Consider the following 144,179-nt stretch of genomic DNA (forward strand, 5'->3'; position numbering starts at 1 on the left):
TATCCAGTTTGTCTGTAACTACTTTTGCATTAGGCACTTCACTCTGAATATCATTTGTGGTTGGGGGACTGCTTGGCATCCCCTTGCAAATGGCATGACCAAAGGAAGTCTGTATAAAGAATACAAGAGCTACTAAATATTTCTACAATGGCAGTCATAGCACAATACATAAATATATCAAATTAATGGGTTGTACAGCTTAAATTTACACATTATTTGTCAAATATATTCAATAAGAAATACAGTTCGCACTGGCTTTTCTTAGAAAGGTTAAATGTTTGTGACTCCTCTCCAGTATATCATTTGTAAAATTTAGAGTTTATGGAATACTTGGAGATCATCTAGTCTAGATAGAGCAAATTCTTATAATTTATAATCTGTCCCTAATTGACTGGATGTGGCTTCTTGGAAAACAGAGAAGAGAAGGGCTCCAAGACTATATCCAGGCTCATGTTTGCCTTGATCATAAGGGAGAGGGGAAACATCTGTGTCTCATTACTGTTATCCCTAATATTTTCAAGTTTTAATTTTATAAATGAGATAACTACAATCTAGATAGATTTCTCTCTTGGCCAATAAAGTCTCCAGGGAGATAAAGCACAGTAAACCTTGCCATAATGCTATAAATGAGGTCCAAAAAATTTCAATTGCATACCATGCAGAAGTTCATTATTACAGGAATAATGAAAAACAATACTTTTCTGTTAGTAGTTGCTATATTGGAAAAAAAAAAGGAAAAAAAACTTTAAAAATCTATCAGCTATGTAGAGATAGATGATTAATAGAATAAATGTGTACTAAACTCCTTTTCTTGCTGTCTCCCCTCCCTACTTCAGAAGGTAAGAACATTAGCCCGGCTCTTTTACGAACAGGGGTTGGGAGTCATTAGCCAAGCACTTGGTAGTCTAGTTAACATCGTCACAGCGCATGTTATGATAGGATTTTACTGTAATTTAGTGCTTTTCAATGAAAACTATTCCAAATGGTAGCAAAGAACAAATGCACACCTTTCAGGGTCTAGGAGTATAAATCACAGTGAATCTCTATAAGTACAAAATTTCCAAGAAGACTGGTGTTTTATCTTAAAATTTACTTGAACTTTAGATTCATTCAAAAACATACCCAAATTTGTTTTAACTTAATTATGTATTAAATATTTATGTATTAGTTTTAAATGAGATTGGGGTTCCAGGAATAATTATAATATAAAAGCTGATATTTATCCTGTGCACTGGTATATGACTGTATGTATTCCCCAGATTGAGAGTGATGGAAACCGGGGATCCCACATTGCAACTAGCGTGTTTTAAAAGACATAAGCTAGTGAAAGTCTGAAAGAGATTGTATCTCACCCCAAATCCATGTCCCTTTTCCAGGTTTATGCTGAACCTTTTCATTTATATATTTATTCCTCAGTTCATCTTTATTTAATTCTCCTCATCCTACAAAATCGTCACCTGACCTTAATGCCTTCCTATTTTTTTCATTTTTATCTTTTTATTTATTTTTATGTGAAAAAAGATGATTGCAATAAGGGGAGAGTGACTATGGCAGGGAGACAGTTCTGATCTTTAGATCTACAAAATGATTTTAAATGACTTTTTGAAAAATTGCCTTTGTTCTGATACGGAAGCAGCCCCAGTGACAACTGATTGATGAATGAATAAAGAAGACATGGTGCACACACACGTGCGCGCACACACACACACACACACACACACAAACAGAGGAATATTATTCAGCCAATAAAAAGAATGAGATCCCTTGGGCTCTCTGCTCAGCAGGGAGCCTGCTTCCTCCTCTCTCTCTGCCTGCCTCTCTGCCTACTTGTGATCTCTGTCTATCAAATAAATAAATAAAATCTTTAAAAAAAAATAAAAATAATGAGATCTTGCCATTTGTGACAAACTGGATGGACCTAGAGGGGATTATATTAAATGAAAAGAGTCAGACAGAGACAGACTAATGCCCTATGATTTTATTTATACATGGAATCTAAAAAATAAAACAAATGAACAAACAAACATTGTTTGGGGAAGAGGGTGGGGAATGCACAAAATGAGTGAAGGGGAGTGAGAGGTACAGGTTTCCAGTTCTAGAATGAATGAGTCATAGGGATGAAAGGTGCCGCATAGGGAATATGGTATTATAATAGCGTTGTATGGCTTCAGATGACAACCACACTTGTGGTGAGCATAGCATAACATACAGACTTGTTGAATTATTATGAAACTAATTATGTGTCATAATTAGTTAATTATGTAATATTATTGTCAACTATACTTCATTTAAAAATGTTTTAAAAAACTGCATTTGTTCTAAAGCACAACTCCATTTTTGGGTAAAATGTAACATGGGATCCCAGTGCATAAAATATAAATGTTGGATGAATGAAGCAAGAAGAAGAGAGCCCTCCCTTAGCTCCCTTAACTTCTTAGAAAACTGTGACTGATAGCAATTTGCAGACAGTTTTCTTTTTTTAAAGATTTTATTTATTTATTTGACAGAGAGAGATCACAAGTAGGCAGAGAGGCAGGCAGAAAGAGGGGGGGGAAGCAGACTCCCTGCCGAGCAGAGAGCCCAACTTGGGGCTCAACCCCAGGACCCATGACCTGAGCTGAAGGCAGAGGCTTTAACCCACTGAGCCACCCAGGCACCCCTGCAGACAGTTTTCTTAAGAAATCTAGTGAGTTATGAAAGCATATGCTTCATTTTATTTATTTATTTATTTTTTTGATATGGAGAGACAAAATTCAACCTTTCCTATCTCTCAGAAATGGGGGAGAATGGATTATGTCTAGGTATTAGGAATTCTTTAAAAGCCACTCCACTTGTATGTCTTTGGTTAAATAATGACTAGAAGTGTTAATTAATAGCATTTTATTATTTTTAGGTGCACTTGTTTTAAAACATAGTGTTGTATTATAGGTTTTTTTTTTAAGTTTTATTTATTTATTTTAGTGAAAGAGAGCTTGAACATTAGTAGGGGAAGGGAGGAGCAGAGGAAGAGGGAGAGAAATCCTCAAGCAGACTCCCAGCTGAGTGTGGTATGTAGGTGTGTGATGTGGGGCTAGATCACAGGAGCCTAAGATCATGACCTGAGCTGAAATCAGGAGTTGGACACTCAACCCACTGAGCTATCCAGGTGCCCCATGTTTTATTATATTTCTAAAAGCACAGCAAGTGGAGAACTGGATCAACACACAGGTAACTGTGTCAGGAGGGGTTTTAGCAATTTGGACAATAAGGCTCTCATTGAGACCTTAAACCTCTAGAAACAGCTTCTCCAAATTATAGTCACAGTTGCTAAGAAACTATAGTGAACTTCTTGAGAACAGGCCTCAGACCCAAACCTGTAATGCAATTGGGTATATTACAACACAAAAGCTGTTTTAGAATGTTTCTAAAATATTTACTCTAATTCATCTTTTTTAAAATAACCCTGCCTTTCCATTTCTGCTATTTTGCTTCTTAATTATATAATTTTCAGCATCTGCCTAACAGGTTAAGCACCTGATAACTACCTACGGTAAGAATATGTTAACTGATTCATAGCTTCTCGGAAAATATTTTAAAATTGTTTATTGTTTTGTTTTTAATTTAGCCTATGAAACAAACTGCTTTTGAGGTGGACAAGTGGACATTTGCAATGTGCTGATATATTTAAATCAAATTACTGTCAAAATATTTAAATGCTTTATAAAAAAATACAGGAGCTGGATTCCTTTAGGATGAGATGTCCTTGCATTGTTGATTTCTTTTAATGTCTATTATAGACAAAAGAATTTTACCTAATAAAGCTGCTTTAAACACCTTCTTTTTACTTTTAAGATTCATATTTAAGTTATAATCTTAGAACTGTTATTACAAACTACATGCCTTTCCCTTGATGGTTTTTTTCACATTTGATATTAAGATTATACATTTTTAAACTTATGATTTAATTTCTACTGGTCTAAGGTAAAATTTTAAAATATTTAGGCCAGAGATTGGGCAGAATTCTTTCTTTGTCAGGACACAACCACTTGGTTCCCCTAACCTCCTTTTTTTTTTTTTTTTAAATGTGATGAGGCTTATAAGATACGAAGTTCAGGCAAAAGTATTTTCCAGTGAGGTCTCTTTTATTTTGTTCTTCCTTTAAGTAACAATCAGATACCCCACTGGTTTCTGAGCCCTCTGCTGGTGAGATTTCTTCCTTTTCTTTCAAACTGTGAGCTATGATAAATCCTTCTTAAAAAGATCAAAAGAGGTTACTCATGGTCTAGATGTTTCTTTTTGTCTTGATCACTGCTAGCCTACAGCTGGGGTTGTCTTTTTTTCTTTTAAAAAATAAAAATGATTGTCTTGGGTGGCTGGGTGGCTCAGTGGGCTAAAGCCTCTGCCTTGGGCTCAGGTCATGATCCTGGAGTTCTGGGGTCGAGTCCCACATTGGGCTCTCTGCTCGGTAGGGAGCCTACTTCCTCCTCTCTCTGCCTTTCTGCGTACTTGTGATCTCTGTCTGTCAAATAAACAAATAAAATCTTTAAAAAAAATAAAGATGATTGTCTCTAACAACCTCTAATTATAATTTTTCTTTCTCCTAAAAGGCAAGGTTTATCGTCTTTTTTTTTTTTTTTAGATTTTATTTATTTATTTGAGAGAAGGAGAGAGAGCACCAGTGGGGTGAGGGGCAGAGGGAGAGGCAGACTCCCCGAAGGCAGACTCTTAACTGGCTGAGACGCCCAGGCACCTCTGAAAGGCAAGCTTTATCTTCTAATAGAACACTACGAAGTAGCAGTAGCGTGAGTCATCAATCAGGACAATGGTGATATTTAAGGTCACGAAATTCTCAAGTTTTTATTCCCTTTCTCTGTTGTAATTTGTAGACATTATGTGATCTTTGTAATGAAGTGGCCAGCCTTGGGGAACTGTGGAATAGGGTGATGTTTGACAATTTTTAAACTCATCCTTCCTAGATACAGACGGTTTTGTTAGGGGGCCAATGATTAAGAGTCTTGGTCCGCAGGATTTTGACGGTTCTCCTGGCAAAGCTGACATGGCAGATACTAAATTGTGAATCTCACCGGACAAATCAGAGGATTGGAGAGAAGAGACGCCAGATGAGAACCTTATGACATTTTGAAGCAGAACAAAGCCAAACAAATTAAGTCCCTGCCTTGAAACCACTTCCAAGGAAACAGGTACTAACTTGAGCTGTCCTCAGGAACCCACAGCCAGGTATGCTGCCCTATTTAGAGATCACAATAGGACTATTAAATGGAAAGAATGATTATTGCTATTTTAAAAGAATTGCTCTTAGAAGGGCAAGAATTTTCTTTTTGTGGAACACAAAGTCTGTGAAAAAGCAATGTGACTAAGTATATATTTAAAAAAAAAACATTGCCATTGTCTATCACGGATCGTGGCCACTGGCCACTGAAATGAACAGTTTAAACATGTGCAACTGATCACTTTCACCACAGGGAGAAAAACCCTTGCCATTTATCGTTCGCTTATAAAGATGCCACAGGTAATAAAATGGTTGCAGGAGGAGGTCCTGGAGAGGACGTGACCTGGGCAATGGGAGGCTCCCCCTCCGGCCCCTGTTCCCACAGTGGGACTGGTTTCTCGCGAGGAAGCCTCGAGAAAGCAAGCTGTTCTTGAGGGCTGCACTGAACATGTGAGTGAGTCCCCTTAGGGCCTCTGTCTCTCAACTCTGGAGGTCCTGGTGGGAGGATGCAGAGAGCTACTCGCCTCGGGGCTCTGGAGACAAGCTTCTAGGTAGGTGCCCCCGCCACAGTCCCGGCTTGGTGCACCTGCCGCCTGGCAGTCTGCGCGCTCCGCCTCTTCTTCCGCATCTGCCTGCCCTCCCCGCCGCCCGCAGGGGTAGGTTGGGAACCGACAGCGCTCCATACCGTCTGAGATGATGTGTTAGATCTATATGTTCTATTTTTATGGTTTCTTCACCTTGGGTTTTGGGGGGAGAGGGTGGAGATGGAGCCTATGCTTGTCAGAAAATGGGAACTCAGCTCGAGATTTTTTCCCCTCGTTCTACGTGAAGAAAAATTTCTGCTGCACTATAGGGAAATGTTTCCAAGATTTTGTGTATGTGTGTTATGTGATTTGTGTGTGTGTGTGTGTGTGTGTGTGTGACCAAGGCCCATAGCTTTCTTCAATTTTGATAGAGGGCCATGGCTCAAAAAATTTTTAATGTCCAGCTTTCTCTGGTGTGGGAGGAGGAGACATAGGTGATGTCATCTTATTTCCTATATGAGGATTACTTGAAAACGGTATGGGAAGATTTGAGTATAATTAGAAACAGACCAAGGCATTTTCTATGCATTAGGAAAGTCCTTAGGAAAAATGAAGTGGCTCACGTTATTAGGAGAAAATCAAATGTTAATCTGCAAATGACTTCTTTTTAGTATTAAAATAAATCCTTTTATCCAGAGAAAGCAGAATCTGTGGGGAAAAAAAAAAGGTAATTGCTATTGAAGCCCTGGGCCCCATGAGCTATCTTGAGTTCGAGTCAATAACAGTTGCTGAGGTCTGTTGCAACCCAAGTTTATTTACTGTCCTCCCTCAGCTCGGGGAAGCAAAATCTGGTAATATGAGGAACAAAACACATTATCAAAAGGGGGATTAAGCTTAAGTTAATGGACACCGCCAAGGGTATTTCCTTAGTAATTTTTTTTTCTATTTAATTTGAAAACCTATTAAACAGGCAAGAATGCTGGACTGATGGGGCTAGTACCGCAGCCTAAACTCCTGCTGCATCCGACTCGTACTGGAGACCAAATTATCTGTTCATAACGCATTGAATGACAGTAACCCTTACAACTTTGGTTATGGATATTTAAGTGTTGTGGGTTTTTGTGGTTGTTACAGCTGTTCTCTACTTTTTGAGGGACTATTTTATTTTTTGTTTTGGAAGAATAATCTTAAAATTGAAGAATTTAAGGACCAAAGCGGGTATTAGGGATGGGACATCCTTGCAGGCGTTGGACAGGGCGGGAAGACTGGAGTTTGGAGTTTCAGAGAGTTAGGTGTGAATGCAGGTCTTGCCACTTATTTTTTTCAGCGTTCCTTTGAGGACTAGCTAAGTACTGGTCCAAGGTCAAAATTTAGCATCGGGTGGAATTTACCTGAGGCGTTGGTTTAATCCCAAATAACCAATCCTGGTGAGACTGGTCCGGATGAGCCAGGAGCTGTTAGGGCCCTCATACTTGTCAACTGCTTAATCATCTCTGAAATTTGGCCGACTTCCCTTATGGTTCTTGTGCTTGGACTTTTCCTAATGGTTCTTATGCAAATTGTCTGACCTCGGCTGAAGCTAAGCTGCTTAACCTCTGCAACTCAGTTTCTTAGCTGTAAAGTGAGGATAATATCCACCTTCAGGGGTTGGTTTAAGACTTGGATATCGTGTGTTTGGAGCCTCACCAAGTGCCTGGCTTCCGTTGTTAACCATTCAGTTCAGCATTTGACATCCAGCCTGAATGAGAATGTTTAGGAACATGAGGGCATTGCTTTGTGAGGACCGCTCTTCCCTGGTAGTTCCGGTCTCATGGACAGATCAATTACTGGTTCTGATTGCCTTCCCAGCAATAATTTTACAGTCCAGTTCATTGAACTACCATTGCAGGAGCTGTCTCAAGACTCTTCATCCTTCTGCACACAATTTAGAATGCCAGCTTCTCTTTTCAGTGTGGCATCTGAAACAGGGGACAGCGTTCTGTAAGTAGTAGGAACATCACAAGCCCAGAACAGATACTCTGTCGTTGGCAAACGGAGTCACCTTAGAAAACTCTGTAATTCAAATCCTAGGGCCTCATTTTTCTCACTTATAAAATGAGTTGTTTGACCCAAACAACACCCAATATTGCTTTTTGCCCTAGGATTATGTAATTTTGTGTTATTCATATGTATCAATATTATTTTTCTTAGATGGTAGAGCTCGTTTCAATAACAATGTTTCTTTATATTTCTTTTCTTTTCTTTCTTTCTTTCTTTTTTTTTTAAAGTTAACTCCAGGCCCAACATGGGGCTTGAACTCATGACCCTGAGATCAAGAGTCCCGTGCTGTACTGACTGAGCCAGCCAGCTACCCTATAACACTGTTTCTTTTTAATTGCATCTGCTTTGTGCAAGACCCAGCTATACCAAAACTATCACAAAAATGTCTCTTCTCAAGGGGCTTGTGCCATCTTAGGGATAATACCTGAAGACAAGAATTTTTTAAAAGAAAGGATGAGAAAAGGATCTTGTCTATAGTCGTTTTGCTTCTATGTGGTGCATAGTTTATATCATTAACTGAAGTTAAAGTTATTGTTAACAGCAATACTCTACTAGCAGATAATAAAACATAGGAAAATGAAACATCTTATGAAAATATGTTATTCATAGAGATGGCAGGAGCTGACCTCTGTACCTGTCTTTGGTCTTGCGTTTCAGGGCATCTGCTGGCAGAATTAAGAGTAAGAACCACAATCATGGAGCACAGTCTCTATTATTTCCTTGAGTTTAGGAACTCTACTTCCATTTCTAAATTGGAAATTGGCTTTGTTCCCACTTAGGTTAAAGTGGTGAACTCTTAGAATCTCTTGTGAAGCTGACTAATGAGATAGTTAATCCACACCAGATCAGAGAAACCATGGTTATCTCTGACTCGAGTGATTTAGCACACAGGTGTGAACCTCTCTCTTCTCTGGTTGGGGAACATGGACCTGCACAATTTCTAGAGAACCTCTTAGCCTGGAACTGAAGGTTCTGCACTGCTCTGCTGGTTTCCTCTCTCCCCATCTGTTTGTGTTTGCCTGATACCGTTCCAGATACTAACTGGTAGAAATGGCTGTTAGGAATTTATATTTCAGCAACAAATGAGACTGATAAAAATTGTTTTAGAACAACAAAGGAAGAAAGCCAATGACCTTAAATGCTTTCCTTTCAAACAATGAAAACCATGCAGTCTTTGACAAACTTATTCCAGAAGTTTCTTTTCCTTAGGCTGCTCCTTTTCTTCATAGACTGAGTGGTCTCCTGGAGGTCAGGATTCAAACAGAATGCAAGGAGAGCAGAGCTACCTTTCCCGGGGACCCGGACTGCTCTTTGCCTGGGGAGACTCTCATGTGGCCTCTCCCCCAGGCTTTGCCTGAGCTCAAGGGGCTGGAGTCTCTCTCTCTCCAAGAGGATCTGGGCAGAATCCCGGCATTTTTGATGACAGCGCATTCTGTGGTGTGCTTGGAATTTTTTTTTTTTCCCCTAGGCTTGTTTCATCTTGAGCTCATTTTGCTCTAATTTATTCTGGGCTGTGTGTTTCTGCGTCTGTCCATTCAGATAAGAGACGAGTGTGTGTGTGTGTGTGTGTGTGTGTGTGTGTGTTTTGTGTTCATCTTTTTGTCATTTGTGTAGCTGATTAAAAGCTACAGATAAGTAAGCTATTCAGCACCAAGCAAGGCTAATCGTAGATAATGTGCGGTGACCTCAGAAGGTTTAATTCTGCCTTTTGTTGGAAAGGCAGGAAACTTGAAAGAGTACGTGTATCTCGGCATGCTGGGAGGGATCCCAGTTCACACTGGGAACAGTTCTTTCTTGGCAGGCAGATTTATGAGCCTGGCAGCGTTTGCCATTTATTGGGATGGACCCCTCAAAGTCCCTCTTCTCTCTTCTGTCATGGTCCATTTGAGGCCATTGTCCTTCAGATGGCATCCTCTTGTTAGCCATGAAACGTCCCCTTCTGTGCCAGCAGACATTTTAGTAGTCTATAATGAAGAAACTCAGTTTTCTACGAGTCCTGTAAGATCTGTTTGTCAACTCTGCAGATAAACATTTATACCCTGGAGGTATCCCAGTGACAGGAACCATATGTCATCACCTCCTGATAAATGTCCGAAGCCACTTGGTTATGAGTTTTCTGCCCGCTTTAATATCGAGCCTTCCCCTTATTATTACTTAGGGTTCATAGTGTGCCCATTATGTGCGAGACACACACAAAATGGAAATTGGCTTGGTTCCCACCTGGGTTAAAATGATGAACTCTTAGAATCTGTTCTGAAGCTGAATAATGAGTGGAAGTAGAGCCAAGTAATTCAACTGAAAATTTTTATTTAAGAGCCGTAGTTTGATATTTATCATGTTTGGTCTAATTGATACAGATTTCATTTTATTTTATTTTATAGATTTGTGGAATATTCATTGGGTCAGTGATCAACGCCTCACAAAGATGGCTAGGCCAAGTCATATCAAAGGGCTTGTGGTATTATAATGGAATACAGAAGGCATGTGATATATATAAACCTATTTATGACGTCTAGGTCAGAAGACCAGTTAGGTGGGAAGCTTCTGGAAGATGTTATGTAGTCGTTTCTTTCTTTCTTTTTTTTTTTTTTAACAATGATTTGATACATTTAATATTGTAGAAGTTCAGCACAATAAGTCTAGTTAACCTCCATCAGCACACATAGCTACAGATTCTTTTTCTTGTGTTAAAAATTTTAAAATTTAACTTAGCAACTTTTGAGTCTACAACATAATATTGTTAACTATAGTCACCACAGTGATTATACCATCTCATACCTGTTAGAAGGGCTGTTATCAAAAAAACAATGAGTAGCAAGTGTTGGCCAGGGTGTGGAGAATAGGGAACACTTGTACCCTGTTGGTGGGAATGTAAATTGGGGCTGCCACTATGGAAAACAACAAGGAGCTCTCTCAAAAAATTGAAGATAGAACTGCCATATGATCTAGCAATCCTACTTCTGGGTATTTATCCAAAGGAAACAAAAACGCTAACTCAAAAAGGTATATGCACTCCTATGTTCACTGAAGCATTTATTTACAATAGCCAAGACATGATCTGTTGCCACTCTCCCCACCTGTGGTGGCTGAATAATGGCCCCCAAGAGGGCCAGCTCCTAACCCCTGAAACCTGTGAACATGACCTTCTATGGTAATAGGGACTGGGCATATGTAATTAGTTAAGGATCTCGAAAGAGGACAATTATCCGGGACTATCTGGGTTAGAGAATGTAATCATAGGGGCCTTTAAGAGGTGGGCAGAGGGAGAATTTTACTGCATCCAGAAGAGAGAAGACAACAGGCCGATCTCAGCAGAGAGAGGTATTTGCAGATGCTACCTTGCAGGTTTGCAGATGGAGAAGGGGCTAAAACTAAGGAATGCTGGGAAGGTATTAGCTCTAGAATCCAGGAAAGGGAAGGAAACAGTTTTCCTCTGGAGCCTCCGGTGGGAGCCTGACCTTGTTGGCACCTTGGTGTCAGCCCAGTGTAACTAATTTCATACTTCTGGTCTCTAGGATAAGTCTGTGTTGTTTAAAGCCATCCACTTGTGATAGTTGGTGAGAGAAGCAGCCATTTCTGCGTCATCCTACACTTGGGCTAGGTAAACGTTCATTGCTAGGTTTAACAGTTCAATTTTGCTTCATATCTCCCAAGTGTTGAGCTCTGTGTTGGTTCTGGGGAGACAGACAGCAAGGAGCAATGGTTCTTATTTTCTTTGTGGCTTAAATTCTGTGGAGGAAAATGCACAAACTAGCAAAAACTTAAAAATCAGTCCGGGGTATTTTACGAGCATGCCCGGGACCCCTTGGGAATGCAGAAGAGTGGAGTTCACCTGGCATTCTGGAATACAAGGTCTGGGGATTGGACTGCATTGCTGGGGATGAGAAATTACTCTGGAGAGAAACTGTGGGAGAAGCATTTGCTATAGATTGAATTGTGTCCCCCCAAATTTGTATGTTGAAGTCCCCACCCCGTCACAGTGTGGCTGCATTTGGAGTAAGGAAATAAGTAAGGTCAAGGAAGTAATAACGATGGGGTCCTGGTCTGATAGGAGTAGTGTCCTTCTAAGAGGAGACACCAGATTGCATGTGTGCTCCCCACGTGTGAAGACATGGCACGGAGTGACCATCTGCACACCAGGAAGAGGGCTCTCACCAGAAACTGAATCGGCTGGCACCTTGACTTTGGCCTTCCAGCATCCAGATATGTGAGAAAATAAATTTCTGTTGTCTAAGCCATCCAGGTTGTGGTATTTTGTTACGGTAGCCTGAGCAAAGACAGCATCCATTCTCCTTTTAGAAAGAAACGGAGGATCAGAAGTATGACTTCACCCTTTAAAAATGGAAATTAGCTTTTAATCAGTAAAGTGCTTACTAGCTAGATTGAAGACTTCTGTCAAGTTTTTGACATGCAGAGAGAAGATAAGAATTCTCCTGGTGCTAATAAACTTTTTAATTTACTTTCTTGTTACACACATTGAGATGCTTTATAAGATTTCCCCTTGTTCCAAATGCTTGTAAAACATTGAATACATTATAAGTCATAAAACAATAGTTATTGTGAAAATTAACAGTGGTTCAAAATTGCATCAGTTGATGTAAACATTAATTTTATTAAGTATTTCTTCAAGGAGCACTATATTCAGAGATTGTAAATACCTTAGTTTTCTATTTTGTTATACGAGTCATTCTACTCTTAATTTCACCACTGCAGGATACATTCAAAAATAAAATAATACTCGACTCTTTGTTTTTGCAAAGAAATTTAACACAATCCCAGGTTTTTGGTTATGCATCTTCTTCCTCAGAGGGAAGGGGTCAGCCTTGGAGAGTTTTGCATGTTACCCAGCAGGGTTTTTAATTGATCCTGTTGGTAGAAGTCTACGAAAGAGATTTTTTTTTAAATTTTAATTTTATTTATTTATTTTAAAGATTTTATTTATTTATCTGATAGAAACACAGGGACAGAGGGAACACAAACAGGGAGAGTGGGAGAGGGAGAAGCAGACTTCTTGCCAAGCAGGGAGTCCGATGTGGGGCTCGATCCCAGGACCCTGAGTTCATGACCTGAGCCAAAGATAGATGCCTAATGACTGAGCCACCCAGGAACACCCCAAATTTTATTTTTTAAAAATTTTAAGTTAACATATAATGTATTTGCTTTAGGGGTACAGGTCTGTGAATTGTCAGTCTTCACAATTCACAGCACTCTCCATAGCACATAGCCTCCCCAATATTCATCACCCAGACATTTTATTCCTCCCGTTCCCCTTCCCTCCAGAAACCCTCAGTTTGGTTCCTGAGATTGAGAGTCTCTTATCATTTCTCTCCCTCTCTGGTTTCATCTTGTTTTATTTTTCCCTCCCTTCCCCTATGATCTTCCATCTTGTTTCTCAAATTCCTCCTATCAGTGAGATCATATGACAATTGTCTTTCTCTGACTGACTTATTTTGCTTAGGGTAATACCCTCTAGTTCCATCCATGTCATTGTAAATGGCAAGATTTTGGGGGGGTTTTGATGGCTGCATAGTATTCCATTATATATATATAGCATCTTCTTTATCCTCTCACTTGTAGATGGACACCTAGGCTCTTTCCATAGTTTGGCTATTGTGGACATTGCTGCTATAAACAGTCGAGTGCACGTGCCCCTTAAGGTCACTACGTTTGTATCTTTAGAGTAAATACCCAGTAGAATGGTTGCTGGGTCCTAGGGTAGCTCTATTTTCAGCTTCTTGAGGAACCTCCATAGTGTTTTCCAGAGTGGCTGCCCCAGCTTGCATCCCCACCAATAGTATAGGAGGGTTCGCCTTCTCCATATCCTCACCAACATCTATTGTTTCCTGACTTGTTAATTTTAGCTATTCTGACTGGTGTGAGGTGGTATCTCACTGTGGTTTTGATTTGTATTTCTCTGATCCCAATGATGAGAAGTGGATTGTGGAGCCCTTTTTCATGTGTGTCTTTTGGCCATCTGGATGTCTTCTTTGCTGAAATGTCTGTTCATGTCTACCCATTGAGGGTAACTATTGAAAGATATGAATTTAGTGCCTTTGTATTGCCTGTAAGGTGACTCTTACTGATATTGTCTCTGTTCCTTTCTGGTCTGTTACTTTTAGGCTCTCTCTTTGCTTAGAGGACCCCTTTCAATATTTCCTGTAGGGCTGGTTTGGTGTTTGCAAATTCTTTTAGTTTCTATTTGTCCTGGAAGCTTTTTATCTCTTCTTCTATTTTCAATGACAGCCTAGTTGGGTCTAGTATTCTTGGCTGCATATTGATCAGGTCCCTACTAGCTGGTACTGCCTCTTCTTCTTCTTCTTCTTCTTTTTTTTTGAAGTGGGTTTCTCTGCCTTGTCATTTTGTCTAGAGAAGAATAGATGAATGAAAGAACAAAATGCTAAAAAAATTTTTAAAAGAACAAAATACTAAAAGGGTAACAATGATCCCAGAAAAATATACACTAACCAAATCAGAAGAGCCCCAAAACCAGGGGGAGAAGAAAGGGAGGAAAAAAAATATGATTAACCTGATGAATAGGACAGAGCCACACACTTGATTTGGGGTATATTTTGATCTGTTAGAAGAAACTGCGTCCCAAAATTTTAAAGAAAAAAGACTTATATAGATACAAAAATAAGGGTAAATACAATGAAGGGATAGAATATGACTGTAAAGTTGAAAATTAAAAAAAGATTTTTAAAAAGGAATTGATAAGATAAGAAGTTGGTTGAAAAAGAAAAAAAAAAGGAGAGAATGTGATCAGGCTGGAGACTAGAACAAAGCCATATGCTAGATTTAGGGCAATTTTGGTCTGTTAGAAGAAACTGTATCCCAAACTTCTAAGGAAAGAAAGAAAAAAAGAAAGAAAAAAATATATGTGTGCATGTGTGTGTGTGTGTGTGTGTGTGTATGAAAGTTTAAATACAATGAAGGGATAGAATATTAAAAAATGTTTTTAAAAAGGTATTGATAAGATAAAATAAAAATAGGAAAGAGGAAGAATTCAAAAAAAAGAAAAAAGAAAAATTAAAAAAATTTAACTTTGAAAGACTGAAGAATAATGGGAAGAAAGTCATGAATTTTATGTGCTGTATTCCCCTATTGCTGGAGGTTTGCAGTTCTCATTGATAATAAACTTGGTCTTGGCTGGATGTTCTTGCTGATCTTCTGGGGGAGGGGCCTGTTGTAGTGACTCTTAAGTGTCTTTGCCTGAGGCGGAATTGCGCTGCCCTTGCCAGGGGCCAGGCTGAGTTATCTGCTCAGGTTCGCTCTTGGAAGCTTTTTTTTTTTTTTTTTTTTTTAATTTTATTTATTTATTTGTCAGAGAGAGAGAGAGCCAGAGCGAGCACAGGCAGAGTGGCAGACAGAGGCAGAGGGAGAAGCAGGCTCCCTGTGGAGCAAGGAGCCCGATGTGGGACTCGATCCCAGGACACCGGGATCATGACCTGAGCCAAAGGCAGCTGCTTAACCAACTGAGCCACCCAGGCGTCCCTCTTGGAAGCTTTTGTTCCCTGAACTCTCTCCGTAGAGTTCCCGAGGTCAGGAATAAAAATGGTGGCCTCCCAATATCTGGCCTGAGAGCTCAGGGCCCCACTTCTCAATGCACCCTCAGAGAAAAGCAGTCAATCCCTCCTGTTTGGAGTCTCCAAACCCAGCCGATGTCTGCAGTGTGCTCCCACACTGCTCTTAGCGGAGGGAGGTGAGTCTCTGGGATCTGCCACTTGTTGGGTCCCTGCTCGGAGAGCGGTGGCCTGACTGTGTCTTGGATCATGGTTTAAGGTAACCCCAAGCTGAGATCAGCCTTCTTGGCTCCGTCTCTATAGCCGGCTTCCCTGCTCTGATACCTGAGAGCTCTGCCACACTCAGGCACCCCTGTTTTTCTGTGACCCTGAGGGACTTGAGACCACACTGTCCCCATGGTGGCTCCACTCCCCTTCTTAGCCTCTAGAGTGGCATCCCTCTGTGGAGCAGACTTCTAAAAGTTCAATTTTGTGCTCCAGGGCTCTACCGCTTGCTAGGAGCCGGGCCCTCTCCCTGCAGTCTTTCTTCTCCTATATTGCCTCTGATTCACTTCTCCGCACTTCCTACCTTCCAGAAAGTGATCACTTTTCTGTTCATAGCATTTCTGCTTTTCTTCTCTTCGATCTTCTGTTGAGTTTGTAGGTGGTCAGAGTGGCTTGATAAGTTGCTGAATTCCTGGGACCCAGTGAACTTTAGATCTCCTAGTACTTTGCCATCTTGTTCCTCTCCGAATCAAAATTTTATTTTTAATTGTGATAAAACATACACAGCATAATATTCGCCATCTAAACAAATTTATTTATGTATGTATTTAATTATTTATTTAGAGAAGAGAGAGGGGTGAGGGGTAAGGGAGAAGGAGAAAGAGAATCTCAAGCAGACTGCACACTCTACATAGAGACCAATGCGGGCTCCATCTCATGACCTTGAGATCATGACCTGGGCTGAAGTCAAAAGCCAGTCAATTAACTGACTGAGCCACCCAGGCACCCCATCTTAATTACTTTACAAGTGTGTAATTCAGTAGTGTTAGGTATGTGGTCATTATGTAGGCAATCCCTAGAACACATCACCTTGTAAATTTTTTTTTAAAGATTTTATTTATTTATTCGACAGGCAAATCACAAATAGGCAGAGAGGCAGGCAGAGAGAGAGAGAAGAAGAAGGCTCCCTGCGGAGCAGAGAGCCCGATGCAGGGCTCGATCCTAGGACCCTGAGATCAAGACCTGAGCCGAAGGCAGAGGCTTTAACCCACTGAGCCACCTAGGGGACCCTTACCTTGCAAATTTGAATCTGTATCTATTAAACAACAATTCCCTATGCTCCCTTCCCCGAGCCTCTGGCAGCCACCATTCAACTGTCTGTCTGTGTGAGCTTGACTACTCTAGGTAGCTCATATAAGTGGCTTCATATAGCATTTGTGCTTTTCAGATTGCCTTATTTCACTTAGCCTAATGTCCTCTAGGTTCATCCCTATTGTAGCATGTGTCAGAATTTTCTCTTTTTTTAAGGATAAACAATGTCTTTTTGGGTGTATATACCAACTTTTGTTTATTTCTTCATCTGTTGATGGCTGCTTAAGTTGCTTCTTTTCAGCTATAGTGAATAATGCTGCTGTGAAAATATGTGAATAATGTATGTGAATATATCTTTGAGACTCTGTGCTCAGTTCTTCTGGTTGTATACCCAAAAGTGGAATTTTATATCATCTGGGCATTATATTCATAGTATTTTGAGAAAATGCCACAAAACTGTTTTCTTCTGTGGATGTACCATTTCACATTCCCAGTACCTGCAGACAAGGGGTCCAGTTTCTCCACATCCTCCTCAACACTTATTGTTTCCTGTTTTATTGATAGTAGCCATCTTAACAGGTGTAAGGTGGCATGTAACTGTAGTTTTGATTTGTATTTCCCTAATGATGAAGGATGTGGAACATCTTTTCATGTGTTTCTTGGCCATTTGTATATCATCCTTGGAGAACCATGGCAGATCTTTTAAACAGTGACACGGCATAGTCAGACTTGGGTTTTGGAAAGACCACAATGGGAAATGACCAACTGCAGGGCAAGTAGATAGGAGGCTCTCACAGTTTCTAAAATGATGCTTTATTACTTTCAAAGTAAAGCTGTTACGTTGGCATTTAATCCCATCCATTATCTGCTCTGTCTTCTTCCCAATTTTCATTCTTGTTACATCTTTTCGTGAATTCTATATTCTCCTTAAGCTTGGTCATATGCCCTATTAGCATTCCTATCTCACAACTTTGTGATTTCTTTTTTGTTTAAGAAATGTACTTAAACTCTCCTTTTCCTACCTAAATGCTGCTGTATAGCTTTCCTTTAAAATATGCCTCAGTTTCTTTCCTCAAACACCCTTCCGATGCTCCAGTATGCTCCAGTATGCTCCAGTTTCTTCTCTCAGTTTCTCTCCCTCTTTTGTGGATGGTTGTGGTGTTCATTTGCACTTATGTGTTATCCTGCCTCACTGTGAGTTACATGTGTATGGAATACAAAGTCCTTGAGAGCACCGGTTTCTTTTTGTTTTGTATCTATATATATCTATAGCAATGTATTCAGACCTAACTTGGTTTCATTGCTTTGTGATGATCAGTAAGTATTTGTTGTTATAATAGAAATGAGTTTCGCAAATACTTTGAATTAGGTCATATTTACACAACTGAAATTATCTGCGTAATTTGGCTTTTTATGCACATAAAATGATGCTTCATCAATTCAGTCTCAAAATGTAACTGCTTTCTCTCAAAAAATTCAGATTTGGCAGGCAGTAGAGTATCAAACAATGTTTTAGGAAAGAAAAGCAACATTACTCTTGACTATCTTCTGTGGATGAGACCCTGCACAAGGCAGTCCATGTATGTTATTTGATCTGACATTAATCTTTTGTGGTAAGGGATTCATTCGCCCATTTAAAGAGGAGGAGCTTGGGGGAAGTTCAGGGACATGGGAGTGCAGACAGACTGAAGTAGATAGTCTCCACAGGTGGGTGTTGTGATGGTTTTAGACAGAACGATCAAAGGCTGCCCAAGAGAGTGCAAATGGAGCATGGCTTCTAGAAGTGCTAGAAGTGCTTAGGAGATAGGATAAGTGGATTTTGTATCGAGTTGGGAGAAATAGGAAGACTGGAATCTCAAGTTTTTGGCTTGAATCACTCAGTGGAACTTGGTGCCATTCACCCACGTAGGGCAGAAAAAGGAGCAGACCGTGTGGGTGACAGCTCTGAGGTTCCTGTAGGGACAGTCAGGTGAAGTCAGGTGACAGGAATACAGGACTAGAATTTAGGAAGGCAGTCTTGCTGAAGGAGCAGTATTAGAATCACGCAGCTGTCAGACTCCCTCATCCACTCATCAAGTGCTCTCTGTCAATTCCATACCAATGCTGGGGTGCTAGGAGCAGCAGACCAAGGTACGGGCAAGAAGAGAATGCATTTTCTGCATAGAATAAAATGAAACAAGAGTTGTTCTTTTCTGTTATCCTTAGGTGCCATGATGCCAGTAATAAATACCGCTTCCAGAAAAAGAAACTTTTGTTACTTTAAGTGCTAAACAATGACCTTGGCAACTATTGACTTTGGACAATGCAGCTGCTGCCTTTAGTTGAGCACATTTTTATTCTTATCCTTTTACAAACTTTGTTTCCTAGGTGGGGAAGTTAATCTGGAGACCTTGGTGCTATATATTCGGCCCCTGGCACATGGGAACTCCACCCCAGGCTTTTGTTTCAATAGTAAGATTATAATCAAGTGGAATTGTTGGAGCTCACGTTGACAGTTCTTATCCCCACCCTCTGTGATACTACATATTTTTGCATTTAGATAGTTGCTAGGAAAGAAGCGATGCCAGCACAGTGAATTGTGATGATGAAGAGACAGTACTTGGGTTATGTGATTTGGCATACCATTTGACATTTGGAGTTTTTGAATTTGTGTTTCTATTTAAAAGAGTGTAAAACTGTTAGGTCTGAATTTTGGTTTCCATATGAAATATTTTACTCAATTTGAACATTTTAAGATGGAAATTTACTTTTTACTATACATTGTTTGAAAATGAAAAGCAAGTCAAGAAAATCATGATTACTACGAAGTATTTTGTGATGATTACTGAGAACAATTTTATGGGACACCTGAGTGGCTCAGTTGGTTGAGCGTCTGACTCTTGGTTTCACCTCAGGTCATGATCTCAGGGTTGTGAGATCCAGCCCTGTGTTGGGCTCCATTCTCAGCAGGGAGGAGTCTGCTTAAGGATTCTGCCTGTCTCCATGCTTGCATGCACATGTTTTCTCTCTCAAATAATAAAAAATCTTAAAAAAAACACACAACAACCCTCAAAACCCTAATTTTGTTATATAGGGTAGGGGGCTGTTAGAAACAGTCTGCTCCTAATGTCAAATATGCTAGGTGAGCCGCTGAACCCCTATTACACAATTCTTGTGTCTCAGGAATGGTTCTTGGCTCTGTAGACTTTGAAGTAAATGAAGTCATGAGAGCATCAAGCCCAGGGGAATATGTAAGAGAAAGGAAGACTGCCCAGTGCCAAGCTCTGGAAAGCACCAGCGTCTATGACACAGACTTTAGAAGAGGAGGCCCCTAAAAGGTGGGCAAGGAGCAGAGAGACCAGTGGGAGGGGAAGTAAGAGAGAGAAGAGTCAGGGGTATTAGGGGAGAAGACGTTTCCAGAAAGATGGGGTGGTCAATGGCTTCCAGGATGACTAGGAGGACAAAAAAATGGCCAGTGAGTAAGTGTCTTTGAGTTTGAACATCAGAAAGTGATTGGCCATGACCTTCCTTCCCAAGACCATGGCTGTGGTGAGCAACTTCTGAGGAGAAGATGGGGGTGAGGTTCTGCAAGAAGTCTTTGCTCACAGTGGGGAAAATAAGACAGAGTTGAGGGAGGGTTCAGTTATTTCCCCTGATTTTAAAAGACACATCTGTGGTGGAAAATATGGTAAAATTGAAAATTGACTATACATTCTTGTTCCTTGGTGTTGTTAGCCTTTGACTCTAAACATACCCATGTCTTGAGCACAAAGCTTGAAGCCTCTCCCTGGGTGGTAACAAAGCCTCAGACCCAGCCCACAGTGCCCGCATCTGTTATTTTGGTGCAGACGTCTGATGCTCTCACCTCTGCTTTACTGTTCCTGCTTCAGGTCTCAGCTGTCCGTGTCTGTTGGCCACATTGTACTCGGAAGGCCTTCGCTGCCACCACTTTGACAACACCGCTCTCTGTGCTGAGGGCACAGTCCAGAAATTGCCAGACTCCAGCCATAGGTGTGCCCTGTTCCAACTATGTGTCTTGGGTATGAGGCCATCTTGACCTCCAGGAAGCCCAGCCTGGCTCAGAGTGTTTTCCAGTCCTAGTGAAGGCCTCTGCCACCCTCTGGCCACTGCATCCCACTCCCCAGAATCCCTTAACCCTGGGTGCAGCCCAACCCGATGAACTGATCAATGCCCTCTTCAGTGGTCTCCTTTCCTAGATTTTCAACCGTTCCCTCCCCAAAGCAATCTCCTCTCCCAAGAATGCTGCTCTCTCCTGACCTTTCCATTCATTCTTTTCAGATTTTTCAAACTTCTCCTCTAGAGCAGGCTTCTCTTTTCTGATGCATAATTTAAAAGACTCACCATAGACTTTCTTTGTCTCCAAAGGACCTCTCTGTCTGCATAGGTGAATTCAAAGGTGAATTCAAATTCAAATTTCCACCTCTTGTTAAGCAGAAAGTACTTGAAACTGAAATTACACTTTTTTCCTGACTTCTATTCTTCCATTATATCTTAGAACAAATTTTTATTCATGACTGAAGCACCAAGTACTGTACTCTATGCTGGCCTGTTCTTCAGCAGTTTCTATGAAATAGAGAAACAATCATGGAAAATATACAAGCTAATCTTTAGTCTTACCCAGAGATCTTAGAGATTCTCTATAAGTCCTAGCACGTATTTGATAGTAAATAAGTATATATTGGCTGAATATAGACATATGTATATGTCTATATTCAACTTCTGTGTATGTGTATATATATACATATATATAATTATATGTATATGTGTGTTATATAATATATAACATTATATATAATATATAACATTAAATATAATGTTATTTATATATAACAATGTTAACAATATTAATATCTAATGTTAACATTATATATACATATAACATATGTATATATAATAACATATATATACATATATATGTATATATACATATATAATATGTATAATAACATATAATATATGTTATATATAATATAACATAACATATGATAACATTATATATATAATACATGTATTATATATATAATTGTATATTATAGTATAATCCCAATTTCTGTGTATATAAATACACACACACATATGTATATATATATGTGTGTATTTATATACACAGAAATTGGGATTATACTAAAATATATATATATATGTGTGTGTGTGTGTGTGTGTGTGTATTTATATACAGAAATTGGGATTATACTATAAATTCAAATTTTAATTATGTCTTTTAGTCCGCAAAACTATACTAGTAGAATTTTCCTAGACCTTAACTGTTATCATTCCATAGTATTTTAAATATAGATGTAACATAAATTATTTAATCACTTCCCTATCATTAGCCATTTGGGCTCTTTTTATACTGTTGTGGATTCCCTGGTCATGAATATTTGTCTGCATGTCACTTAACTCCTGTGGATACATTTCCGAAAGCAGAATTACTAGATTAGAAGATTTAGAACAGTGCTCTGTGCTTAGTGAATATTCATTAAAAATTTTTGAATGATCTGAATAAAGATTTTGATGCTTATTTCTGAACTGTCCTTCAGGAAGATTGTACTTCTGGGTCTTTCCCTCCAGGGCTACCCCTGCTGCCCTCAGGGGCTGAATTTCACTGTATCCCTTTTTGTATTTAGCATTATCTTTTAGTCTTTGTTAATATTATGGGTGAAATTGTGTTTTAAGAAAAAGAAAACTTATTTCTTTGAGTGCTAGTGAGTTTGCCTGTGCTTGTCAATTGTCTGCTTGCGTGTACAGCTTTGCAAGTCTGTTTCCAGGTTGGTGAGATAGGGCCACTCACACACTTGGCCTGAGTTCCTACACTCTTGAGGATGTAGGCTGAATCATGTCCTTTCCCAAAATATGTTCTGAATAGTTGCAGGAGAAAGACAAATAGTGGGAGAGTTCACTGTATGTAATGTTGAAGTTATATAATGACAGACATTTACGCGATGCTCACCAGTCTCATTTCCTCTTCCTGAACACACAGGAAGCCTACATTTCCTGGCCTCGCTTGAATTGAGGGTCCTATGTCTCAGGTCTGGCCAGGGAAGCTTGAGTGCAAGTGATATAAATCCACTTTTGTTCTGACCCTTAAAAATGTCTCCAGCAAAGCTTTGGCTTTCCGCTTCCTCCTTCTGGAAGATATCAGAGGTCATATATTTAGCGCACAAGGCCTCTGAATCCTAGAGTTTCTGCCAAAGGGAACTGTCCAAACTGCATTGGCTGTTGAGCGAGCAAGAAAGGACCTTCTGTTGTATCAAGTCACCTAGCTGCTGGAATTATCCAGCATAGTAGCTAGTGTTAACTACCCCACCCAGCATATATACCGGAGGGCTCACAGATGGATGGAAAATCGAGAGGAACTAATGATTTGAAGGAAAGTGGTGCTCAAAACCTTGAAGGCAGAAGGAGAGGGTCTGAGGGAGTAAGGGGCCTGGAGTATGCATGTGTATGACAGACAGTACTGGAATGCAGTATTTTGGAGTTTAGAGTAACTTCGGGGTCTGGTGATAGGTTTGAATGTTGGAGGAAAAACATGGTGAAGGTCCCTAAAGGGTAAATCACCCAAGAAGAACGACACGGGAACCATTTCTAAATGGATATCTTTTTGCATGTCACCCTTGGGTGGGGGCCACACTAATCTTCTCTGTATTGTCTAATTTTTTTAGCAGTGTGCTCCAGAAGGGAGCACTAAATAGATATCTTTTAAAAAAATATTTATTTATTTAGAGAGATCACAAGTAGGCAGAGAGGCAAGCAGAGAGAGAGGGGGGAAGCAGGCTCCCCGCTGAGCAGAGAACCTGATGCGGGGCTGAATCCAAGGACACTGAGATCACGACCTGAGCTGACGGCAGAGGCGTAACCCACTAAGCTACCCAGGTGCCCCTAAACAGCTCTCTTTTTAAACTGCCTTAAACTTAACATGGGTATGCTTGCTCAGCTTCATGTGTGTGCCCTAGACCCAAAGTTTTCAGTTCAATATCATAGCATTTTTGAATACTTATGAATACTTATTAGAGTAAAAAAAAAACTGTCTAGGCAGTGATGTTTATATGGTAATGAAGTACTAGATCATTGTTAAGGATTTCTTCTTAATAATTAAAATCTTAAAAAATTAATGATATATTTATTTTATAATTATAAAATATTTAAAAATTAACTATGAAATATTTTAAAAATTAATAATAATTATTTATTAACTTCATGTAAACCCAAGTTTTATAGGATGTTGAACCCTTTTTGGAATGTGGCCGCATGCGAGTTTCATCACACCATAGAGCAGTCAATCATGCAACCCAGTTTGCTCAGGCAGATCCAGTTTATGTTTATTGGATGAGCTTAACTACTAGTGGCCCCTATATTCAAATGCAAAAAGTGTCCTGATGGCCAATCTGATCTATATTCAAAGACAACAATTTGATATGGTCTGAAGTTTGTTTTAATTGCTAAGCTAAGTAAGTATTGAGTGCAGTTATGATGTTAATGAGGCTTGAACTTTTAATACTTTGAAATGTGCTGTAAGGTTTCATCATGATATAATTTGCATATGAATTTTTTTTTTTTTTTTTTTAACTGTGAGCCCATTGTACCTCTCTGGCAGTTATAGGACATTTATAGAACAGGCTACCAATCTTTGAATGACTCAATTTCCAGTTAGGGGACAAGTATGGCTTTGGGTATGCCTTAACTTATTTCTAGCTCTCTCTAGCAGTGCAACATACACAGGGACTCATTCTGGACACAGATCAAAAGAATATAGGCCCCAAATACCTTAAGAGGGGCCATTACTTTCTAACTGGGAAAATCTTAATATTAGTGCTATTTTTTATTGTTATTCATTCTAATCTTTCCTTTCAGTTTTCATTGGACAATTCATTCCTGAAACTATACATGAGGAAAAAATATTTCTACTAAATATTGATGGAATGAGACTCCCCTGCTCCCACACAACCAGTTCCCAGATGGACTTCGTAAGTAGGCCATTGCCACATCAGCCCATAATCTAGGTTAGAAAAATTAGGCCTCTGACTAAAATTGTTTGACATTTTATTAATGAATACTTCTCTGATTATAAAATGGGTACATGTTTAATGTAGAAAAGGCTGACAAGACGGAGGAGTATAAAAAGGAAAAATGATTCAAATTTTAACATATTTTATTTGCCAATTATTATTTTTTTGTACATATTACATTTTTCAACAGTTTGTTTTTCTATACAGAAATACACTTTAAAAATATTTTTGGAGGAACACCTAGGTGGTTCAGTTCATTAATCATTGGACTCCTGATTTTGGCTCATGTGATAATCTCAGGGTTGTGAGATCAAGCCCTCAGTGGGGCTCCATGCTGGGCGTGGAGCCTGCTTAGGATTCTTTCTCTCTCTCTCCCTCTGCCCCTCCCCCAAATTTTCTTAAAAAAAAAAAATATATATATATATATATACACACACACATGTATATTTGGAGTCATATTACATTAACGTGTTTGTGTATAGCTTTCTTTTTGCTCACTGCCTTATGGCCCACCAGTTGTACTCAGGAATTTATCCCAGAGAAATAAAGACTTATTTTCACCCAGAAACCTGAACATGGATGTTCACAGAAAATTTGCTCTTTATCTTTGAGATCTTTAAACTACCCAGATTTTTTTTTTTAACTTCTTTTCAGCGTATTCATTGTTTTTACACCACACCCAGTGCTCCATGCAATACGTGCCCTCCCCAATACCCACCACCTGGTTCCCCCAACCTCCCACCCCCTGCCCCTTCAAAACCCTCAGGTTGTTTTTCAGAGTCCATAGTCTCTCATGGTTCACCTCCCCCTCCAATTTCCCTCAACTCCCTTCTCCTCTCCATCTCCGCATGTCCTCCATGTTATTTGCTCTGCTCCACAAATAAGTGAAACCATATGATAATTGGCTCTCTCTGCTTGACTTATTTCACTCAACATAATCTCTTCCAGTCCTGTCCATGTTGCCACAGAAGTTGGGTATTCATCCTTTCTGATGGAGGCATAATACTCCATAGTGTATATGGACCACATCTTCCTTATCCATTCATCCGTTGAAGGGCATCTTGGTTCTTTCCACAGTTTGGTGACCGTGGCCATTGCTGCTATAAGCATTGGGGTACAGATGGCCCTTATTTTCACTACATCTGTATCTTTGGGGTAAATACCCAGTAGTGCAATTGCAGTAAACTACCCAGATTTCTTACGATGATTGAATGGTCAAACCAACTTTGGTTCTTTCAAATCAGGAATACCGGTTAGCAATAATAAGTAATCACTGATATATGCAATAACTTAGATGAACATCCAGGAAGTTATGCTGAGTGAAAAAAAGTTAGTCTCAAAAGAATCAGTAGTGCTGAGATCCTCTTGTAAAACTTTGCTGAATTATCCTAAGTAGAAAATGGATAATGGATCAGTGGTCACCAGAGGTTAGGGATGAGGGGAGGAAGACGTGGACAGGGTTGTACCACAGAAGCAGCCTGTGGTAATGGAATATTTAAATTTCCTGATTTTGATGGTGGCTAAGCAGATCTACACGTGGGCTATATTTGTCTAGAACTGCGCACACAAGTGCATGTATACCACTGGTGAGGTATGAGTAATCTCTGTGCTCAGTACCAATCTCAATTTGCTGGTTTTGACCCTGTACTGTAGTTTTGCAAGAGGTCATCTGTATTGGGGGTGACTATATTATGCATACACAGGCCCTCCCTGTACATTTCTTCATAGTTTCCTAGAAATCTATAATTATTTTAGAATAAAAATCTTTAAAAATATGTTGGGACGCCAGGGTGGTTCAGTTGGTTAGATGGCTGTCTTCGGCTCAGGTCATGATCCCAGTGTCCTGGGATAGAGTCTCACGTCGGGCTCCTTGCTCGGTGGGGAGCCTGCTTCTCCCTCTGCCTCTGCTGCCACTCTGCCTGCCTGTGCTCTCTCTCTCTCTCTCTCCCTCTCTCTCTGATAAATAAATAAAATCTTAAAAAAAATTTTTTTAAAAAGCTTTTAAAAAAATGAATTGCTTATTCACATAAAAATATTAGTGTAATATTGAAAAAAATCTAGGAAGATATATGTAGTTTTTAGTTCTGGGAGGTATGCTGAGTTGGTATGAGGGTGGAGCAAAGGATACATTCTGCCTTGTCTAATTGTGCTACTTTCAAAAATGTGCTATGAGCCTGTGTTATGTTTGCAATTTAAGAAATAAAGAAAAGAATAATTTAAAACTAGGTATCCAAACATATACCCATTTCTTAGTTAACTTTTTTCTATTTTTTTTTTAAAGATTTTGTTTATTTATTTGACAGACAGAGATCACAGGTAGGCAGAGAGTCAGGCAGAGAGAGAAGAGGAAGCAGGCTCCCTGCTGAGCAGAGACCCGTCCCCCCCAATGTGGGGCTCGATCCCAGGACCCTGGAATCATGACCTGAGCTAAAGGCAAAGGCTTTAACCCACTGAGCCACTCAGGTGCCCCTTTTTCTATTGCTTTAATATTTAGTACTCTCCTTTTAGAAATTAGATATTCACCTACACTGTCTTACGATTTTTTATGCTTTAGGTTTTTTTTTTTTTTTAAAAACCTTTACTGCCTAATCCATTTTTAAATTTTCTTAGTGTTTAACATGGGATTTTTACCTAACTCTAAATCATTTAAAAATAGTTAACTGCTGTTCTAGCTCCATTTGGCCTTCTAATTTATTTTGATGTCACATTTATTGTATATTAAGTTCTAATATAGACCAGGGTTTGTTTTTGGCTGATCTGTTCAGTTTTTGTACTACATGGTTCTAATGATTGTAGTTGCATGATTTTCCTGTGTGGTGTGAAAAATGCTTTATTTTCAGGATTTTCTTCTTGGGTGGTATAAGCCACTTATCTTCTAGATTCAGTTACGAGCCCTTTTATGGCACCAAAGGAGCTTTTAATTGGCATTGAATTAAAATTATTAATTAACTTGTGGAGGTTTACTTATTCCTTATCTAGAATATTAGAATATCTATAGAGTTTTCAGAGATAACTTGTATGTCTTTCAATTATGTTTAGTAATTTTCTTTATGGGTTCTGCAGTTCATTTTTAAGGCTGCTCCCTGGTATTTTTATGCTTTGAGCTACAATTATCAATGATGAATGGGATTTATCTTCCATTTTATTTTTTAACTGGTTATTACTAACATATTAAAATTGGTTTTTAACTTTTATCTAACATCCAATTATTTTGAAAGCTGTAAATTTTGTTATTGTTGTTGCTGGATTCGCTTTTGTCACTTCCTTTTGTTTTTTTCTCCAGTTCTTCACTTTCAGTAGATATACTTGATTATTAACTTAAGGGATGATAGCTGGTCATGTCCCTGATTTGAGAGGAAATGTGTGTAGTGGGCCACTTTGGAGACTACTGCTGAATATTAGTTTTAGGTGCTCTTTATCAGGCATTTGTTATGTATGTTTTAAAATCGAGAATTAGTACAGAGTTTTTTGCAAATGCCTTTAGGGTGTGTTGATTTGATCATTCCATTTTCCTTTGTCAACATTTAAAGATACATGTTGATAATTATATTTGTGATATATAGCATTACTTATTTTGCCTATATTAAAATTTCATTTTTAATCAACTTCATTGAACTTAAATACAATAAACTACCTTCATTTAAATAAAATACCAATGTGATAAGTTTTGATAGATGTATATGTCTGCAGAAGCCTAGCCACAGCATAGTATTTCCATTACTCTTAATAGGTTCTTTGTGCCCGTTTGCAGCCCACTTCTTCTTTTGCTCCTGGCCCCAGGCAGCTGCTGACCCACTCTTGTCACTATTGATTAATTTACGTTTTCTAGAATTTTATAGAAAGGGAATCATACACCAGACGCTCTTTCATGCCTGGTTTCCCTCACTTAGCATAATGAAAAAGCACTAGAGCATGTTTGTAATGTATCACCTTGCTGTGGTGTCAGACCAGTGGGCATTTCGGATACATATTTCTAGCATTGCACTTTTTTTTTTTAGAGAGAGAGAGAGAGATAGAGCACACCCGTGAGTAGGGGTAGGGGAGTGGGGTAGTGGCACAGGAAGAGGTAGAGAGGATCCTAAGCAGGCTCCATGTTGAGCGTGGAACCCCACTTGGGGCTCAGTCTCGCAACCCTTAGATCATGATGGGGAGGGAATCAAGAGACACTTAACTGACTGAGCCGCCCAGGCGCCCCATCTTGCATTTGCTTTTGTGTGGATTGAGCCCCAGAGAAATCACCCACAGTCATTCATGTCTGGGGAGAACATGGCATCAGTGTTCCCAAAGAACTTAAAAATAATTTCAGAACAACTTAATTGTCTAGATGCTCTCATTATTAGGTTCTCTTATAAATGATGTTCTAATGTAAGAACTCAGTTTTATTCTGTTTCCATCTTTTTTCTTTATCTTTGAAACTTCTCTATACATCTTAGGTTAAAAATTGTGCGGTCTACTAGTACAATTGTGGTTTTGGTAACTTTTCTGTGTATTTATGACTTTATTTCATATATTTTGATGGATTTTTATAAGCTCTTAAAGTTCAATAAATATGAAGTCTTAAGTAATACCTATTTTATCAATTAAATTCTTTAAAATATGACTTCTAGCACATGTTTGTTGCCATCCTAATATTGCCATTCCTAATTTCATTTGTACTTGAGTATAGTTTTTTTGGTAATCCTTCTAATTCATTGATTCTATGTGTCTTTATTTTATGTTTTACTGAAGGCAGTTGGGATTTATTTTTAAGTCCAATTAAGGAGAGTTTTCCTCCTGATAAATTAACATTTATTTTTGGAACTTATTTTTAACTTATTTATTCGCATCTATAGGATCTTTCTCATATATCTTTCTCATATATCTTGTTTTAAATGTTACCAAAGGATGCTTTTATTACTGTTTTTAAAAATTTATTTATTTGTCAGAGAGAGAGAGCGAGAGCACACAAGCAGGGGGAGTGGCAGAGGGAGAAACAGACTCCCTGCTGAAGAGGGAGCCTGATGTAGGACTTGATTTCAGGACTCTGGGATCATGACCTGAGCCAAAGGCAGATGCTCAAGTGACTGAACCACCCAGGCATCCCTACTTTTTTTTTTTAAACCTGAAATATATTTCTTTTTGCAAAATGTAAAAGAATTAGTCTTAACTTCTCTTGTGCATGGAAGTTAAAGAATTTGTTCTTTTTTACTTCTTTCTGGTTTCCAATAATAGCTAGTTTAAGTGAGATTATAGGTAGATTTCATTCACTATTTTAATATTATGTATCTTCCAACAATCATATTGCATGTATATCCATTATTATGCCATGATTAAAATAGATATTTAAGCCCATATGCTCACTACCAATTCTTTTATACCAATTTCATCCTTTTAAAAGATTTCTCCGAATGCTTATATATTACAGATGCCTTCCTTTTCCTAAGCAAATGAAAACAGCTTACCATGATTCACAGTTATTTTCAACAGAAAACAACTTACTGTATTTTGTCTGATTCGGGGGAGTTGAGTAATTGAGTTCAGGCTGAAGATACTTTATCTTTTTTTTTTAAATTTTTTTATTTTTTATAAACATATATTTTTATCCCCAGGGGTACAGTTTGTGAATTTCCAGGTTTACACACTTCACAGCACTCACCATAGCTCATACCCTCCCCAATGTCCATAACCCTACCCCCCTTCTCCCAACCCCCTTCCCCCCAGCAACCCTCAGTTTGATTTGTGAGATTAAGAGTCACTTATGGTTGGGACGCCTGGGTGGCTCAGTTGGTTGAACGACTGCCTTCGGCTCGGGTCGTGGTCCAGAGTCCTGGGATTGAGTCCCGCATCGGGCTACCAGCTCCATGCGGAGTCTGCTTCTCCCTCTGACCTTCTCCTTGCTCATGCTCTCTCTCACTGTCTCTCTCTCAAATAAATAAATAAAATCTTAAAAAAAAAAAAGAGTCACTTATGGTTAAGTGACTTAAGAGATTAAGAGTCACTTAAGGTCACAAGATGGTCACTATCCCATATTGTTTCATTTATTCTTCTCCTATGCACTTAACCCCCCATGTTACATCTCCACTTCCTCATATCAGGGAGATCATATGATAGTTGTCATTCTCCGATTGACTTATTTCCCTATACATGATACCCTCTAGTTCCATCCACGTCGTCACAAATGGCAAGATTTCATTTCTTTTGATGACTACATAGTATTCCATTGTGTATATATACCACATCTTCTTTATCCATTCATCTGTTGATGGACATCTAGGTTCTTTCCATAGTTTGGTTATTGTAGACATTGACATTGCTGCTGTAAACATTCGGGTGCACGTGCCCCTTCGGATCACTACGTTTGTATCTTTAGGGTAAATACCCAGTGGTGCAATTGCTGGGTCCTAGGGTAGCTCCATTTTCAACATTTTGAGGAACCTCCATGCTGTTTTCCAGAGTGGTTGCACCAGCTTGCATTCCCACCAACAGTGTCAGAGGGTTCCCCTTTCTCTGCATCCTCACTAGCATCTGTCATTTCCTGACTTGTTGATTTTAGCCATTCTAACTGGTGTGAGGTGATATCTCATTGTGGTTTTGATTTGTATTTCCCTGATGCCAAATGATATGGAGCACTTTTTCATGTGTCTGTTGGCCATCTGGATGTCTTCTTTGTAGAAATGTCTGTTCATGTCCTCTGCCCATTTCTTGATTGGATTATTTGTTCTTTGGGTATTGAGTTTTCTAAGTTCTTTATAGATTTTGGACACTAACCACTTATCTGATATGTCTTTTGCAAATATCTTCTCCCATTCTGTCAGTTGTCTTTTGGTTTTGTTAACTGTTTCCTTTGCTATGAAAAAGCTTCTGATTTTGATAAAATCCCAATAGTTTTTTTTTTTTTGCCCTTGCTTTCCTTGCCTTTGGCGATGTTCCTAGGAAGATGTTGCTGTGGCTGAGGTCGAAGAGGTTGCTGCCTGTGTTCTCCTCAAGGATTTTGATGGATTCCTTTCTCACATTGAGGTCCTTCATCCATTTTGAGTCTATTTTCATGTGTGGTGTAAGGAAATGGTCCAATTTCATTTTTCTGCATGTGGCTATCCAATTTTCCCAACACCATTTATTGAAGAGGCTGTCTTTTTTCCATTGGACATTCTTTCCTGCTTTGAAGATTAATTGACCATAGAGTTGAGGGTCTATTTCTGGGCTCTCTATTCTGTTCCATTGATCTATGTGTCTGTTTTTGTGCCAGTACCATGCTGTCTTGATGATGACAGCTTTGTATTAGATCTTGAAGTCTGGAATTGTGATGCTACCAACTTTGGCTTTTTTTTTTTTCAGTATTCTTTTGGCTATTCGAGGTCTTTTCTGGTTCCATATAAATTTTAGGATTATTTGTTCCATTTCTTTGAAAAAAATGGATGGTATTTTGATAGGGATTGCATTAAATGTGTAGATTGCTTTAGGTAGCATAGACATTTTCACAATATTTATTCTTCCAATCCAGGAGCATGGAACATTTTTCCATTTATTTGTGTCTTCCTCAGTTTCTTTCATGAGTACTTTATAGTTTTCTGAGTATAGATTCTTGGCCTCATTGGTTAGGTTTATTCCTAGGTATCTTATAGTTTTGGGTGCAATTGTACATGGGATTAACTCCTTAATTTCTCTTTCTTCTGTCTTGTTGTTGGTGTAGAGAAATGCAACTGATTTCTGTGCATTGATTTAATATCCTGACATTTTACTGAATTCCTGTACAAGTTTTAGCAGTTTTGGAGTGGAGTCTTTTGGGTTTTCCACATATAGTATCATGTCATCTGCGAAGAGTGATAGTTTGACTTCTTCTTTGCCGATTTGGATGCCTTTAATTTCCTTTTGTTGTCTGATTGCTGAGGCTAGGACTTCTAGTACTATGTTGAATAGCAGTGGTGATAATGGACATCCCTGCCGTGTTCCTGACCTTAGTGGAAAAGCTTTCAGTTTTTCTCCATTGAGAATGATATTTGCAGTGGGTTTTCATAGATGGCTTTGATAATATTGAGGTATGTGCCCTCTATCCCTACACTTTGAAGAGTTTTGATCAGGAAGGGATGCTGTACTTTGTCAAATGCTTTTTCAGCATCTATTGAGAGTATCATATGGTTCTTGTTCTTTCTTTTATTAATGTGTTGTATCACATTGATTGATTTGTGGATGTTGAACCAACCTTGTAGCCCTGGAATAAATCCCACTTGGTCGTGGTGAATAATTCTTTTAATGTACTGTTGAATCCTATTGGCTAGTATTTTGGTAAGAATTTTCACATCTGTGTTCATCAAAGATACTGGTCTGTAGTTCTCTTTTTTGATGGGATCTTTGTCTGGTTTTGGGATCAAGGTGATGCTGGCCTCATAAAATGAGTTTGGAAGTTTTCCTTCCATTTCTATTTTTTGGAACAGTTTCAGGAGAATAGGAATTAGTTCTTCTTTAAATGTTTGGTAGAATTTCCCCGGGAAGCAGTCTGGCCCTGGGCTTTTGTTTGTTTGGAGATTTTTGATGACTGTTTCAATATCCTTACTGGTTATAGGTCTGTTCACGTTTTATATTTCTTTCTGGTTCAGTTGTGGTAATTTATGTGTCTCTAGGAATGCATCCATTTCTTCCAGATTGTCAAATTTGTTGGCATAGAGTTGCTCATAGTATGTTCTTATAATTGTCTGTATTTCTTTGGTGTTAGTTGTGATCGCTCCTCTTTCATTCATGATTTCATTTATTTGGGTCCTTTCTCTTTTCTTTTTGGTAAGTCTGGCCAGGGGTTTATCAATCTTATTAATTCTTTCAAAGAACCATCTCCTAGTTTCGTTGATTTGTTCTATTGTTTTTTTGGTTTCTATTTCATTGATTTCGGTTCTGATCTTTATGATTTCTCTTCTCCTGCTGGGTTTAGGGTTTCTTTCTTGTTCTTTTTCCAGCTCCTTTAGGTGTAGGGTTAGGTTGTGTACCTGAGACCTTTCTTGTTTCTTGAGAAAGGCTTGTACTGCTATATATCTTCCTCTCAGGACTGCCTTTGTTGTGTCTCACAGATTTTGAACCGTTGTGTTTTCATTATCATTTGTATCCATGAATTTTTTCAGTTCTTCTTTAATTTCCTGGTTGACCCATTCATTCTTTAGTAGGATGCTATTTAGTTTCCATGTATTTGGGTTCTTTCCAAATTTCCTCTTGTGGTTGAGTTCTAGCTTCAGAGCATTGTGGTCTGAAAATATGCAGGGAATGATCCCAATCTTTTGATACCGGTTGAGACCTGATTTAGGACAGAGGATGTGATCTATTCTGGAGAATGTTCCATGTGCACTAGAGAAGAATGTGTATTCTGTTGCTTTGTGATGAAATGTTCTAAATACATCTGTGATGTCCATCTGGTCCAGTGTATCATTTAAGGCCTTTATTTCCTTATTCATCTTTTGCTTGGATGATCTATCCATTTCAGTGAGGGGAGTGTTAAAGTCCCCTACTATTATTGTATTATTGTTGATGTGTTTCTTTGATTTTGTTATTAATTGGTTTATATAGTTGGCTGCTCTCACGTTAGGGGCATAGATATTTAAAATTGTTAGATCTTCTTGTTGGACAGATCCTTTGAGTATGATATAGTGTCTTTCTTCATCTCTTATTATAGTCTTTGGCTTAAAATATAATTTATCTGATACAAGGATTGCCACTCCTGCTTTCTTCTGATGTCCATTAACATGGTAAATTACTTTCCACCCCCTCACTTCAAATCTGGAGGTGTCTTCGGGTTTAAAATGAGTTTCTTGTAGGCAACATATAGATGGGTTTTGGGTTTTCTTTATCCATTCTGATGCCCTGTGTCTTTTGATTGGGGCATTTAGCCCATTAACTTTCAGGGTAACTATTGAAAGATATGAATTTAGTGCCATTGTATTGCCTGTAAGGTGACTGTTACTGTATATTGTCTTTGTTCCTTTCTGATCTACTAGTTTTAGCCTCTCTCTTTGCTTAGAGGACCCCTTTCAATATTTCCTGTAGAGCTGGTTTGGTGTTTGCAAATTCTTTCAGTTTTTGTTTGTCTTGGAAGCTTTTAATCTCTCCTTCTATTTTCAATGATAGCCTAGCTGGATATAGTATTCTTGGCTACATGTTTTTCTCGTTTAGTGCTCTGAATATATCATGCTAGCTCTTTCTGGCCTGCAGGTCTCTGTGGATAACTCTGCTGCCAATCTAATATTTTTACCATTGTATGTTACAGACTTATTTTCCCTGGCTGCTTTCAGGATTTTCTCTTTGTCACTAAGACTTGTAAATTTTACTGTTAGGTGATGGGGTGTGGACCTATTCTTATTGATTTTGAGGGGGGTTCTCTGCACTTCCTGGATTTTGATGCTTGTTCCCTTCGCCATATTAGGGAAATTCTCTCCAACAATTCTCTCAAATATACCTTCTGCTCCCTTCTCTCTTTCTTCTTCTTCTGGAATCCCAATTATTCTAATGTTGTTTTGTCTAATGGTGTCACTTATCTCTTGAATTCTCCCCTCATGGTCCAGTAGCTCTTTGTCCCTCTTGTGCTCAGCTTCTTTATTCTCTGTCATTTGGTCTTCTATATCACTAATTCTTTCTTCTGCCTCATTTATCCTAGCAGTGAGAGCCTCCATTTTTCATTGCACCTCATTAATAGCTTTTTTGATTTCAACTTGGTTAGATTTTAGTTCTTTTATTTCTCCAGAAAGGGCTTTTATATCTCTGGAGAGGATTTCTCTAATATCTTCCATGCCTTTTTCGAGCCTGGCTAGAACCTTGAGAATCGTCATTCTGAACTCTAGATCTGACATATTACCAATGTCTGTATTGATTAGGTCCCTAGCCTTTGGTACTGCCTCTTGTTCTTTTTTTTTGTGGTGAATTTTTCCGCCTTGTCATTTTGTCCAGATAAGAGTATATGAAGGAGCAAGTAAAATACTAAAAGGGTGGCAAAGACCCCAGGAAAATATGCTTTAACAAAATCAGAAGAGATCCCAAATCATGGGGGGGAGAAAGGGGATAAAAAGAGGTTTAGGAAAAAAAAAAACAATTAAAAAAAGAAAACGAATAACAAAAAATATTAAAAAGGAAAATATATATATTAGATAAACTAGTTAGAAAACGTTAAAAAAGAAAATGGTAAAATTTAAAAAAAATTAGCAGAAGAAGAAAAAAAAATTGAAAAAGAAAAAAATTATATTAACTGTGAGACTAAATAATCATGCGGAGAAAGCCACGAGTTCCGTGCTTTGCTTTGCCCTCCTCTGGAATTCTGCTACTCTCCTTGGTATTGAACCTGCACTCCTTGGAAAGTGAACTTGGTCCTGCCTGGATTTCTTGTTGATCTCCTCGGGGAGGGGCCTGTTGTAGTGATTCTCAAGTTTCTTTGCCCCAGGAGGAATTGCACCGCCCTTACCAGGGGCCGGGCTGAGTAATCCACTCGGGTTTGCTTCCGGGAGCTTTTGTTCCCTGAGCGCTTTCCGTAGAGTTCCGGAGGACAGGAATACAAATGGCGGCCTCCTGGTCTCCGGCCTGGAGGAGCTGAGAACCTGGGGCCCCACTCCTCAGTGCGCCCTTAGAGAACAGCACCCAATAATAGCATCTCCCTGGCCTCCAGATGCGCTCTGAGCTCACCCAGGCTGTGACCGGTTCAAGGTAACCCCGAGATGAGAGCTCACTCCTCGGCTCTGTCTCTGTAGCCGGCTTCCCCATTCTAATACCTGCGAGCTCTGCAGCACTCAGACATCCCCGATCCTTCTGTGACCCTGCGGGACCTGAGGCCACGAGGACCCCGCGTGGGCTTCACCCCGGTTTAGCCTCTGGAGCGATGTTCCTCAGTGGAACAGACTTTTAAAAGTCCCGATTTTGTGCTCCGTTGCTCCGCCGCTTGCCAGGAGCCGTCCCCTCCCCCGCAGTCTATCTTCCCGTCGCTTTGGATTCACTTCTCCGCCAGTCCCACCTTTCAGAAAGTGGTTGATTTTCTGTTTCTAGAATTGCTGTTCTTCTCTTCGATCTCCCGTTGGATTTGTAGGCGTTTGCAATCTTTAGATAAGCTCTCTAGCTGATCTCCTGCTACCTAAAGTAGTCTCAGCCTGCTACTTCTCTGCCATCTTGACTCCACCCTCCTGAAGATACTTTTTCTTTAGAAGATGACTGTATTTTTCTTGCTTGGATCCTGACATATTTTCTTCAATTTTTAAAAAATCCACCAGGTTATACCTAAACGTGTGTTTCCTTGTTTTCACTTGGTACAGGGCTGGCTCTTCTAGTTTGCAGAGTTTACCCATTTTCTTTGATCTAAGGACATTTTCTTCTAATGTAAATTATGATTTTAATTTTTTGGGTTTTGTTTTCCTTCTGAGATTGTGTACATTTCCATATTCATGTAACATAGTTTTATAATAATCTTCATAAATCTTATCATTTGTACCTTAAATATATTGGTTTATATTCTAGAAGTCCTCCTCAAGTTTGTCCTCCATGTTACTGATTTTCTTTTCAGTAGCATTTGTTCTGTCTTTGATATCTTTATAGATTCCAATTCTATGACTGTATTTTAGGCGACCCTGTAGTCTTTCCTCATTTGAGCTATCTACCTCCCCAGCTCACTTATCTTTTGCACAACTTGCTTTTGTCTTACTTTATTATCTGAGTGGATAATTTATACTTGTTTTTTGCAAAATAAGGACTTTGCCTCTACTAAGTATTTTTCCAAATTTGATACCACTTCTATTTTATTAATTTTTAAAGGAGAAGAAATCAACTCAAGCTCGATAGTAAATAGTATTTCTGGAAAACCTTAGTCCCTCTCATTTTCCACACTGGTCCTTGAATGTATTCTTTCTCAAATAATTCCTTGAAATGTACCCCAGTTTTTAGGGCCCAGCAAGGATCTATCTGGAACAAGGCTATAGAATTCTCTCAAGTTCTCTGACTGGGCCACAGTCAGGCAGAGCATGTCACCATTTTCCATGTGTTCTGTAATAAGCCCCTTCCTTCCCTTCCCAGCACATTCTCCTCAAAGGGCTATTCAGTTTCTCATTATTTTTTCTATTCTTGTCTTGTTATGTCATTTCACTTGAGGCTACAGTGCATCAACACTCCTCTTCCATATCAGCGTTTTATATTCTGCAGTATAAAGTCCAAGGGCCTGAAGAGAGAAAAGCTAATATGATTCTTTGTCTCAGAGCACAGATCCAAGAAGTTCAGAGTAGTTATGGCTTAGTGTGCTTTTAAGGCAGTCTTTGAGTCCTAAAAGTTCCTCAGGAACTACTTTTTAACTTAAATTTTAAACTTGTCATTAGCAGACATTACTGTGACATTTCAGATATTGTCTGTGTGATTCATGCTAGATCTTGTCTTTCTTTGCATCTTTATATGTCTTAGTCTCACAGACTGCTACCAAAAAAAAAAAAAAAGTGCCCTAGACCATGTGGCTTATAAACAATAGAAATTTACTTTTCACATTCTGGAAGGAGGAAAGTCTGAGATCAAGGTGCCAGCAGTTTGGAGTCTGGTAAGATCTGGTTTTCCAGTTCATAGATAGCTGTTTTCTCACTGTGTCCTCCCATGACAGAAGGAAAAAGGGAGCTCTCCAGATTCTTCTTTTATAATCTCTTTCATGAAGGCTCTCTCCTCATGACCTGATTACCTCCCAAAGGCCCCACCTCCTAATACCATCATATTGGGGGAATAGATTTTGACACACAAATTTTGGAGGAGGGAGAAACAAATATTCAGTCTGTATCATTAGAAGTATGTGAATTGGAAGTTGGGTGAAGATGAATCTGAGCCTACTATTGTGTTTCCATGATAAGAGTGTTTGGAGTTGGTAGTCATACACAAAGGTGTGCGTAGGCAAGTTATCATTGTGCAATACAGGTTTTAAGTAAAAAGATATGAGAAAGAAAGCAAAAGAATTCAAAAATCACAAAGCAAGGAATTTTCAAGTTTATAATTTAAGATCACTGTCAGAATCAGATTTGCAATTGGAATATGGGCGTACAGAACTTTATTTACTCAGGGGAACACAAAGCTCACTGCTCATGTTACTTTGATCTTGGTAAATGTGAGTATCTATTTTCTTCTTGCTCATGCTTGATTGATGTTTGACACAAACTTCTTAATAGACAGGAAATAGGAAGATGTTCCTTATTGTGATTATGGGGAAACCTTACCTATGTGTTTCTTAGTCAGTCAATTTCCAGGATAATCAATGATTTTTGATCATTTGAGATGTTGTAGAAAAAAAAAGTTACTTGAGTTTGGAGTGAGAGTAAGTCTGATAAAGGATACGAGTAAACTCAGGATGGAAATGGAGAACAAGATGAGGCACAGCAGTAAAGTAGAAGTGGGAAGTTGAAGTTGAATGGTGCCATTGCTTTATGTGTTTTGGGGATTGCAACAGATGGGATACATAAGAATGTTCTTAATATCCTAAACCTACAGTTTATTAATTCAGCTAATATTTATTGAATCTCTTTCACATGCAAACGCTGCTCCAAGTGCTAGGAATATGATAGTGAACAAAGTCGGTGAAATCCTACCGACTATTTGAGAGGAGGGGTGGTAGAAGGCCAAGGATATCTAATAAGTCCTACCATATGCTAGAAAGTAATATGGGCAAGACGAGAACTGAGAGAGTGGGTGTAGCTACATTTCAGATGAACTGCTCTCTGGCAAAGTTGATTGCCTCTCTTCTATGAATGGTCTGTTAAATAGTTGGCCTTCTCAGAGGCATGGGTAACTGGATTTGCACCTCTAACTTTGTTTGATATTAAAATATTTATTTACATGACTATGATATAGCTTAAAACAGTTTTAAAATAGACATGTACACCTGGAATAAGTTGATAATCATTTTACTAATTTTTTTTTTACTGTTTTCAAAATTTACCTAATCCAACCCTTGTTCTGTACCTGTATTTGAGTTTAACAATGTATTCTCAATAGTTTCTTGCTTGTTTGAGGCTTCTTCATGGCTCTGAGTCCCCTAGAAACCTCTTATCCATGCTGAAGTTCCTACTATTTTCCTTTAACTGAGAGTCTCTACAGGCTGTCCAGTGCTGCCACCCTCTATTCAGCTTGCTTAATCTGTATTTATCTGAATCATGGCAAGATTTCTTTATGCTCTATTTAGCTACTCTAAGGCCAGAGAGGAGAGATTACCACCACAGTATGCACACTGGACACTATCCTGAATCCTGACTTCATTGCTCTTTTCCAGTCACAAGGGCAATCTCTCTCTTTCCATCAGGTATTTGTTCTTACTGATTAATTACCTCCATTCATTTAAAACAAATTTCCTTAGAAACTCCTCTAGCTGACTTCTTAATTATGTTTTCCCCAAGCCTGGCCATTGTCAGAGGAGTTATTTGGTATTAAAGAGATTATACTTCTATTCTCATGAATATTTTAATACCTTAAAACTGATCATAATGGTGTTTAAGGCAGAGGTGACTGTTTGGGGCACAGAAAGTGAATTGCAGGGTGGTGGAGGTGTGGCAGCAAAGAGAATTTAAAAGTGAGTGGGGAAATGAACAACAGTGAAGAATTGGGGAACAGATGAAGGTGAAGAATGTAAAAAGATGATCAAAGATAAATAATGTATTAGGTGTAATTCAAGCAAGTTTTACATGTTAGTGTCAAAATTTTTCCTGGGCACTCTATGCACCTACTGAATTTCTCTAGCCAAAAACTCAATTAGTAGTGAACACAGAGTTTTAGTGAGTTAAAATTTATTTAAATTTCTCTCTCTCTCTCTCTGAGAGCCCTTCACATAAACTGCTTTGTGAACAAGGAACCATGCCTCACAATCATAGCGTATGGGTGATTAAGCACCGCAAAGGTCCAGGTTCCTCAGAGAAATGATCCTGTGGCCACTTCCATAATCTGTTTCTATAATAACATAATGATAAAGTTTACTTTTAAATTCTCAAAGGAAGGGTAAATAAAGCAGAAGGAGTTTTACATGAGTGTCCATTTATAATATGGAATTAGGGTGGTTAAATGGGAAGGATGAACAAGTGAGAAGGTGGGTGTCCAACAAACCACCCTCTGTGAATTTCCTTGGTGTCTAGTAAGGAAGAGAGCATTGACCGTCAGTCTCCTTCCAAGACTCTGCTGGCAGTGTGTCAGCATTGACTGGTGGAATTTGGAAGTTCGAAGACAAAGAGGGTCTTAGAAGAATTTATAGTGTGCTGATTACTAAACTAAGGAATATTGTGGGGGATGTCTGGATAGTTTTTTGGGAAGTAAACCTTCATTTTGTGGCTTGATGAGTTGCAGCTACACTTAAAGGTAGAAGATTAACTAGAAGACTGGAGAGACCTCAAAACCAAGTGATTTATCTATGTTAATTTATAGGTCATGCTAATACATGGCATCCCAGTGTGCAAATGGGAATTAGGGCCACACAAATATCTATGTGGTGTATGCAGTAGACCCTTTTCGGCATTCCTTGCTAGCCATTAGCAGAGTTTGGCATCCAGCCAGCGTTCTATTTTGTGCAAGTATGATTGGCAGTTTGGCTTTCTGTGCTCACAGACCTGCTCATCCCAGCACCCATCCTTCTGTTAGAAGAGGAGAAAATGCAGGTGTGGAGAGTCAACGTAATTCTTCTGACCCTTTAATCTTATTCTGTCTTCTAGATTCTTGAAGGAATAGAAACTTTTTTCTTCAAATAAAAATGTGCAAGAAATGCAATTTATTACCATAAGTTTGTTATAGTGTTCTTTTTATTTATCTATCTATTTATTTATTTATTTTGACAGAGAGAGACCAAGTAAGCAGAGAGGCAGGCAGAGAGGGGGGAAGCGGCTCCCCACCGAGCAGAGAGCCCAATGTGGGGCTCGATCCCAGGACCCTGGTATCATGACCTGAGCTAAGGCAGAGGCTTTAACCCACTGAGCCACCCAGGTGCCCTGTCATTGTAGTGTTCTAAGGGTGGTAGTTTTAAAATAGGTTCATGAACTCCTGGATATAGGCCTTGCTTCAAAAAGTGGAGTTTAATTCACCTCCCCTGATTATGGGCCAGACTTAGGGACTCCCTTCCAACAAATAGAATGTGGCAAACATGATGCTATGTGACTTCCAAAGCTAGGTCACACAGAGCTCACAACTCCTTCCTCCCAAGCTCTGGTTCTTGTACTGCTCACTCTGGGGTAAGTCAGGTACCATGCTGCCTGTGGGGGGACCCACATGGAGAAAAACTGAGACTTGCCAAAGGCCAGTGCCAACCTGGTATGAGAGTGAGCCACACCGGAAGCCGGCCCTCCAGCCTCGGTCAAATCTTCAGATGACAAAAGTTCTGGTGCGCCTCTGATGGCAACCTTAGCATAGGTGTTAATTGAGAATCATCCGATTGAGCTGCTCCTAAACTCCTCGGCTGCAGACCTTGTGAAAGGTAGTACATGATCCTTGTTGTTTTAATGCACTAGGTTTTAGGGTGATATTTATGCAGTGGTAGCTAACTAATACAGATTTTGGTCATCAGGTGATTTTGTAAGAAAAAGCTAAGTCTGTGGGATTGGTGTTTGATTTGGATGGGAGGTAGATACTGGAAAGGCTTTAAAGAGTGTGTGAAGGGAGCCAAATTGCCTTCTTGAAGAGACTGTTAACAGAAATGGGAATGCCCTCAAGAAGGCTTTTGGTGAGACCTTTAAGGAAAGTGAGGGAAACTGTTTTGGGGAACTAAAGGAAAGGGAATTGTTGTCCAATAATGGCAGGGAGTTCAGCAACATTATCACCTGTGGTAATATGGAAAATGAACCGTAAAGAATTGGGTTACCTAGGTCAGGAGAGCTCCAGAAGGAGTATGGAAAATGCCTTCTGATTTCCTTCTGTGGCTTACAGGAAAAGGCAAGAGGAGAGAGACAAACCAATTAAAAAAAAAAAAAAAGTCATATGTGAAGGAGGCGGGGCCTGGTGAATTTGAAAATTCTTAGCCTCTTCAGACGGCAGACATCCTAAAAGGAAGAAATAGGCTTTTGGGCAAAGAGAAAGTCCATGGTACTCTGACAAAAATCCAGTGTAAAAAAAAAGCAGAGAGTAGAACTCTGAAGTTCTTCATCATGAAGCCAGAGAACCATTTGGGGAAACAAAAGCCCCTCTAAAGAATGTAAGGACAACCAGCCTCAGGGGTACCCTGAGCCAGAACCACTTAGCCAACTCACTCCCGAATTTTCAACCTATAAGAATCATGAGAGATAATAAATATCTACTGCTGCCTTAAGACATCAAGTTTGGTATAATTTTCTATTCAGCAATACATAACTAATATTCTTAGTCTGTTTCTCCACCAACATTTAATTATTATGAAATCAGTGACATATCTGGACTATTGGAAGATTGCAATGACATGGATAGGCCCCGTTCCTGATTTTCACATATGAAAATGCTTGAAAAAAATACATGAAATTACTTGGTAAAAAACAAAAAACAAAACAACACATTACTGAGAAGAAAGGGGAACCCTTCAGTAACAGCCATGTGCCTGTATGTGTGCACTCTCTTCCCAGACTGTCAGTCTCTCCATGCTGTCTGGAGCAGGAACCAACTTGTTGATGATTTAAAGGGACACTGATTACTGTCCTTTCCTTCTTAAGGGAAAGTTCTTTGAAAACAAAGCAGAGGAAGGGCATGTAAGGAATGCTGGAGTCCTAGCACCTTAGTTTGTCTAGTTAACACGCTCATGGCCAAGCTCATTTTCCTACTGCTTGTCTTCTACCCTTCTATTGACCTATTCACAAATCAGGTGATTTTAACAGCACACTTTAGTATGCAGGGGTGAGATGGCTCTCAAGGCAATATGTATGACTTGTTAATTTAAATCAAAAAATGAAGTCATCTTTTCATGGAAAGTAATTTGATTATAATTTGATTGAAAGTAATGGGTTTGGCTGATTCTTTTGACAATGAGGCAGGACTGGGGACAAGACTGAAGCAAAATAAGGTCCCCAGAGAACAAAATGGAGGAAACACCAAAAACACAAGCAACAAAAGCAAAAAGAAACAAGAGGGACAACGTTAAATTAGAGTTTTTACACAGCAGAGGAAACAACCAACAAAATAAAAAGGCAACCTACGGAATGGCAGAAAATAGTTGCAAACCTTCTATTTGATAAGGAGATTATATCCAAGATATGGCCACAGGATATGAAAAAATGCTCAACATCAATGAACACTCAGGGAAATGCAAATCAAAACCATAGTTAAATATTTTCTCACTTAGGATGTTAGAATGGCTATTATCAAAAAGTCAAAAGATAACAACTGTTGACAAAGATGTAGAGAAATGGAACCCTTATACACTGTTGGCGGGAATGCAAGTTGTTACAGCCATTACTGAAAACAATATGGAGGTGTTTCTGAAAAATAAAAACACAACTACTATACAATCTATCAATCCCACTTTTGGGTACATATTTAATGGAAATAAAATCACTACCTCAAAAAGTACAGTACAGAAATACCTGTACTCCTATGTCATTGCAGGAATATTCACAATAGTCAAAATATGGAAACAACTAAGTAACCATCAACAGACAAAGAGATAAAGAAAATGCGATATGTACATACACACACACAGATACACACACACACACACACACACACACACTGAATGGAATATCATTCAACTTAAAAAAAGAGGAAAGTCTGTCATTGGTGACAAGACAGATGAACTTGGAGGACATTATTCTAAGTGCAGTAAGTCAGACACAGAAAGACAGATACTGCATGATCTCACATAGATGTGGAATCTTAAAAAAAAAAAAAAAGTTGAATTCATAGTAACAGAGAGTGGAGTGATGGTTACCAGAGATGGGAGGTGGGTGACAAGGGGAGATATTGATCAAAGTGTCGAAACTTTCAGTTATAAGTTAAATATGTCTAAAGACCTAATGTACAACATGGTGATTGTAGTTAATAATAATGTATTCTACACTTGAAATGTGTTAAGAGAGTAAATCTTCAGTGTTAACACACACATACACAGAAGTGTATAACTATGTGAGGGATTGAATATTTTAATTAATTTTTGTAACCACTTCATGATGTATACATATATCAAAACATCATATTGTACACCTTAGATACATATAATTTTTATTTGTCTGTCATACTTCAATAAAGCAGGAGAAAAATATTCCCATTAAGATTGCTTTCAAAATGCCATCATGATGTTACTGAACACAGAACTGGAAAGAAATACACATAGTAGGTTCTGGCTGGCCATTGTGAGCCAGCTTACGTACGGACTCAGTCTTTCTCCAGAGTGGTATGTCTGTCCAATTTTCTTAACAAGTCAGATTTGTTTATGTGTGTAGGAAACCTGACAGTGATTTAAGAGCTCTTCCTCTTTGGTTCTTAGTTTTGTTGTTGTTATCTTTGTGATGTTACCTACGTTCAGCTTTATCCCTCTGCCTGGAATGTTCTAGTAATATAAGTTCTGAGACTTTTTATATGGAAACTAGAATAATAATAACTATGTTTCGTACCTTATGATGAACTGAGTTTAAAATGTTTTACAAATAATGAGTAATTGCTGATATCCCATTATTCTCTTTTTTCCCTTTGGTACAACACTTCCAATCCATAGCCTTAGGTCTTTAAACTTAATAAAAGTCATATTCTGAGATAATCTGAAATTAATGAGATTTACCTGATGAATACAATCCAGCTTTGATTAGTTGGTAAACCCTTCTGTCTTGCTCCAAAAATGGCAGGGTTGCATAATTTAACCATGCCCTAAACGTTAGCTCTGTGGTTGAATGTTTTAGCTGCTTTTCTTTCCACATCAGTGGAGCCAACTGGTCCACTGACCTTTATGAAAATGAAAACAGCAACAAAGAGAGCTGTATTTTGTTTTTTTCCTCTTATCTACTGAACAGTTGTCAAAATTGACTCCAATTCCTTTCTCTTGAGGCATCAACAGGAATGTGGGGTATGTGCGTGTGTGTGTGCATGTGCTTAAATTTATGTATTTGGGGGTGACCATGGAGTATTAGAACTATATGCTACAAAAATAAATTTTATGGAGGAAAATATATTATTTCTAGAAACTAATTCTCTTGTGCTATGTACAATGGAAATATTTGGGTCTATATCATTTATACTATTTACTATATATATCATTTTGTAATATTTGCTATTGTTACGTGGGTACTTGAAACACTTTTCTGTGGTTTCCTGGACATTTTCCTCACAATTCTCCTCCAACTTCTTCATTTATCCTTATCAATTACTCTAATAGACACCTTTTTTGGCAAAGAATTAGTAGATCTCCTTTTCTCCTCATACTTAATGAGCAACGGATAATTAGGAAAAGTAAGTGAATAGGGGGACCAGGAAAAACAGGTTGGGGTTCCATGAGCCTATGGATGCTGAAACCATGTGTGTATGGGAATAGAGTGCCAAACAGGGAGGAAAAGAGCAGGTTAAGCATAACATCGAAGAAATTCCAGTATTACTGAGAAAGACTAGTATTGCCAAATTATCATACCAGTCTTTATTAGTATTGAGCTTTAGGTTTATTCAACCATCACCTAACTTTTTCTCTTTTTAATGACTAATGCATGTAAAATAGAATAACTATGTGTTTGATGGGTGTGGAGGGAGAAGAAAGATTTTAGTGAAAGGTAGTGGGAGGGGAAGAAACTTTGAATATTTATTCTGTTATAATCCACTTCTCTTTCTACTTAACTCCTCTCTTTCATTTCTTCTTGCAGAGAGCTGGGTCAGTATTTTCATTTCCTTTCCCCCCTAAATTAAGTGGGAATCCATGAAACTGCAAATCAGTCTTGTATTTCCAGGGAGGATGGAAGCAGTTTAGAAATGGCTCTTCTTCCTAGCTAGCTCATGTTAACATTATTCATAAAGAAATGTGGAAAAAACTGTGTGTGAAGAATATTTTTCTAACATATATCACCAATTGACTGAAAGTTTTGGCTGCTTAGAAGTTATGTAACACCCTACTCCTCTTCCCAAAACTGTAGTTTTGGTGTTTTGTTTTGTTTTGTCTTTTTTTCAACATTCATTTGAATGCTAAGTGTGGTCTGGAATGTATAAAGTCATAGCAGGTAAATTTTCTTGTCTGCATTTTGACCTTGCTTTTTCAGTCTGCAGAGTATCAGAAGAAAATTTCTTCATTTCTTAATTCCTCTCAGTTTCCTGTCTCCCTCTCAGATGCATCCTCAAGATTTAGAGATTTTGTGTGTTTTATTCTCATTTTAAAGTTATCATCTAGTGTTCAATCCCAAATACCACCATCTCACCTTCCCCTAAGGCTGGAGGTAGTTCAGAATCCTCTTAACTCACCCACAGGTTTTCATTCAATAAACATGTTTAACGCCTTTCTTATGCTAGTCACCTTGCTAGGTGCTTAGAATACAAAGATGTATAAGTCATGGTCTCTGTCCTCAAAAGGACCTCATCATCCAGTAGGGAGACAGGCATAAAAACAGGAAATTACATTACAGAATGTTAAGTACTGTCGGAAAGGAAAGCACCAGGGACAGTGATCCAAGGAAGAGAAATTAATTCTGCCTGTGAAGTAGGGAGAGCTTCTCAGGAAGGCAGTGCTTGAATTATTCCCTGAGTGATGAGTGGATTAGCAATCTTTGTTCAAGAATTTTACTCCAATTAATATGGAGACACAGACAAAGGTAACAAAATTCCCCTCCTTCCCCCACAACATGGCAAATAATCCTGAGTTAAAAGCCAATGTATGATCTGATACGGTTCCTCCAGAGAACTAGTCCTAAAGTTGTTTCAACTTGTCATTCCTAATTTAAACTAACTCTTGGGCTACATCTCCACTCCACATATGGGCTTTCTTCTCTCACTTAGTCATTGTTCTCTTAATGCTTTTTTTAAAGGGTTGTTGCGGTAGGTGGAATAATGGCCCTCCCGAATATGTTCACGTTCTAATTCCCAGATCCCATGAATATGTTACTGTGTGTGGAAAAAAGGACTTATAGTAGCAGATGGAATTAAGAATGCTGATGATCTAATATTAAGGTGAGGATGTTGTTGGAAATCACCTGGGGGGGCCAGTGTAATTACAAGGTTTCTGAAACAGAAGAGGGAGGCCGAGATCTGTCAGAGTGACAGGATGGAACAGAGACTCAACTGGCTGTTGCTGGCCTTGAGATGGAGGAAGGGGCCACAAGCCAAAGAATGCCAAGGGTTTCTAGAAGCTGGAAAGGGCAAGGAAATAAATTCTAACCTCTAGAAAGGGTACAAACCTCCCACCCCTTGATTTTAGCCCAGTGAGATCTCTTTTGGTCTTCTGACCTCCAGGAATGAAGGACAACAAATGTGTGGTTTTAGGCCACCATGCATGTTGTGGTAATTTGTTACAGAAGCGATAGCAAGCTGGTTAAAGTCTGTCCTCCATTACTCATTCTTGTTTTACAGTGTTCACACACCATTCCCATGATTTCAGAGAGTTTCCCTACTTCTCCATAGCTTTGGCCATCCAATCAGAGAACTAGGTCTGTTCATCCCACTCTCCAGATTCATTTTTTTTTTTTAAGATTTCATTTATTTATTTACAGAGAGAGATAGATCACAAGTAGACAGAAACGCAGGCAGAGAGGCGGGGGGAAGCAGGTTCCCTGCTGAGCAGAGAGCCTGATGCAGGGCTCCATCCCAGGGCCCTGAGATCATGACCTGAGCCAAAGGCAGAGGCTTAACCCACTGAGCCATCCAGCTCATGGTCCATTTGTTAATTAAGAAATCTTTGCCCACTTTCTATTTAGTGCTGTTTCAACGCAAACTTTATTCAGCATTTCACATTTTTATTTTTTTCACTTTTATTTCCAAGTTTGACATGAGACCCCAATCTTCAGTTATCTACCTTGGCTCTTACATATCTCCCTCCTTGCTCAAATACCCTAACCTTTCTTATTACCCACCCAAATCTCATTCTTCTTAAAAAGGTTGTATGAGCCGAGACATACAGAGGTACATTGGAAGCATTTGTTGACAAAACTGGGTGATTGATTAACTCAGGGTCCAAAGTTACTCATCTACTGCAAAATCAAGAAGTTCCTTATAAGACAGTGGTACAGGTCAGGGGAGTATGGACATGTGCAAGTATTGGTTGAGTATAGACAAGGTTCTGAACAGAATAAAAGGACATGGTCATCTGTTTTGGTGCATGTCCATCATTCCCCCATCCCTACCCATCATGTTGTGGTATACCAAGCCCTAGGGATAGGGGTGTGCTCAAGAGGAGGTGTGGGAGACAAGTGGGTAAAATTTCCAATGACAGGAAGCTGAAGGAGTAAAAAAAAATTCTTTGGGACATTTTTAGACCATAGACCTGGCCATTTTGGGATCTAAAAGCTCTTCAGATGAGTCATTTGTGGATGAAACACAGTAGCTTGTTGCTCTGAAAAGTTCTTAGAAATAATGTGTTCTCTCAAAATTGCATCTTCTCCACTCAAAGGAACAAGTCACTTTAAATTACAACTAAGCAGGAAATAACTTCCCAGCATGTATCGCTGGGAGAAACACAGAGTGGGAGTCAGAGTGGGCCTTGGAGGTAACATTCATCAGTATATTGAACTTATCATCATCCCGTTGCTGTTTGGTTGCCACATCTTAGAGGGAATCTAAAATATAGCCTGTCCTTTCTTTCCTTATCTGGCAGTAACTGGTTCAGTTTCTTTGTTTCAGTATTTGCACCCGAGTTTTAAGTTCTAATTTCCAGTTTGGGAAAACATCTCATGTCCTAAGAAGTGAAATTAAATGTAAGAACTACCTGGAGTCCTCTGTTGAAATATAAATGGATAGTTCTAAGAATTTTCTTAAAGTATGGTCATGATGGCTCTTCAAAAGTCAGTTCAATTTAAAAAACATGAATAAAACATCATAATGGGAAACAATCATTTCCTGGCTATGGTAGAAGTTGGGAGCCTGTGGCTGGGGTAGGTATAGGTAGGTTGTCCCTGAAGAAGGAAGTCATTGAGAATATACTGAGAACTGAGAGGGTGAACTGGAAATCTGACAGTGCAGAGAGTTTCCACCATCGGAGATCCACAGAGGGATGGACATTTTTTATTAACAGGAAGATAACATTAAGAAATAATCTCGATTTTAAGTAAATTTAATTAGGGGAATAAAAATCAACCAAGGCATTCTCTAGAAGGTTGTAAGTTCTAGGCTGGAAGAAGAAGAAAGACAAGAGTAGAATTTCACCCTCTTGAGAACTAAAGAGGGATGACTAGGTGTTGCCTGTCCTATGAATGTGATTCTGGCTAAGTCATTCTCACCTAACCTCAGGCCTTGCAAGGGTATTGGTATGTTTGTATACAGTACTGCTCTACAAGATAAAAATTTTAATCCCCATAGCTATTTTATTATCATCACCCACAATATGGAAACATGGCTCCTTGCTGAAGGTGTCAGTGCTTATAGGTAGTGAATTTGAGATTTGAACCCAGACATTCAAGTGCCAAGATCAATCACGTTCATCACTACCCCATAGTATCTTGAGAAGAGCCTTTGGACAATGGGAATGATATTGGACTGATATATTAAAGAGTGAGCCAGCCTCTGTCATGGCAGCTATAGGATGGGAGTTGAAGCTCAAACCTAGTTTCATCACAGCAAGGTAACAGCAACAACAAAAAATAAAGACAGCAGACAATATTTGCAAAGTAGAACTCCACCACATTTTCCAGTGGCTTTACATTCTCTGTGATGCGAGGTTAGTGGGTAGAGCTTGGGGATGAGAGGTGAGAGAAACTTGGAACAGGCTAAGAAGCTTGGAGCAGGACTCAGAAATTGGAAGGCAGCTATGCTCACCACTATACCACCAATGCTTGCTAGGACTCAGAAACTGATGATGTGATCTGAATGGAGAAGTGAGTTCCCAGAGCAAGAACCAGGAAGGACCCTGTTGTAAGAAGTCATAATTACTACCATTAGTGATTTTGATTGGTTTGAAGCTTATTCATAGTGGAAGCATCCTTGTGTTACATGTGCTGTGAATCTTCCCACCACAGGGAATTCAAGGACAGCTGAGTTGCACAACTCCAGAGAACATCATTCCCGTAGAATATTATTACTCCTTGAGTTGTGCATAAGTGGCCTTGCTCCCTCACCTGTGTCTGTGGGGAAAAGGCTGTAGAGTTGACAGCAACTGCAGTTATACTTCCTTGACTTTGGAAGACAGGTCTGCTCTGTAGTCCTCATGCTCTGTATATCTCAGAACTCTCTTTAGTTGATAAGGACTTTCCAATCAGCCTTTTCCATTATCTTCTGCCTGCTTTAACTTCAGACATATTCACATTCATCAGTCTTGTCTTATCTGAACAACCAGCGGGGACCAGCACCAGGCACAATGGAAGAGGTAATATGCAGAGGCTTTAATTATATTCACACTCGAGGAGCCTCTAGACTTGGTGAGTTATAAACTCTCAGCTTCAGAGCTGCCACACCTGACTCTGACTTATTGATGCGGGGCAGGTTCATTCACAGGATGCTTTTGGGGGTGCCCTTTAAGGGCTCTCTTGTAGCATCCTAGTCCTGGATTTCTGGATGGAGTTGCTCTAGCCTGGTTACTTTGGTGAGGGAGTAAGAAAGAATAAACACTATCAGTTTGATGTAACAATAATCCATGAGCACTTTATCCAGGTTCTGTTGGATGTGTCAGGGATGAGAGAGAGAGATGGTACCTGCTTTCAGGAGCTTGTGGTGAAGAATGGAGTGCAGAACATGGAAACAAACCAGTGAAAATCACAAGAAATGCTATAAAGGAGGTGGTCTAAGAAAGAGAGGGAAGGAGATGTGGTCAACACACCATGGGGAATTCTGGGAAGCCTCCCAGAGGGGCGGCTGCTTGAGTGGGGTTCCTCTAGTCCCAGCCTTCTAAGTCTCTGGAGCCCCCATGAAGCTCCTCTATCAGAGGTTCTCAACCTGGTTTGTGCTTTAGAGTCTCTTGGGATAGCTTTGAAAAAGCCCAGTGCCCAGGCTACAGCCCAGATCAAGTGACTCAAACTCTCCAGGGTTGGCATGGAGGCATCAGTACTCTCTAAAGTTCTTCATGTGATTCTGATACACAGCCAAGTTTGAAAACCACTGTCCTAAAAGGAGAATTTGGTAATTCAAATATAAGGGTTGGGAAGCAGGCTGGTTCACTCTTTATTGTGGTTTGGTTACTGTATTCTGAGAGAGCTGGTGGGAAAAGGGAAAGAAGAGTACTGTTTTGTAGTAGAGATCAGTGGTTATATCTGTCCAGGTTCAAATACAGGGATGTCATAGTATCTAATATAATAAAATCCAGGAATTAACATGAAGAGCAGGGTATGGAGTATTTGGTGAGGGAAATTTAAGGTGGTGATCCTTATACAAGTTTTGTACCTACCTACTCCAAAAAATCTTGGGGAAGCTCCATTCTTAAAGCCTATTTAAGAAGTGAGAAAGTGTATCTAAAAGGCAAAGGAAATATATACATTCAGGCACCAACCTTAAAGTTATGTAAATTGTTTGCACATTGCACCACCTTACAAACTCATTTAGGGTTTTTAGAATTGTTTGTTTATGTTTTAAGCAACAAATTCGTGGAATTAGGCCGTCCAAGACTCACAATGCATGACTGCTTCAATTGGACTGTGCTAATGATAATATTGGTTCTATTATGTTGATAGCATGCCTACATATACCGGTATTTAAGATATATTATTTTATTTAATTTTCACAACAGTTCTATACATAGATAACTATGATTATTTCTGCTACTCAGATGAGGACACGAGACATGGAAAGGTGAAGTAAATGGTCTGGGGTCTCACATACCATCAGAGTTGGGATATAGAACAGTAAGTCTGATTCTTAACTGTTCCCTATCCTACCTCTCTCCATTGTATAAGGGAAAAGCTTGGTGTAGTTTCAAGAAAACTGACTTGGCAACAAGAAGATTAAGATTCTATGTGTGATGAGCTGTTGTGTGATCTTGAGTTAGTCACTCAACCTCTTGGGATCTTATTATTTTCTTCAAAGTGACCAGACATGGGATTCATTCTTTTTTCTCCCCTTCTTTCCTTCCTTCCTTCCCTCCTTCCTTCCTCCCTCCTTCCCTCCTCCTTCTCTCCCTCCCTCCCTTTCTTTCTTTCTATCTATCTATCTATCATCTATGTTTTCTGGAATAAAGACTACAGGAATTTACTTTGCTTTTTTATGAAAATGTTATAGAAAATGTTTCTATTTTATCAGAAAATATACATCTTCCTCATCCTCCTCATAGTTGTGGGAAACTTTTTGGAAGGTAGGCATAGCCAGACATGTTTCACTTTTTTTTTTTATATTAATCTGTACACCACAGAGTATGGCTGTCTGGCTCCTTGATCTTCTGTGATCTAGATGGATCTTTTTGTCTGTTGGTCTGGAGTGGGATGGTTCTGCAACAAGCAGCTTAGTCTCTTTGGCAAATTGATCAGGCAGAGGAGGCAGTTCTGAATCTCTAACAGGGAGGTACATTAAGGGGAGTCCAGAAGCTTGTCTACTCTGACAGGAAATTGCCTGGGGGAAGTCTGAGTTGGAGGAAGAAATACAGACAGGCTGAGGTAAGGTCGGCATTGAAGTTTAGAGTTGCTTAGATTGTTTTATATTGTTAGAATGGAGGAAAAAATTCATTCCCAGAAGATGAACTGCATTTGCTATGGGCTATTGATCATACCGAAGATAAAGTCTTTGGGTACTGGAAGATCCCCAGTTTGGCCCTACCCTCCTATAGAGTCCTTGAATTCCTTTGACTCCAGTATTCTCTCCCAGATGAACCAGACTTGTTGGGCAGGTATGGGAATAAAAATGGAGCCAAAGCATGGTTCTTGAGGCCCTATGAGAAATGATTCTCTCAGGAAGGTAGTAGGAGAAGAGTGACTGAGGGCTTTCCTGGGAGGTTAGAGCAGGGGGCTGGGAGGAAAGGCACTGGTACCTGTTCTCCTTCCCTCCAGAACCTTTGATCTTCACAGTCATTGTCACTATTCCATAGCCTCTCTGTAAGCTGCCCTGACCTAGTCTCACCCCCTCCTCCCATAATGACCAGAGTCATCTTGCCAGCTTCAGGTTGACCATGGGCTCTAGAACAATATCTAAACTAAGCATAGCTTCAAAATCCCTTAGAGTCTGACTAAGGTCTTCTCTACCCACAACAGAACGGCTTGTAGTTCCAGTCTACCAACTAGATTAGCTGTTGATCTGCCTGTAGCGAGCTGGAAAAGATAAGGCAGGGAGCCCAAACGAGAAGTGAGACTAATCAAGCTCTTCTCCCTCTCCATTCTACCTGTCCCTCATCCACTCAGACACCCAAATGGTGGCAGCAGCCCCCACCTTCTTGAATCTTAAAGGAATTTACTTCTTTAAAATTCACAACTCCTATAACACTTTCGCACTCTATAGTCCATATATCTGCCTGTCAAGAAGATTTGATCAAATCTAACCTTCTGTAGTTTATATCTAAAAAAAAATAGAGGGGTGCCTGCTTGGCTTAGTCAGCTAAGTGTAAGCATCTTACTCTTGAACTTAGCTCGGGTCTTGATCTGATGGTTGTGAGCCCAACATTGGGCTCCGTTCTGGTCATGGAGCCTAAGAAAGAAAGAAAAAGAGAAAGAGAGGAAGAGGAAGGAATGAATAGAAGAAGGAAAAACAAAGAAGAAAGAAAGAAAGAAAGAAAGAAAGAAAGAAAGAAAGAAAGAAAAAGAGAAACATTGAATATGTCTTCAAACTATTACATATATATTTTTTCCACTTCCAAAGGACAATCAAAAATAATCCTTACCTCCTTTTTTCTTAAGAGTCACTGTTAGTGGGTAGTATCAAATAAGCTTTAGTGATAATCTATCAAAAATATTTATTAAACTTTTAATAAGGAGCGGGAACCAAGCTCAGATTCTGCACTATCAGCTTCATGCATGGGCTCATGTTTGCCTCCATCTTTAGTCTATTGGCCACCATCCCTGACCCCAACTACAGGGATATTCACAGTGAGGCCAATGGACCTTAAGTCTCAAGGCCTCTCACTTCCCTGGGTCCTTCCAAGTCTCCAACTCCACCAATGGGTTATATGGTCTCCTATGTTGGTAAAAGTAAGGTATTTTAACTGCAGTTAGAGCCATTGTCTCTTTCCATTTTGACTTCCCTTCTTTTATGCTTTTTTGGTGTAGAGCAGTGCTAGAGTGGGCATTTTGGGGACTCAGCTTAGGAGGAGTTGAAAGGTGGATACATTTAATGAGTTTAGTGGGATATATTCACGCACTTCACAGTCACTGTTATGTGCAGTTATGTCACTGTCTGTAGACTCATAATATTCCTAAAGAGGGCCCACTGAATTTCCATAAGCTTCTAGTTCCAATGACCTGACAACCTGATTCCTTAATTGTTTCTCAGTGTGGTCTCTGGAACATCCGTGTCAGTCTGCATCTTTAAATGCAGCTTTCCGTCTACTCCCAAGCTCTACTGTGTCAGAATCTCTTGGGAGAGAACTAGAGAAGGCAAGCTTCATGAGGTCAGGGACTTTGGCTTTATTTCTTTACCATTGATTCCCCAAGACTGCCTTTGTGCAAAGTAGGTGCTTAATACTCATTAAATTGAATTTTTATGCACATAAAGACTTGAGTATCACTGCCTCTTCCTACTTAATATCTTTTCGTATTTCAAGACTATGGATCAAGATTTTCTCATACAGTGCTGATTTTTCTGAGAACAGAGAATGCGGGAAATAGAAAGCCCTTGAGACCATTAGTGAGTGGCTTCCAAATGGAAGGTGAGGAAGGATAACAGCTACATGGAGTGCTTTTTTGAGGTATTAATTTGCTACATTCCATATTCTGCTAAGTTTTCATGGGAAAGTATGAGGGAAGGTTATGTGTGACTCTTCTAGTCAATGAAGTGGATGGTGTGAACTTGGAAATTCTTCATGGTGGTTCTGATCCTTCCTCCTCCAGTCATGAACATAGATTTAATTCAATCTTTCTTTTAGCAAACAGGGTCTCTGAGACAGAGCTGTTGGTGTAAGGTCTCCTATTTAGCTGGGAAACAGAGTCAGGGCAGGAACTTCATTCTTTACAACTCCAGGTACCATGTTCTTTCTATTAGCTTATAGGTAGGAAGTTTAGATGTGGCTTAGTTTTTAAAAATTTTTGAATTCTCTAATATTTGGAGACACATGTAACTTTTACATTTGTTCCACATTTTTAGCATTGCTTCTCATGTTTTCTTATGCAAAAATATATTTTCTTACATTTTTAACTTACAAAGAACAGATAATATATCTTTATTTTTTATATTTCTGAAGGTAGGTAGCTCAATGATGAGCTAATACTAAAAGGGCAAATATAATTAATGATTGATTTGTTGGTATCTCAAAATAATCTGCTTGGTATGGTAAGATGCTTTTACTTTTTATTTTTTTTAATTTTTATTTATTTTTAGAGAGTGAGTGAGAATGAACTTGAGCTGGGAGAGGGGCAGAGGGAGAGAGAGAAAGAATCTCGAGCAGTTTCCAAACTCAGCACGGAACCCAACTCAGGACTGGATCTCATGATCTTGAGATAAAATGGTCTGAGTGGAGATCAAGAGTCAGATAGATATTTAGCTGACTGAGCCACCCAGGTACCCTGGTAAGATGCTTTTAGATACAGCATTTCAAGTACAGATGAAATTCTTATTAGAAATGTTATCTACATTATGAAATTCATGTTAATTGAAGATGAACATGGGCTGTGGGGCATAAGAAGGGTACAGCCCAGAGAGAGTTACTCTTGTGGGCTCAAGATAAAGAGGTGGGGTATTCCAAAAGGGCTTTGGGGAATTCTGGGGCAGCTAGGTGACTCAAAAATTAAGGTGTTTTTTTTTAGTAGATGACTTCAGAGAACTTTGTGGGCTAAAACCAGTGGCAGCCCTCAACAGGGGCCTCCCTGAGCAGGTTCAGAGCAAAGACAGGCCAGTGACCAGAGCTAGGGATTTGAACATGAAACCATATATATTTCATCTAGAACTTGGTTAATTTGTTGTAAACCATACACTCTTAGATTTCTTCTTTCCTCTTACTTTCATGCAATGATGTGTTTATAATTTGCAGCCAGATTTTTAGATTACTGCCAGACAAATGTAGCCAATTTAATTAGTTAGGCAAATTAAAATGAAAATTATTTTTTAGGGGCCATTAAAATTTGAAGGATGTTAACCCGTTCTTCTAATGCACTTTAATTATTATTACAAATGTTGCTTAATTATTAGCTCTGTGATAATTGTTAGTTTGGGGAATGATTTACATGTTTAAAACCAGGGGAGAAATCCTTTTGGCTACAGCTCAGTCTTTTTATTTACTTGCATTTTCTTTCCTCACACATGATTTATTTGTTCCTTTTTTCTCTTTTGCAATCACATAAAATTGGATTTGATGTAATTTAGTAAAACAGGGAGATTTTTCTCCTCCTGCTCAATCTGTGCATCAGTATCTTCATCTCTCAGTACTTGCTCAAAGGACAGAGAAAAGGGGACATTGCTATTACTACTATTATTATTAGGTTACAGTGGTCACCATAAAATACATCATTAGCCATTTTTAAAAGATTTATTTATTTATTTATTTATTTGACAGAGACAGAGAGCTCACAAGTAGGCAGAGAGGCAGGCAGAGAGAGAGGGGGAAGCAGGCTCCCCGCTGAGAAGAGAGCCCCATGCAGGCTTGATCCCAGGACCCTGAGACCATGATCCGAACCATGGGTTAAGGCTGAGACTTAACCCACTGAGCCATCCAGATGCCCCCATCATTTAGTCTTCGATGCAGTGTTCCAGGATTCATTGTTTATGCACCACACCCAGTGCTCCATGCAATCCGTGCCCTCCTTAATACCCACCACCAGGCACACCCAACCCCCAACCCTCCTCCTCGCCAAAACCCTCAGTTTGTTTCTCAGAGTCCACAGTCTCTCATGGTTTGTCTCCCACCCACCCACCCCCCGATTTCCCCCAATTTACTTTCCTTTCCTTCTCCTAATGTCATCTATGTTATTCCTTATGCTCCACAAGTAAGTGAAACCATATAATTGACTTTCTCTGCTTGACTTATTTCACTCAGCATAATCTCCTCCAGTCTTATTTATCATGATACCCCTTGTGTTGCTGTGCTGTTATTTAACACTCGATACATTTGCATGTTATCTGTACTTGTACATTTTCTCAAAAATTGTCAAATACATGAGGGCAGGGAATGTGTCTTTTAAGGTTATGTGTCCTGTAGCTGCATCATGGTCACCGGAAGTGCCTTTTAAAAAAAGCAGAGTTTCTTGTCCCAGATCAGAGATTTTGAGTTAGAAGCTTTAAGGAGAGTCCCCCCAGTCTGATTTTTAAAAAACTCATCCAGATAATTTTTATTGACACTTAGATTTGAAAATTACTGTCCTACAGCACGGAACATTGCCTTGCATTTAGTAAGTGCTCGAAATGTTTTCTGTATTTTGAAGGCCAGCTCAAGAGAGTGACATAATCTGCGTCCAGTCTGCTTTTCATTTTTTCTCTCTCTCTCTTTAGTGATTTACATGCTTCACTGACTACCTGATGAAACCCAATTCAGATGCATTCTTTTTGGTCTTATTGTGCATAATCATGAGCAAATGGCCAAGACTTTTCATGGCCCTTTCAAGAGTACTTGAAAAATCTGATAATGCTTTTAAAAATTTGTATTAGTCCTTTGTGGTAGAAGACGACCCCATGGGCTGTGTCACCAGCTGGGGGGACTGGATATGGCTAGGAAGACTGATGTGTGACAAATGTCTATTCCATATTGTATACATTAAAACACTGTCCTTCAGATCTGGGCTGCTGTTATTTTCAGAGACTGCTGGGGCTTTAAACATAATCTAAATGATGTATTTGTTCCAGAAAGCCATCCCATCTCTGATTACTCTCTCTCCTATTTGGTCTTCTGATCAATTCTCTTTACAATTACCCTTTTCCAGATCATCATAAAGCGGTCATCCTTTCTGGGTACATAGCCAATCCCTTGAAACTGTCACAGAAGGCTTTGTAGTTGTCACTTGAATAAATGACTTGCTTCCACATTGAAGAGTTCAGTCTCACTCCCGTGTTTTTTGTGTACGACCCCGTCTTGCAATTTGAAGTTCAACAAGCTTTGTTTGTGACATTGAGGAAACTTTGCAGAAGCTTAACTTGTTGGGCGCTTGGTGGATGTAGGTGCCTGGAGCTGTGTAGCAGTGGGTTCCCTCGTGTATGTCACAAGTCAGGAGAGCCCCCGGTGGTCAGAGAAGCAAATGGAGGAGAAAGAATACAGCTGATGGAGGAGAAGGGTGCGAGATACCAGAGCCGAGAGAGGGGATGTCTGGGTGGCTCAGTAGGTTAGGTGTCTGCCTTCAGCTCAGGTTATCTCTCTCCTTTTTAAATTAGTTGAATATAGGGGATTTTAATATATGGCCTGTGGATTTATGAGTTTGGTATTGGTCCATGAATCCCCTAGAATTTGTTTGTAAAAGTCCAGGAATTTATCGGATTTTCAAAGGGGGTCACTGATCAGAAAAATGTTTATCTTTTAATTAAAATTTTAGATTCTCTAGTAGTGGACCCAGCCACAAAAACTTACCATTAGTGTAAAATATTTCCTGGATAAGAGGGAACAGAGCTTTATGAGTTAGCCTGATGATGGGAGCTCGTCCCCAGGCTGGCGCTTCTACCCTCACTTACTATTAATGAATTATTTGATTCATCCTCAGTGTCTTCTTCTGTCTGTTGTCTTCCCTTTTCTGCTTTTCTGTTGACAAAAATACCACTGACTTTCTCTTAAACATGGGCAGTTGACATTAGAGATTTTTTTCAGCTCTGAATTTACAGGAGTAAGTTACTTGTGTTTGGGGTTTCCCTCTAGCCAGCTGGCAAATATGTTTGCATATGCATTCTTAGTCTTTTTAAAATGCTGTTGCATTAGTTGATTGGCAAGGTATTTTATAACTACTTGGCTATCACTGTTTTTCTGGGGTCAAGTTTAAGAACATAGCTTTTTAGTGTGTACTCTCCTCTAGATGACCATGGCTTTCATCATGTTTCGATCATGTTTATAGTCTCCTGCATGGAAGAGTTCCACTGCTGACAGGAACCATATTCTGATACAGCTTTCAGGTGGCCTGAGAGCTCCTTGAGCATAACTACATAATCTCTGTCCATGCTAATTTATCAGTCTGTGACAGAAACAGGATTTCCATCCGTCTGGGACAAAAAAAAAACAAAAAAACAAAAACCAAAAAACTTCTGAGCTGGTAGGTCATTGGCTCTGAGTTTATTCACCTGTGGGTGAAGCTGCCCATTACCTCAGAGCCCTGAGTTCCTGGGAGGACCCAGCAGAGCTAATGACTGGAAGGGGGAGGGGATAAGGTCAGAGGTGAGGTGCAATACAATGGAAACTTCTAGCCATCGTGCCTTTTGATGGTGGCATTGGGTGATGGTTCAGAGGAGTGTCAACAGGCTTCCAAAGACCCTGGTCATACTGCCACAGGGAAGTGTTTGTGTATCCTTTAGATTTTACTCTAGAGTCATTGCCCTAAAGGTTTGTCTCTCAGATTTATTTATTTACTCAATTTTTCTTAGTATTATTACTCTTTGGCAAAGCAATATTAACATCTCTGTCCCTGTTGTGGAATATTTTATTATGTGGAGTAAAGTTTTTAAAAAAATGACCCCAGCTCCTATTTAATTCTCATTAATTATCGTCCTCAGACCGCTTACTACCCATTTCCTGCTTTATATCTTAACTCCCTCTGGTTATTAAACAGATTTGCCTAATGGAAGCCATCTTTCCCCCTAATATAGCAGAGAATATCCATTGGATTTGCACTAACATCCATTTCTAGCTCTTAGCAAATATACATTAACCCATAGTAATAAATAATTCTCTCATGACCCCTAAATCCTTTTCTCTATGTGTATCTCTGCATGCGTCAGGACAGCATCAGTGTTGGGCCTGCAGATTATCTGGGCAGGAGGCTTTGACCGATAGCAAGGTCTAGAGAAGTCCAGAAGTCCATGTACTGGGGCAGCACACCAGGTTTAGGACCTCAGCAAGGACATAGAGGAGGACGGGAGAAATCAAAGCCAAAGGAGTTCAGCCTGTTGGGAGTCCAGAGGAGCAGCCCCAGATGCTGCAACCTTGGAAATAGAACAGAGACTAGTCGAGTGGAAAAGGCCAGAATACTGGCTCAGAAGATCCGCTAGAAGAAATCAGCGCCCAGACTCAATGCCGGGACAGCAGGTGGAATTAGAACATACAGAGCAAAAAAAGAAAGAAAGAAAGAAAGGAAGGAAGGAAGGAAGGAAGGAAGAAAGAAAGAAAGAAAGAAAGACAGACTTTGCTAACAGACATTGTGGGCTCGATAAGGACTCTCACATCCTCTCCACAGTGGACCGGGATGAGCCAGCATGTAGGCTGTACTGAGCCCACGGACAGAGAAAATGGAGAACAAGCAGTCTGAGCAGGGAGCCAGGCAGTGCCTGACAACCCATTTTTGGGGGGCGGGGGGAGCATTTCATCTGGATGGTCCAGTTGCTTATGTTTGCATTTTCTGGACATCCTTTACCTTTTTGATTTATTGGTCGGTGGCATCTATGTTGCGCCACAGAGCTCAAGCTTTTAATCCTTCTGCACTTTTTCATTTAGAAAAAAAGGAAAACTCTGTGGGGACATTTTCACTGTCTGCTATTTTTTGATTCATTTCAACTGTATTTAATCTATCCAAGACCAAATAAAATGCAACACTCTTGTCCCATTTTTAGCAGATCCCAAATTGGTGCTTGGCTGCCATTATCCCATGAATAAAAAGAAGGAAACGGAGGCTGCGAGAGGGACTTTCAATGTCATAGATGTCACCTCTGGGTTCTCCTTGCTTTTGGAAACCGCCCCACCTGACCCCCTCCTGTGCAGATGAGCGCATTTAAACAAGCCAAGTGCAAACCTAGGCATTGGTTTTGAGTCTAAAGTTCAGGCTCTTACTGTCCAATGTCAGGTAAGTGCTGGAGGGGTCAAGGTGAGTCATCAGCAGATGTTCACCTCACCGAGTGCTACTCTTCATCTGCTGGTCTGACTCACCTTCTGAGAAGGTTCAAGAGGAGAGCAGTTAACACTGTGGCCTCCTCTCCCACGATGGCTGAAAAGGGATTTCACATGGATCAAGCCAGAAGGAAGAAGGGATGAGAATATTGCAGGAGTGGAAATGGAGCCCCTAAATAGTCTGTTGCAAGAGCCTCAGGGAGTAAAACCTATTTTTGACATCTTGGCCTCATCCATAGTAAGATCTGATTTTTCTATTTTCTATTAAGTTGATACAAAAGCTGGCTACAGACCCAGGCAGGAAGGTGATCCTTAATGAGAGTGACCCTGGATGTCCCTCTGGGTGCAGGAGGCTGGTCGCCAGCCACCATTATAGCAGGAGGAGCTGAAGGCAGTGTGAGTGAGGTGCCTCCCAGGGGAGAGAGACAGCATTTCTCCTCATTTCTACAAATCCCGGCTGGTTCCAAAACACCTCAGTCCCTCACAACATCTCCCTCTTGTTATTGCTCTTTCTCCAAACCCTTTTTTGTAGCATTGGTCTTGTTGCCTCCAGTCAGACTTTTGAATTTAGTTATTTCTGTTGGCTTTTGGTTGGAGGACATGATGACCTCACCAATGGTCCTCACAAATCAGCCACTAGGAAATCTTGTATTCCTCTCCCTATTTTATCCCTTTGTGCCCCTAAGACCCAACTCACTCCATTAGGCTGTTCTGGACATTGTGGGGTTTTCTATCACCCCTCACCCATGTTCCTGACCTCCTACTTTTCTATAAAAGTGGATTTTCATTTTCTATAACACCACTTCCTTGCATTTCTCCCTGTGCCCCACAGCTATCAACCCAGCTGAACGCAGCCAACCCAAACCCTTTGTAATTTCTCTCTTCAGTGGTTCACAATATCTGTCCTCTCTGGTCTGGCAGCAGCTTAATTTTAAGAATTCTGCACTTAAAATTTCATATAGCATCATTGGCTCTGAGTTGAGGAGTAGGTATTATGCCAAAGCAGTTACTGTCCTTGTTTTGTGACTAACAAGGTGGGGATTCTGATATAGGGCCATTTTCTACAGGCTATTGGGAGAGTCTGAATGAAATTTGGAATTAGCCTGAGAAAGAAGAAGGGGAAGGAATTTAAATGAAAGGCAAGAAAACTTCTGGTTCCCACCCAGTTAGATTGAGGCTGACAAATTACCTGATTTGAGTTTGTCCCAATATAATAAACAATAAATAAAAACATCCCAATATTGAAAGCCTTCTTTGTGGCCTTCCATTCGACTAGATGGAGGCTCCCAGGGGCTGTAGCTACCTCATGGGACTAAGAGGGATTATTTTCTCACATCAGGCCATGCAAAGTGCTATGCAGATAATTATCTTATGAAGGAGAAATTAGATATGTGGGTATAGGTTTTGGAGCAGGAGGAGGTGCAAAGGTGCATAGGAGTAAAAGGTTTTTTTGTGATTCTATTTTGTAAAACTTCTGAATGAAAATACCCTCAAAGAAATGAGCAAAGTATCAGTTTGATGGTTCTGAGTAAAACATAGTGCCATATGGATCAAAAGGAAGTTTAAGCTTCTGATCCTTTTTCTCAGGTGGGGAATGGGATTTAGAGGCATGTCAGTCTCTACAAGTTCAGTCCTAAGATTCTGGGAAGAAGCTTTGAAGCCAATAAAAAGCATAATGCAGGGTTTCATTAAAAGCGGTAATTCTGAAACATGGAGCGATTGGGCTGGGGTTGGAGTGTGGGGTTGTGTACGCACCGAGGGGTGCCCCTCCACCTGTCACACTGTGACCTGTGACCTCTGAAATGATTGCCACTGAAAGTCAGTTGCTTATGGTGGGGGAGGGTGCCAAGCAATGGCCTCATGATATCTGGGGGCACTGGCCCAATCTGATGCCTCAGCAAATAGTCCAGGACTGACGGCCACAATCCTCACAGTTATGTTTTAAATCATCAGAGTTGAATAAATTCATTTTATACAGAGCCATTACAAAACCTATGGTGGTAACAGTATAGACAGTCACAAAGCCTAAAAATAGTGATAGAACAGCTACCAAAAGTCTGATCCCATGTTTTTGTTGCCTAGAAAGGACTAAAAACTTGGCATAGTGATCATACCATCTCAGGGTGTCCATAACTCAGCATTTGGATTAGGAAGGGCCCTTTGCTTCACCCTTAACAATTTTGCAATGGTCTTTATGTAAATTACTAACATCTTATCAAAAGTAATAACTCTGGTACCTTTCACATTTTGCAGTTCATAGAACATTTTCTTGTATATCACCTTATGAAAGAAATAACTTCTCTGCCATCCAAAAAAACCAAATGGATAGTGTTCAGTTGTTGTTATGGCTTAAAGTGTGCTCCCTCAAAATTCCTATATTGAAGTCTTAACTTCTAGTACCTTAGAGTGTGACCTTATTTGGAAATAAAGCTGTTGCTGAGGTAATAAGTTAAGTTAAAATGGTATCATTAGGGTAGGATCTAATTCAATATGACTGGTGTCCTGATAAAAAGGGGGTATTTGGATATAAACATGTGGATGCAGGGAGAATGTCAAGGGAGCATGAAAGCAAGGATCAAGGTGATGTGTCTATAAGCCAAGGAAGACTGAAGTTTGCCAGAAAGCACCAGAGTAAGGGGAGAACCATGGAACAGATTTTTCCTCACAGGCCTCAGTAAGAATCAGCCCTGCCAACACCTTGATCTTGGACTTCCAGCCTCCAGAACTGTGACATAATGAGGTTCTGTTGGCGGAGGTACTCAGCTGGCACTATTTTGTCAGCTCCAGCAAATTAGCATGGCCATGTTGTTCATGTTCATGCCACCATCTTGAGAGTTACAGCTTTGCTTTTTCTCACTTTCCTGGAGGCCTTCAGAATTGGAATTTTATTTCCCTATAGAAAGTACGAGTGCTGGGTTGTTGGGAAGGATATTGAAGGCCTGGGCCAGGGGGTTGGGATGAGGAAGGGTCTTCAAGGGGTGGAGTGTTAAGCCAGGAGCAGATAGCAAGTGGTGGGCTGGATAGAAGGGGCAAGATAGTTCAAGAGCTAGTGTTCCTTGAGGGATCTGCACCCAGCCCCTCTCCTTTTCATTCTGCCCCTGCTCTCTGTCGCTCTTTTCTGCTTTTGTGGTGTCAATCCCCACTCATTTGTTGAGAACTCCAAACCTCTGGCTTGAGCCCACTCCTCTCTCCTGAGCCTTCAATCCATTTATTCAACTGGATTATTGACTTTCTTACTGGAAGACGCACAGGCTGCTCAGACTCAGTAAGTGCAAAATTACGACAATAGTCTTTGACCCAAGCCCAACCTCCTATTTGAAATACTGATTAGAAGTAGTGCACTGTACTCTTATCCCAGGTGTGACCATACCCTTCCATTCTCATTCATATTTCTAAAATATGTATCATATCACCCTTTTTTTTTTTTTTTTTTGCTTATGTCTTTAGTGGCTGCCCAGCACGTATAGAATTATGTTAGAATTCCTTGGCATGTCACCTCTTCATTATCTGTCTCCTGCCTGTTTTCCCAATTTTATCACCTATCGCCCTTTTTCTTTTCTCTTTCTGGAAAACCATTCCTTCTTTGGCTTCCATGCTTGTTTGCTGAAGTCCACTTATCTTTTAAGGCATCCAGATACATTTTTTCCCTTTTTCTACATGCTAGGTATGTAACAGTGAGGCAGACAATCACAGTCCAGTAGGGGATAGATACATCAATCAAGTGATCGTAAATTAGTTTATTTTCATGTTGTAAGTCCTGTGAAAGGGAACACCCAACAGATAGACTTTACCTGAAATGATGGAAGTGAGAAAGCTTCTCTGGAGAAGTGCCATCTAAGCAGAGATGTAAAGGATATCCAGGAGTAATCCAGGCAGAGAGTAAGCTGAATGTGCCCCCAGACAGAGGGAACAATATATGTGAAGACCCCAAGAAAGGAAGAAACTCCCCTTTCTTGACTCTCATGACGTCCTGAGCCTATGTTCATAGCTCTAATAAATTTCCTGGCTTGTGAGTCCTTTAAAGGCAGAATTTATACAAACTATGGTCTTGTGTATTTGCTTTCCATCTAAGTGAGTACAAATAAAAGGAATAGAAACTGGGATGTCTTAAGGTTAAGTCAATAGAAATAGATCAGGTTGTTAGGTCTCAAGAGCTTTACCATGTTTTCTCTTGGAATAATATGAACCTATCTAAAGAAAAACTAAGGATTTACACAGTGACATAATATTGATGATCATGATTATAATAATATTATCCATTTATGTAGTTCTTTGGACTTGACAAAACATTTAAAAAGTGATAAGTAATGTGAGGTAGCCCTTCTTCAGAGAGAAAATAATGGAGAGAAAGGTTCCACTTCACCAAGGTTTGAAGGTCATCATTTCTCCCTGTCTTGCTAAAACAGGAAAATAACAGACATGATAGATGGCTGTCAGAACTGTGATTGTCCCTTGCTCTTTCGGAAGCAGACTAGGAAGGCCAAGTTGACATTGATAGATACGTGTTGTGACTTGAGTTGGCGCGGTATAATAGTGATCATTGCTGTGGTCGGGATGTGTTCTTATACAATCTCTCCTGTAACAGGAACATCACCTTCTGCTGGGGGAATCTTTTCTTCCTCTTGATGCCTGTCTTGTTATGTGACTCTGTTTCAGCTGTCTCAAGCTGTCACCTAGCTCCCCTGTAGACCGAGGCAAGAAAGAGGCAGCCGTAGATGGCAGATGGCCCCAGTGATTCTCCTGCGGGGAGGAAGGGAGTCTGGAATAAATGATGATTCTTGGGCCCAAAGTCCAGAATCTCTGCCTAGAATGACCAAAAAGCTCTGTGATGCCCAGGGTCAGTTCTTCTGCATATTTCAGACAACAGCTATGGTGCTGCTGGGTGGTGAGTTTCTTTTATCTAATCGGGGATAGTGGATTTCCTGCTCAGGATCCTCAAAATGGCACCAATCTTTACTCTTCCCACTACCATCCCTTTGAGTCAAACAGCTCACAGCTCACACTGCCACAGAAGTACAGACAGCCTGCTAGCACATGGTTAACGTGGTGTTACTCCCAAGTCAAGGACAAGTACTTACCGGGCTAAGGATACCCTTGTCATCAAAGGAATTCAGAACAGTCCAAAAATAATTTATATTATATGGAATAGGAAATGCAAAGAACTTTGCTGGAAAATGGACCATGTTATATGCTTTCCGGTTATTTTTTTTCCCCCTGCGTGACTGTAGGATAGCATCATGAAAAAAATCATTTGTTTCTTTTTATGGTATTGACCATGTCACGTTCCTTGTTCTTGCTACATATATTTCTAATTTTGACAGTAAACCAGTCCTTAAAAATAGAATTACAGAGTTATTTTAATTACAGCCATTTCAATTGCTCATCAACATAACAATGAAAATGGAAGTGTTGCTGCATTGTTGCCAAGTCCTCATCTTATTTAATTCGCTTTCTGTGAAAGTAGCATGTACTACCAGCTAATTACAAAGACTAAGGGTTGTGGATGGGATGCACAGTGTACCTATTTTCAATGCTTTGTAACACTGAAGGAGGATGTCAGGTTGAAAACAAAAGAATCTTAATCTCTGCTTAATATATTTTATCCCATTTTCACGCTTTTTAAAAATTTTAAAAAAGTTTTTATTTAGAAAAAAAGTTTTTATTTATTTATTTGACAAACAGAGATCATAAGTAGGCAGAGAGGCAGGCAGAGAGAGAGGGGGAAGCAGGCTCCCTGCTGAGCAGAGATCCACATGGGGGCTCCATCCCAGGACCCTGAGCTAAAGGCAGAGGCTTAACCCACTGAGCCACCCAGGAGCTTCTCCCATTTTTACTCTTTCGTCCCTTTGAACTGTTGGATATTTAGTTTGCTTCCCCCCCCTTCTTTAATTTTCTTTAGTCTTTTTGCTGTGGTAGAGAAGAGATTGGGGATAGCAGAGGAAGCAAGAAATTCACGTTTTCCAAGAGTCACAGCCTAGGCTGTTCGGAATTTAGTGAAGTCCCTAGAAAAGATTTTCCATATCTCCCAAACTTCACACACTCTACTTAGGTATTTAATGCTGCACAGAGAATGGGTTATTGATCTCTGTGTGTAGTGGTGGGCAGGGAGGGGGAGTGCTATATTCCTGGAGTCTCTCAATCTGCAGATTTGCTCTACGCAGGGAAAGACAAATGATCACTTTCAATGTGTTCAACCTCCTCTATTAATCTATTGGTGGCATTGAAGCAACAGGCCCTAAGACAAATATTAGTTGTACCTCACCTTGCTTATGAATGTTATCATGAGTGAATGCTCGAAACCCTTCTTCATGAAATTGGCTTCTGTAACCAGTGGATTATATTGAGATGCACGTAACTTTGTATATATATATCTTCAAAAATCTTATGTCTAAATCATGCCATTGAATCATTTCCAATGGATAGAACTTGAATAAAGAGCAATATTTACTACCCTCAGCTCTCTCTGTCTTAGAGAACAGTTTCAATACCAGCATGTGATTTGAGTTCAGTGGAGCTTCTCCTAGGAGGTCTAGGTATGGAATACATTTTCATTAAATTCACTGGTAATTGAATCAATATGTAAATGCTATCAAATAACCAACTGGTCAATTTGTTTGAATAAATTCACTTGCCAAAGTCTAAGGATGGATGAATCAGGATCGGGTCAGATTGTGTGGGGTCTGAGCTTTTATGATTTGGGGAGATTTCTATAAGAAAAAGAATACAAAGTTATGAAGGTAACTTTAACTTAGGTATGAAAATAAATAAATATTTGTTTAGGATGAGAAATCAAATGTTACACATTTTAAAAACCATACACATCCCCAAATAGTCACAAAGTCCTGGAAAATAACACAATTTTATTAACGTCCCAATGCACTTTTATAATTGCTGCATTTTTGGTTGCATTCTCTTTGTCTCTTCAAATGATAATAAATTTTTAAGTATCATTTTCTATAGAGAAAGTAGATCTGTAATAGTTTTTTTCCTTAGCATGGTTGACTCAAAGCTGATTTGTGTTACTAATAGTTTAGAAGCATTTATTTTGGGTGCCTGGGTGGCTCAGTGGGTTAAGCCGCTGCCTTCGGCTCAGGTCATGATCTCAGGGTCCTGGGATCGAGGCCCGCATCGGGCTCTCTGCTCGGCAGGGAGCCTGCTCCCTCCTCTCTCTCTGCCTGCCTCTCTGCCTGCTTGTGATCTCTCTCTGTCAAATAAGTAAATAAAATCTTTTAAAAAAAAAAGAAGCATTTATTTCAGTTTAGCAACCCTCTATTGGTAAAATTCTTAGGAATTTTGTGAAATTAGGAAAAACCTCTTTAAGCTCTGCTTTGTATATAAACTTTACAATTTTAGACATTCGAAGTTTTCTTAAGCTGTCTAATCGGGAATATTATTTCATCTGATGATGCTTGTTAAACACTGCAAATTTGTGTTTTCTACAACATTCTTTTGGTCCTTGCTTTTCTTTTTCTGGTTTGGGACTGTCTGAATATAATTCTTGTCCTCATGGTCATGATACAGATCTGCAAGTTTTAGTTTCTATCATAATATAATTAAGACTTTTGGTGATATTGGAACTTCTGCCAGTATTCTCTTTCAGCTTACATTCTGGCTCCTTTTTTACCACATTTGAATTTTGGTGTTATCTGTAATTCTGAAATAATATAAAATAAATCTGAAATCAGAATAATCAAGAGTAGTTCAATTCATTTTAAATTGCTGGTATACTGTATTGAGCTAGAAGTATTCTAATGAAATGGATTTTATGTCACATGCAATGACTTATTAACAAGTCATTGATGTTTTTTCCATCCCGTGTCACTAGGTCAGTGACAATATTATGCACTATTTCACCTAGAGCCACTAGATTTTATCCGGATACTATGCGAGGGATATTCTAAGATATACTAGAATATCTTGGGATGCGTAAAACATTTAACTCCTGTAGGTTTGTGCCCTACAAACACAGAACTCTTCGTAAATGTCATTAAAAAAAGGATTCTCATCAAAGAAGGAAAAATATATGGTGCAATGTATATTTGTGGACGTGGCATAACCAAGTAGATTTTTTTGACAGGAGAAAATTTCAGTCCTGATTATGCATTAATGAGAATGGAGTCTTCTGTGTATAGTATCACACAAATTAGTGTTTGACTTCCTACACTTCAAAGCTTGTTTTCCTTTCACAAACCACATAGTTGTGCTGCTGGGTCAACGATAAGACATGCTCGTTCCTCACCCTGCTTTGGATCATGATGTCGGGTAGGGCGGCAGAGTGAGCTGCAGGAGTATTTCTGGATGTCGTTGCTTCGCTGGGATGGCTGATCACAACTCAACAGAAATAACTGGAAGCTGTGTAAACATATCCTAGTAAACCCAAACTCAGTGTGTCCCTAACTCAACTTAGCCAAAAACCAAAATGATTCACGATTACACCAACATTACCCAACACGGGGGAAAATGTAACAGATGGTAAATCAGAGTGGAAAGAAACAGCAACCTAAATGATTGCAGTTGAAGAATTTCCTTTTTGCAAATTTTGTGAAAATATATGATAATATCATAATGTGGTTAGGTCTTCTCTAAGGAGCCTATAAGATGCAAGCCCCGTTAGACTCCCAGGAAACTTCATTCTAGGGCAGATCTTGTTCTGTCTGTCTCTTTCCTTTTTCCCCTCTTAAGTTCACTCTACCACGGCCAGGGTGTGATTTCATCCTTTCATGTGAGACACGACCCTGGCTTATTTTGGGAAAGGAAGGCCATGGAACAATGGAACAATGGTCTATATGTGGCGCAAACTGGGAGCTTCCAAGATTTTAAGGGCCAGCAAGTTCCCATTTGCGAAGTGACTTTTAATTGTGCTTGTCAGCTCTTTCTAGAATTTTCTGTAGGAAGTAAGGTCCAATACTTCCACCGTAAAGAAGCAACGAAGCACAGTCAGGCTAAATAGATTTTCCAAGTTTAGATGGGGCTTTAATGGGTGCACTGTATGGGAAATGCTCTGTTAAGTAGTTTTATTTAATGTAAGACTTCCCAGAGCCTTTGAAATGATAATGGGAACAGCAAAGGTGCTTCAGGAAGGGATGAGGGTATGCAGCATTTCCTAAATTTATTTGATCAAGAATCTTTTTTTTCCTCCCCCCCTAAATCCACAGGGTCTCCTGTAGAACCAACCACGTGGAAAAACTTAGTGCTGTATTTCCATTTTGCACCAGGTGAGGAATTGAGATGGGTATTCCTGCTTGAACCAACTCAGAGTACACATAAAATAAGCCTATACTGTTCAATGACCATACAGTTTTCAATAAAAACCTGTTCCTAATAAAATCATAGTTATCCACAAGTCTGAATACTAACATTTCCATGGGTAGATATAATTCAGAATGAGGTTTAAGTAAATTCAAGCAACTCAGTATCCAACATGAATCTCTTGGATTCATCTCAATTGCAGATTAAAAACCCTTGCAGAAATCTTGGACCCTTATCCCCTCTGTGTTCCCAGAAGCCCAGGAAGTCTTGAAGCCAGGTGTGAAGGTGATTTAACAGGAAGGTGGGAGCTGAGTTAAGGGTGAGAGTCAAGGAACAAGTGTGAGAATGAAAAGGGGGTGGTAGAAGAAGCATGATGAACAATAGAGGACATCCCCTCCTGACAGGTCAAGGTTAGGACTGAAGGCCAGGAGACACCTGTGCTGCAAACCAGCCATTTAGTGGAAGGCAGTGTGCTCCTTCTTAATGTGGAATCCATCTACTTCCATTGCCATTGATCCAGAGCAGCCCTGGTTTGCATTAAAACTCCCTCTTCTCTTCTGGACTGCAACCTCTGCCTTCAGTATTTTTTTCCAGTATATTCTCCTGCTGCTGCCAAAAACATCTCCCCCAAAATGCAAATACGATTATGCTATGAACATCCGCACAAGTTCTTTGGAGAAAAGCCAGCATGCTTGCCGAGTGGGAAGAGAAAAGGAGGGGAGATGAGAGTTGACCAAGGCTCTGATGATCAGCTGTATAGCGTGGGCCAGGGCCAGGCAGAGGCAATCAGTGCCCTAGTACTGTAGCATATGTTGTGTCCTGGGAACTGCTAAGCTTCTCCTGGGGATTTCTCTACAAGTCAAGGTTTAAGGCCAACAGTGTTGAGGAATTAAAAGTTTCCTTCCTGTGGGCATCTGAGCCTTGTCATCATACTTGGCCACAGTATGAGGGGCAGGATATGCTTGCTGATCTATCATCAGTCATAACTATAACTCACTTTTTCTCCCCTTTCCTAATCTTTCCATTAGGAGTCTCTCCTTGTTTGGCCTGGCTGGTGCTTGACACAAGGTTTCTGAAGCTCTGCATCTGCCCACTGAAAGACGGGCAAAGAAAGAAGGAAAAAAGGTACTAAAAATGTCTCTGCTCTGGTGAAGATTTCAACAGGGGTTTCTAGCTAGAATTAAGAAAAAGGTAGAGGAATGAATGGACTTCCAGGTCCAAGGAATTACAGTAGGAGACCACCTTTGGACACACAGTGTTCTATTCAAGCCTCACTCCCCTGAAGCTCCAATCAGTATGGTGAGACTACCTTCCTGCTTGAAACAGGCCAGATCATCAATGTAGCAAGCACAGTCAGATCTTCTAGATGATTGTTGCAGTCTAGATGTGACAGATTTCTTCAGGATTCCCTCTGTTGGGGGTGATAGTATTATTACCCAATTTTATTAGACCAACAATAAGAAAAATATGCTGCTTCTTTTTTTTAAAAGATTTTATTAATTTATTTGACAGAGATCACAAGTAGGCGAAGAGGCAGGCAGAGAGAGAGAGGAGGAAGCAAACTCCCCGCTGAGCAGAGCCCGATGTGGGGCTCGATCCCAGGACCCTGGGATCATAACCTGAGCCGAAGGCAAAAGCTTTAACCCACTGAGCCACCCAGGTGCCCCAAATATGCTGCTTCTAAATACTTTTTTCCCACAGATTGCAGTTTTCCATAGAATTGCCCAGAGAACTTCCCATCTAGAGGGCTCATGTCCAGGCTGGAGAATATTAATTTTGCTGTATTTTTCACTTTAGCCCTGAGTGCTCCAGTTGGGGTCACAAATATGACAAATTATGGAAATCCTTTTGACATCCAGAGAGAGGAGAGATGGTTAAAGATAAAAGGAAGGCAGGTCATCACTGGATGGTGTTGTCCATGACTGCCTTGATTGAGTCTTTGGTAGCAGCTGATTTTTCAGTGGTATCATCATTTTATAGAATACTCTAAATAATGCTTCTCAATCAGACTATGATACCATGTATCTTATATCTAAAATTTTTTTAGTTTACATTCTCAAGAGACCATTTCAGGCTTATGTAGACTTAGGTTTTTCTTTTGTCATTTACCATCTTTGTGCATGTAGAATAAAGAAAAGACAAGTAAAATAATTTGGTTGTTATTGCAGTAAGATGTGGAAATGCAGTCATTTCTCTAACAAAGAGATCTGCTCCACTGCTCTTAGGTTTCTCTCATTGCTCAGTAGCTATGCCTTTCTGCATATACACTTTTCACCTAATGTGGAATAATCATACAAGTTTTAAATGACTCAGGGAAACTCATCATTTGTGTCACCAGCAACACAAATAGCTCAACTAAAAAGACAACCACATGAAGATCCGTGACCAAGTTTGCATACATGCATGTAGGTATGACTTCATCATGACTGGTGATGGTGATTTTAAGATGCCATCAAAGAGAAAATGCAGCTCAGTGTCAGAGATAGTGATCATGTGAAAAGAGATGGGCATCAAGTTTTTGAAGAAATGTGGTAATTACTGAAACAGGAAGTGACAAAGCCCTGTAAATACTTTCTAAACCCATGGGACTAAGCTGAAGAAAAATCTTGGCTGGAGCACATTTGACTTTAGGTGAATGTATCTCTAATTCTGGGTGAACTCTGGCTTATAGCAGGTGCTCAGGGAGAGTGTTTTTGAGAAATGAATGGCTAACTAAGGTTGATTTTTCTTCCCTGAGGGAGAAGGCAGACTCTTGTCATTGCTGCTGTTGATTTATAACACAACATAAATTAATTTTGATGGGCTGACCTCATAGGTCAACTATGATTACTTTTAGTTTTATATTCTATCCTAATATTCATATAAAAGTACCTTCTTAGTTTTCATAGTTGTAATCATAATAATGAATGTAACATTTTGTGCATTTCCCCTGAATATTCTATCAAGACAGTATAATTATAATTTTATGGCTGTGTAATATTCCACTGGATTATACACAATAATTTACTTGAAAATTCCTTACTGTTATACATTTAGATTGATTCTGATACTTTGCAATTTTAGGTGGAGTGGCAAAAAACATTACTGTGCACTTGGTTTTTCCTTCTGTTGAATTATTTCCTTAGGAAACATTCCCAGGAGTGGAATTTTTGGGTTGAAGGGAATGATGCATTTTTATAGCCTTGGTAGAAATTGCCATAAAAAAGGCTATAATAGAATTTCAGTGGCAATTTCTCCTTGAAGCCTCTGTAGGACAGGGGACTGTTTTAGCCACTTTGCAATACTTGTCTTTTCCATTTTTTAGCATGTGTATGTCATTGGAAGCATGGCTTTAGGAGAGAGGGGAAATAGATGAAATATATCGCTAAGACTTGGTTGTCAACAGTGCTCCCCAACATACAGCCTGGGAGTTACAGTTGAGTTCTTGCCTCTTTTTTTCTAACTTTCTTGGCTCTATGCGACTGGATGGAAAGCTCTAATGGGTTCTGTGTTAAGGCATTATTAGGTAGGACAGAAGGCAAGATTCCTTTTGAATCCTTCAGAATTGGATAGGAAAAGGTAAACTTTGGTTAAGAAGACTGGGTCAGTCACCATGGAATTTGCATAATTACTTCATGGAATTACTTTAATCCCAAGGATCAAAATAGTGATGTCTATTTTGTTGGATTTGGGATCACATGTATAGTCACAAGTAACCCCCAAAGGTAGACTGCAACTAAAAGTCAAAGCCACGTTAAGGCTATGCATGAAAAGTATGAAGCGGCTGTTAGGATAGAGCATGTCCTCATTGGGATGTGTGCCATTTTGGAATCTTGTTCACAACCTTTAGATCACGTCTGGGTTTCTATCATGTCCTCTTCATTGAACTGAGAAAGTCAGTAACTAAAATGACTGAGATATTTATTTCCCATGATAATTGAGGAGAAAAAAAGCAGACATTACAATTCCCTTTTTTCTTCCGTGGGCTACGTTCTTCATATAGGAGAGTGGTGCTGTTGACCTATCTGTTGACGTAACCTAAGTGAGGGCATGCTTTGAAATCTTTGATTTTGAATAAATAGGTCCATGTATCCATGTTCTCTCTCTACTCCCAGCTGCAGAGGACATTAAGCTTCTTTTTGGGAAGATGGCTACCTCGGGCTGGGTTGCCATCAGCAGCTATGGGAAAGCAAAACAAAACTATCTCTAGAGGATGTCATCATGGTTATTGGGACATGGAACATGTTGTTGGCAAACCTGTTGTACAATTGTCATAGTACTAAATCTTAAAGAAAGTCTCAAGACACAATGTGATGTTGAGTCATCCTTGCATATGTGATTCTTGATGTGTTATTATCCTTGAATAATGGACTGAAGGGTCTGAATACTGTCACCACCATCCTTTTGGAATCTCCATTTGAACTTGGATTCTGGTGTTTGTTTGTTTGTTTGTTTGTTTCATAAAGGCTTTAGCCACATATTAGGAAAGACAGACAGTGGTAGCCCAAAGTATGTGGTCATTGCTTGGGACCCTTCCCACCATAAAAAAGAGAGATCCTGTCTTTCTCAGCATCCAGTTTCAAGATACACTCTACTTGACCATGTTGGGGTTGTATGCCAATCTGGGAACAAATTACTCTAGTTAAGAAAAGAATATCTGCTGATTTGTGAATCTGAGTGATATGTCACTCCTTGAGCAGGTGGGGCTGGACACCAAGATTGGCTGTCCCACAGAGAGCATGTGGAGTAGGAGAGGATCATGCAATAAGGAAAAGCCCGGTACTCTTAGTAAAAGAGGGGGAAGGGATTCTGGGTAAACCCAACAGTGGTCATTATAGGGGTGGTTCTAAATGGCAATGGGATTCACTAAAAAGATGAAGTGGCCTTTTACAGTATTTTCTTTTTGATTAGCTTTGCATTGCCTCCTGTATATTCTGACATTTTGAGTCATGTGGGTTCAGAAGACTACATTAGGTATGTCTTCTCTCTTGTGCATAAATTAATCCAGCTTTAGATCAAAGGAAATAAAACCATTGCCTTTTTCTAGTGTTTGGAATGATTTACTAGTTTTTTTTAAGAGCCTTTGTCAGTGGACACTGATCTCATGGAATTCATGCCTGCCTAGAACTCAGTTCTTCAGCTCTGTAGTTGATATCCAGTGGTCTTCACACCTGAAGTAATAATGATTTCTTTTTCTTGTGCCAAACTCTATTTAACATACCAGCACAATTAATAGAGAGATATACCAAGAACTCCAAGGACTTTTCTTTTGAGTGAGATTTAGTTGCTATGTGAAACTTTATATGCACTCATTCTTATACATGGATATATGAGACTAAATGACTGCTCTCTAAATTTTCCTTTAGGGAGGGGATGCCTGGGAGGCTCAGTCACTTAAGCATCTGCCTTCTGCTCAGGTCATGATCCCAGGGTCCTGGGATTGAGTCCTGCACCTGCGCAGTGGGAAGTCTGCTTCTCCCTCTCCTTCTGCCCTTCTCCCCCCACCCTCCCACCTCTCATGCTCGTTCATTCTCTCTCTCAAATAAATAAAGTCTTTTAAATAAATAAATTTTCCTTAAGGAGTCATCAGCATGGAGCTCACCAAGTAGTTGGGTTTCCTGTTAGAATGAACTTCCCTGTTCTTTCAGTAGTATGCTTTGTATTCCTTATGAAGTCTTGATTACAGAACTTGTTAGCCACTCGTAAGCACCTTCAAGTTTCTTCATTCTAGCAACAGACTGAGAAAATGCAGAAAGAGACCCATTCTCTGAAGTTACTGACTTCTAGATACACAGGAAACACAGAGTCTCATGAGATTTACCCTAGTTTTCCTGTGGTCATGTTGAGAATTTGGACCAAAGCATGATTATTCTATAATCCGGGGGAAAGAAAAAAATTGGTATGTCTTGGGAGTTGATGTCTGATCTGTGTCTACACAGGAACACTCCGGGTTTCAATAGTATTGCCTGAAGTTGAGTTCAGCCGTTCCTCCCTCCCTCTCTTTCTTTCTTTCACTGGAGTGATGAACAACAGCTCTGAAGCCAAACTGGCTTAAATGTGTTCAGAATGAGGACTAATCAGTGTCTGAAACAGTAGCATTACATCCCATTGCCTAAGATAAATGATACCTCATGTCAAAGAGTAGGAGATCTTTCCTCGGTTCATGGAGCGGTTGGTATTTATGTAAAAATCAATTTAAAAATAAGCTTTAATAAAAAAATGCAAATTCTGAGGAAAACCTTAGCTAAAGGGCTGGCTGGGAAAAGAGGTAATTTGCCTATGTTTTACAAAAAGATTCAAGTCCTAAGAAAGAGATGGACCACGGAAGATGTCTTTTTAATTTGGAGGATATTTCTTTTTCTAAAAACCCAATGAATCAGCCAGTCCCAAATTCTGTCTGGACTGAAATGAAGACGAAAAAAAGCATGTAAGGTGGTCTGTCACTTACCTCGGTGACAACTGTTTTTGTCCAGAAAGCAACCACTCCGTCCTGAGTGAGCAAGTCTACTTTGTGGGTGGGGCTGAGAGCTTATTGATGAAATACTGGATCTCTGCAACATTTTTATTCTTCAGAGGGGTTTTACACATGTGGTTTTGTTTATCCTCTTGGTTGTCACTCACAGCTCAGTTGTTTCCCAAATTGGGTAATTCCTGAGACACACACACACACACACACACACAACTTACCTGAAGCCTCTTTCTTCATGGTTTTTTTCAAAAATTTCTTTCATCTTTTTACTCTATTATTGCAGATTATCTCTTTTGCCATGGCCAGCTCTTTAGCTAATGTTGTCCTCAGAATTTGCATTTTTTAAATTACAGCTTATTTTTAAGCTGATTTTTACATCAATGAGCTAATAGATGACACTTATATTTGATGGAGGTAAGAATGTTTTGATTGCATACATACATCAAGGAAAGGGTAAATCTTAAGTTTTGAGATGAAATAAGATGTAAAAAAGTATTATCAAAAAAAAAAAAGTATTATCAACCCTTAAGGTCATATGTTCTAGATGTTCTCTATCTAGTGTTATTTACCCTTTGTACTAAATCTGCTTTGCATCAAGCAACATTTAAGAGAAAAATAATCTCATATCAATGGCATTTTTTATCTTTGCCTTAATACTGGCATTATGAAAGTACTACATTTTGTTATGGTTTTATTGTAGATTTCCATCTTCACTACATAGGGTTTTGTGGGCACCCCAAAAATCTAATTGTCAAAAATATAACAAACACTGTTAAGATTTTTTATTTCCAACTAGCATAGTGCTTATAGCTCAATTAATGTGTGTTAGATGAATTTAAAATTCTAAGCCCCAAATAAGGGCTAGAGAATTGAACACTAAGACTGCATTCCTTCTATAAATTCACTCAGATTATTAGTTTGAAAAGAGGATTATAATGGCCCTTAAATTAAAATATCAAGGATTAAGTTATCAACTTTATGATAAAAGCTAGTTATAATTATTTATTAGTTAATAAGATATCACATATTATCCATCCATTTTTTTAAAAGATTTTATTTATTTATTTGACAGACAGAGAGAGATCACAAGTAGGCAGAGAGGCAGGCAGAGAGAGAGAAGGAAGCAGTCTCCCTGTTGATCAGAGAGTCTGATGTGGGGCTCAATCCCAGGACCCTGGGATCATGACCTGAGCTGAAGGCAGAGGCTTTAACCCACTGAGCCACTCAGGCACCCCTTATCCATCCATTTTTAATATAAAAATTTAAAATGGATATTCATTCACAGTTCATGACTATGACCACTTTAAGTAGGTATTGAGTATATAAATGGCTTTGATTATATGTCTATAAACAGTACTTATAGATTTACAGGTATGAAAACAAGGGGTCTCAAATATCCTACCAGATAATTTTATTACCTTATAGATAAGAAGCTATAACGAAAATACCCTGAGTGTTCACCAGTTGCTGGGCCTCACAATAATCATGTGATAAGCATTATTTCCTGCAGCTCTCACAAGAATGGTCTGGGAAGGAGAAAAGACCTGCAGGTTAAAACTAATCATTTCAGAGTCCATAGTCTCTCATAGTTCACCTCCCCTTCCAATTTACCCAAATTCCCTACTCCTCTCTAAGAGAGACTATGGACTCTGAAAAACAGTCTGAGGGGTTTGAAGTGGTGGGGGGTTGGGAGGTTGGGGTACCAGGTGGTGGGTATTATAGAGGGCACGGCTTGCATGGAGCACTGGGTGTGGTGAAAAAATAATGAATACTGTTTTTCTGAAAATAAATAAATTGAAAAAAAAAAAAAAAAACAACTAATCATTTCACCACCACTGCCGCCGCCGCGCGTCTGCCCGCGTGAGGGGAGCTGCCGCCACGGCCACCACAGCTTCGTTCCGCTGCCGCCTTGGCCCCGCACCCACCATGGCGCAGATCCTCCCCATCCGTTTCCAGGAGCACTTCCAGCTCCAAAACCTGGGAATTAATCCAGCCAACATTGGATTCAGTACACTGACCATGGAATCTGATAAGTTTATATGTGTCCGAGAGAAGGTTGGTGAACAGGCTCAGGTAGTGATTATTGACATGAACGATCCAATGGCGCCTATCAGGCGGCCCATCTCTGCTGAAAGTGCCATCATGAATCCAGCTTCTAAGATGATAGCTCTGAAAGCTGGGAAGACACTTCAAATCTTTAATATTGAGATGAAGAGTAAAATGAAGTCTCATACAATGGCAGAAGAGGTGATATTCTGGAAATGGGTCTCTGTAAACACTGTTGCCCTGGTGACTGAGACCACAGTCTACCACTGGAGCATGGAAGGTGACTCTCAACCCATGAAGATGTTTGATAGACATGCCAGTCTGGCAGGGTGCCAGATGATCCACTACCGGACTGATGAGTACCAGAAGTGGCTGCTCCTCATTGGCATCTCAGCTCAGCAAAACCATGTCGTTGGGCCAATGCAGCTCTGCTCTGTGGATAGGAAGGTTTCACAGCCCATAGAAGGCCATGCTGCTGCTTTTGCAGAGTTCAAGAGTGAGGGGAATGCCAAGCCTGCCACCCTTTTCTGCTTTGCTGTATGTAGTCCTGCAGGGGGCAAGTTGCACATAATTGAAGTCGGACAGCCTGCAGCAGGAAACCAGCCTTTTGTAAAGAAAGCTGTGGATGTGTTTTTCCCTCCAGAGGCTCAGACTGATTTCCCAGTGGCTATGCAGATTGGAGCTAAACATGGTGTTATTTACTTAATCACAAAGTATGGCTATCTTCATCTGTATGACTTGGAGTCTGGCGTGTGCATCTACATGAACCGTATTAGTGCTGACACGATCTTTGTCACTGCTCCACATGAACCTACTTCTGGAATTATCGGTGTCAACAAAAAGGGACAGGTGCTGTCCATTTGTGTTGAGGAAGATAACATTGTGAATTATGCAACCAATGTGCTTCAGAATCCAGACCTTGGTTTGCGTTTGGCCATTCGTAGCAACCTGGCTGGGGCGGAGGAGTTATTTGTGAGAAAATTCAGTACTCTCTTTGCACAGGGGAGCTATGCTGAAGCCGCCAAAGTAGCAGCATCTGCACCAAAGGTAATGGCCCTCGAATGCTGTGTGCCAGCCTGAGAGTAAAATAAATTATAAAAACATTCAAAAAAAAAAAAACAAAAAACTAATTGTTTAAGGTCACACAACAGTCATTTAATAACAAACCTGAGATTTAAGTCACAGTTTAAACACAGTGACCATGAGTTGGGTCCTCTCCATCACACCACACTACATATGTATATCATAAACAGATTTGAAATTATCTCTGCCCAGTGGAGTCTGTGAAACTCCATTCTACCCTTCATTGTCAACCTGATGTCTAACATGATTAAAATTCTCTTCACTGAAATAAATAGGCATGAAAAAGCATAGGTGGGGTTCCTGGGTGCCTCAGTTGGTTAAGTGTCTGCCTTTAGCTCAGGTCATGATCCCAGGGTCCTGGGATCTAGTCCCACATCGGGCTCCCTGCTCGGCAGGGATTCTACTTCTCCTTCTCCCTCTGTGCTCTCTCAGTCTCTCTCAAATAAATAAATAAAATCTTTTTAAAAAGGCATAAGTAATTAAGTTGGGGTTAAGGGGGAAGGGGGAAGTGGTGGTCAAAGCATATAAAATTTCTGTTTTGCAAAATAAATGATTTCTGGAGATCTACTGTATAACATAGGGTTATGCTTTACAATTCTGTACTGTATACTTAAAAATTTACCAAGAGGGTAGATCTTATGGTAAGTGCTCCTACTATGAAAAAAAAACCAACCCCCAAACCCCAAAGCACAAAGTGGGACAGGTGGAAACTTTTGGAGGTGATATATAAGCTTATGACATCGATAATTATGGTTTCAAAGGTGTATACTCATCTCCAAAATCATTAAGCTGGATACATTAAATATCTACAGCTTCTTATATATCAAATATAATTCAGTAAAGAAGTTGTAAGAAATAATTATAATTTTTTTTCAACTTGAACCTCTAATCCAAGGGGAAGCAACTGATGGACTCTCTAATGTTTGAGAGGTTTGAATCAAAGAACACAACCATTTCTTGTCCATTCCTTTATAGAACGATTTGTAGTAGGAATCTATTTTGAAAATTGTGAGTGGTCACAGTTGAAGAAATCTTCAATAAGGAGTAAGTGGTATTAAATATTTAATAAATAGTAAATTTCCATGTGAGACAGAACTCCTTATGCACTAGATTTACACCTCAGTTTACTTCACATTGGGTCTCAAGAACATGAATAAAATAACATAGCCATCTATCCAAGGAAGTGAACATCTGAGATTGCACAGTTTTGAGTATCAGTTCTGCATTGGAACAGATGTCTGTAGATTCCCTTCCATTCCCTGCTTTCTTTGGTCTTTCAATATTGTTGGTTGAAAATGTGCCCCCCAAACAGCCATAAAATATGTGTTTTTATCAAGAACTTCATATTTGACTTCCCAAACCTCTTTGTATATGCTTGTCCTGTGACATTAATATGCTAGCATAGACAGAAATATAAAGGAGCTCATTGTTAATATCCGCTCTGTAACAGAAGATTGAGGATTTATGAGTATGGCTAGGACCTCAACTGTAGCAGAGGGCTATCCATGTTTCAATTTCCAGAAGAATGCACTCTCTTTTGAAAATGACCTATGGGGCACCTGGGTGGCTCAGTGGGTTAAGCCGCTGCCTTCGGCTCAGGTCATGATCTCAGGGTCCTGGGATCGAGGCCCGCATCGGGCTCTCTGCTCAGCAGGGAGCCTGCTTCCTCCTCTCTCTCTCTGTCAAATAAATAAATAAAATCTAAAAAAAAAATGAAAATGACCTGTGAACAGAGGAAATACCTTTATTTTAAACCTTGCCTCACATTATATCCTGAAAAAATGTTAAAGAAATCTGATTTAAAAAAAAGTTCTTCATTCGAAGAATCCATAAATATTTACATCAGATAGGTCACAAGTGTGACCAAGTCTTAGAAATTTGATATGTTAGGCATCTTCACTTGACTGGTCAAATTTGGGATTAGAGAGGTAAGCCCCAGGACACAAAGCTAATAAGTAATGGAGATGGGATTTAGACAGGTCTGGCTGTTTCAGGAGGGTATGCTATTTCTAATGCCATGTGCTGCCTGCCTCCAAAGGCTTTATTTCATATTTATTAAGTTACTTACATGGACTAGTTATTTTGTGGATCACAAACCTGGGCCCACGGGTCATAAGAAAAATGAGGGGGTGCTGTAAATTATTAAGACGTTTGCTGAGTTTATCCTGGAGCAGGGTTTCTGAAGCTTGGTCAGCTGAGTGAAGGACAGAGTCATGGGGGTAGTGGGATTCTTATTCTCTTTAAGAGGTAGTCTCCAGCAGAAGAGGGAAATCTTCAAGCTTGCTTATTCATCATTTCTCTTAAAATAGTTATATCTAAATGAGGAGGATTAATGAAAGCCCAGGTGTCTTTCATTGATTGATGCTATGATTGATGGTAAACATAAAGCCTAAAATGTACACAATTCATCATGGGCATTTATTTCTTTAAAAAGAAAGACTAGCACTTCTCAAGTTGTATTTTGCCAAAGTTCAGTGTTTTGTTCAATGTTCATAAGTACTCTGCCAAAACTTGTTGGTCCCACAGTGAAATAAATAGAGGAAGTTCTAGGTGATACACTGTCAAACTTGATGTTTGTTATAGGAATTCTTAGAACCTTTCATAAGTACGTTATAATCGCTGATTCCCAGATACCTCAAACCCTGCCAGTGAGAATCTCTGGGATGAGCTTCAGACATTGGTATTCTTAAAAGTTTCCTGATGAGTCTGGTATGAAGAAATGCTACTGTAATGAAACATTTTTTTTTCATGTTCATATGCTCAGGCTGGAGGCCAATTGTTTTTCATATCCACAACTATTTGCTGAAGTAGAGAAAAAACGATGATAAGTGACAGAGTAGGAAGGCTTTTGTAGTTTGTCATAGATTCAGTTCTTTATTCAATGAAAGTCCATTTGAATCTGATAAACATCTTATGAATCACTAGCAATGGGAGAATGGATGGAACTCCAAGCAGGGATGGAAATGACTGGAAAAAAGCCAAATCTCACCTTGATTTCTGCCCACAATGCTTCTGCTTTTCAAGAGGCAACAGCCAGGACCTCCTGAATCCAGTGCACTGGGCTGCCGTTCCCCTCCACTGCCCCGGGCTGTCCTTGGCTTCCCCGGTGTGGAGGGCTAACATCTGAATTTCACTTTCATCTTTTTACTTTAGTCCTTTGATCCTGGCAGAAGCTTTGGGCCCTATTAACTGGGTTCTTCTTCTCTTTGAGTCTGTTCAATGTTTGGAACTCTGTGAAATAAGTTTATTAAGGCTCAGGGTTGACTGCCCTTCTTAATTCTTTTCATGGAGCCCAGTGTCTCTGAGTAGGGACGAATCCAGGAAAGGAGACTCCCATGCCTTGGGCTTTCTTGCCTCTCCAGCACAGGTCATGGGATGGTTGCCTTCTCTCCTTGGGCTGTGCTCTCCTCCCTGCGGTTCCTTGAACGCCATACCTTCTCTCTGCTCAGGAGCTTTCCCACAGGTGGCTCCCTCCTCCTTGTGAGCTTTCTCCTTTGTGCTTCCTGGCTAATTCCTACTGACATGTCCTTCATAACTCAGCCCAGAGACCACCTTTCCTGGCAATATCTCCTCCTCCCTCACCTATTGGTCTGGGTTAAGCATCCCTCATGTCTGCCACAGAGTACACGCACTCCATGATGTCACAGGTAACTAACCTGTATTTCTCCCCAGCTGGGTTGTAGATTCCATAAAGGCGGGTCTGTGTTTCATTTTCTAGTTCCCACCTTAATGCCTGGCTTATCAAACATGCTTAACTAAAGTTGAGGAGTATATGAAAATGCTCTCTTTTCTTTATCACCTCTACCCCATGTGCCCATCACCTTCCCAGCTTCCCAGCATTTAGAACACTTCTTCTCATGTGAGCACGATCTCTATTCATAAATGGTGGCTCCAGCCGTAGCTCCTCAATATTGACATCATTTGATTTAGACTCGCTCACTTTACTTTGCAATATGTATTTCATAAAACCATCATGTGAGTTTTCTATTTCCAGATGGCAACTTTTTCAAGATGACCTGTATTCTCTCACTTCTAACTTCAACCAAATATTGAATAACTATAGCACTCTGATGATATGGTGACTCAGGTCTATATTTTAGTCTTATTCTGTTGAGCTCTGTGGATGCTTTCTCTCATGGTGCTTGCAGTAAGGGTTCCAGCAATTAACTTCTGCTTCCAAATGTCTTCCTTTATTTTTTATTTTAAATAAGCTAATCTCTTCATTTAGTGTATATTACCAAGCACCTCTTCTCAGTGCTAGGAATATAGCGGGGAAACAAAATATACAAAAATTGCTGTTCCAGTGGGTGGAGACACAAAGTGAACACCATAAACAAGTAATGTATATAGTGTCACAGGGTAATAAAGACATTGGGGGAAATTGACATAAAGGACGGAGGACAGTGAATGTTGAGGGGCTTACAAATTAAAATAGGAAGACTTACTGATAATGTGGCCTCCTGGGTAGCAGCCTGAGGGAATGAGCCTTGTGGATATCAGGGGAAGAAAGTTCCAGGAAGAGAGAATAGCAGGTGCCAGCTCTCTGGAGAGAGTGCACGCTGAGTGTGCTGTAGGAACAGCAAGGTTACCAGTGTAGTTGGAGCACTTGAAGTAGAAGGCTCATGGCGAAGGGAGTCAGGGAGGGGATGGGGGTATACAGAGACAACAGGTCCTAGAGGTCATGAAGAGAACCTTGCCTATTTATCAGAACCTTCACTGGGCATCCACTGTAGAACCAATGCCATTTTTAGTGCTTTGGAGGATATAAAGATAAATCAGACTCAGACTGTCCTCAGTAAGTTCAAACTCTGTAGTGTGGGTGCAGCCTCAATTTGGGTGAGCAGTCTCTCAGATCCCAAGTGTGGAAGCTAAGTGCTGACTCTCATATATTGTTGGCAACTGTAAACCAATACACTATTTCCCCCAACATAGTTCAAGCTGGTGGAATGTATACAAATTTGAAATACACTCTTTTGACCCAACAGTTGCATGTTGGTTTTTTTCCCCCAAGTAAATAAAGAAGCATGAAAAGATATATAAGAAATTATATTTAAAATGCATTGTTTATAACAGTGGGAAATTAAATATGCAGATATGAGCTTAGGTGAATGAACTGTGATATAGCCAACAAAGGATGTGCTTTAACATTTATTCAAAATGATGATATAGGTATTCAGAAAGATGATCATGATTTATAGTTAAGTGGAATAAAGTTATAAAATAACGTGCAGAGAATAAATCCGTTTTTGTAACATATCAAAAGTCTGTGATTTAGGTATCATGGAAATCTCAATGAACTTGAACCAAGGTGTTAACAGTGCTAATATCTGCAAAGTAGAACTTAGGGTGATTTTCCTTTCTTCTTTATACTTCTCTCTTTGGTTTCACTAAATAAAGGCAAAACTTTTCTGCTGCAATCATAAAATTATTATTTCCAGTTGTTAAAAAGGAAAAAAAAAAGAAGACAAATACTTGGACCTCCACATAACCTGTGACCAGCATGTGTACTGCTTTTTATGTGATTCCCTAATCTTGTGAGGTGGATTTCTGTGTCCCTGCATAAAAAGACTCACTGGCCTTTATCAAGTTACTTTTTTGGTCTGCCCAAATAGGGTAGATCTAAGGATGCATCCTCTTGACTTTCACTTCCTTCCACCCTTTCCGAAATTTCCTTTTTTTTTTTTTTTTTTTTAAAGATTTTACTTATTTATTTATTTAGAGAGCGTGTGAGCAGGGGGAGGGGCCAAGGCAAAGACAGAATCTCAAGCAGACTCCCTGCTGAGCATGGAGCTCAACATGCGGCTCCTTCTCACAGCCCTGAGATCATGGCCTGAGCCAAACAGGAGTCAGATGCTCAACTCACTGAGCATCCCAGGCACTGCGCAAGTGTTTTATTGACATCAGTTTCTCCCAAATGAAGGCGAAAAGTAGAAATGCCACACGACATATAACAAATAAGCCATACCATATTTGTCAGCATAGCCTGCATAACTGATAGACTCAGCTTATACGTGCTGGGCCCAGTTTGGTACTCTGTGGTCCTTGATTAGAAAACGTTTCTGGGTCCCCAAGGACACTTATTACTCAGGGTTGTTACTTCTTGAATATTACTGGTGCCTATTTAAGATTTGATTAAAGAATTTTAAAAATGGATTTGTCCTGCCCCTTGCCTGTCCCCTATATAGTTCTGACTCAGCCAAGCAGAAAAACATTAATAGAGTTCTGAAAGGACAGGAAAAAAGCTATAGTTTCCCACCAATCCCCTTGGGGAGCTAAAGATGCCCAGGCTGTGGTGCAGAGGCATTAATTCTGCTTGCTTTGACTTTGCCAACTGTGTTTTATTTCTCTTTTTCTCGCTCACTGGGCACTTCATTGTCGCATTCTGCATAGAAAGAAAACATTCAGAAAACATTCAGCGAGCTTTGCAGTTTCCCTCATGTGCTTAGGCAGCGAATGCTGTCAAAAGCACTTGGTATAATAACAAAATGGCTCTCATCAATGACTTTTTTTTTTTTCATTATGGATTTCCTAGCTCTCTGATAGGCTGCGCCTTTGATTTAGGATTTCAAAAAGACTTTAATCATGAAAGAAAGCTCTGGGTGCTGGGTGAATCCTCTTGAAAGCAATTGCCTTTTATATCTCCAGGTTCTTATTCGTTCCTCCAGTCTGCTCTGCTGTTTTATTCTCTTTTATGTGTGGATCAACATGTAAATAGCCAAGGATGATGGCTGAGTTTACTTAAGCCAAATGTAATGGAAGCGTAGAAATGAAACCCAGGCTCAATGGGGGAAGGAGAGTTTACGCCATTTGGGGAACAAGAGAGACAGAATATCGATCTGCTTTATCAAAGGATGACTTTCCCATGCCTAAGTTTTTGCGTCAGGAATATGGGACTATTCATATTAGCTTTCCCCAAAGTGAGTCACAGGGTAGTAGTCCCATGAGGTGATCTAGGACAACGATCAAGGTCAGAGATGGTTGGGAAGTGCTGTGTACCATACACTAGTCTTAATGGTTTAAAACATGTACTAGGTCTGTGAAGATTTTCCATTAAGTTGTATTTTGTTGAATATGGAATTTTTCTAACTTATTTGCTTACTGAATTCTTCTAGAAGAACCACTACTTATGTCCTGAGTTTTACGTTCCTTTCCTCCTTTTGGAAAATTGGGAAGATTTTTTTTTTCCAATTTATTTATTTTCAGAAAAACAGTATTCATTATTTTTTTTCACCACACCCAGTGCTCCATGCAAGCTGTGCCCTCTATAATACCCACCACCTGGTACCCCAACCTCCCACCCCCCGCCACTTCAAACCCCTCAGATTGTTTTTCAGAGTCCATAGTCTCTCATGGTTCATCTCCCCTTCCAATTTACCCAAAAGCACATACCCTCCCCAATGTCCATAACCCTACCCCCCTTCTCCCAGGAAAATTGGGAAGATTAATGAATTCTTTATAATTTAGATCAAAAGATATACATACTGGGATCCAAAGTTAGAGTAAAAGAAGTTACTAGGTTACGGGGTCTTCTACTTTGTATCTAATTTCATGACCCTTTAATTTAAAAAAAGATATGAAAAGCAAATGTGACAAAATGTCACATTTTGTCACTTAACGACAATAATCTTTGATTTTAAAAATCTAGCAATCTACAATCTGAAATTGTTTAATATATAAAGAATCAGGATTCATTAATGAGAGGAAAAAATAAAGGCCAACTGCAAGATGAGCCAGTTGTTAGTTTTGAAGAGATAATGGGTTATGCTCCTTTTGATTATGTGTTCAATTTCTGAGAAAGTCAGTTAAGGTACATGGAAAATGTCAACATTAATTGTATATTCATCTGTTCATTTATTCAACAAGTATTTATTGAATACTTAAAATATACCACCCATGATTCTTGGCACTTGTGATATACCAGTAAATAAATAAAGATCTCTGTCCTTGAGTTGACAGACTAAGGTTTAATTCAATAAGTATTGATGAATTGTTGAGTTTTGTTTCTAATAATATCTGAGTAAGCTCCTATGTGACTGACCCTTCTTCAGATAGCAAGTATAAAGTCTAGACAAAAACAAAATAAAACAAAAAAGCAAAACCAATGGCCAAAAGACACTTGAGAACAACCAAATGCAGGTAGTTTTTGTAGAAGAACAATGCTTTGATAAAAGGGAAGCTACTGGCTGAGTTCCCATTTTCATGGCTCCTGAACTAAGTGAAGGCTCAGTTTGCCCTACAGATATATGATGCTAAAACTATGAGAGAAAACCTGAAGTCTTTTTGGTCCTTGGAATCAGAGGCCAAAGTTCTGGATGACACAGCCTCTGGAATGTGATGGAACCAGAAAGAAGCAGCCTAAAGTTCTGTTTGTTAATACATCCCGACTGACTGACCCCTGAAACATGAATGTTTGAAGCACACTCCAAGCAGCCCAGCTAAGGATTAGATTGAAATCGTCATCCAAGGAAGAGTTTGAAGTTTGAGGCCTCTCATGCTTATTACTTGCTACTATGCACAAACTTAAAGACAATAATCTTTGATTTTAAAAATCTAGCAATCCACAATCTGAAATTGTTTAATATATAAAGAATCAGGATTCATTAATGAGAGGAAAAAATGAAGACCAACTGCAAAATGAGCCAGTTGTTGGCATTAGCAGCAAGGATTTTAAAGTATCTATCAGAATGTTGCTCAAGGTCATGAAGAAAAAATGCTCATCATGATCTTTTTAAAGTAAATCTTAGCAGAGAAATAAAAAGAATAACAAAGAATGAATGGAAATTCTACAATTGAGAAATACAATAGGTGAAATTTTAAAAATTCACTGGATCACCTTAAGTAAAAAGAGAAAATAACAGGAGAGTCTGTGAACTTGAAGAATGATCAATAGAAATTAGTAAATTTGAAGAGTAGAGAAAAAATATTTTTAAAAATAGCAGAGCCTCAGAGACATGTAGCAAAATAGGAAACACTTATTATGAGTATAACTCAAGTCCCAAAATAATAAGAGTGAGAGAATAGGGTGAAAATAATGGCTATTTTTTTTTTTACTTTGTTGAAAGACATTTATAAGTTTGAGAAGCTTAGAAAAGCTTAAGCAGGATATATACATAGAAAACCATGCCTAGACAAATATAAACTGTGGAAAACCAAAGATTAGGAGAAAGCCTTAAATGATCTGGAGAAAATCAACACATTGTAGGAAGGGAATGATAATTCAAGTCATTACTGATCTCTTGTTAGGAAGAAATGGAGACTAGTATACATTCGAACAAAATCTTTAGAGAGTTTGAAATGGCAAACTGTGAACCCAGAATTCTCTATCCAGAAAAAAACATCCTTCAAGAATGAATGCAAATGAAGACAGTTTTACATCAAACCAGGAGAATCTGTTGCCAACAGATCTGAACTAGAAGTGGTATTGACAGAAGTTCTCTAATCTGAAAGGAAGGGATAGCAGTTCATTTCTATTCACGAATTTAAAGAGTTACCATAAAGATAAAGTCATCAAGACAGCATGGTATTGGTGGAAGATAGAGATACATAAATCAGTGTAATGGAATAGAGAGCTCAGGAGTAGATCCACACAAATATAGTCAACTGATTTTTGACAAGGGTGCAAACACAATTCAATGGAGAAAGGATAAATTACCCAAGTTTATATATATATTTGTCAAACAACAAATGTACACTGAAGATTTATGCATTTCATCATATGTCCATCTTAAAAGGAAAATAAACAAAAATAATGAACTTTAGTTAATGACACATGCATTGACAGATGGGGGGATGTATCGCTGCCTTCAGTGTACTTTGAAAAGCACTAAAACCAAAATGGATTGATGCATGGATAGAGGGATGAATAGAAATGTGACAAAGCCATTTAGTAAAGTAATAACCATAGATTTCAAGTGGTAGCAATACGGGTGCTAATAGTATTATTTTTCTCTGTATGTTTCAAATGTTGTGAGATAAATATTGTAAAAAATATTTATGGACTACCCACTGCATACTGGTATTTCTAACCATGATCCCCCAAATCAGGAAAAAGCAGGTTTTTGTTTGTTTGTTTAATTTATTTTTTATTTATTTTCAGCATAACAGTATTCATCGTTTTTGCACCACACCCAGTGCTCCATGCAATCCGTGGCCTCTCTAATACCCCCACCTGGTTCCCCCAACCTTCCACCCCTCCACCACTTAAAAGCCCTCAGATTGTTTTTCAGAGTCCATAGTCTCTCATGGTTCAACTCCCCTTCTGATTTCCCCAAACTCCCTTCTCCTAATTCCCCATGTCCACCATGCTATTTGTTATGCTCCACAAATAAGTGAAACCATATGAAAATTGACTCTCTCTGCTTGACTTATTTCACTCAGCATAATCTCATCCGGTCCCGTCCATGTTGCTACAAAAGTTGGGTATTCATCCTTTCTGATGGAGGCATAATACTCCCTACTGTATATGGACCACATCTTCCTTATCCATTTGTCTGTTGAAGGGCATCTTGGTTCTTTCCACAGTTTGGCGACTGTGGCTGTTGCTGCTATAAACATTGGGGTCAGATGGCCCTTCTTTTCACTACATCTGTATCTTTGGGGTAAATACCCAGTAGTGCAATTGCAGGGTCATAGGGAAGTTCTATTTTCAATTTCTTGAGGAATCTCCTCACTATTCTCCAAAGTGGCTGCACCAACTTGCATTCCCACCAACAATGTAAGAGGGTTCCCCTTTCTCCACATCCCCTCCAACACATGTTGTTTCCTGTCTTGCTAATTTTGGCCATTCTAACTGGTGTAAGGTGATATCTCAATGTGGTTTCGATTTGAATCTCCCTGATGGCTAGTGATGATGAACATTTTTTCATGTGTCTGATAGCCATTTGTATGTCTTCATTGGAGAAGTGTCTGTTCATATCTTCTGCCCATTTTTTGATATGATTATCTGTTTTGTGTGTGTTGAGTTTGAGGAGTTCTTTATAGATCCTGGATATCAACATTTTGTCTTTACTGTCATTTACAAATATCTTCTCCCATTCCGTGGGTTGCCTCTTTGATTTCTTGACTGAGGAAAAAGTAGTTCTTTATTCTCAAAGGTCTCCCATTCTAGTGAGAGAAATAAACATATAAACCATAAAAATGCTGTATTATAATTTAGTAGAGATGAAAACAAGTTATTACGGCAACATAGAGGATGGTCCCATAACCCAAACTTAGGGTGGTTGAAGGTGATGAGGGAAGGTGTCTGGCACCAGGTAAAGTTTGTACTGGGTCATGAGGGATGACCAGTGTGCCCTGTAATTTGGGGAATGAGGGCAGAGGGTGGATTGTCTCCAAACACAGGAGGCAGCCATAGCAAAAACAGAAAGAGGAAAGACAGCCTGAGATGTGTAAATACCTGGATTTGGGGATGACTAAAGTTTGATTTACAAAAAGAAATTGGTAGAACGTGAGCTATAATCAGAGGCCAGACATTTCATTTTGGGCTTGTCTGTGAGGGAGATATAGAATGTTTTTAAATAAGGACATAGCATGAACATGTTGGACTTTTCCATAGTCTGGCCACTGAGGAAGATTGAATTGTAATATTGCCTCTGAAAGAGTTCTTGGGCTGTTACAGGAAAGAGACTTGATAAGAGGGGAAGGGGAACTTGGTTTGGACATAGGAAGAAGGCGGTATGTGTTTAAGGTGTCCGTAGAACTGATCATATTTGATAGTTGGGCCAGGGCAAGGGACATGAGCTGAAATAGTTCAGGGCAAATGGAGCACAGTGTCATGTGAGGTAAGAAGGGGTTTAACCTGGAGGCAGGAGTCTGGCATGACTCTGAGACTCCTGACTCAGCTGACAGAGACAGGAACAGATTTGGAAGGGAAGAGGGAGATATACAGAGAAGTTGATGGTTTGTTGGTTTCTGCTCCAAGGAATTTACAATCTAGAGAAAACCCAACCTTTGCTGGTGACAGTCATCAAGCATGGGAGGGGCATCTCAGCGGGAGCATAAATGATATAGGATTTAGATTGTCAGAAAGACAAAAGGAGACATAAGACCACAGGTGAGCTCTGGGTCTTGAGCTCTGAAGACATTTTGTAATGAAACAGTTTTTTTTTTTTTTTTTTTTTTTGTAATTTCTAAGTATTTCTAAAATGTGTGTAACTCAAGCACCCATTTTTAGAATTTTAGGGCCCCAAATGAGAAATAGACCCAAAAGTAGACATATGAGATCTAGATCTCTCTCTATTACTATTATTACTTGATCTGGACTGGAGGAGGTGGCTTGGACCTGCAACCGTATAGTGCGTTCTGAAACCTGCTCCTCGGTTGGATCTTGAGGAGAGGAGTCGCTAAGGCAGTCAGCTTGATATTCTGGTTATCAGAGGTGTTCTATAACTTCTAGGGGGAACTCCTACCCAGACAGTGATCCGTCCAGAAGAGGAATCACTGTCTCATCTGTATCAAACCCTGAGAGAAGGGTCGACGAGATAGACAGCATGGGACACCATACGTCATTATCTTGTTCCTGTCCAAAAAGTAAATCAGCTGAGGTCAGAATCTGTATATTGACACCAGTCGGATAGCTCACTCCTCTTCCATGCTGGGGAGTAGATAAAGGGTGAGGAGAACAGGGAGAAGTTTACTGGCATGCTGTCCCTTACTGGAGTGAGAATTATTTCATGGATACATGAAGGCAGGAATAGACTCCCTTCTAACATCCTTTATATCTCTATCATAACTCAAGCCCAGTTCTATTATCTATTTCAAAAAGACATTAAATATATTCTCATGAGGCAGCACCCTTCATCGAACACTCTGAAAGTCGGCCTGCTGGTCTCTCTTTTTTCTTCACCACCATGGTTGCTAGGCACTAACATCTTTAGTGTCAGTGGACTGACAGTTACAAATTCTTTAAGCTGCCTCTACTTCTATCTCATTGATTTCATTTGAACAAGATACACCTTTGATCACTGTCTTCATAATGTATTCTAGACCACCAAGTCTCAATGATATTTATGAGGTAAAATTGATCTTCTTTGCTGAGCCTCCAAGTCACCTTAACTTTTCACCCCAGCCTCCATTGAAGGCACTGGTATGTCTACTGAAATATATGTAGGCTCTTGTACTTTCAGCTGTGCTCTCCTTTGAATTACCAGGCAGCTCAACCACTGTTAGTTTTTTTTTTTTTTAATGTCAGAAGTGATGTGGACTGTCTTAATATTTTTCCCATTTTAACTGAGAATATTTCACTTTCCTTTCAATTTCAAGTTAAAAGTCCTCTGAATCAGAATAGCAAATTATTTTCTTCCCAGTCATCATGATACACTTTTTTTCAGAGGCATTTTATAACCTCTAGGTGGAATTCAAGGATATATGCTGTACTACTCTGTTTTTCCCAAGTCAAGGAAGAAGGGTTTGTGTGTGTGTGCATGTGCATATGTTGTTCTTCTGTCTGTCCATTTATCTATCATCTATCTATTTATCTATCTACCTAGACACGTGTGTGTGTGTGTGTCTATAATCTTCATTATAGTTAATCTCTCTCTCTCATTATAGTTAATCTTCATTATAGGAAAATCTCTCTCTTAAGCCTGGATGACATCACTGGAGCCTCTTTTCTCCTTATCTTTTCTTCCTTGCAAAATGAACTTGGGAAGACTTCTATTTGGAAGCAGTCCTTGATCATGGAAGACTTAGAAGGGATAGGTAGAAGAGAAGAGAGGAAGCCTGGCAAGGACAACTTTGATATATTTGGCTCTGGAACTCTGGAAAATGAGCTGTCTTTGTCTCTGCTGTCTCTAGGAGAGCAGTAAGATCTAGAAAGCCAAGAAGAAAACACTCAGGTTCATTTTAGTTTAAGCCCAAACCTAAAGGTAAAATAATGCTCATAGCTCATTCAGACCAGTGTTAGGGAAAATATGACAAACCCATTCTTGTATTTACATATGGGGGCTTCTGTTCCATTCTGCCCATTCAACCAAATTCTTTTTTCAAGAAGGAAAGTGAGACCAATTCATCTGTTGAGACTGGGGAGCCCTTGGAAGCCTTCCTGTCTCCTTGGCAGGGGCATGGCCACTGCATTGTGACTCAGATGATGTGGGACATCTCTCTCATCTGTACATGCTTTCAGGGTTGGCAGGGATTTCAAGTTCTCTACTCTTTTTTTTTTTTTTAAAGATTTTTATTTATTTATTTGACAGACAAAGATTACAAGTAGGCAGAGAGGCAGGCAGAGGGTGGCAGGGAAGCAGGCTCCTTGCTGAGCAGAGAGCCCGATGCGGGGCTCAATCCCAGGACCCTGAAATTGTGACCTAAGCCAAAGGCAGAGGCTTTAACCCACTAAATCACCCAGGTGCCCCAGTTCTCTACTCTTAATGTCAGCTTCTTCAAGATGGTACCTGCATGGGTTCATCAGGGTTGCATACTCAACCAAACTCTAGGTTTGGGAAGTGATAAAGGAAGCTTCACAATGGTCTCTGATCCTGATTTACTGTCAGTTAAGGAGTTTGATGCCAATGTAGCTAGGTAATTGTGTTTGTACCCTGGAGAGGGACAAGGGAAAAAAAGTAATCTAGATACCAAGTCCTACCCTGACCATTCACCCAGATCACCAGAGAAGTAGATCCCACAGAGCTTTGGATACCAACAATTTCACTAAGGAGAGAGTTTTATATTTTCCTGAAATGTATTCTGAGTGTGTGATTCCCACCTCACAAAATGTGATCCGTTACAGTGTCAGCTAGTTAAGGACTCAAGGACTTAGGATCCCAGTCAGATATCTCTTTCCATCAGCTCTCATCAACAGCCCTAGCCAAAATCCCGTTCTTTTTGGAACTTTGACTTTGGGTCTAGAAAATCAAAACATACATACATTATTCTCCTTTCCCCATTGATTTACAATTTGCTTCTCATATTCTTTTTTTTTTTTTTTTTTTTAGGATTTTAATTATTTGACAGAGAGAGAGAGAGAGAGAGAAAGTGCAAACAAGGGGAGCAGGAGAGGGAGAGGCAGGCCCTCCACTGAACAGGGAGCCCAACATGGGGCTTGACCCTGGGATCATGACCTGAGCCAAAGGCAGCTGCTTAACCACCTGAGCCACCCAGGTGCCCCAATACAATGTGGAAGAAATGAGTCCATCAATACCTGTTGTGTGGCAAAGTGATCCCAGACAGAGGCCACTATAGTTAGAGTGATTATGATATGCATGTAATAGGATGTAACAGGGGAAAGGCACAGAGAAGTAGGAGAGCACACATACTCCCTCAAACTCTTCTTTGGTGGAGAATTTTGACTCAGGCTGGGCATAGCATGGAAAGCAGCTGTGGCCCGTGATCTCATAGAGAAGACCTCACTCCGGTGATGCTCTCCATATTGATAGGAATTATCTATCTATACTCACAGGGACTGTATATTTGTAGGGAATTGTTATTTAGAACAGGTCGGCCCAATTTCTCTGTAAAGGGCTAGTGCTGTGGGCCACAGCTTCATCGCTACTCAACCCTGCCTTTGTCCTGAGAAAACAGCCCTAAGCAATATGGGCATTACTGGCAATGGTTGTAGAGCAATGAGACTTTATTTAGAAACCAGGTGGTGGGGCCACCTTTGACTCATGGGGCCAGTTTGCCAACCCCTTACCTAGATAGCAGGGCAAGAGGGAGTGCTTCTATTCAAAGGTGGTCTTGATACAAAGGGAGAACTTTTGGAGAGCAACACCTCGTCTATCAGCCTGTTCTATCACTCAGACATGTTGAGTCAGCTCTTTGCTAAGCTACCCAAAGGGTTGTGGGATGAACCTCCAAGATCAGACTCTGTGGATACTGCTATTTATTTCACATGACTCTATGGGAGTAGATAGGAGTCCCACCAAAATTTCTAGAAAGATTGGTCTAAAGTCACAGCCTCCCATTCACCTTCTCAATATATTAACTCTGATAAATCATCTATCCCCATCAGGCTTTGGAAACTGTTTCTGTCAAGATTATGATTAGTTTCTGTGTTATAAAATCCAAAGATCACTTCTCTGTGGTCTCCCGATTCAGTCTCTCTGCAGTGTATATGTAGCTTACTGTTTTGTCTTCCTGACACTCTCTTCTCTTGGCTTCAGTGACACTGCATTTTCTGCATTTTTGTTCTGCTTCATTGGTTCCTCTTTCCTAGTTGTCTGTATTGGCTCCTTGAGTGCATCATTTAAATGCAGAGTGCCCCCACTGCTGGGCATTGGGCACCTGTTTTTCCTCCGTTTGCTGTTTCTCCATAACTAATCTCATTAAGTACTTTGGTTTAAATGACATTTATACTCAATGACTCCAAAATTTTCCCTGCAGCTCTGGCATCTTCCTTTAGAATTAGAGCCATATATACAATTACTTTTCTTGATGTTTATATTTGGATGTTTGATAATATCTCAAGTTTAATATTTATAAGGCAGAAAGAAACCTGCCTTTTCCCCAATTTTCATAATCTTCAGGCATGGCATCATCCTTCCAGCTGACCAAGGAAGAACTCACCTCATTCCTTATCTCTCTCACAAGCTCCACTTCTGAACCATGAGCAAAACAGAGCCCAAAGCAAACATCTTCTATCCGAGTCTGCCGATCCAAATCATCTCTCTGCTGACTCTGAGTTCTCTGCTCTCCTGGTTACAACCTGTTCTCCAGGAAACAACCAGGGTGCTATGTTTAAAAGGTAAATTGGACTATGTCTCTGTCTGCAGAGAACCTTTCACAACTCTCCGCACACTCAGAGATCTTATCCTATTTGGCTCCTCCCAGACTCTCCAATCTCACCCCCTCTTTCCCCACTCCCCCTTGTTCCAGCTATGTAGACTTTGTTCTGGTTGTAGAGGCTAGTGTAAAGGCTGTCTCCTCTGTCGGAAATGTTCCTCCCTGCCTAAGACCTTTGCATGACCAGTTCCATTTGGTGTCTCAGTTCACAAGTCAGCTTCTCAGGTCTTTCTTCATCATGTATCACTTCAGTCAGCATCCAGAGACACTGGTGATGACACCATTGTCCTTACTTTCCTCCTAACTCTTACCATGAGTATAAGGGAGTATGTTTATGTGTTTACTGCATGTCTCCCACTAGAAAGTAGGCACCCGATAGCAGGCATCTTGTTGTCTGTCTAGTTTCCCTCCACGTCAGCTAGAGCAGGGCTTAGCTCACATTTGCCTCTCAGTAAACACTTTGGATGGTACACCTCAGAGGGCTTCTTTTCTTTCTTAAATACCTGTACCAGGAAGGTTGTTTCATAAGCAGTCAGACCTCTCCACAGTGAGTCACCATTTCCCACAATGCATCCCTTCTCCCTGTGGCATTTGGTTGGTATCTGGATCTTTCTAGGCTGTATACTCTTGGATCCTGAGTGTGTGACCTATCTCTTCCCAACAAGGTCACTGTAGACTCTTTTTTTTTTTTTTTTTTTTTTTGTAGACTCTTTTTTTGTGAAGTCACCATCTTCTACCAACTTCCTCTAGAGCCCCTCGTACTTTTTCAGAGTGTTTCCTTTTGGATTTTCTTTGATTATGATACGTACTTACCTATGTTAAAGAGTCTGTGAACTCTGGACTCCAAATGGGCCATTTCAAGTCACCTTGTGGTCTCAGCATCATTGTTAGTGACACCCTCTTTTGTTCTCAAAATTGTCTCAATTTGGACAATATATGCATAGTTGCCCGAATCGATAAGCCTGTGTGCAGTTATTCCTGCTCTTTTGTTACCAGCCTCTGTTCCCCCAGCTTTTATCCCTCCTGGAGAGGGGTCTCAGGTGGCATTACACTCTCAGTGGGTCCCCAGGGAGCCCTCATTATGAACCGCCACATCTGGCCATTGGACTCTAGGGCGGGTTTTGCAGACTCTGTCTCCTTATACCGGGGCAGACGGACTAATTTATCTAGGTGAGGTGAATTAGCAATTAACAATTAGCATCCTTAGAGCTGCTGAGCTGGGCTTGGCACAGGGAATTGCCTGCCTCGGAAAGCTGAGTCATCAGCCAAGAGCCCAGAGCCTTTAAGATTTGAAAACTCATCTTCTCCTCTTCCGCCAGTTGAATAGCTCGCTGTTCATTAACAGACCTGCTAGTTGAGAATGAAATCAAATTTCTTTCTTCTCCTCTTCTTTTATTCTTTTCTTTATTGTCTTTTTGTTTTGTTTTGTTTTGTTTGTCTTTAGCCTCCTTCTGCCTCACTGGCATAACCTTCATGAATCAGCAAATCATTTTACTTATTAATTGTATCTAATTTAGCAAAATTTTTTGATAGCCACAATTTATTACCTATTGATTTGTAGGACTTAAAATGCTACAGTATACTCCTTTTAAATAGTCTATTAATTTAGATTTCTACCACTGAACTATATTAGTCTTCACCCAAATTAGGTGTTTTGTTTTGTTTTTAAGAGAGAGAGAGAGAAAGTGCATGGGCAGAGGGGGTCGGGGGGCAGAGGAAGAGGGAGAGAGAGAATCCCAAGCCGACTCCATACCCTGCCAAGCCTGACACAGAGCTGAATCTCACGACCCTGAGACCATGACGTGAGCCAAAATCAAGAGCTGGAGGCTTAACTGGCTGAGCCACCCAGGAGCCCCAGTCTCTGAACATTTTTACCAACTCTTTAATTAGAAAATACTTACAGACTTCAGGAGGGAGAGACACCTGGGTGGCTCCTTCAGTTAAGCTTCCAACTCTTGATTTCAGCTCAGGTCATGATCTCAGGGTCATGAGGTTGAGGCCCGGGTTGGGCTCTGCATTGAGCATGGAACCTGCTTAGGATTCTCTCTCTCCCTCTTCCTCTGCCCCTTCCCACCCCAGTTCATGTTCTCTCTGTCTCAAAAATAAAATAAAGTAACAAAATAAAATAAAATAAAAGCTTCAGAAGGGAAAATGCCAATATTGAGGAGAAAAAGTCAGCATCTCTGAAAACTCTGTGATACCCATTTCACTGAAGAACATTTGTGTATAGGTAAGTAATATCAATTTTAAGTGTAAAGAGTGGGGAATGGAAGTCAAAGGAAAAAGAGAACAGAAGTGACAGATATAGAGGCTTACTTAACCAGGATATGACTTCTGGATGGTAAAGTCAGACTGTGAGAGAAAATGGTATCAGCCCAACTCTCTGGCAGGGTGGGGGGCTTCCTACTTTGGGTAGTTTAGGGGTAAAGGGCTCATCTTATAGGCAGAGTGGGATCAAGAGAGGTGGAAAGGGATTGTGGACCATCAGGAAGAAATTTTCTGTCTTCACAGAGAATAAAGAATGAGCTGCTGGGTAAAGCTATTCCCCTGACCACTTTTATTTTAAATTTATTTGAGTAAATAATTCTTCCCATGGCCAAAACATAATTGAAAGGTACTGGAAAGGTAGAAAGTGTAAAATGTAAGTTACCCTCCAATCTGCCTTCTTTGAACTTTAATTTCCCACTTCCACTTCCCCTGTCCTATTTCTCATTCCTATTTAGAGGTGATGGAGGAATAGACTTTTTTTTTTTACTCAAAAATAAAAAATAAACATAAATGGTTGAAATACCACATAACTGATTTAAAACCTTGGTTTCTTCCTTTAACATCCTTTTGGACATGTGCCATTTTAGTACAGCTTGAAATACTTCATTATACACAATGCCCAGAACATCTATTGTGTGGACATGCCTTTGATTGTCCCACAGGTGTAACTGGTGTGTTTTAATACTTGGGGGTTTGTTTTGCTCTATTACCTTCTTGAGTTAAATGCTTATTTCATTTTTCTTCTTCCACAATAAAGGCATCTCTGACTCTGAATTTGCCTCTGATTTCTCCTACAAAAATGTTCATATATTGTAGCCTTATTGTCAGTAATTTCTACAAGATTCTTAAATTTCAGTTTTGATCCTTTCTTCTTCAAATAATATTTTTAAAAGTTTCTTTTTAATCCTTCAAGGAGATAGTCTTTTATTAGGCTTTGCCTATTAAGATATAGTCTGACTTCCTTTTTCTTATAGTCTGACTTCCTATTTATAAGCTAATTCACATTATTATTTGAACAATGGAAGTTTCTTAGGGGGAAGAAAAAAAGCCCATTTCATGTGGAAGTAGTGCTCTATGCTAAGTCTCACCCAGTGGTACCTGAAGAAGTCTTTCACGACCATACCTTAAACCTGGCCCTGTTATTACCAGCTACTGGAATTATACAAGCTCCCAAGGAAATTACTGGCATTTCAGAAATGTGGACAGCACTCCCACCAATAACAATGAGGACTCTCTATAGCGAAATTATACATCTCCGTGCCATCAACACTGAATGTAATTCTGTTCCTTATCACAAACTAGCCATTGGTGTTTCCTGCTGTATTTGACAGATTCACAAATCCAGTTTTTCTTATGAACTTGAAGGAAATTTTCTTCTCCTTAATGAAAAACATCCACTTTGGAGGGGGCAAGGAGAGCCTTCTCTGTACCCTCCTTAATCTGATATTTACTTCATTTGTGATTTAAGTCAATTTTTCTCACCCTGTAATTCAAGAATCCCCCTCTCCTCTTCCTTAGATTGCCAAGTACAATAGTTTTGGTTGCATGCTTCCCCCACCCCCACACCAAAAACCATTCATTTGCTACCATCACCTCAGATAAGGGTGTTATCTAAATGGACCCAAAACATCCAGTTATGAGGACTAGGTTTGGTTATGGTGCTGAACAACTTCCAGTAAATCAGTAATTTTATAATTACCAAGAAATAGGTCAGTGAGAGAGCAGCAGGTACAAAAGGGGGAGTATGGTTAGTGTGACCCTCACTTCTTCTACCCCCCCTTTTTCTCTTCTCCTTCTTATTAATGATTTTCGGGTAAAACCAAAAAATTGATGGGTTGCAAGTCCTATATTTTTTCCAGGTTCAGGAATACGGTTAGCTTACATGGTACAATAATTCTATTAACAATATCTAATTAAGTGATTAGTTCTATTTATGAGCATCTTCTGAGCACGGCATTCTGACTGTGCCTTACAGTCATTTACAGACTGATATACTCATTGGAATGAATAATACTCGAATGCAACAATTAATTTAAAATATCGTAACCTGTGTCCTCTTTCTGGAACAAGACATTTCCTTTCCCAAAGGGATTTTAACCGACCTACATCCTACATGAGACTTCTACACAAATCTGAGGAATTATGCATGAGGAAAACTGTGCTTTGGGAGAATATGACGTGAAGAGCATTTGTATGTGTAAAGCCCAGTGATGGGAATCACATTCATATCAACCATCTCTGGCTCTTCTCATCTTGTGAAACAGAAGCTTTGTCCTCATTGAAAGGTAACTCCCCACTCCCCCACCCTGCACACACCCTAGCAGCCACTGGAAGCAATTTCTAAATCTCAAGTTCAATGACTTTGATTCCATCCATCCTTATTCCCTTCACCTCTTTGTAGCGGCAGACACCATTGACCAACTTCAGCTTTTTGAAAGTTTTTTTTTTTTTTTTTTCCCCTCTTAATCTTTCTGGTTTTTTTCTACCACCTCCTCTGCTTTCTGAACCAAGTGGTTAAGTGGATACTCAGGGAGCTTCAGTCATGAGCCTTAGCCCACTTCTCCTCTCAATAACACTTGTCCCTCGGACACCAGTTGTGTGTGTGTGACTTTATCGCATCTCTTGAGACAATTCAGAGATTTGTGTCTGGTTCTCGGTTGGCCCTCTCGTCTCGGGTGCACATACTCCCAGTCAAGAGTCCCTCTTAAAGTTTTCAAGGATTTCAGCCTATTATCTCTTCTGGAACCCATTTCTCTGTTCTCCCTGTTTTTCTGCTTTCTTAATTTATCTCGTCACTTTCTTCTGAAAACTCAAATGCTTCTTTACCTCCTGTCCCCACTCACCAAGTACCTTCAGTTCCACCTTTGAAAATATTTGATGTCTGTCTTTTGCTTCCTCTTTTCACTGTGGCCATCAGGGTAACTGCCTGCGTGCTGCCTGGCGTCCGCTTTCTCCTCCTCGAGTGTTATGCTCCCTGTGCCTTCCTCAGAGACCACTTTCCTTATGTCTGTCATTTCACCAACCTGGTTCTCACACCTTCCTGTCTGAATTCTTCTGCTGGGTTGCATGTCTCCCAAACCACATTTTATTTCAGAAATACATCCCGTCTTCTCATTGTGCTAGTCTCTTTCCTACTTCTTGGGTGTTTTTATTTTGGGGCTCCTATCTATGGGCTTCCCATCCACCTAGCACCTTGTATTTTCCTCTAGGTCCAACCCAACACATGGGAACCATTCTGGTTCTCGCTGCTCTCCCCTTTCTCTAATATTCTGTAATCCCAGCTGGAACCATGGGAGTCTTACCATCTTCGGGTCTAGGTTGCCTTGCTCTTTCATATATATTTATTTTGGGTCCTTCTCACTTAATTGCAAATTCCTTGAGGGCATAGGTCTCCATGGCTGCTGAATGAGTGGAAGACAGTCTATCAGATAGAAATGTCTCGGGTTTGAAATAGCTGTTGAAAAGGACAAATTTAAAAACATATCAAGGGAAGTTAGAAAGCTTCTTCTAAAGTAAAGTAGTCTTGGCCAAATCATTTCTTTTTTCAGGTCGACCTGATTGCGGTGCAGTTGCTGAGATCATGTTTTGGGAAGCAAATCTGTAGATTCTGGAACAAGGCCAGAGAGAGTCAGAAGCCGGAGAAAGCTTCATCGTAGACACCGACTAGAATTAGGATGGAGCTTATGAACAGATTGCCCTTCATGTGCATGTGATTAACTTGTGGTTCGGCTGTTTGTTTTAAAAAGGAACATTACTGAAGACATGGCTTTGTTGCCTGGTCATGATAAGCAGGCAGAAAGCTGGATTGAAATCTGAGCATTCTGGGGGTGAAATTTCTCTTTTTGAAGGAAGCTTTCTGCATTGTCTATACTCTAACATTAGATGGAAGTAGAGAGTTATAGACATAAAGTCCAAAGATCTAAGGTCACAAAGTTTAAAGACTGAAGGATCCTTCCCATAGTCAGAAAATTAGAGGAATTTACATTTGCATGATGAGTCTGAAGAGGTTTATCCAATGCATGGATCTTTTCAAATCACCTGCTTTGGGTTTTGTTGGTTTCTCTATTGTTTTTCTCTTTTCAACTTCATGTATTTCTGCTCTTATTTTTAGATTCCTTTCCTTCTGCTTGCTTTGGTTTTCCTTTTTCTTATTTTTCTAGTTTCTTATTGTTGAAGCGTCTTTTATCAATTTCAGAAATTTCTTCTTAACTAGTATATGCACTTAATTATAAATTCTCTTCTGGACATTGTTTTAGTTACTTCCCCAAATTTGATGTGTTATATTTCCCTTTTCCTTCAATTCTCTATTTTATAACTTCCTCTGAAATTGAATTGAATGTGTGTAGCTCCCCCAAATTCACATGTTGAAACCCTAACCCCCAATGTGTTGATATTTAGAGATGGGGCCCTTGGGAAGGATTAGATGAGGTCACGAGGATGGGACCTCCAAGATGGGATTTGTGTCCTTGTAAGGGGAGGAAGAGAAACCAGTGGAGTCTCTCTCTCCACCGCGTGAAGAAGGCACCCACCTGCAGGCCAGAAAGAGGGCTCTTCCCAGGAATCAAATCTGCTGCCACCTCGATCTTGAACTTCTCAGCCTTGAGAACCGTGAGAGACAGAAGTCTGCTGTTTAAGCGGCCCAGTGTGTGGTATTGTTAGAGCAGCCTGAGCAGATTAATGTACTTCTCAAGAACTCCTCTTTGACCCAGGGGTTATTTAAAAGTGTCATGTTTCATTTTCAAGTTTACTTGAAGACTTTCTTGATATCTTCTTGTGATTGATTTCCAGTGTAATTCCATTGTGGTGAGAGATATAATTCACATGACCTCCATTCGTTTAAATTTGTTCATTTGTTTTGTGACCCAAGATGTGGTCTGTCTTGGTGCATCCTGGTGAATATTTCATAAGTACTTGGGCAGAATGTGTATTTTCTTTTCATGGTGTTGGTGGGGGGGAGGAGAATTTTCTATACATATCAATGAGGTGAAGTTGTTTTTGCTGCTGTTTGTGTCTTCCTCATCCTTAAGGATTCTCTCTCTGCTCAGTCTCTTGGTTACTGAGAGAGCAGTTTTGAAGTCTCCGGCTATAATTGTGGATCATTTTCTCCTCTCGGTACTGTTTCTGCTTCATATATTTAACTGCTCTGTTGTTAGGTTCATTTACACTTAAAATTATTATGCATTCTTGGTGAATTGATCCTTTGGTAATTTTGTAATATCCATTTTAACCCTGGTAATTTTCATGTTTTTTTTTTTTTTAAGATTTTATTTATTTATTTGAGATAGAGAGAGACAAAGAGCAGGAGCAGGTGGAGGAGCAGGGAGAGAGAGAGAGAAGCAGACTCCCTGCTGAGGAGGGAGCCCGGCGTGGGGCTCCATCTCAGGACCCTGAGATCATGACCTGAGCCCAAGGCAGATGCTTAACTGGCTGAGCCACCCAGGCACCCTACTGGTTTTTAAACCTAGTTTTTGTTATTATGCAGACTCTCCTTTCTTTTTCTTTGTGTTTATGTGGCATAACTTTTGAAATAATCATACTTTTGGGGCACCTGGATGGCTCAGTGGGTTAAAACCTCTGCTTCGGCTCGGGTTATGGTCCCGGGGTCCTGGAATCGAGCCCCGCGTTGGGCTCTCTGCTTGGTGGGGAGCCTGCTTCCCTTCCTCTCTCTCTCTGCCTATCTCTCTGCCTGCTTGTGGTCTCTGTCTGTCAAATAAATAAAAATTTAAAAAAATCTTTAAAAAACTCATCATACTTTTAATCTAGCTATATCATTACATTTAAAGCAGATTTCTTGTAATCGTGATATATTGGGGCTTATTTTTTTTCAATCCGGTCTGACAATCTTTGTCTTTTTTTTTTTCCCCCATCTTTGTCTCTTAACTGATGTGCTTGGACCAAGGGTTGGTAAACTGTGGCGTGGGGGTCTGTTTTTATACTGCCCATTAGCTAAGAGTGCTTTTTGCATTTTTAAAAACTGGTAAACAGGTAGACACATAAAAAAATATGCAAAGGAGAGTATATGTGTCCTGAAAGGCCTAAAACTACTTATTACTGATCATTTACAGAAAATGCTTGATGACCTGCTTCCCTCTTGTTTCCCCCACATTGCATTTTGTCCGTAGAGCGATATATTGTCCCACACGGCAAGATAATAGATTGTAAAGAAGTCTGTAGGAGAAGTAGTGTTTGCCCTATTTGCTTTATAGCCTTGCCAAATGGGTGAGAGGACTACAGATCTTCCAGTGATGCGTGAAGTCTGCCATCTGCTCCAGGTTCTCCAGGCTTCCCAGCTCTACTATGAGGTTGAAAGAGGTTGGATCCAAGCAAGCTCTCGCACTGACGAATGAGGGAGGGAAGAGGGTTGGCCGCTATTTCAGTGCCATGGACTCAGGCTTTCAAGCTGTTCTTGACTGGGTCCTGAGGTGCCTCTCCAGTCCAGAGAATTCCAGTTCTCTAGACTTGCAGAAACTCTGGGTCAGGGTCACAGATTCATTCTTTACTTGTTAGAGTCATTTCTAAACAGGGTCTTTGAATTTGTCCAAACTCTCGCCTAATCCCTCAAGCGCAGGTGGTACACCAGAGAGATGATAAGTAAGCTTCGGTTGCCCTGATCCCAAAGACAATATTTCAGAGAAAAAGGAAGTGATGAGCAAAATCAAGAGTAACTGTCATCTCAAGGAATGCTCTGGTTCAAGCAAGAAGGTGCTTGAGCATGAGAAGTAGGCTTTAATGGGATGCTGAGTGATCACAGTGTTCAGCCAAGAGAGGCAATCAGACACTACTCCACTTAGGTCTAGCCCAGACTTCTTTTCTTCAAAATAGGAATTTTTAAGATAACCAGCAAAACTGAATCTAAAAACTGCTGAGGTGATGAAGGCTAGTGGACAGGGAAGTGAAGCTATTTTGATCACCAGGTAGACATGGAAGCTAGCCTAGGAGACTGTTAGCCTGCATGGGTCTTCCAACTAGTGTATTCTTCTTTGTTTTATAGGTATCTTCTCTATTTATTTTTTTTTAATCATTAAATTTTGTCCTGATTATGGGGCACCTGATGAGATCAGTCAGTAGAGTATGAGATTCTTGACCTTGGGGTTATAAGTTTGAGCCCCATGCTGGGTGCAGAGATTACTTAAAAATGAAATCTTTAGGGGCACCTGGGTGGCTCAGTGGGTTAAGCCTCTGCCTTCGGCTCAGGTCGTTGGTCTCAGGGTCCTGGGATGGAGCCCTGCATTGGGCTCTTTGCTCAGCAGGGAGCCTGCTTCCCTTCCTCTCTCTTTGCCTGCCTCTTTGCCTACTTGTGATCTCTGTCTGTCAAATAAATAAAATCTTTGAAGGAAAAAAAAAATGAAATCTTTAAAAAAAATAATAATGCGTTTTTTTATGGTCATTTACTATTTAAAAAAAAACTCACTTAAACATGTTCGAAAAATTGCAGCCAACCCAGACTATCTGTAAAATGAACGGTAAAAGTGTCCCACCCAATTCCTATTCTACAGTATTACTCTGTCTCAGTTCTGGTTTTGCTCCTTCTGTTTGCTTTTTCTTTTACTTACATTCACAAATCACTTTTCATATTTTTATGTACATAATTATAAAATCTTAGAGGCCTCATACAGTTTTCTGCAATAGCAGCAGAATACCTGCCAGAAATCATGCAGCCTAATCTTAAACAATTTCCTTGATGAATGATTTGCCATTTTTTTAAGGTAAGTTCTTTAGGCTTTTCTGTAAATGACACTGTCTCATCTTTCTAAATATGACTCCAAATGCAAAAATCTATAAATTAAAAGAGAGAAAGAGAGGAAGAGAGAGAGAGAGAGAAGGGAGAAGGAGAAAAGTTTGTGGTTAAAGGAAATGAGCAAACAATCTTTAGGTAAAAAGCATTACATGTAAAATTAAAAGGAAAAATATACATGGTGATAATTATACATACATATGTTCTTGCTGAGACTTAAAGATCCACACTTGAAACAATGTGATGCTATTTTTTTTTTTGTCTGTCAAATTGACAAAGAATGCTAATACCTACTATCAGTAATGAGGTGAAAAGTGAGCAGTCTCATGGTGGAAATATAGGTGAAATAATATTTCTGGTTGGCAATGTAGCAATGTGACAGAAGTTAAATAATATATATAACCTCTGGTCAAACAGAAGTGGGTTTGTTAGAAATTCATCCTAATGATGGAAGAGGGTAGAAGCACGAAAATACATGTATAAATGCTTTCTGATTGCATTCCTATTTTTTTAAAAAGATTTTATTATTTATTTGAGAGAGAGAGAGAGCAGGGAGGTAGTGGGGTGGGAGAGAGGGAAAAGCAGACTCCCCACTGAGTAGGGAGCCCAACCTGAGCCTAGACCCTGGGACTCCAGGATCATGACCTGAGTCAAAGGCAGACTTTAACCGATTATGTCACCCAGGCGTCCCATAATTGCATTCTTGTTTTTAATAGTATAACATTGGAAAAAAAACTGAGATGCCCCCAAAATACTGGTGAATAAACAGTTGCAATTCTGTTCAAAGAAATACTCCATAGCCATTGTGGCAGATGTGATGGGTAGGCAAATGTATTTATTTACAAGTAAAGATGTTCACTATGGTTTTTAGCAAAAATTCAGGTTCTGAAACAATATGTACAGGGAGCTCCCTGAAAGGAGATGAGTCACCATTAAGAATGGTTATTTTGGGGGCACCTGGGTGGCTCAGTGGGTTAAGCTGCTGCCTTCAGCTCAGGTCATGATCTCAGAGTCCTGGGATCGAGCCCCACATCGGGCTCTCTGCTCAGCGGGGAGCCTGCTTCCTCCTCTCTCTCTGCCTGCCTCTCTGCCTGCTTGTGATCTTTGTCTGTCAAATAAATAAATAATAAAAATCTTTAAAAAATGTTTAAAAAAAAAGAATGGTTATTTTGGAGTCATAGGATGATGGGTGATTTTAAAAAAATTTTGATTAATTCAATATTTCTTCTTACATAAAGAAAAATATTTTTAAAACATTTATTTTTTTATGGTAAATGGCAATAATTCTTAACTTTCCCTAGGTTTCCCTGGGCTTAGCTTAGCATCTTATGATTTCCCAATTATAATTTTCCATCCATGTGCTGGCTCTTTTGGTATTTAGAACAGTCATTGTATACTTAGAGATGCTGATATTTGCTGTCATTTTCTGTTCCCCTCCTTTTTCAAGCTGACAGAGTCTCCTTTTATTAAGTTATCAGTTCTCCCCAGTAAAGCCCTCTAATTCATTTTCTAAGTGTGGAATCACTGTACCTTCATCCTTTCTTTAGTCTTTTGGGCAAGTGGTAAAGAGATTCCAAAGTATGAAAAGTGATATGGTGATAATTATACATACATATGTTCTTGCTGATACTTAAAGATCCACACATGAAACAATGTGATGCTATTTTATATCTGTCAAATTGACAAAGGACAAAAGAATGCTAATACCTACTATTAGTAATGAGGTGAAAAGTGAGCAATCTCATGGTGGAAATATAGGTGAAATAATATTTCTGGTTGGCAATTTAGCAATGTGACAAAGTTAAATAATATTTATAACCTCTGGTCAAACAGAAATGGGATTGTTAGAAACTCATCCTAATGATGAATGCATTGCTTCTAACTTTCCTAAAAGTCTCTTTTAATTTAGTGATTAGATTAAACTTATAACATTTAAAATTTAAGTCATCAGGTATTTTTTTTATGCTAAATGTTGTTTCTTTATTCCCAGGAATGCTTCCAAATTAGATGTTGTATAATTGCTCTGGAAGAAATTTGAGATGCAGTTGATTTGAAAAGTTAGATACTTACAGGAATATAGGTTTCCTGCTTTTCATACTCAAGTCCTAGGCCGGTTGAATGTCATAAACAAAGATCTATATACCTGAAAGAATTCTGGAGTCAGCACATTGATCTGAGATGTCCTTGCTTCTTCTATTCTGTTTTTTTTGCATTATAAATGCAAAATGCTTTTTCTGCCCTTTCTTATAAATACATATTATTTCAATACTAGAATGCTTGACTCTTGTATGTAATTATGTGCTACAAAGACATAACTTACACTAAGTAAAAAGAAATGAACACTGGTCAAATTATTAAAATCATAATTAAACTTCTATTAGAAACTAAAACAATTTGTTTTAGTTAGCTTAACTTAGCTTAACAACCTTTATTTCTTTCAGTTAGTAATAGATGTTGGTACTTGAATTTCATAAGTGAGAGCCTTTCAAGCATGACACATTTCAGAAAATGAATATTCTTTAAGTAAAGCTTGGGAGCTACTTACCTTCATATATCATTGCCTTTGACAAACAAGACTGTTCTTGAATTCAGTAATAGCTATTCATTGCTTACAGCTATTGCATGTGTACAATGTTCTGATGTTCAAAGTCATGTTTTTTTTTTAAGGACACACAAGTATTGGTTATACAATTCATCTGGATAAACATCCAGCAATCTAAAAAAGAGATGGTTGCCTTCAAATCTAAATTGTGGACACCATTAAATATATTTGGCAAAAATAATTCCAGGCAAAGATCATTCTCAGTGCATTCCTTCTGGGGACAAAAAAGGGGATCTACATGTTCCACATTAAGAAAGAATGATGTGTTCCCTCTATTTAGAGGGAATTGAAGTTGAATTACAATTGAATTGTAATTGAAATTACAAATGGTGTTTGAGATAGTCAGAACTTCAGACGGGAGTTGGTAATGAGAAAAAAAGGCATTTTAAAATGTGATCGGGGAAAGGCATTTGTCTCCATGTTTATTATATATAAAGGTTTGAAAAATCTGATCACTTTTTAGGATACTTATCCTTACACTCAGATACGGAAATGCACAAGGACCTGTGTACATTTGTATATATCAGAATTTTAATTTCCAGGGTGTAGCTGGGTAGCTGCTGTGGTTGGTTTGGAAGCTGACTGAATGAATGATAGACGATGGCATGAAGGAGACAAAACAAGGGTTGGAGAAGGACAGGTAACAGGGCATAGTTGCTTGTGGGTTATTTCCTGTAGTTAAGGTGTGGGAAGGTTGACCAGCTATAAATGACTCCCAGGAGCCAGATGGAGTCGCAGGGGCCAGGTAGAGCCTATGGGGAGTGTCATGGAGAGATACTGCATTGGGAGATGGAGCACTCCTTAAGCATTCGTCTTAGTCTTAGAGGAAAGAAAGCAACAAAACAATAAATTTTTTTAAAAAAGTAAGTTCTCTCTTCCTCATTAGTGTCTGGAAGTGTAACTCTGATGTGTTGCCTGAAGTGACTAGGGTCTTCAATGAATAATTTATAGTCCAGTTTGAAATATCAGCAGGTCTTATGAGGGGAAGAAAAGAGAAGATGAGAGTATATAAGAAAGGATTAGAGGTATAGAGTCACTCATAATTTAGCAAAGCCCCTCATTTTATTTTGTGTTCATCTAAATTCATCATCAATTGTTTCTGAAAGACACTCATCACTTGCCATTTGTGGTAGAGGTAGAGTGTCTAATGATTCTCTGCTGACTCTCTAGCCTCAGCTCAAAAACATGCAGACATCAAAGAAGTTGCAAAAAAGCAAAACAGGGCAAAAAAAGCAAACAGTGGACAAAGGAGTATAATTTATCAGTTGTCAGGCACTGTGATAGGTGTTATTTATATAATATCTGGTTTCACCATAATGTATGAGGTTTAGTTATAATCTTCACATTTTTTAAAGATTTTATTTATTTATTTGATAGAGACCTCAAGTAGGGGGAGAGGGAGGCAGAGAGAGAGGAGGAAGCAGGCTCCCCACTGAGCAGAGAGCCTGATGTGGGGCTCGATCCCAGGACTCTGGGATCATGACCTGAGCTGAATGAAGGCAGAGGCTTAACCCATTGAGCCACCCAGGCACCCCTAATTTTCACATTTTTTATGAAAAAGTAGCTTAGATTATTTAGGAAATTTCTCCTGTATTACATAGTTTTGAAATGGGAGAACCAAATTTCAAATCAAGCTCTCAAATTCTTGTGTGCTAATAACCAAAACATTTATGACCAGATATTACTCCATTTTCAGTATCTTGCAAATGTAAGTCTTCTTTCTAACTCTTCACCACGACTTTGAGAATATTGTCCCACCTAATCCACCTGCTAGGTCCATCTCTATTATTTCTCCCCTTATCTGGTTTTATGAAGTCTCCTTAGGCCTCTAATATTTCTTGTGTATATATTTCATTAGTCTTTTAATTGGTTTCCATTCTTCTGGTTTATCCCCTTTCCAACAGAGAAGCAAACATTTTTTGTTGACGTGCCTCCCATTTCCCTTCTCAGATTATTTTTTACAACTTTACCCTTGTACCCAGTGTTGATTCTAGTCTAATGTATTACCATGTGACATTTATTGACAAACATCTGACAAGTACTTATCAACAAATATTTGTCAACTGCCTCCTATTTGCCATATATAGGGATGAATTGGCACATAGGATAAAAACTCAACTATCACAGTATCTGACCGCAAGAAACTGAAGAGTGGAGGGAATAATAAACATGATAATTGATGATTAGGATAAGAAGCTCCTCATGCTTTAGAAGAAGCATGCACAGGGTGCTGACAGTCTCTGGGATAGGGTGGCAGAGGAGAACTCTGCTGTAAGTCAGACTAGAAATCTAGCGGATTAGGGATGATAAATGATTTGACTAGATGCAGAGTTATAATACACCAAAGAGTGTAATGTGCTAATTCAAGAGTCATGAATTGGAAGAGGCTCTTGGAATTATAACTGGTGTGAGAGGCCTGGAGGCAACTTGTGCCTTTGGACCTATGTCAAGCTTGCAGATCTGTACATGTTTCTACTCCATGGAAAGGGAGAAGAGGGGAGGAAAGACACATAATCCTGTTCCCATGGAGGTATGGGGGTTGAGGAGCCCAATTCTAGTGGAGTTGGATTCAGGGGCTTAGGTCCCTGTATGTTCTGAGCATGTTGTTGGTGGGTTTTGCGCCAAGGGAGGCCTCTACCTCAACAACAAAATAAAATTAAATAAGCTCATGATTTAATTTTTTTGTTTCAATTTTGAATACAGCAGTTATTAGTAGTTGTAACCCACATAATCCAAAGCTCTTTGGAGTCTCCAATAAGTTTTTGGAGTGTAAGTCGTTCTGAGAACACAATGTTTGACAGCTGTTGAGCTGGCAAGGTTAAGTAGAGGCCAAAGCATGAATGGCGGGGTGCAGAAAGCTAAGAAGTTTTAATTTCATCCTAAAAATTATGGGGGGACAGGTGGCTCGGTGGCTCGGCAGGTTAAGTGCTGGCTTTTGACTTCGGCTTGGGTGGTGATCTTGGGGGCCATGAGATCAAGCTCTGTGCTGGGCTCCATGCTCTGCACAGAGTCCTCTTGAGATTCTTTCTCTCCCTCTCTCTCTGCCCCTCCCCCAACTCATGTGCACTCTAAATAAAGAACTAACTAAATAAAAGCTTTGAAGAGTTTAACCAGTGGAGTCACAAATCAAATCCACTTTATGTGTTTTGAAAGATCAGTCTCTCTCCCCTTCATAGGATAGTTAAGTGGTTTAGTCAGTGAGGGCTTCGAGAAGGGGCACAGTGGTCCAACAGGAGGCTGCTCTAGGAGTTCCAGCTAGGAGTAAGAAGGACTCAAAGTACAGCAAAAGAGTGGTCCAAATTGATTTGAGAGAAATACTGGAGTTGTGGCTGGACAATATGTGGGAGAAGTGAGAGTGAAGACCCCAGTGTGACGCAGAGGCTTCTGGGTTGGAGATTTCAGAGAATGTTAACCACACCAGCCCTACTCACATCCTCATGGGTCTCTACGTCCCTCCCCAGATTTTATAACCAAAGACTGTACAGGAATGAGGAAGCCCAGGTCTGTTGCCTTGAGGTGGCACAAATCCAGAGACGTCATAAGCAGTGTCCCTGTAGGATCAAGCCGAGGCTGGATCTTTTGCTGAAATCACACAGTTGTGTGGCTTCCTCTTTTGCCATTTTCCTCTTTTTCTTTCTCCCCTTAGAGTTTTCTCTTGGGATCACTTCCTGACTCTGCAGCGGCTCCTGAACATCATCTCAGGGTCTGCTCTTGTGGAACCTGACCCGAGACAGGGATCCTGTTGACCTTGCATTTGATTCAGACAGATCATACCAGGTATGGAGCAGATTTCAGAAGAGGGATACTCAGTCCTTTTAGACATGTTGATTTTAAGTACACTTTGATCATTATGTGGAAATATCTAATAAGTAGTTAGATCTGAGTTAGAAATTCTGATTTGAAAGCTATCAGCATTATAGATAGATAGTGGTTGATGCCATAAGTGTAAATACAGTTAATTTAGAAGAGTGTACGGAAAGTTTAGAGGTAAGGCCTGGGCCACAGGGAAATTCTGGCAGATGCATACTAACATGTTCTTCATAAAAGTTCTTTCATACTTCACATTTTCATAGTCGGAAATCTGTTGACCTTTATGATAACAAAGGAAGGAGGGAGATTATATAGAATTACTGTTAACGGTTTTCAGGAGGAAATTGAGACTCTGAAAATCCATGTGAATTATCCAAAGTCATGAAAATGACAGGACCAACACAAAAATTTAGGTCACTTAATTCCTGGCACAAAGCTTTTCCTGCCACCAATTGCTTTTTTGAAAAAGTATCTTTTTTTTTTTTTTCTCCCTACATACCCATGCAATGTGTAGGCCATTGTCTTCCATCCTGCAGACTCAGCATTCTTACAAACTCCTGTTAATCTGCTCCAGCTTTTCTAGCATCCTCATGAGTTGATCATGCTCTGCTACAGGATAACTTGGCTGCCCAGTGCTCAGAACGTCACTTCCTTCAGGAAGCCACATGGAACCAACTTTAACCCTGTGGTTGGTTCTTACTTCAGTTTCGAATTTATTTAACAGCATGTTCTTTTTCACACATTGATGTGTGCTATTTTTGAATGCTTTACACTCATTTTGTGTGCTATTATTTCTTCCCCCATTATATTATAAAGCAATCTTTAAGATAATCTCTGTTACACAAAATTCATAAATTCTCCCATTACCTATGTTTTTGGAAAATAAAAAAAAAAGAGGATCTATAATTCTATATGATAACAACTATTTTTTGTATATTTATTTTTGATATGTTCATTTCTTTCCACATACTTCTGTGCCTTGTTTTATAGAATGATATTCCTGATGTTTTTAGTTGTTTACCCAGACGGATATTTGTTGTACAGATGGATCTTTTAAAAAATTTCGATTGTTCCTTAGCTTATACTATAGTGCATTGAATAAAGCATTCAGCATCTGCTTGGGAATTCATTAAGTGGAAGATAGATTTGCAAAAGACACTCAGATATTTAAATCAGGTTATAGAAGCAAGGATGGTCAGCGAAGAGATTTATTGGGGGAAATGCCTTTTTGCTTGAGGCGAGATTATGACTTTAGTAGAATAAAGTGTTTAACAGATTTAATTGGTGCAATTGACTTCACTTGTTAGGATGACCCTGTTTGGTAAGCCTGCATTTTTTTTACTTTCTTTCCCTATTGAACTATTTAAACAGCTGAGGTAGGAAACAATTTGGTTTTATCTGATTCTTATTCAAGCTGTCAAAACATGATTGTGACCTCCTTTTAGAGTTCAGTATAAAACCGTTTTCTGGAATTTGGTTATTTTAAAGAGACTCCTGATATGTCATATGTTTTATTCTTAGTCAAGAAACTCCAAGTTTTCCAAGTTATTCTGCAAATTCATCTGGTTAGCATGCTTTCTTGGTGTAATGACCTCATTGTATGTAATTATGGCTCACCATTAATCTGGGTATGTTAGACTTTCAAAGATTTGTTCCTCCAAACTATATGCTGGATTTGCATTTTTCTAGATGACCTTTAAGCAGTTTGCCTGGACATTACATAGTCCCAGCACAGCTTGAAAATGCATCTACTGAAGGGCTTTGTGTCTGAGTTTAGTAGAAAAGAAGTAAACCTTCCTCTCTCGAGATGTTTAGATTAAGTTTAATTGATTCTTAAAATACGTTAACATGATCACAACACTTTAAAACAAATGAACTTTTTTTTTTTTTTTTTTTTTTAATGAGGCAGGTTACATTGGTTGTTTGGCTTTAAAAGCTTTGAAATACTGAAATACCAAGGAGCTAAGGAGATTGTATGTGTGGGTCTTTTTTGTTTGTTTGTTTGTTTGTTTGTTTTGTTTTGTTTTTTTAACTTAGAGAAAGAACAGCACACTTGAAAAATATTCATAATTTATACTTATACTTCCAAAGTTTGAATAGACATAAACCTGCTTTGGGAAGGAAGGCTTTTGTTTTGAGGTACTTGAATTATAAGCCTTTTCATAGGAGAGTGTAGGAAATATATGTGCTTGTCAGACTAATGTAACTTTATTGACTTAACGCTTAGAAAGAAATCAATATATTTTCAGAGGCACGTCAAGGGTGGTAGAACTTCCACTCATGAATACGGAGCACATGCTCGGGACTTGTCTCTCAAGGTACGGCTGTGGACCAGTGGCATTAGCTTTGCTGCTCACCAATGTGGTACTGAGCATATGAGTTGCATATAGCAAATAATGCTGCTTCTTGGACTCTCACTGAAGTGCTTGGTATCAGACCATCTGTCAACCAACTCCTTCCTAAAACTCTACCGGATCAGTGCCCTTGAAGTAAAACAGTCTAAAAAACATGGTTTCCACTCACTTCTCTATGTAATCCACACTCTATCCTTGAATTTGCAAAGCAGAAGAAAATTACATACATGTTCCATATTACCTGAACAACCACCTTCACTAAATTAACTCTAAATGTTGTATCTTTGGTTTTGTTTGTATTTGGTAGATAGTCTGGGTCAAAGATACATTGCCTACCATTCTCTATATCCAGTTTTGTTTGAACTTAATTAGGAAAGAAATACATGTACCCATTTTTTCTAGATGTCTCTCTGACTCTCTTTCTTCAAATTAGTTTGCTTTTATTAAACAAATAAGTAGAAGTACTCAACATATTGGGTTTTTATCTCTGAGGAAACTCAGAGTAAAATTGAATAGGCAATCACAATAATTTTGTCAAACCTCATACTTAGCATTTTTGCTTTCTCCTACTCTTTCTGGTATCTTTGCTATATTATTTTTTCCCCAGAACTTTGTTGTGTACATGCAATTCATTTTAAGGTGTCTTAAATCCCTTTTGAAGAGCAGAAAGTGTAAGCGGACTCTTAGGAATAGGATAAGAAAGGGTTGTTCAGAAGGCCAGAGAATAGTGATTCTATAAATAATAGAAAATTTAAAAATGGTCATTCTAATTACACAGTGACTCCAGCCAGCAAATGGTCATCTGTTCACTAGCAATCCTTAGCAAGTTGTGGTCACACCACATAATGTACTTTTCTATAGGTTCTATTGCTCGAGAGAAATAATGCACATGGACAGTATGTAGGTTTAAAAGTTCTTTATACAGAATTCTGTCATAAAGATGATGAAAGAAATAAGTGGGGCTAAGTATTTATACTAAAATGGAAATGCAATGAGGATTAAAAAAAATCAGCTCCTCTAGTAAATTTCCAGTATTGGTTTTTAATATAACTCAGAATTTTTTCAAGGGGCATAGAAACTTGGAATTTGTGGTCATCTGAAAAATATTAGAATATGAAGCTACACTAATTTAAATGGAGACTTAGGAAGAAACTATGACTCAATTGAAGATATTTTTCAAAATTGCATTTGAAAAGATACATTTATTTCTTATATACAGTCTTATATATACACTTAAAATAATGTAGATATCAATCAAAGGTAAATTTAAAAATGAGAAATAGAACTATAGAGTTGGAAGGGATTGAAAGTCATGTACTAGGGCACCTGGGTGGCTCAGTTGGTTAAGTATCTGACTCGATTTCGGCTCAGCTCATGATCTCAGGGTGGTGAGATCGAGCCCTGCTTAGGGCTCTGTGTTGGGGGTGGACCGCTTAAGATTTTCTCTCTCCATCTACCCCTCTTTTCCTCCCTCCCTAAAAATAGTCATGTACTCCAACCCCTCACCTGAGTTCTAATGCTTAAGCAATCATTGCTGTAAACAAACTTGAACAAAACGATCATACAATAACTTTTTTTCCTTCTTCCTCTTCCCATTGAAATTGGTCTTTCATGTTAGTTCTTCCCCGTCCTGGATGAAACACAGGACAGGTTGTAGTAATTTTTATGGAATGTGGAAAGATTTCCTGTTGCTAAAAAGCACAAGACATGGTCTCAGTATTTAAAAAGGTCCAGTCTCATATAATATTCAGACTTTCTTCTTGTTTTACTCTAACGGATTCTCTCTCTTGTCACAATATAGTTTTTCTCCCTTGATGACTGGTCTACCTCTCAAAGATCAGAAGAGGGGATGGGGAGAGAGTGCTTCTCTCTGGCTGGTTATGATGTTGCTCCCATGCTCTCTACACTTGGCAGATGGCAAGAGCTCCCTCTTCGTCTGAGGGATGCTTGTGATGAGCTTTTCAGAGACTCCATCACTGGGGATCACGCAGCTCACGTTCTCTGGAGAATGGCAAATGCAGCTCTATTTCTGTTGGATACTTGATTCTTCCTTAGACCCTTTGCATCAGCAAAAATGCAAATTTTAACAAATGAGGCAATAGAACATAAATGTGCAGATGAGAGAAGCTGGGAAGGAGAAGGAGAGAAGATAGGTGTAGAAATAGATGGGGACACTAAACTCTTTATTGTGCAAAAAGGAAATACAGAGAAAATCTCTACTTGTTTGAACAAGGAATAAATATTCACATATATTGTTTAAGTTGCAAAGATAAGAGAGAGATGAATTGTAATAGTGGATTAAATACAATAAAGGAATCAGGGAGAGATTTACAGAGTTGAAACCTATCTCATTTGGTTGGAAGTTGATAATTTATTTTTATTTATTTATTTTTTAAAGATTTTATTTATTTATTTGACAGAGAGAGATCACAAGCAGGCAGAAAGGCAGGCAGAGAGAGAGAGAGGAGGAAGCAGGCTCCCTGCTGAGCAGAGAGCCCGATGTGGGACTCGATCCCCGGACGTGAGATCATGACCTGAGCCGAAGGCAGCGGCTTAACCCACTGAGCCACCCAGGTGCCCCGATAATTTATTTTTTAAAGATTTTATTTATTTATTTGACAGACAGAGATCACAAGTGGGCAGAGAGGCAAGCAGAAAGAGAGGAGAGAGGAGGAAGCAGGTTCCCCGCTGAGCAGAGAGCCCAATGCAGGGCTTGATCCCAGGACCCTGGGATCATGACCTGAGCCAAAGGCAGAGGCTTTAACCACTGAGCCACCCAGGCACCCCTTGAAGTCAATAATGTTTGAGTAGACAAATTGTAAAATATATTAGCATAAGTGTGTTATTTTGAGTCTTAAAAGTAATTAACAAATGAATTAAAAACACAAACTGTTACAAGAGTGGAATCTAGTTTCTTGTGAGGAATAGGAGTGGGAAGGGTGAATTGGGGTTGAGTTTGTGTATTTCTTGTCTTCATCTTTTTAAAAAAATTAGTGCATATATTTTTCTAACAAGATTTATTTATTCATTAGGGAGAGAGAGAGAGAGAGTGTGGGCGCACGCACACACCCAAACAGGGGGAAGGGCAGAGGGAGAGGGAGAAATAGGCTCCCTGCTGAGCATGGGACATACCCGCCCCCACACTAGGCTCAATTCCAGGACCCTGAGATCATGAGCTGAGCTGGAGTTAGATGCTTAACCAACTGAGCCACACGGGTGCCTCTCTAACAAGATTTTTTAACCTTTATTTTAAAAAGTATATATTTTTAATTATGTGGAAAGTATTTATAAAATACATTATTTAATATGAAAAAGATTATTAATAATTTAAATCTTTGCTGCAGGATATTAAATCAGTATGAAACTATAGTATTTTGCTTAATGTGATACAACCATAAGCATGTTCAGAGAGATCAAAGAAACTGAATCATACCAAGAGAGATCCTTTTTGTATATCTATGAATTAAATATGTGAAAATGATCTATTAAAAAAATCTTTGGGGAAGGAAAGGGTTATATAATATAGTGAGTTTAGGTTATTTGTTTTTAAACAAAAATTTTGTCTTCAAGTTTTATTTCATAATAAAACAAGTTCCAGATCATTCTTAACTGACAAATATTAAGCCAGCAAATGCCTAGAAGGAAAATGAGCTTATTTATCTGAGCTCTACTTTGGGGGGGGGTTCCCCTCTACTTAAACCGAAGGGGAGAATTGGCAAAAGCAAAAGCAACGCTTATTTGGGGGAAGTGTTTAGACTTTGCACATTAAACTAAAAGATGGTGAAGAAAAGTCATTACAACAAGTATGAAAATGCCTAATAATATCAATTTATAAAGAAGTAATTCAATTAATTTTTATTTTGCCCTATACCGTGGTCAGTTCCAGCACTAAGCATGAGACATGATTTTAAAAACCAGTGAGATAAACCCCCAGCCTCCTGTAAATAAATGAGCAAAAACCATGCATGCTTACTTTACCAAAGACACAATGCAAATAATTTTAAAAAGTTGGAAGAGTATCTGCCTTATTTCATGATCAAAATTTACAAGTAAAAATGAGATATAAATTGTGCTTATTAAATACACAAAATTTTTTTAAAGGGAATACCCAATATTGGGATATGTCATGAAGCGGTTACTCTGGACACTATTGAATGTTCAAAGTGCTTCAAACGTTCAAGAAGGTTATTTGGGAATATGAGTAAAGAGTTTTAAAGATGTTCATATTTTTAGGGCCAGAAATTCAATTACTATATTTTGGTAGGATAATTGTTAATTTATAATAGTGAAAAAATTAAGACTTTTGGAATGCTCAGCCATAAGGAACTGCAAAAGAAGAAACAGTTTATTTAAATTAATGTGCAGACATTAAATATGATATTCACATATAGCTTTTAAGGACATGGAAAATGTTTATGATGCCATTTTAAAGCAGAACACAAAATGATACCAAGTAGGCAAAGCAATTTAGGTAAAAAAGTCAAGAAATTAATAACATGTAAACAATCTCTCTGGGAAACAGGGTTATGAATTTGAAATAGAAGATCTTTTCTACTTTCTACTTTCTTCAGAATGAACATGCATTATTTTCAAATTGAGAACAAAACACAGACACTTAGCAGCTAGCTCCAGTTCCACAATCTGTTAATTGTGGGAAATTGGATAAGTAACTCTATTAGTGGGCCCTATACCATAGTCCACACAGTCTGGCGGCCAGCCATTGGACTATAATGGGCCCAGTAATTGTAAATGGTCACGAAAGTGATGATTTTGGTTGTTGTAACTTCTGGTTACACAATCCAGGACACTTCCTCTTTTCTTGTCTTGCATTTTCTTTAATATTTCTTCATTGGGGGAAAAATCATACCCAAGGTCAGTGAAAATTTGATTCTATCAGTACATAAGCCCACCATCTCCAGACCTGGAGCTAGAAGCTGGTTTACAAATTTCAACACTTGCTTCTCCTAGCCTTTAACCTTGGATTGGTCTGTATTCCTCACTGCTTTTTAAGTATGGACTTTTGACTTCCACTGTGCACCAATAAACTTGAATTAGACAGAATGGGGCATAATACCTCTCTATAAGAACCCCCAACCTTTCTATCCTTGAAAAATAAATGGAATGTTCTTTCCACCTGATTGCCTCTTTGGATGACCTTTGGCTTCCCTCTCGTGATGGAATCAGCTTCTATGGTGAGCTCTGTGCTGTCTTGTCATTCTTGGATACGGCATTCTTGGTGACCCTGAAGGAGCCAAGGAGAAGAAATGGAGGAATAAGTTTTGGGCTTGAGGCTGGAGAGTCTGTTAGCAAAAATGACACTGGCTTTTGAGTTTGAGGAAGTTTGTTTTTGAGAGGATGCAGTTGAAACTTCTTTTTGGTCCTTGGGAACTGGTGAATTCTTGACTCTTTCCAGTTGGCAACATAACAACATAATACTGTGCTAGTAGTTAAGTCAAAGCTCCATCTTTTGCACAATTCCTATTTTAAACTTTAAAGAGGCTCACAACTGAGTTTTCACAAACAGTAGCTGTTTACTCTCTTTCCCCTGAAATAATCATCGCGAATACCCCTCTGAGAACGTATATTTTCAGATGCCAGGTAATCAAAGCTTAGTTGTACTCAGAGGCTTTTTTAGAACCAAATGGAAAATAATTGCTTTAAAGTACCCACTTGTGAAGATTTCTGCTCATCAGTATAATTGCCAGCAGCCACTGTCTTTCTACCACAAAAAATTCACAATGATTCATTAGCTTCTATTGGGGGGGAAGAAATAGATCATCTTGTTAACATTGACTTTGATTTTTAAATGGTTTCACTGATTTCATATTGGAATTACAGTTTGTACATAAACTAAAATAATAAATACCCCCCCAACTTTAAATGGTATAGGTAGGTAATAGAAGAGGATAAAATTAGAACATAGCCAGCCTTGCAGGATTTAGCTATGGGTTCTCAGTGTATTTACTCTAGAAGCGCTTTTACTTCTCTTTTGTCCAAGGAATTTAATTTCTTGACTATAAGCCTTTGCACACAGAATCCAGCAGTTGGCAAATAATCCTTAGGATGGTCTCAAGTGCCTTTGTCCAGCCATCTCTCTGGTAGCAAATGACCAGGATGATTGCTGTAGGGAATTGCTGGATAAGAGTGCTTGTCAAGAACTCCATAATCTTGTTTAACAGATTTCCTCGGTTTGATGGAATCTTAACTAATGTATCTCAAGGCTTCTTTGTATATGCGGATATTGATCAAAGGTTAGCAGACCTTTGCTGATTTGCTGGTTTTTAAACAGCTTGGGAAATACATCCTGTCTTTACCTTTGCCATCAAAGTGGTTTGGAATGATTGACTACTTGGGCATCAGTTGCCTTGTTGGGATTCCATCAAGTCTTGGAAAGGTCACCCTGGCTTGCCAAGGTCAACAGATATGGGCTTCTGTCCCCTCCAAGCTGGAACACGTCTTAGGATCTAATTTGCCAAGTGTCCGGTGGCTGCCTCTCAGTGGTACCATCCGTGTCCCTGTTCTAGTCTCAGCCTCCTCGGTCCATTGGAGATGCCATCCTCTATTCTCTGTGTCTACTGACGTGGCTGAAAGAAGAAACCTGAATAAATAAAACCCAAGATTGCTCACGGGTGTCTTAAAGTTTCAAATCGAAAGGGCAGATCGAGCTTTTCAAGATTGCTTCAAAGATAAATAAACAAACCAAGAGCCAATTTAACTATTTTAGGCTGTTTCAACATCAGAGAACAAAACCAAGGAAATTTCAAGGAAAAAAAAAATGATTTCTCAAGAAGTTATATGGAGACAACTTCAAGAGGTAACATTGAGGGGGGCTGAGACAGGCCTGTTTGTCAGCCAGCGGCCGGCCAGCCCTAGAGAGAGCAGGCGAGTCTGGCCAGGACCAGAAACAATGCTTGAGATGAACTTGGGCTTTAACAAGTTAATATCAAGTGTCCAGAATTCAGGAAAACAGAACAGTCAGATCGGTCTCTTCACTGGCACTGTGAGCAGGGGGCTCACTTCACAGCAAACCCAACACACCCTGCGCTGTGTCTAATCATTTGTTCAGCAGGCTATAGAGGTGGCCTATATCCAGCACAGCACCAGTGATTTATACGACTACAGTAAAGGGAAGCAAGAAGCATTTCCTTAAAAAAAAAATCAGCGGGTATTTCTGATTTAGAGTATGGGAAGCAATAACCTAGTTTCTGGGCTGGCAAAGGAAAAATAACAAAGTGCCTAATTTTTTTTCAATGCTGGGTCATTTCTAGAAGAAATGACTAAATGAAAGGATACCCATCAAAGTCTTTCAGAGTTAAACCAGGGCAATTTTCAGCTGTTTAGATGAATAACCTTAATCCCCATTAACATAAGCAACATTTGTCTGGTTGTGGAGGATCTGAAACACATTGTCATGCAAATTTAATTTGGTGGAAAGCCTGCGATGTCACTAACATTCTCAAAATCCTCATTTTAAAGAATTTTTTTTAAAAGATTTTATTTATTTATTTGACAGAGAGAGATCACAAGTAGGCAGAGAGGCAGGCAGAGAGAGAGAGGAGGAAGCAGGCTCCCTGCTGAGCAGAGAGCCCGATGCAGGACTCAATCCCAGGACCCTGAGATCATGACCTGAGCCGAAGGCAACGGCTTAACTCACTGAGCCACCCAGGCGCCCTCATTTTAAAGAATTTTAAAGCTAGAGCTGAATAAACATGGGTACCCTGTGCATTCTCATAGAATGATTTTTTTCTCCTAAGAAATGCTTTGTTAATTTAGATAGGGGTATGAGGAGAAATATTTGATCATATGCTATTGTATTAACCGTTTTTATTGTTAAAACATCAGAGAATAAGATTTGGAACAGAGAGTAGTTAAGGGATTATGGGGCAGCCATATGTGTCTTTGATAGAAGATGGATATGGGTCAAAAGTGGGAGAAGCACCAATGTTTACATCTTGGCTTTATTAGAGGTTCTATAAATATTTGTTGTCTGATTGACTGGCTGAAGGAATAAATGAAGTAAACATTGTTTAGTGTCCTGTCCCATTTCTCCCGTGTCTCCTCCCTCTGTGCCTTCGAGGCCTTTGTGGTTCACTGGATTTCCATAGAGCACTTCCCGTGGGCATGAGAAGGCCAAGGGGGGCACAATCCAAACTTCTTCTGGGCGTCCACTCACCCTGTGACTCTGATTTCCACTTCTGCACCTTACAAAGCTCTGTGGGCATATCTTAATATATGACATCCTATTATGCTGTAAATTATCTATCTGTGTAGCTTAAGATTTACCCAAATGAATGAATATCTTCCTCACATTTTGGATGAAAAATGTGGGAGCAGAAGTTCCCTGAGAAGAACACAGAAACAATTCGAGATGTCTGCCAAGAAATCAAGACAGTAAGACTCTGGGTTTCAATTCTCAGTTGAGGTTACAGTTGAAAAGAGAGAGTCTTCTCAGTTCAGGAAACGAATTTCTGGCTCAGATGGCTCAGTAACTATATACTGTATTTGACTGGTTCTCAGCAAATTTGAATATCTGTGTTCTGTTGTAGTTCGCAATCAATAGTGCTGAAAATTACTGAAAATATGCCACAGTTGGTATATTTATGTGTCATTGCCTGAACTATGAAAACAGAAAAAAAAAAAAAAAGTTACCCCTCTCTCCCCAGAAAAGTAGTGTGTTAAGTGATGACTCTTTTTGTTTGTTTGTTTGTTTGACAGAGAGAGAGAGAGAGAAAGAGAGCACAAGCAGGGAGAGTAGCAGGCAGAGGGAGAAGCAGACTTTCCACTGAGCAGGGAGCCCAGTGCTCCCAATGCTGGGATCATGAACTGAGCTGAGGGAAGAGGCTTAACCAACTGGACCACCCAGGCACCCTAAGAGAGAAATCTTGATTTTGGTTCAGGGTTGTGAGATCTAGCTCTCTGCACTCAGTGAGAGTCTGCTTGTCCCTTTCTCTCGGCTCCTCCCTGCCCCCGCCCCATTCCTATGCATGCAAGTGCATGTGCTTTCTTTCTCTCAAATTAAATGAAATCTTTTTTTTTTTTTAACTGAAATAAGTCAAGCAGATCAAGACAATTACATGGTTTCACTTATATGTGGAACATAAGGAAGAGCATGGAGGATATTAGGAGAAGGAAGGGAAAAGTGAAGGGTGTAATCAGAATGGGAGAAGAACCATGAGAGACTATGGACTCCAGGAAACAAATTGAGGGTTCTAGAAGGGGGGGTGGGCGGTGAGGGTATGGGTGAGCCTAGTGATGGATATCAAGGAGGGCACGTATATTTCGTGGAGCACTGGGTGTTATATGCAAACAATGAATCATGGAACACTACCTTAAAAACAAATGATATACTCTGTGGTGACTAACATAACATAAAAAAATCTAAAAAAAGAAATTTTTTTTTTAAGTTTTAGAATGACTGTGATAGCCGCCTGGAAGGGAATTCCAAAGAAAATAGTGGATGGAACACTTTCTTAACCCTTAGAAACCAAACAGTTGCAGGAAAAGGAGGTGCTCTAGCTCTTCTTGATTGCTAAAGATTCAGCATCAAAACAATTTAGTTCTGTTGTAGATCTTTTCTAAGATATACTGCATCAGCAACACTGTATAGAAAAACATGAACATCGACAACTCTGTGTTTAAAAGTAATCCCAAGAGTCAGACTCTGAACATGAAGAATTTTTGGAAACACACATTCGCCAATGTATTTTAGATATCCTTTATCTATATATATGTACAAGAGTAATAAATGATAAAAATCTGTGTTAAGACATCTAAGAGAACTTGCTCAGTTTCCATAGGATAAAATTCAATGTAACAAAACACATCATATCATTGTTTAATCAGTAGTATTTTTCTTTCTGGTTGGTACATAAAATAATAGGACCTCTTAAAATCAACCTTTGGTGTCAAAGTCAAGGGCATCTGATATATTCTTCTAAAAGTTCTATGAGAAATTTTCTTTATGTTAGGGTTTACAAATTATTCAAAGTAAAAAAAAAAAATCAATGACTTCAAAACACAAAGCCTAAAATCTAATTTACTGGTGAAGAAATCACGTTAAAAGCCAGATAGAATGCCATGTGAGTAGCTACAGAAAGCAGGACGGACAAGTATATTGGCAAATGTTGTGTTGGAATTTTAGTTAATAGACCTTTACTGCACCCACTCTGCATGTAGCATACTACCCTAGGTTATTATATTTTCCCTGCAGCTAATCTGAGATTGCTTCAGGTTCTGACAACCTAGAGGGGGAAATAGTCCATTCCTCTGATTGTTCGGCTAAACTCACCATCTTTTTTTTTTTTCTTTTTTAAAGGAAGGACAACGTTATTTATAGACACTATTAATTTAGCTTAAATGATTCTAGTTACTGGCCATGTGTAATCAGCTTTTTCCTCCTTTCTACTTAGAGTTGGCTAGAAATGCATCAGATGGAAGAATTAGAAAATGTATTGTTTAAGAGCATCCATAATGGCATCTAATGTCAGAATACAAGTGGAGTTTCCAGGCCAAATGAAAAATAGGCAGATTTAGCCCTCTGTGTAGGAGGCCAGTTTTTTGGCTCCTGCTTACAAATGTGTGGCCAGAGAAAGGCTTTTAACTTGAGAAGGGCCCTCTAAAGGTCACGTGGAATGGAATCTGAGTATACTTTTCTGTATTTTCAAGCACACGGAGTTAATTCACAGTAGGAAAAGTTTTAAAGGATATTGAAGGAGATTGCTGCTGAGAGATTAGGGAAGGGATTATTTAGGGGGGACCCCTGGTGGGTTTTGTTTTTTCCTGGGTAACAAGCCTTCTGGTTTACGTAGTGTCCATCACTTAATTCAATGGTCCCAACTGTGTTATTATAAGAGAAGTAGGGGCCTGTTGCCTATACCATCCTGGGTGGATGAGCAGACAGGGAGAGAATTTGGGGTTCTCGCTGATGGTGGGACCAACTGAGCCCTCTGCCATCAACCTGGTCATCCCACTGGGTGACATGCTCAGGAGGTGCTCAACCTGGTTGAAAACTATGAAGGACAACACCTTTCCCATTCACAGAAGCGTGCTCTACCCCATAAGGGAAGAACTATGAAAGGACCTTGAGTTTGTTTTTGAGGTAATTTCAGATTTGAGAACAGTTTTCCAAATGTTACAAAACATTTCTATTGCATTTAAAGATATATTAGCATCTTCTCCTATTTAATTTATCTTCTCCCTGTCAGGCCTTATAATTCTTCTTTTCTGTCTACAATATAAATTGTATCTATCTCTAACATACGCACACACACCCCCGCCCCCGCCAATGATTTCAGAACTTGGACGTGGAGGCCAAGACTGATCTCACCACTTCCAGCTGAGGGATAAGATCCTCATCAGCCCAACCTGCCTCCAGGTTTTACCATCCTTCCATCTTTAACAACTACAGTGCTGTCCTGCTCCCAGTTCCCGTGGCATGGTCTCACCTGAGTCCAGTCTGCTTAATTATCAGCCTATTCCTGATTATGCTCCTTCCACGACAGAACCCTCAAAGTTTGGTATCAGGTCTCCCCTTCTTTCCTTCCCAGGCTCCACACCTTCAGCTCATGGAACTGGCTTGGCTCTTGTGAGCAGGTACTCTCAGCCTCCTCTTGGTCGGGGACTTTGCATCTTTCTTGCTAGAGCTGGTCCCTGAAGGACAGGCTTCCCAACCCTATGTATCTTATCTTTTTGCATTTAGACTGAGCATCAACCCCCTGATGGCCTGTTGTGAGGTTTTATGTCATGCTAGAACACTGGGCCATAGCTGATGTAAATCCTTTCCTTTCATTCATACTTAATGATTACATCATTTAAACTCACCTATTCTGATTTACTTCAATCTTGACCACTTATTTCTCTCCCATTTGGACACTGCTGTTTGAGTTCGTCCAAGGCAACCACTGTCAGCCTCAGCACATAAGCCTCTTTGCCTCATTACTGCTCATTTTTGTGGATGGCCCATGAATCTTTGTATCTTTTGTGATTCAAAAGTGCAAAAATGGCTATTTCCCTGCCAAACAGGTCTTACCTCTGCACTTAGGCAACACATATCATGGAAGGATTGACACCTCATTTAGGTCTTAGCTCTGTTACTTTCTATTATGTGGCCTGGTATCTATTCCTTAATACTGTCTACAATTTGTTTTCCTCATTTGTAAAATGGTGATTGTAATAGCTGCCTCACATTTTCTTGGGCACGGACTAAATGAGATTATCTGAAGCCTTAGGAAAGGTGTCTTGTAAATAGCAACTGCTTAACTCGTGGCATACTCTCTTGAGAGGTAAGGAGGAGGCAGTTCAATGAAGCTCTTTGGAAGAGGCAACAGTTGAGTTGCATTTTGAAGGATAGATAGGTCTTTGCCCTAAAGAGCCAGGAGTCCATTCAATGAGGCCAATATTTCCTAAATCCAGCACTACTAACATTTTGGGCTTCAAAAGTTTTGTTGTGGGGGCCTGTCCTATGCATAGTAGAATGTTTAGCCCTAGATGTTCTCTACCCACTAGAACCAGCAGCACTTCACCCCTCCGCTCCAGCCATGACAATACCAAATGGCCCCTACGGGCTCATCCCCAGCTGAGAATTTTCAGTTGGGCCCATGGGGCAGTTAAAAACCTTAGAGTTGCTTTTGGTGCTTTCCCATTCTCACCCCTGGTCTGTCAGCCTGCACTTTTAAGAACATGACACGTTAGTCTGGTGTCTTAACTCTAAATGACCCTATTTCTCATCAGTCCTCCAAATCACATGTTCACCCAACTCGCCAAGATTATTTGGTATTTATGATGTGTCACAGGCTGTGCCAAACACCGAGGACACAAAATCCTTCCCCAGTCATAGTTTATGGCTGAGGCTCAGAGCTTGAAATTTCTTTCCTTCTTTTAGTTTTATACATGCCAGGCATTTTTTCCTGAATTCTGTTCCAATTTTCATATAATTCATTTATCACCTAAATCATTCATTAACACTTTACTAGTAATCATTAACTCATGAAGATCATAATTGCTTGTATAATTATTAAACATAAAATATTAACCACCTATACTTCCATCAATTTAATAATTAACATTAACTCTATGCCTTCTCACTTTGGCTGCTTTAGGCTCTGTGCCTTCATATTGAGGCTCTTCTGGACCCTTCAGACCTGTGAGTCCAGGAAGGGGTATTAACTGCCGTCCCAAGATCATACATCAAATCTTGATTACCCTAGGTCTCTTCTAGTTTCTTTTGCTGAACACCCATGTTGTATTCATACCCTGTGGATTGATCTGTTTTCTTTAGTTAATACCTGGCTCCTTATAGCATTACCATTCACCAACCCCTTTAATTAAACATACATAGGATTATTACTTTCAGTAACTAGACCAACAAAATTTGAAGGCACACACGTACTTAGACATTGGGATCGGGCCAATCATGACAAAGCGGCGTCTGGGATGTGGGCTTGGGTACAACGTGGACATACATATACATTTAGCCATAATGATTGCAAAGGGTTCAAGAGCAATTCCACTCTCTAAATAATATCAATTGAGAACTCTTAAATACCACCCACTCTGAATATTAGGTGTTTTACAAAAGGCAGAGAACAGTGAGTCCTCTACAATTGCAAGGTAGAAGATGGAGAAAGGTGTGCATGCTGTGTGAACGTGCAGGTTAGTATCCTTGGATCAGAGGCCTGTGTATCTTAATCTTCCCTCACAGCAGCTTAGGGATGGAACTTGTGGTCCTTGTGAAAATGGCATTACATGAAAGGACATCCCAAGTGGGGGTGCTCACCGAATTGGAGAAGGACCGGTGCTGGTATACAGCAAACAATAGCTACCACACTTAACCAGCACAGAACCTACTTTAACTTCTTGGAATCCAGATGGCGAAACGGATTTCCCATGGTTACCTTTACTCTCCTTCTAGTATAGTTTTGGCACTTTCTCAGGCTGGAAATTGATATGGAACATAAAAATGTTTAGACAGCTCCCTGGGAAACTTTTAAAAGCCATTAATTTAGAAACAATTTTGCTTTTATATTTTATTTCTCAATTGGTTATGATGGAAGTAATTGTCATACCCAAAGGGCAGCATCGTGACTTCAGGCAACACATAAACAGCTACCCTCTTTGGAAACAAAGTCTTGTTTTCATGTAAATGTCCTCAGTGAGAAAGAAAAATAGAATCGATCTGGAAAGCATAATAATATGACAGAACCCTTTTTCAAAAATAATCAGAGTTGTCAGGTAATAAGAGAAAAAGATGTATTTTATTCATTAAGTCTTACTTGCCGCAGACATTTGATTAGGTCAGGCTGTATCTATGCACTCTCCACTCATTCTTTAAACATGCCACAAAGACATTCTTGATGTTACCAAACACCTGGGATTTCAGTGGCAAAAACATAAGTTACCTAACCTCTCTGAATTTTGATGTGCTATTTTAAGAGTAAGAACAAAGGTCCCTCCCTTGTGGAATTGTTGGGGGCTGTAGAAAATAGCACATTTAAATCAGTTAGTATATGCTTTGCGAATGTTTAATGACTGGTAACTATTTCTGTATATGGGGAGATAAGGTCTATGTGCATTTCTATGGTAGATCATCAGAAGGGCAATAAATCCTGGTCCTTCTGTTTTTGAATTTGAATTACAAAAAGTGGCTGTAATCATTAAAATAGTATGACAACAATGTTTTTTCACTTTGTGATACATCATAAAAGGCTTTGTTCACAATAGCACTCACGAAAAATCTGACCATGTTACGTAATCTAACACTAGTTTTATCTGTGATGCTCAAGAGATAATACTAGTTTGCTCAAGAGCTAACATGGCATATTGGTATACTAAATAACTGGTGAGCCATTTCGGAAGTGTGAAACTGTTCTTGTCTGTACACCTAGCTTCCGGTTGTCTGTGCTGTGATTAGTTTTCCCATTTAGAAAACAACCATTCAGCAAAAGTCATTGAACATCTGTAAAGAGGGAGACAATCTGAGAGAGAAAAAAGAGGAATGTCACAAATCTGAGTAGAAATTAATTGCAGTTCCGTTTCCCTTAGGGAAGTAAGTCTTCACCAAATTGCTTTATAGAAAGAACTTAATCAAAAGCCTAGCGGTTAGGTGAAGACACGACACTGTATTTCAGCCTTCTCTGACATGAGCTTGACTGAAAATGGGCCAATGAGATGTGAAAAGTAATACATACAACTCCAAGGTAATATTAAATATGAACTGCTCTCTCTCTCTTGAATTCCATTTTCATCTTCTTGTACACAAGTCACAGATCCTGACCTTTGAGCTGGAGGCAGGAACCAGATGGGTCTTTGGAGTATAAATTCTGGGAAGGAGGGTTGAGGAAATGGGTGGGGAGATGAGTTCAGCTGGATACTTGAGTGGCTGAAAAGTATTTCCCCTGGTAGATTCTTCTATTTGTACCCTAGCACACATTTCCTCTTTTGTCTTTGAAAAAGAGAATCTTTAAGCTTTAGCCTGGATACATGCATGACCATAGGGGGACTACATTTCCCAGCTTCCCCTGAAGCTGTTGGTGGCAGTGACGTATCTAAGAGTTGGCCAATGAATGTCTGAGAGGATGGATCCCCTCCCTGGTCCAGAATTTCCTCTTTCCCTTCTAGCAGGCTGGAAGGTCCAGAATTTCCTCTTTCCCTTCTATGACTGTGAACATGGTTTTGATGGATGTGAAAACTGTGTAGATGAGGACAACAGCCCAGAAGATGGCGGAGCAACAAATTGAAAGACATGTGGATACTTGAATGGCATCATGGAACACAGTTGCTCTGCTAGCCCTGCCTGTATTTTGGGGTATCTTTGTACATAGCAATGTATTCCATGATTAACTAAACTCCCTCAGGTATATATTGTTGTACTAAACACTTTTAAATGTATTAATTCATTCTGCTGATTTTTTTTTTTTAACTGAATGCCTAAGGTAGGGTCAGTCTTACCCTAGGTTCTGAGGATACAGAAATGAATCACATATTCATCACAATGGGGCATAGTCGGAAAAGAAACAGGATGTTTTTAGGGTGATTGAAATCTGGGAAGACAGGCAAGGTGGGGCTTGCCACAGATGTTGGGGTTTCCCTTATGCTGAGGGAGGTCCATCTCTTTTCCTTTATTCAGGGGTTCCAAGCCCGTGTTTTTTGGCCCAGCAATATCAGCTGCATCTAAAAATTTCTTAGGAATGCAAATTTTCAGCCTCCCTTGCCTGGACCTACTAAATCAGAAACACTGGAGCCTAACCATCTGTGCTTTAACCAGCTCTCCAGGTGATTCTAAGGCATGCTTCAACTTGAGAATCACTGCTTTAATCCTTACAGCAACTCTGGAGCTAATTGAGGAAGTTTATAATGTACCAATTTTACGTACAGAAGAACTGAAGTTTAGGGGATTAGGCAATTTGCCTGTGGCTAGTGGCAGACCCTGGATTAGAATCCATGTTCCAATCTAATCTCCATGTACTAGACCAACTTCACTATTCCAGTTCTCTTAAAAGTTTGGGATGATTCCGTATAAAGTATTTCAACACAGTAGCAGCACGGAAGTGGATTTTAGACTAGAAACGGAGGGCACAGTTACCGTTGACTTCTGCAGGTAGAGAGAAAAGAGAATTTTGCATCTGCTGCTTTGGAGTGGGCTCGGGGGCCTTTCTACCCAAATCTGTTGTCTGTTGCTGAGAGGGTATTGGCAGCATAATGTGCCCAAAAGGACCTTTCTGCACAGGTTTATGTGGCCATGGTGACTTAGTGATTGCCTTTTATGTCCCCCTGATTGGTAGATGTCCAGGTGGTATCAGTTCAGAAACAGTATAATGAAATACTACCATGACTGTTCAGAAGGTACCGTAAGTAGACGTTTAAAAAAAATTCTTCTACATCCCCTTTCAAATATAGGTGTGACAGGCACTTATCACAAGCTGGTCTTTCATCATAGACAGAGTCGACCTGCATACATATGCTTAAAAAGTAAGACAAGCAGCATTTCTTGGGGTTTTAAACTAGATGACCATTTCCAAGTTGTCGTATTATCCATTGTAATACCTACAATGAATGAATATGAAAGTCATCAAGTTTTTTAAAAATTTCTAATCTTCCCTTTTCTTTCTAATAAGGCAATAGAATAGGATGTGATGACCTCAGTTAAAATGGTGAATAAGATTTTTAATATGGCTTCTTTATAAGTCCATTTTTGTTGGTTTGTGTAAAAAATGCTGCCGCTAAATTGTCAGAAGTGAAGCCATTCTAAGTTCTGTTAAGGGGAGTGTTGTGGTAAGAGACTTTTCTATATAAAGAGAGAGATGACAGAACCCCAGAGGTATAATAGTCACAGCTTCTGTGAAGCTTCTGAAGGAAAAAAAGAAAATGTGCTCAGAAGACAATGCCCAGACAAGGAATATCGGGCTATTACCTGGGGCTTTGGGCCTAAACTGCATTATGAGCCATGATCTTGCCTGTATTGCGGGGAAGGCAACTTTAATCCAGGTTTGAAATAGATCTATGTTCTCCAAATATGTGAGCACTGCCCCCTTCCTCCTAAGTACACCCAGGAATCTCATCCCTCTGTGAGAAAGCAAGCAAGCCGGTGAGGAGTAAATAAGAAAGCAATGACCTTAAAATCCAGACTTCTGCTAGTTAGGGCAGGCCCCCCTCAAGAGGAAACCTCTAGCAAGTGTGGCATCAAAAAAATCTTGGCAAGAGGAAAGAACACCTTTCAGCCAGGCTCACTGCAGCGAGAGCTCTACACTCAGGCACAGCTGATCAAGAAAACGTTTTTTTTCCTTGACCCTGACCCATTCTTGGTGGAGAGCCGAGGATGGGGTGTGAGATGAAAACTCTGCCCATGCCGGCTGATGAACACCATATCCGTGCTGTTCAGAAAACTCAATGGGGAGAGTATCACACCGATGAGAGTTGCCTTGCAGACAAGTAACTTAACCGATGGAATTTTTTTTTTCCAATTTATTTATTTTCAGAAAAACAGTATTCATTATTTTTTCACCACACCCAGTGCTCCATGCAAGCTGTGCCCTCTATATTTTATGTTCAGACTTATCTTAGGACCCAGAAAGTTCTAATTTCTTCCTCCAACAAATCTCTGCATTGAGCACTACCTACCAGAATAGCATATGTGGTTGCAAAGATCACTAAGAAAAAGTCTTGACATTGTAAAGCTCCTTTCACCTTCGAGAAGCACTGTCTCTGGGGAAGATACCAAACCGAGTGACGATCCAAATGGTGGAAGAAAGGGAGAAGGCCAGCTGAGCCTTCATGCAGGATGGATGGTCTCATTTCCTTGGAAAACTAACCCTTAAGAACTTCAGGCTCCTTTCTCTGTAAGATATATCGAACAACTCCGTGGGCTCCAGTGTCTCCAGGATGCCTGATTCTCTCTCTCTCTCTCTTTTTTTTTTTTTTTTTTTTGCCTTTGTTCTTTGTTTTTCAAAACTGACCTTTTCTTAATGATATTTTATTGTAACCCAGGTTCATGTTCCATCAAATAGTATGTTTAAAAAAAGAAAATCCCATGGGACTTTCCTGGTAATTTTGCAGCAGTTTATTAGAATTTTAAATACTTCAGAAAATGGCCTTAAAAAACCCACTTGAAAGAATTTGAAAGTGAAAAAATATTGACCTTTATAATAAATTGATATTGTTATAAAAATATACCCCAGAGAAGACTGAAAATGGTCATTTAGAGTTGGACACTAGCAAAGTGAGATCTTTAATGTATCTCATAAATATATTTTATGTGCCTTTCAAATGGTGAGAGAATAGTACAGGCTATTTTTTTTTTCATCCATAATTATTTTCTTCTCATCATAGGTGTCTGTCCGGTATAATTTGTCCATGACATTTAGGTAGAAGTGGGAACATTTCCACTTCCTGTTTCTAAACACTGCAGCAGTAACAATGTCAACTAGATCCTGTGTATTGTAATAATGTTGATTCTAGGGCTGGTCATACAGTGAGAAGAATTGCATGATGCTCTCTCGGAGTTTTTACCTCCAGAAAAGTAGTCATTGTTATTGCAGTTTCAACAAGGAAATAATATCTTGCCCTTTCAAGTATATAAGGAAGATCCTGGTTTGAGATTAAAGAGATTTCACCTGGGCATGTTTCGGGATAGAAGAGGAATCACACTCCCAAAAAACGTTCTCTGCCTCTACACACCATGCCTACTACATCTCTTCTTTTTTTACCCCCTCAAATTCATACTCTGAGTGCCGGTGGATCAAGAAATAAGGGCAGATCTAAAAGATCACCTAGAAACTTGGAGTGGGATCCTAAGTAAAGAACAGACAAGCCAAGGAAAGGGATTCATTAGGCAGAGACTGGCAAGATCTGCTGAGACAAAGCAGTTGTGCTAGTCAGGATATAATATTGTGAAGAGTAAGTCCTCAAATCTTACGACTTACCCATTACAAAGGTGACTGTTTTACTCTTTAAAGTGCAACAGTGGTTGGTGGGGGACTGACTTTTCCCAAGACACAGGACAGCAAGAACTTCTCAGCATGTGAACTCTGCAGTCGCTGTGGCAGAGGTCAAGAGGGCCAGAGGGCAGCTCATCCTTTCTTACTTTGGCTCAGACGGGATCAACATGTTTTCCATCATTGCCACTGGCTACTATGAGTGGTCCCATTTGCAAGGGGTGAGGAGATCTGCATTTCATGACCAGCATAACTATCTGCCATACATTTTAAAGGATGGTCCCCAATATGGAGGTTGTACATATGGCTGAACCAGCAGCTCAAAGGAGCTACTTGGGGCTTGCTTTGTTTATCCCACTGTCTGGCTACAAGCTCAGCCCCTTGATTTCCAATTCTACCTTTGCCTGGAAGGCTGCTGCTCTCCCTTGTGTGAGAGTGACCCTGGGTCAGACTGGTGGGCAGAGACCACACATCAACCTGCTGTAGGTTCCTGATTTATTTTGCCAATGATACTGGTGGAGGCAGGAGACAAGGGAATGTGTTTGTGTGTGGAATTTCCTTGGTCTGTAGTCTCCTCTGGACTATGTATTTGCCTACGACATGTTTAGCACAGGGAAGAGTATACCAGAATTCCTCAAGAAGCCAAATTCTTTTGCACTTGGCCTATGGCCCCATTCCAGGAAATTTGCACGTACAATCATAAGGCAGAGCTTACTATAATTTGACTCTACTAGTTCAGTATCTGCATGGCCACCTCCTCACAAGGGGAGGAAAAATGCTCAATGCCCGGTACCTCTTGGCCTCCAGCTCTACAGCAGTTAAGAAAACCTTGCCAGTCCCCATCTTCAGACCAACCAGAATCTTGACCCCTGTTTGCACTGGTTGGGCAAACCTCCCCCAAGAGCAAATGAAAAAAGTCATGGCCAGGTGTTCTTGGCTGTACAGGTGACCGTGGAACACATGATATCCTTTGTCTGGTCATCTTCTGGTGGGCTTCTCAGATTTGTATCAAATCTGATACAAAACCTCTCCCTGGAGGGCAGCAATGGAAAACTAAAACAAACAAACAAACAAACAAGAAAACACGTTAACAGGGTTAGAGCATGGAGAATTCAAAATATCAGCAGCGTTCATGCCAAAAAAATCTCACAGCAACTGAAGACAATGCCGGCAGCTTTTATTAGGACAAGAGACAGGAAATTGAGCACCAGACTCATGACATCAGGCACAACTGCCCTCTGCTCAGATGTCAGCCCTTGACACGGGGCACTGGCAGCCTGGTGGGGAGGTGGCCAGGCCCTCTCTGGCACTCTCTGTGATGCCCTGCTAGGGCCGGTGGGGAGGCTGTGGTTTTGGAGGGCCCCAGCTGCAGATTTCCTGCCATTGGTCTTGGCAGAGACAGGGGAGTAGATCCAGAGACAGCAGGGCCCAACAGAGGAATAAAATGGCCTACACCGTGTGGCAGGCGAGAAGGCTGGCTCACAAAGCAAACCAGAGACTGTACACAATTCTCAGAATCACCTGGGAGAAAGATGAGGGGTCGAATATGCAAAAACACTTTTGGCCTATGAAAGTGACCTCCGACTCCACAGAGACATACGGCACCGAGGTGGTTCTTCTTAACTTATGTTTCTTAAGTATTCGTTTAGCACTTACTGGGGGCAAGTAAAAGATAGAAGCCCTCTTTATTTTAAGATAAGGGATTTTACATTATTTTATTTTATTATGATGTATAATTTGCATTTTGTTGATGATACCCATTTACTATGTGCCCGTTTACTAAATTGTTTTGAACCCAACAACTTTTGGGGACTCATTTGGCACCACATCAGTTTCTAAGATAAGATGAATAACTTATCTCTGTTGGCAGCCCTGAGCTGTACCGTACCCGGTCCCAGAATACCAGTTGGTTCAGTGACGTCAGCAGGTAATTTAAAATCAGCTATGGCAGAAGTAGTCACACTTAGGGGAATCAGTGAACGTTAAAATTAGGGCTCTTTTGAGGGGGAACCAACAACATTATCCCCATTTACAGTACTGTCCTCAACTATTATGAGGCACAAAGAGTCGAATCATGTTGAATTTTTCCTGTAGGCAACTGAGAGCTTTTGAAAGGAGGAATAATGTTCAGAGGAGGGTATTACAAATATGGATATTCATCTGGCATTGATACATAGGAAATGCAAGAATTGAGAGAACTGTGTGGCTAGTAAATAGTTAGGAGCCTCTTAACATAATCCAGGAACGAGGAATTAAGTACTTGAAGTTGAGTGTTCATGGTATAAATAAAAAGGAAGAAATGAGCCAAAGAATCTTTTAGTTAAGACCTTAATTTTGGCAAACAAGGTCAGGGTGATTGAAACTTAGTAAATACTCTTTAAATATGTGTTGCACTAAATTGAATTTGAATGAAATTTTTATTCACAAATTTAATTCTCTGTTCTTTTTCTGCCCCACCCCTTCCACCCACCCCCTCCTGTCTTGGGTCTTTCTTTATTCTCTTTGTTCTTTGCCAATGCCAATTTCTGTTTCTTGGGTTGCTATTCCCCTCCCCCCCATCATTCTATTTTTCCCTACTTCCGTTCTAGAACAATTAGTAACAAATCTTACTCTCTGCTCAGAAATGTGGAAAACAAAATCTCCTGGCAGGTGGGATGATAGAGCTTTCCCTTCCAGAGATCAGGTAGCTGATTCCCCAACAAAGATATATAAACACAGGCGATTTCTGGATTGAAAAATACTTCCAATTCTCAGCATGCTCCTTCATCTCATTTCGTAACATTTTATAGGTGGAAACAACAAAATGAATGCAATATGAGTCACCTTTAAAACTTGCAGTGTGCCTGTCAAATTAATCGCAAAACCTACTCACCAAATTCACTCCTTTAATTGAATGTCTTATAGGTGCCACCCTTCAGCATGTGCTGTGGTTAATGATCAATTGTTGCCATAAATGATTTAACATTTGTGTACACATGAGATGACATGCCATAATTCATGGAAATGCCAACGCTGTGAAATAACCACAAACAGTGATAAATGGGCTGTCAATTTCTATATAATTACCCCAGATCTATCATCTTACTTTGGTATGTTGAAATGCATTAGTGCATAACAAATGTGCATCATCTCCGTGATCAATATCCTATTTCAAGTGAAAGTGTGTTACTGTATAATTATCATGTTATATTTTCTGATGAATTTTCTGTCCAGTTATGCTGTATTTCAATTTAAAAGTAAAAGCACAGACTGTCTACCTGGATTAGAATGACTACACCGGTCATAATTAGCACATGGTTTGATATGTGCAATTTTAATTTAGACATTAAATATGGCTTGTGACATCAGTTAGATGTGAGATGGTTTAATTTGTCCACTTGAAGTAGAATCTTTGAAATAGCTATCTTGTACCCCAGATAAATCTCACTCTCTGGGCCTTTGATCTGAAAAACTTTTTTTTTTTTTTTTTCAGTGTATTAGCATGTTTTTTTCCTTCCTTCCCTTCTTTGCTCTCAGTTTCTTGATTCTGTTTATTTGATTTTGCTGAGGTAGGATTTTCTAGGTTAAAACTGAGGTCAATCAGTTAGAACCAGTAATGAACAATTTAAAACTACCTCTTTGATGGGCAAAAAAAGACCATTTTTGTACATATAGATACTTCAAATAATTTTCTGATAGCTTCTAGAAAGAATAGAGGGAGCATAAACACCTCAGTTTTGCAGATAACCTTGGCCTAGGCATGTCCTCATAAAGGGGTAACAAGCTACACCCTTGGTCTTGCTCAGGACCTCTCAAGATGCATGACAGGGAGTCCCCAGTAATCTGATCAACACATGAATCTGGTTGGCCATGCTCCAAGACTGTCCCTCAGCTAGTGAGAGCATGGCTGATTCCTAAGCAACTACCTCTCAGTGCTGCTCTGTTATTCTCTTCTTGCCAAAACGACCAATTTCATTTTTTTTTTAAATTTTATTGGGTATATTTGACACCTAACATTGTATAATTTAAGGTGTATATGGTGTTACTCTGATTATATATTGTAATATGGTTGCTGTTGTAAAAATATCATATTACATATTATATAATATTATTGCCTATTCAATTAACTTATGTTAAATATCTATGACTATCTTAGTACTTGTTATAAGCTTGTACCCTTAAATACCATCAATCTTATCCCCCCAGTCCCTATCCCCTAATAACCAGTTTTACTCTTTTTTTAAAACATGTTTGACTTTTTTTTTCTAAGATTATAAGATTTTTTTTAAATTTTTTTTAAGATTTTTTTAAAGATTTTTTAAGTGATATCATACAGTAGTTACCTTTCTCAGTCTGGCTTATCTTACTCAGCATAATTTGCTCAAGGTCTGTCCGTGGTTTTGCCCATAGCAGAAGACCCTTCTTTCTTGTAGTTGAGTAATAGACTATTGTGTATATATGTACCATATCATTTTAGTCCAGTCATCGGTTGGTGGGCATTTGGATTGTTTCATGATTGTGGCTGTTGTGAATGTTCTGCGATAAACATGGGGGTGCAGATATCTTGTTGAACTCCTCTTTTCACTTCTTTTGGTTGTATTTCCAGAAGTGGAATTGCTGGATCATAGGGTAGGTCTATTTTTAATTTTTTGAGGAACCTCCATATTGTTTTTTGTAGCTGTTGGACTAATTTACATTCCCGTTGTGCACAAGGGCTCCTTTTTCCCCCACACCCTCATTGAGGTGAGAGCTCATTGTTATTCTGATTCGCTTTTCCCTGATGATGAGTAATTGTGAGCATCTTCTCCTGGGCCTCTTGGCCAGTTCGATGTCCTCTTTGAAACAAAAGTCGATGTAGTTCTTCTGCCTATTTTTTGATCAGATTTTTGTTGTTGTTTTTAGTTGTGTTTGTTTTTTATGCATTTTTTATATTATCCCTTTATCTGATATATGGTTAGCAAAAACTTTCTCCCATTCCGCAGCCTGCCTTTTCATTTTGTTAATTGTTTCTTACGCTGGGCAGAAGCTTCTGAGTTCGACCAAGTTCTATTTGTTGATGTTTGCTTTAGCTGTGTGTGAAAAGCAATCATTTTTAGAAGTTATATAATCTTAGTTTCTTTTTGGAAAAAAAAAAAGTCATTCACGGAGAGACAGTATTCTAGTCAAGACTTTTCAAAAATGAATTAACTTCTTGTCTGAATGTCTAGGCAGGAAAAGCATGATGTTGGAAAGAAGCATCGTTTGGGAGGAGGTGGAAGACTGGAGAACCATAGGAGACTTTTCCCGAGCTTGGGGCTTGGGGCTCTGCAAACGTGGGATACAGTGTGCATCCGTGCTCGGGCTCTGTGGCACCGCTGTGGGGCAGCGGTGGGGTTTCTCTGAAAGTTCTCTGACCTCTCCGTGACTCTAATAAGCTCTCTCTGGGCAAGGGAGTCCTGTATTCACTGACAATACAAACAGGCCAGAGAACACACAGGTGAACCCCCAGGATGACTCGCCTTCAGCCGCGTTTCTGAGGGCCTCCTGACCCCCAGGACTGTCTCCCACTCGCCTTTCCACCTTGCAAGTCCCATTCTGTGTCTCTGCCCCCTGCTCTCTCTGGAAATAAGCCTGAAATTCCCTTTAAGTTCTATTTTTCAAAGCTTGCATCAGCAACTGAGTTCATTTTCTGAATTCTTGCTTCCCTGCCCTGTCACTTCTCAATATGAATTTTAAAACAGGCCCCGAAGGCCCCCCCAGCCTGATTTCATCCCCCATTCAAGCTCTCTTCGTGCCAAACCTTCTGGCCCTCGTTCTGTCCTGTGAGCTGGCCACGCTCCATTCTCGGGCTTTTACCTGAGCTAAACAATTCTTGTCTCCCATTCTTCCTCCGTTAATTCCGATTCATCTGCTAGACGAATCTTGGCTTAAGTGTCCCTTTCCAAGAGAGGTTCTTCCTTATTTTCCCGACCAGGTGAAATGCTTTTCTTATGCATCACTGCATTATAATTTTACATTTAGTTGATTATCGGGTTAACATCTTCCTTCTCCACTACTGCAAGTGGCCCAAGGGCAGGGATTAGCTGGGTGTTTGTTTGTTTGTTTGTTTTCAAGATTTTATTTATTTATTTGAGCGATAGAGCAGAGAGTGCGCATGCGCGCACCTGAGTAAAGGGAGGGGCAGGGAGACGGGCAGATTTTCCTCTGATCCAGAGCCCAATGCCAGGCTGTCCCACGTTAGTCTCAGGCTCCATCCCAGCACCCTGACATCACTACCAGAGCTGAAGTCAGATGCTTAGCCGACTGAGTCACCCAGGTGCCCTGATTATAGCTGTTTTTACTCATAATACTTGCTAATAGCCCCTATCGTGTGTGCGCCTATGTGTGTGTGTACATGTGAGTGTGTGTATTTAATCTTCTGGATGGATGAAAAGTCATTACACAAATCTGCAGTTGCATTGGAAAATTATCTAATCTTTATATGGAAGGAGAAAAACAGCAAATATGGCCATTTGTAACAAAATTATAACTTCGCGAGATAATTTCAAAACTCCTCTAAAATAAAATATCCTTAAAGCTGTACAATAATGCATTTTTAAAAACAGAATATACGAAAGACTTTCCTATAGCCTCTCTTAATCCTCAGAACAGCCCCATCTCCATTTCCAATACAAGGAAGGTGAGGTCAGATAAGATAGGAAACTTTTTCAAGGACAAAATGTGAACCCAGATGTCTGATTCCTAACAGACCTTTTTCCTTAATATGAAAATGCTATTATTTGTAATATGAAACAATATAATATTCTTAGTTTAATAGCTGACTTCATATTGTAAAATGGCAAATTTTAAATTTTAATGATGTTTTATAGTAGAATTTCCTTTTGTGGGAATCTTTTGTTGATAGATATTGTAGGGGTTCAGAGCCAGCCACCCCAAAATATGAACCAGCCACCCCAAAATATGCCATCCTGGCATATTTATTATTTTGAATTAAAGACAACTGAAGAACAGCAGATGCATGAAGGACATGCTGACCTTACTTTTTCTTCCTGAAAGCAGGAGATATGAAAGGTGCCCAACTTGTACCAGGAAGAAGGAAAACATTCTTATCACCTAGACAGAGAGTCAAGGCCAAGAAATCTGTAGAAACAGACTTTGTTAAACTAAATCTTATCTTCCTAGTTATTTTCCCATAATTAACTGCCCTGACCAAACCCCTTTGTCTTGTCACATTTTCACAGTTTACTACTCTTTGCCCAATCTAGTAAGCTTTTGTCTCTAACTGCAGCTTTGTGGTGTTCACTTTTCTTGGGAAGGCTTCCATGGACATACCAAAATTACTAAATAAAATTCATATGGTTTTCTCCTGCTTAATATCAGCTTAATTCTTGGGCCCAACCAGAGACCCCATGAGGGTAGAGGAGAAATTTTCCCTTAGGAGGTCAATAGAAAGATTGGAAACTTTACCTGAAATATTTTTCATGTAACATTTTTCCATAATGCTGCTATAAACTAACATACTACAGCTGTTTTTCCATGACATAAAATTGAAACATTTTGCTTTTTATCTAGAAATTTTCAAACATCCCATATGTTGAACATCTTCTTGAAGACAGCAAGTTTGAGATAGAGACTGGCATTTCTAAGATGAGTATCATCAAACAGACACAAAACTGTGATATTTGTCTTCACCCAATACAGGCATTTGGACTCAGACTTGGACTATAACTACACCATCAGCTCTCCTGGGTCACCAGCTTGCTGAATAAATAAATAAATAAATAAATACATTATAATTATATAAATTAATTATAATTATAATTATATTATAATTATAATTAATATTTATATAATAATAAATTTGTAATATAATTATAATTTGTGTATATATATTTATAATTTATATTATAAATATTTTATACACACACACATATATATATATTTCTCTGGGAAATATATATATATATATATATATTTCTCTGGGAAACCTTGACTAATACAGATTTTGGCAGGGGAACCATGGGAGAGATGCTGCGCCCCCCTCCCCCGTGGGCCTGGAAGGCAGGATATAGAGCCAAAGATGATTCTCAAACCTTAACATCTAATAGAATTTGCCTTGTTAGCTTTTGAACTTCCTTGGGATATGTCAACTCTTTCTTCCGTCTGATTTCTCCCTTGGGAATGGGAATGTCTCTCCTATACTTGTTTCACCACTGTATTTTAAGAGCACATAATTTGTCTACTTTCAGAAGTTCACAGCTAGATATGAATTTTGCCTCAGGGTCAGTTGTACCTTTAGACTTTACCCATATTTGATTTAGATAATTTGGAGGGAGATTTGGGACTTAAGAATTGATGCTGGAATGAGTTAAGACTTTGGGGCTGTTGGGAAGAAATGAATTTTTTGCCTATGAGAAAGATGTGAATTTGGGGGGGGTCTAGGGGTAGGATGCTATGCTGAATTGTGCCCTCTGCCAATTTGTATGTTGGTTTTTGGAGATGGGGACTTTGGATGAGGTGGTGAGGTAGTGTCTTCGTGGTGGAACTAGTGCCTTTGTAAGAAGAGACATCAGTGAGCTTATTGGCTCACTCTCTCCTCTGCCCTCATGTGAGGCCAGAAAGAGAAGAGGCTAGGCTCTCTATAAGCCAGGGAGTGAGCCCTTACCAGGAACCAATCATGCTGGCACCTTCATCTTGAACTCTTAGCTTGCAGAACTGTGAGAAATACACTTGTTGTTTATGCCAAGTGGTCTGTGGCATTTTGCTACGGTAGCTCCAGTTAAGGCAATAAACATTGAAACTGCCTAAGACACCTTTTGGAAATCATCTAATTG

The 144,179-nt window shown here is 39.6% G+C and overlaps 1 non-coding gene across 1 annotated transcript; it reads right to left on the reverse strand.

Annotated features, from left to right (window-relative positions):
* Positions 1–23,166: 23,166 nt before the first annotated feature.
* On the reverse strand, positions 23,167–23,273 carry LOC122905773. The gene has a single exon (XR_006384449.1). It is a non-coding gene; the product is annotated as a U6 spliceosomal RNA (small nuclear RNA).
* Between the last annotated feature and the right edge of the window lie 120,906 nt (positions 23,274–144,179).

Source organism: Neovison vison, chromosome 4, assembly GCF_020171115.1.
Source record: "Neovison vison isolate M4711 chromosome 4, ASM_NN_V1, whole genome shotgun sequence".
NCBI classification, from domain to species: Eukaryota; Metazoa; Chordata; class Mammalia; order Carnivora; family Mustelidae; genus Neogale; species Neogale vison.